Source organism: Callithrix jacchus, chromosome 9, assembly GCF_049354715.1.
Source record: "Callithrix jacchus isolate 240 chromosome 9, calJac240_pri, whole genome shotgun sequence".
NCBI classification, from domain to species: Eukaryota; Metazoa; Chordata; class Mammalia; order Primates; family Cebidae; genus Callithrix; species Callithrix jacchus.
Window position 1 is genome coordinate 54,920,379 of NC_133510.1, and position 127,953 is coordinate 55,048,331.

General features: G+C 41.7%; 1 protein-coding gene and 1 non-coding gene across 5 annotated transcripts; one reads left to right on the top strand and one right to left on the bottom strand.

The window, feature by feature from the left end:
• Positions 1-7,331: 7,331 nt before the first annotated feature.
• C9H12orf56 (chromosome 9 C12orf56 homolog) lies at positions 7,332-116,490 on the top strand. Of its 4 annotated transcripts, XM_002752699.6 has the most exons (13): positions 7,332-7,800; positions 36,971-37,130; positions 48,221-48,293; positions 63,035-63,443; positions 69,419-69,492; positions 74,524-74,668; positions 86,166-86,272; positions 87,454-87,543; positions 96,436-96,559; positions 98,792-98,866; positions 99,173-99,247; positions 107,418-107,596; positions 110,533-113,382. In XM_002752699.6, the coding sequence occupies exons 1-13, from the start codon at positions 7,432-7,434 to the stop codon at positions 110,636-110,638; spliced, it is 1,986 nt and encodes a 661-aa protein (XP_002752745.4). In that variant the 5' UTR covers positions 7,332-7,431; the 3' UTR covers positions 110,639-113,382. The 4 variants fall into 4 exon arrangements, with proteins under 4 accessions (XP_002752745.4, XP_078192262.1, XP_035112097.2 ...); XM_078336136.1 differs by lacking the exons at positions 107,418-107,596; positions 110,533-113,382 and adding an exon at positions 116,371-116,490; XM_035256206.3 differs by lacking the exon at positions 87,454-87,543 and having other exon boundaries at positions 110,533-110,781.
• A 4,085-nt stretch (positions 116,491-120,575) lies between these two features.
• Positions 120,576-120,740, bottom strand: LOC118144741 (U1 spliceosomal RNA). Its single transcript, XR_004729479.1, has one exon. It is a non-coding gene; the product is annotated as a U1 spliceosomal RNA (small nuclear RNA).
• Positions 120,741-127,953: the final 7,213 nt, after the last annotated feature.

Here is a 127,953-nt window from a genome sequence, read left to right on the forward strand (position 1 = left end):
GGCCCCAAGCTTTGGACTCCAAACACTTGTATTATGTGCACAATCTCATTGATCTTATGAGAGTGGAAAGGAAGGGTAAAAGAGTAGGTAAGATAGCTGGGTGGAGAGCACTTGAGATCCTTCTAAGACATGCTAAACTAGTACTCTATCACGGATTGTTATCAGGGTGCAGCTACATCAGAAGTATATCCGATTAGGAGTCACCTGGTCTGACCACACCCAGTGCACCAAGGGGCTTTTATCTCCCAAGCATTGAGAACATAGAGCAATTAAAATCAGTCCATATTCTGAGAATCTAGGCAGAGCCTGAGGTGTTCCATGATCTCTGCCCTGCAAGGTTTTTGTCTTCCTTGCCAGCTCCCATCTGCAAAGACCCTCCCAGATCTTGTGAGCAGAGGTTGCCTCCCCTCTCTGAGATCTTTGCATAAGCCCTCTTTACGAGGCCCTTAAAATTAAGAATTCTTTTTTTTTAAGAAAATTAAATGCCAATTTATTTAACTCCCAGACTAGGTTCCATGGTTCCGGAGAAAGGGGCCAGGGAAGTCTTGCTCGACTCCTCTTGGGCATGGGGTTTTATAGGGAGTGAAGGCGTTTGATTGGCTGTGGAGAAACAGGACATGGACAGGGTGAGCTGCTATTGGTAGGTAGGCGGGGTAGGTGCCAAGTGCAGAGTTTAGTGTTGAGTGCAGATTCTGGTGCAGAGTGCAGAAGTGGGCGTGTGTTGAGTTCAGATTCTGGTGACGTAATTTTCAGGTGTGGAGAGGGATGGGTGTTCTCTCACAACTTATACAGTCTCCACGTTGAGAAGGCATTTGTGGGACCAGAGCAGTATTCTCTGCTCTGCAACCACCCCGAGGTGTTCCCTGGTGTTACTGCACTCTCTGATGGTCTTTACCTTAGGCCTCCTGTTGCCACTTGACTTCTAATTAACTGCACCAATAATATAGTTTAGTTCAGTGTACAAACTTCAGTGCACTGTGAGTCAATCAAGCTATTAATTATTTGGCTAGAATTAACATAGGTCTCCCCTTGGTTATCTTGACCTGCAATTGGGGTGTTTCCCCCATCCTGTTCTCATGATAGTGAATTATCTTGAGATCTGGTGGTTTTATAAGGGGCTTCCCCCTTCACTGGGCACTCATTCTTCTCCTTCCTGCCACCATGTGAAGAAAGAAATGTTTGCTTCCCATTATGCCGTGATTGTTTCCTGAGGCCTCCCCAGCCTTGAGGAACTGTGAATTAAATTTCTTTCCTTTATATATTACCCAGTCCCAGGCAGTTCTTTGTAGCAGTGTGAGAACAGACTAATACAGATCCCTTCTGAATTACATATACCCTTTCCATATGGTATATAACCCCTGGATCTGGGGGTTAATGGTGAGGGGATCCACCATCTTATTTCACTGCTGCTGAAGACACAGATATGGCTTCTATTCACAAGTTGCTATTAAATATTTCTAAGAAAAAAAAAAAACCTCAGGGTAGGAATTCTGTCCTACCTATTTCAATGTATCTTCAGAGTCTAACACAGTGCCAGCCTCCTAGTTACAACTCAATAAATAAATCATTGCATGAATGCTTATGTTAGCTATGATGGTCAACTATGGAGTATGAAGGCCCAATACTAATGTTGGGCTGAGTGCCTCTGCAGTCTGTATGTTCAACATATTCTGGGCCTCAGCCTAAATAATATGGCAATTCAATCTATTATATTATAGCTGTCCTTACTTGCTGTTTTGTTTGTAAATTCATTTTGTGGTTACTTCATATGTTAAATGTCATACAAAGCCTATCTTCAGTTTATCTACAGTGTATCTAGTAACATTGGTCCTTTCCTTTACGATAGTTGAAATACCTACAATTGTAAAAATCTCTTTCAATGTTGTAAACTTATATTATTTTAGAACAAACAAAGAGGCCAGGTGCAGTGGCTCATGCCTGTAATCCCAGCACTTTGGAAGGCCAACGTGGGCGGATCACAGGGGCAGGAGTTTGAGACCAGTCTGGCCAACATAGTGAAACCCTGTCTCTACTAAAAATACAAAAAAAAAATTAGCTGAGCATGGTGGCACATGCCTGTAGTCCCAGCTACTCAGGAAGCTGAAGCAGGAGAATCGCTTGGACCCAGGAAGTGGAGGTTGCAGTGAGTTGAGATACTGCCACTGTATTCCAGCCTGGGGGACAGAGTGAGATGTCAAAAAAAAAAAAAAAAAAAAAAAAAAAAAAGCCAGGTGTAGTGGCTCACACCTGTAATCTCAACACTTTGGGAGGCCAAGGCAGGTGGATCACGAGTTCAGGAGTTCAAGGCCAGCCTGGCCAATATAGTGAAACCTCGTCTCTTCTAAAAATACAAAAATTACCGGGCATGGTGGCTCATGCCTGTATTCCCAGCTACTCGGGAGGCAGAGGCAGGAGAATCACTTGAATCTGGGAGAGGGAGGTTGCAGTGATCTGAGACCATGACACTGCAGTCCAAAAAAATATTCTCCACAGTGACCATGTATTACTTTCTTTTCAAAAAATTATTTATTTATTTATTTATTTTTTCATCAGGGGCACCTCAGCAGAATCGAGTATTTTCATAATCAGAACAAAAATCTGGTTTTTTTTGAAACAGTTTCGCTCTTTTGCCCAGGCTGGAGTGCAGTGGCACGATCTCAGCTTACTGCAACCTCCACTTCTTGGGTTCAAGTGATTCCAGTGGCTGGGACTACAGGCATGTGTTACCATACTCAGCTAATTTTTGTATTTTTAGTAGAGACAGGGTTTCACCATGTTGCCCAGGCTGGTTCTGAACTCCTGACCTCATGCGGTCTACCCGCCTCAGCCTCCCAAAGTGCTGAGATTACAGTTGTGAGCCACCATGCCCAGTCAAACTTATTATTTAAACACTTATATAGCATTAACTCCATTCCAGGTTCCTCTTCTAGGGACTTTTGAAACTTTTAAAATCCTCATAGTAACCCTTTGGGGGTTGGTACTATTATCCCCATTTCACAGATGGGGAAACTGAGGCATATGTCATTCAACTACTGAATAGGAGAGCTGGAATTTGAGCCCAGGTCATCTGGCTCTACATTTCTATGCTCAAAACTACTGTCCTTTCAAATTATTTGAATTGACCATCCCTGGACCAAAGACCACTGTTCTGATGAAAATCCAGGAGACTGCCTTTGAGGATTAGTCCAGGTAAGTAATGTCCCATTCCTTTTGATAATTTTATCAAGAAACATCTATTAAGTGCTTGATTGCAGGATTTTCTTTGCCAAATGCTTCTTGAGTTTGGATGTACTTACAAGATAAGGAGTGAGTACCTATCTTTGGTGCATTTGGATCAACCATGTAAAACAGGGGTATCCAATCTTTTGGCTTCCCTGGGCCACACTGGAAGAAGAATTGTCTTGGGCCACATATAAAATACACTAACATTAGCCGGGCACAGTGGCTCATGCCTGTAATCTCAGCACTTTGGGAGGCCAAGGCGGGCAGATTACCTGAGGTCGGGGGTTCGAGACCAGCCTGAACAACATGGAGAAACCCCGTCTCTAAAGAAAAAAAAAAACATATATATATATATACACTAACACTAATGATAGTTTATGTGCTAAACAAAAATTGCAAAAAAATCTCATAATGTTTTAAGAAGTTTATGAATTTAAAGCCTTCCTGGGCTGCATGTGGCCCATGGGCCATGGGTTGATGTAAAGCTTACCAAAAGATAAGGGAATGTGAATGCAGCTTCTTTTTTTTTTTTTTTTTTACCCCGCCCCACCCCCTGTGAATGCTTCATATGTCTATAGTGCTCACAGAGTTCATAATTCATCCCATTTGATCCCCACATTTTACAGATAATGAAACTGAGGCTTGGAAAGGTTGTGACTTTCCAAAAGTCTGATAGATAACAGAGTTAGTACTCTAATCTAGTTCTCCTGACTCCAAATCTAGTGATCTTTCCTAAATATTTAACTCTCTTTCCTGCAATAGAAATTTTGCAGTTACCTTGGCAACTGCTATGCACAGTGCCTGGAAACCATCTACTGCCTTCTCTGTGTGCCACAAAGTTAGTTAAACTGAAATGACCTTAACCACCAGTCTCCCAGTCAAATTCCCTTCTTTCTGTGCTTCGTTTCATTTCTTTCTTTATTTTTAAATTTTTGATACAGAGTCTCGCTCTGTTGCCCAGGCTGGAGTGCAGTAGGGGATCACAGCTCACAGCAGCTTTTAACTCCGGGTTCAAGCGATTCTCCTACCTTAGCCTCCCAACTAGCTGGAATAACAAGCATGTGCCATCACACCCTCCTAATTTTTTGTATTTTTAGTAGAGATGGGTTTTCACTATATTGGCCAAGCTGGTCTCAAACTCCTGACCTCAAGTGATCCATCTGCCTCAGCTTCCCAAAGTGCTGGGATTAAAGGCGTGAGCCACCACCTGTGCTTCATTTTAATGTTTGCTAAGCTTAGTGCACTTGTTACCAAAAGCTTATTCAAGATGGGCTTCTTGGGACCGGGTTCGGTGGCTCATGCCTGTAATCCCAGCACTTTGGGAGGCTGAGGCGGCTGGATCACGAGGTCAACAGATCGAGACCATCCTGGTCAACATGGTGAAACCCCGTCTCTACTAAAAATACAAAAAAATTAGCTGGGCATGGTGGCCCGTGCCTGTAATCCCACCTACTCAGGAGGCTGAGGCAGGAGAATTACTTGAATCCAGGAGGCGGAGGTTGCGCTGAGCCGAGATCGCGCCATTGCACTCCAGCCTGGGTAACAAGAGTGAAACTTCATCTCAAAAAAAAAAAAAAAAAAAGATGGGCTTCTTGGCAGTATTTTTTGGCCCTCATCCGGTCATACTGTTTCTCTTAGTCCTGGGAAGTAGGTATGAGGTAGGAAGCCTGAGAGACACAAAATAGCAGCCTAGGGTAAGGCCTTTTCTCCTATGTGAGCCTGACTCTCCACCTCTGATGACATTGTAGTCATTCGCCTCTCAACTGCTTTTGTGAGGTGTGGCTATTCAGTAGAGGTGAAGAGCCTTTGCCTGTCTGTTGGTTTGAAGCAACAAACTCTATTTAGAGTAGTTTAGATAATGAATAGTCTTTATTTTGGAGGAAATAGCCATGTGGCAGCTTTTATCAATAAAGGTTGCTAGGGATGGTGTAATTCATGCATTTTTCATCCAGTTATGAGGAAGGCTCAGATGTGTGATGAGATCCTAAAAAAACTTTAAATACTCGGTCATTTAAGATTTTGCCAGCAGGTGGCACTTCTCTTTACTCACTTGAGTGATCTTGGACTTAAGTCTAACCAGACCCTAACAGGGGTGGTGGCTCATGCCTGTAATCCTAGCACTTTGGTAGGTTGAGGTGGGTGGATCACTTGAGATCAGGAGACCAGCTATGGCCAACATAGTGAAATCCTGTCTCTACTAAACACACACACACACACACACACACAATTAGCCGGGCATGGTGGCGCACACCTGTAGTCTAAGCTATTTGGGTGAGGCCAGAGAATGGTTTGAACCCAGAAGGCTGAGGCTCCTGGGTGACAGAGGGAGACTGTCTCAAAATAAATAAATAAATAAAGTTTAGCCAGACTCAAACATTTCTCTTTCCCTTTGTACCCCTGTAGTCTACAATATCTGTTTATGGATTGTAATATATTTATACCCTCTTTCCACAAGCAATTTAAAGTTGCTTATAACATACAGTATACAATAGTAAGTATGTATACTGAGAATATAAAGGAGAATATAAAGAATATTAAATTTGATTCAGGGTTGCAGGCAGCCACAGCAATGAGTGATATGGTTTCATTATCAGGATTTTGGGTCAATGGGGAGGGGAAGAGATTAACTTTCCTAGGATTCGAAATAAAATGGAACTTCTGGCTTAGGGCATTTCTGTTGTGCCTTTCTCATCTCTCTGACTAAATTTTTTTGTGTGTGAGATGGAGCCTAGCTCTGTCACCCAGGATGGAGTGCAGTGGCTCAATCTTGGCTCACTGCAACCTCCACCTCCCAGGTTCAAGCAACCGTCCAGCCTCAGTCACCTGAGTAGCTGGGATTATAGGCATGTGCCACCATGCCTGGCTAATTTTTGTATTTTTATTAGAAACGAGGTTTCACCAGGTTGGTCAGGCTGGTCTTGAACTCCTGACCTCATGATCCACCCTCCTCAGCCTCCCAAAGCCCTGGGATTACAGGCATGAACCACAGTGCCTGGCCCTCTCTGACCTAATATATACATTATTCTTGGCCTGTAAAAACTAAGGAGTACTTACTCCTCTGCAGCCTCAGGGCTATGTAATCAGCATTCTTCAGTCTGTCAGCTTCAACTTTTCAAGATGCCAACCTCACCCATTCATTCTTCCTGCATAGATTGCCCTGGGCAGGCTGGGCGTGGTGGCTCATGCCTATAATCCCAGTGCTTTCGGAGGCCGAGGCGGGCGGATCACCTGAGGTCAGGAGTTTGAGACCAGCCTGGCCAACATGGTGAAGCCCCGTCTCTACTAAAAATACAAAAATTAGCCAGTCGTGGTAGTACACACCTGTAGTCCCAGCTACTTGGGAGGCTGAGGAAGGAAAATCTCTTGAACCCGGAAGGTGGAGGTTGCAGTAGCAGAGATTGCTCCACTGCACTCCAGCCTGCGCGACAGGAGTGAGACTCCATCTCAAAAAAAAAAAAAAGGCCAGGTGCTGTAGCTCACGCCTGTAATCCCAGCACTTTGGGAGGCCAGGGCGGGCGGATCACGCAGTCAAGGGATCGAGACCATCCTGGCCAACATGGTGAAACCCCGTCTCTACTAAAAATACAAAAAATTAGCTGGGTGTGGTGGCGCGCGCCTGTAGTCCCAGCTACTCGGGAGCCGGAGGCTGCAGTGAGCCAAGGTGGCACCACTGCACTCCAGCCTGGCAACAGAGAGACCCTCTGTCTTAAAAAAAAAATCCCATTCTCGCTGGTTGGAGAAAGAAGACTTAGTTTACACTCCGACAAAATCAGAAAGTTGTGCCAGGCCATGTTATAATCAAAAGTTAAATCTGTGTGATTGGTCTTAATAGGTTTCTAGGGTAGTTAAAAATAAATCGGTAAGTTCAACTCTTTGAAGTTTCTAACAGGAAACCAGATTGAAACTAGGTTCCATTACCAATAACGTTTGTATGGGATGGTGTGATCCGCAATAGAGTAGGCAGTCATGGGGACTGGTATAAAGGTTGGGAGGGAGAGACCCTAAAAATCCACGGCCCTTCAGCCGCCGGGGACTTCACGGTGATTAGCCCGAGGTGCCCATCAACTAGGGCCTGAAGGACCAGCCCCGTGCCCCGCCCATCGCTGTCTGAGATTAGGACAAAGGCGAGACAGCGGAGGGGAGGGCGCTCCAGGGAAGCCGACCAGGGGTCGATTTCTTCAGTTGCGGGCCGCTCCCAGCGCCCGGGAGATGAGACGACGCGAGACTGGCGGCTTTGTGGCGCGCGGGTTCCAGCGCGGGGGAGGGGAGAGCGGGGGAACAGAGGTCCCCGCGCCCCTACACTCCGCCTGGCTGCCGGCGCCGCGCATGGCCAGCCTCTTGCGGTCAGGCTTCCCGGCGCGCACTAACAGCCGCCTGGATGTGTTCCTGCGGCGGCATTTGCAGCCGGAGGTCTACGACGCCGTCCGAGCCTGCGATCGCTGCATAGTGGTGTCCAACTCGGAGAACCACACCCTCAAGTACGTGGTGCTCAGTGACCGGTTCATCTACCTGACCGAGAACCCGCCGAAATCCATCCGGCGTGTCGTGGCTCTGCGGGACGTCGTGGCTATTGACCTGGTGAGCGGCGCGGGTGCGCAGCGGTCTGTAGAGCGTAGTGAAAATCCCCGGCTGGGGCCCCCAAACCCAGCCCTCCTGCGCGCGGGGAGAAGGGAGACTTGCCCCATCCCGCCCTCGACTCCCCTACTCTTGTTTGAGAACGAGGAACACAGGGAAACTGTGGATTGCTGTGAGCACTCCCAATACAGACACCTTTCCCATGCTCCTCGGGTCTGCCTGCCCACCCGTTCTCCCGCCTCCCCTACCCCATGTAGGGCTACAGGTTTGAGAACCAAGCCTCTTTTTTTTTTTTTTTTTTTTTTTGAGACGGAGTTTCACTCTTGTTACCCAGGCTGGAGTGCAATGGCGCCATCTCGGTTCACCGTAACCTCTGCCTCCTGGGTTCAGGCAATTCTCCAGCCTCAGCCTCCTGAGTAGGTGGGATTACAGGCATGCGCCAGCATGCCCAGCTAATTTTTTGTATTTTTAATAGAGACGGGGTTTCACCATGTTGACCAGGATGGTCTCGATCTCTTGACTCGTAATCCACCCACCTCGGCCTCCCAAAGTGCTGGGATTATAGGCGTGAGCCACCGCGCCCGGCCCAAGAACCAAGCCTCTTATCAAAAATACGCTTTAAAGTTGTTCCTTTGTTAACAAAGCACCTAGTCAGTGTCAGGTACTGTGCTAGACTCCGAGGATGCAAAAAAACGCAAGACTGCCCCTTCCTAGAAGCAGTTGCTGGAGGGCTAGAAAGCCAACACCCGTGCAAATAAATGCTGTGTGTTAAGTGATGTTATGGCTCATTTGCTTTTTCGTCCCCGATGCTTAGAGCATGTTAGGTGCTCAATAAGAATAAATTCATGAGGCCAGGTACCATGGCTCAAGCCTGTAATCCTAACACTTTGGACGGCCGAGGTGGATGGATCGATCACCTGAGGTCGGGAATTCGAGACCAGCCTGGCCAATGTGGTGAAATGGCATCTGTACCACAAATACAAAAATTAGCCGGCCGTGGCGGTGTGCATCTATAATTCCAGCTACTCAGGAGGCTGAGGCAGAAGAATCGCTTGAACTGGGAGGCGGAGGTTGCATAAGCTGAGATTGTGCCACTGCACTCCAGCCTGGGCAACAGAGTGAGTGAGACACCGTCCCTCTACCGCCCCCACAAAATAGTAAAATCATGAATAAAAAATGTGTTAATGAGACACGCACAGGACGCTTGGCAATCTCAGGCAGCTCACTCCAGTCAAATGGGGCAGTACCTGCTAGGAAATATCTTGGAAGGAAGGGCGTCTACGCTGGGAGCTGGGCCTGAAAGACGTCGGGCCTGGCGCAGCCTGTCCTGGGTTTTCGTGTTGTACCCCTTTCCTCCTGGAATAGATTTACCTTGTAAACCAGCAACAGACTGGAAGCACGGTCTCCTCTCCAATTGCTGCTTTCCCTGCCTGGCTCCCTTTGAGTTGCTTTCCAGGTGTGTTCCCGGTTTTTCCACTGGGGCCAGATGTCTAGCCTCGTTTCTTCATGCCCTTGACTGAGCCCCAAGGGAGAGGTTGGTGAGAAGCTTGATGGAGCTGTTTTGCTGAGAATCATGGCTTGTTTTAAACGAGTCTGTAAAAAAAAGAATAAATGGAAAAAAAGAAAAGATTTTTTTTTTTTTGAGACAGAGTTTCGCTGTTGTTACCCAGACTGGAGTGCAATGGCACAATCTCGGCTCACAGCAACCTCCACCTTCTGGGTTCAAGCAATTCTCCTGCCTCAGCCTCCCGAGTAGCTGGGACTACAGGCACGCAACACCATGCCCAGCTAATTTTTGTATTTTTAGTAGAGACAGGGTTTCACCATGTTGACCAGGATGGTCTCGATCTCTTGACCTCGTGATCCACCCGCCTCAGCCTCCCAAAGTGCTGGGATTATAGGTGTGAGCCACTGCACCCGGCCAAAAGATTTTTTTCTATTCGGAATACCTTTGTGAACGATCACTGTGCCAGTTTGTTTTCTTCATTGTTGAGAAAAAGTTCGGGGTAAATAAAACATTGTGTTTCTTCACTACCATTGTTTCTATTCTCTTTTTTTTTAATTTATTTTTTTGAGACAGAGTCTCCCTCTGTTACCAGGCGCCAGGCTGGAGTGCAGTGGTGGGATCTTGGCTCACTACAACCTCCGCCTCCCAGGTTCAAGCAGTTCTCCTGCCTCAGCCTCCTGAGTAGCTGGGACTACTGGCGCAACACCCAGCTAATTTTTGTATTTTTAGTAGAGAGGGGGTTTCACCATGTTGGCCAGGATGGTCTTGATCTCTTGACCTCATGATCCGCCTGCCTTGGCCTCCCAAAGAGCTGGGATTATAGGCGTGAGCCACCGCGCCTGGCCTGTTTCCATTCTCTTGAACTAAAACAATTTTTTTGGAGACAGTCTCACTCTGTCTGGAGTGCCGTGGCACCATCGTGGCTCACTGCCACCTCAACCTCCAGGGCTCAAATGATCCCACTTCAACATCCCAAGTAGCTGGGACTACACGATCATACCATCACAGCCGGCTAATTTTTCTCTCTCTCTCTCTTTTTTTTTTTTTGTAGAGCCGGGGTCTTGCTATGTTGCCCAAGCTAGTCTCAAACTCCTGGGCCCAAGCGATCCACTACAGACATGAGCCACCTCATCTGCCTTGAACTAAATTTTTTTAAAATTTAAATTCTCTTTACTAAAGGTTTTTATTTTAATTTTAATTTTTTTTTAGGAAGGGAGGAAGGCAGGAAGGGAGAAAAGGAGGAAGGGAGGGAGGAAGGGAGGGAAGGAGGGAGGGAGGGAGTGAGTGAAGGAGGGAGGGAGAGAAGGGAAGGAAGGAAATCAGGCAATGAGAGAGACATTGCTGACCTGGATCTAGAGGTCTACAAGTTGATTTCTTTTTCTTTTTTATGAGAGAAGGAAAAAAAAAAAGGAGTGAAGGAGAGGAAGGAAGAGGAAGAAAAAGAGGGAGAGAGAACGGAAATGTTGCTTTATTCTAAAAAAAATGGGTATTAATAATGGCCAATCAATGTTTCATTTAAACCTATGAGTAGGTGTGATGTGGTATTGACAAGAATGTATATTTTGGAAACAAATTAGAAGATGGCCAATCGCTAACATCCCGGGATTGCAGCTCTCAGGGAAGGCGCGGAGAACTAGAGGACGCCACACTTTCAGACAAATTCTGGTCACTCACGGAGCAGAAGATCCCCCAGTGGAGGAAACACACGGGTGGCCAGCGCGACTCCTGTGGCTGGAGCAGCGATTCCGCTGGCACCTCCACGTGGCAGCTCTCGGAGCAGAGTAAACAGGTGTGGGGGACCCACACGGCCCCCAGCACGACACCAGAGCCCCGCGCAGCGGCTGTGACGGCACCTCGGCGAGGCAGCGCTCGGCGCAGAGTAAACGGGACTAGTTCCCCTTCTGACCGAGGTTTGGAGCTCCGGGAAGGCAGAGTCACCTACTACGGACACAAGAAGGAAGCCAGACAGGAGAATCCTGGGCAGAAAAGCACCATCAGTTTTAACGCTGCTGCTCTGGCCCTGGGAACTAACAACCTGGACGTCCACTCAAGAGACCTAATCTAAAAGTTGGTAATTTCAAAGACAACAGGAGGATAAATTAACAATGACGGGAAGAAACCAGCGTAAAAAAGCTGAGAATACTCAAAGTCAGAACGCCTCTCCCTCTAAAGATGATCACAGTTCCACATCAACAATGGAACAAGGCTTGATGGAGAAGGAGCGCATCCTGATGACAGAATCACTCTTCAAGGAATGGAGATTAACAAACTTCGGTGAGTTAAAAGACCATGTTGTAGCCCAACGTAAAGAAACTAGGAACTTTGAAAAAAGGTTTGATGAAATCCTATTGAGAATAGACAACTTAGAGAGGAGTATGAGTGAATTAATGGAACTGAAGAATACAATACAGGAACTCTGAGAAGTATGCACAGGTTTAAACACTCGAATTGTTCAAGCAGAAGAAGGGATATCAGAGGTCAAAGTCCAACTTAATGAAATAAAACTTGAAGAAAAGATTAGAGAAAAAAGGATAAAAAGGAATGAGCAAAGTCTCCAAGAAATGTGGGACTATGTGAAAAGACCAAATTTACGTTTGATAGGTGTACCTGAATGCGATGGAGAGAATGAATCCAAGCTGGAAAATACCCTTCAGGATATTATTCAGGAAAATTTTCCTAAACTAGCAAAGCAGGTCAACATTCAACCCCAGGTAACACAGAGAACACCACAAAGATATTCCTCAAGAAGAGCAACCCCAAGGCACATAATTGTTAGATTCACCAGGGTTGAAACGAAGGAGAAGATACTAAGGGCAGCCAGAGAGAAAGGTCAGATTACCCACAAAGGCAAGCCAATCAGACTTACAGCAGATCTCTCAGCAGAAACTCTACAAGCCAGAAGAGAGTGGGGGCCAATATTCAACATCCTCAAAGAACAGAACCTTCAGCCCAGAATTTCATATCCAGCCAAACTAAACTTCACAACTGAAGGAAAAATAAAATCTTTTATGAACAAGCAAGAACTCAGAGATTTTATTACCACCAGGCCTGCTTTACAAGAGCTTCTGAAAGAAGCATTACACACAGAAAGAAACAACCAGTATTAGCCTTTCTAAAAATACACCAAAAAGTAAAGAACATCACCATAAAGAAGAATTTACACCAACGAATGGATAAAACAGCCAGTCAACATCAAATGGCAGTAACCCTAAATTTAAACTGACTAAATCCCCTAATCAAAAGACACAGCCAAAACCCAATGGCATGTTACATCCAGACCTGTTTCACATGCAAGGATACACAAAGACTCAAAACAAAGGGATGGAGAAAGATTTACCAACCAAATGGAGAGCAAAAATAAATAATAAATAAATAAAAAGCAGGAGTTGCAATTCTCATATCGGATAAAATAGATTTTAAAGCAACAAAGATATAGTGGTAAAAGGATCAATGCAACAGTAAGAGCTAACGATCCTAACACCCAGATACGAGACTTAGACTCAATGAGACAAAATCAATAAGGATATCAAGGACTCGAACTCAGATCTGGAACAAGTAAACTTAATAAATATTTATAGAGCTCTCCACTTCAAATAAACAAAATAGACATTTTAGTCAATACCACACCACACCTACCCATAAGTTTAAATGAAACATTGATGGGCCATTATTAATACCCATTTTTTTCAAAATAAGGCAATATTTCCATTTACTCTCCCTCTTTCTTTTCCTCTTTCTTCCTCTCCTTTACTTATTTTTTTTTTCTTTCTTTCTCTCAAAAAAAAGAAATCAACTTGTAAACCTCTAGATCCAGGTCGGCAATGTCTCTCTCATTGCTTGATTCCCTTCCTTCCTTCATCCCTTCCTTCCTCCCTACTGTCCTTCTTCTCTCCCTTCCTGCCTTCCTCCCCCCGCCAAGAAAAAAAAAAAAAAAAAAAAAGAATGTATATTTTGTGTATTTAAAGTGGAGAGCTCTATAAATATTAAGTTTACTTGTTCTGGATCTGAGTTCGAGTCCTTGATATCCTTATTAATTTTCTGTCTCATTGAGTCTAAGTCTCTATGTATCTGGGTGTTAGGATCCTTAGCTCTTGTTGTTGCATTGATCCTTTTACCACTATATCTTTGTTGCTTTAAAATCCATTTTATCAGATACGAGAATTGCAACTCCTTTTTATTTATTTATTTATTTATTTATTTTTGCTCTCCATTTGGTTGGTAAATCTTTCTTCATCCCTTTGTTTTGAGTCTTTGTGTATCCTTGCATGTGAAATGGGTCTGGATGTAACATGCCATTGGGTTTTGGCTGTATCTTTGAATTGGGGGATTTAGTCGATTTAAATTTAGGATGACTGCCATTTGATGTTAACTGGCTGTTTTATCCATTTGTTGATGTAAATTCTTCTTTATGGTGATGTTCTTTACTTTTTGGTATATTTTTAGAAAGGCTAATACTGGTTGTTCCTTTCTATGTGTAATGCTTCTTTCAGAAGCTCTTGTAAAGCAGGCCTGGTGGTAATAAAATCTCTGAGTACTTGCTTGTTCATAAAATATTTTATTTTTCCTTCACTTGTGAAGCTTAGTTTGGCTGGATATGAAATTCTGGGCTGAAAGTTCTGTTCTTTGAGGATGTTGAATATTGGCCCCCACTCTCTTCTGGCTTGTAGAGTTTCTGCTGAGAGATCTGCTGTAAGTCTAATAGGCTTCCCTTTGTGTGTAACCTGACCTTTCTCTCTGGCCACCCTTAGTATTTTCTCCTTGGTTTCAACCCTGGTGAATCTAACAATTATGTGCCTTGGGGTTGCTCTTCTTGAGGAATATCTTTGTGGTGTTCTCTGTATTACCAGGGGTTGAATATTGTCCTGCTTTGCTAGTTTAGGAAAATTTTCCTGAATAATATCCTGAAGAATATTTTCCAGCTTGGATTCACTCTCTCTGTCGCATTCAGGTACACCTATCAAACGTAAATTTGGTCTTTTCACATAGTCCCACATTTCTTGGAGACTTTGCTCATTCCTTTTTATCCTTCTTTCTCTAATCTTGTCTTCTCATTTTGTTTCATTAAGTTTGACTTCGACCTCTGACATCCTTTCTTCTGCTTGAACAATTCGAGTGTTTAAACCTGTGCATACTTCTCGGAGTTCCTGTATTGTATTCTTCAGTTCCATTAATTCACTTATATTCCTCTCTAAGTTGTCTATTCTCATTAGGATTTCGTCAAACCTTTTTTCAAAGTTCTTAGTTTCTTCACATTGGGTTACAACATGTTCTTTTAACTCACAGAAGTTTCTTATTATCCATCTTCTGAAGCCTGATTCTGTTAATGGGATGTGCTCCTTCTCCATCAAGTTTTGTTCCCTTGTTGATGAGGAACTGTGATCCTCTTTAGAGGGAGAGGCATTCTGATTTTGAGTATTCTCAGCCTTTTTATGCTGGTTTCTTCCCATCATTGTAAATTTATCCACCTGTCGTCTTTGTAATTCCCAACTTTCAAATTTAGGTCTCTGAGTGGACATCCAAGTTGTTAATTCCCATGGCCAAAATATGAGCAACCCCCTGCACCAGCCAAAACAGTGGCGTTAAGACTGATTGTGCTTTTCTGCCTGGGAATCTCCAGTCTGGCTTCCTTCTTGAGTCTGTAATAGGTGACTCTGCCTTCCCGGAGCTCCAAACCTCGGTCAGAAGGGGAACCAGTCCCGTTTACTCTGCACCAAGAGCTGCCGCGCCGAGGTGCCGGCACAACTGCTGCGCTGGCCACAAGAGTCGCGCTGGTGACCCATGAGGCTCCTCCAAACCTCGGTCAGAAGAGGAAACAGTCCCGTTTACTCTGCACTAAGAGCTGCTGTGCCGAGGTGCCGGCAAAACTGCTGCGCCGGCCACAAGAGTCGCGCTGGCAACCCGTGCAGCTCCTCGACTGGCAATCTTCTGCTCTGTGAGTGACCAAAATTTGTCTGAAAGTTTGGTGTCCTCTCGTTCTCTGTGCTTTCACTGGGAGCTGCAATCCTGAGATGTTAGCAATAAGCCATCTTGGATCGTTCCTACTAAAGGTTTTTTAAAAGTTTAGACTGGGCAAGGTGGGTCACGCCTGTAATCCCAGAATTTTGGAAGGCCAAGGCGAGGGGATCACGTGAGCCTAAGAGTTAGAGACTTGGGCAACCTAGCAAGATGCTGTCTCTACAAAAATAAAAATAAATAGCTGTGTATGGTGGTACATGCCTGTAGTCCAAGCTACTTCATAGGGTATAGTGAGAGAATACTTTCAGTTAAGGAATTCAAGGCTGCGGTAAGCCATGATCTCATCACTGCACTTCAGCCTGGGTGACAGAGCTAGACTGTCTGTAAACAAACAAAAAAATTTAGATGGGGCCAGGTGTGGTGGCTCACGCCTGTAATTCCAGCACTTTGGGATGCCAAGGCAGGTGAACCACCTGAGGTCAGAAGTTTGAGACCAGCCTGGGCAACATGGTGAAACCCTGTCTCTACTAAAAATACAAAAGTTAGCTGGGTGTGGTGGTGCATGCCTGTAATCCCAGCTGCTCGATAGGCTGAGGCAGGAGAATCACTTGAGCCAGGGAGGCAGAGGTTGCAGTGAGCCAAGATCACACCATTGCACTCCAGGTTGGGCAATAAGAGCAAAACTCCGTCTCAAAAACAAAAATGAAAAACTTTATATGCTCAGCTTTTTCTATTGTCTTTACTGTAAACTTTTATTATTCTGACACAAAAAAAATCATGACTTTAGAATATTGTTACTCTCCTCCAAAAGAGACATTTATGTATATCAACAGTGTTCTATATCTCTTCGGGTTTGTTTGTTTGGTTGGTTTTTTTTTGGAGACAGGGTCTTGCTCTGTTGCCCAGGCTGAAGTGCAGTAGCCTGATCTCAGCTCACTATAACCTCTGCCTCCCTGGCTCAAGTGATTCTTCTGCCTCAGCCTTCTGAGTAGCTGAGACCACAGGCCCATGCCACCATGACTGGCTAATTTTTCTATTTTTTTTTAGAGATAGCATTTTGCCATGTTGCCTAGGCTGCTGGGCTCAAGCGATCCACCAGTCTTGGCCTTCCAAAGTGTTGGCATTACAAGCATGAGCCACTGCTTCTGGCTTGTTATTTTATTATTATTATTATTATTTTCAATCTGTGAGAATCTAAAAAGTACTGTAAAGCTCCTTAGGCCCTGAGCCAAGAATCCTATGAAAAAGGTTACCAATTTATTTGTTCATGCTTTATGTACAAGATTTACCTTTCAGGCATAAAGGTAAAATGTGTAATGTCTATAAATGTCTTGAAGAAATCTAAGCTTTCAACATTGTTGGTAACTTGAATGTCCATCTTACACAATATAGTTCAACTTTAGAAGTTGTGATAGGCAGAATAATTTAACCTCAAAGATAACCACAGGCTAAATCCCCGGAACCCATGACTATGTTACATTACATGAAAAAGGAGAATTACGGTTGCAGATAGAATTAAAGTTGCTAATCATATGTCCTTAAAATAGGAAGATTAATTTGGATTATCTGGGTAGGCTCAATGTGAAGACATCTTTTTAGATAGAGTCTTGCTGTGTTGCCCAGGCTGCAGTGCAGTGGTGCAATCTCAGCTTACTGAACCTCCGCCTCCTGGGTTGAAGCAATTCTCTCACCTTAGCCTCCCCAGTAGTTGGCATTACAGGCATGTGCCACCATGCCCAGCTAATTTTTGTGTTGGCCAGGCTGGTCTGGAACTCCTGTCCTCAGGTGATCCACCTGCCTCGGCCTGCCAAAGTCCGGGGATCATAGACATACGCTACTTAGCCCAGCCATAAAGACACCCGGGCAGGTTGGTTCACACCTGTAATCCCAGGACTTTGGGAGGCTGAGGTGGCAGATCACAAGGTCAGGAGTTCAAGACCGGCCTGGCTAACATGGTGAGACCCCCGTCTCTACTGAAAATATAAAAATTGGCCGGGCATGGTAGCACACACCTGTAATCCCAGCTACTTAGGAAGCTGAGACAGAATTGCTTGAACCTGGGAGGAGGAAGTTGCAGTGAGACAAGATCACACCATTACACTCCAGCCGGGCAACAGAGTGACACTCTGTCTCAAAATATATATATATATTTATCATTTGCAATCACCTTCTTTGCAATTTTATTATCAAAATAATAAAAAATTGTTTTTTTAAGTGGAAAGAGAGGGGCAGAAGAGTCAGTGGCAGAATGATGCAGCATGAGAAAAACTTGACTAGCCATTGCTAATATGAAGGTGGAAGATCTTTAGCCAAGGAATATAGGTGGCCTGTAGAAGCTAGAAAAGGCAAGGAAATGGATTTTCCCTTAGAGATCCCAGAAAGTCCTGCCAACACATTAATTTAATTTATTTAGTAGGATCCTAGCACTTTGGAGGCTGCCATGGGGGTCTTGCCATGTTTCCCAGGCTGGTCTTGAACTCCTGTCCTCAAATGATCCTCCCACCTCAAGAGGATTCTAAAGTTTGTAATTGCCCAGTGGATTCACCTTGCCTGCTGCCTAAACAGAGCCAATTTATTAAGACAGGGGAATTGCAATAGAGAAAGAGTAATTCATGTAGAGCAGAGCAGGCTGTGCAGGAGACTTGAGTTTTATTATTACTCAAATCAGTTTCCCTGAGCATTCAGGGATCAGAGTTTTTAAGGACAACTTGGTGAGTGTGGTGTGGGAAGCCAGGGAGCCAGAAGTGCTGATTGTTTAGGTAGGAGATGAAGTCATAGGGAATTGAAGCAGTCCTCCTGTACTGAGTCAGTTCCTGGGTGGGGGCCACAAGATCAGATGAGCCACTTAATCAATCTGAGTGGTACCAGTTGATACATCAAGTTTAGGATCTGCAAAATATCTCAAGTACTGATGTTAGGGAATGAATAAAGTCCTTTATGCCTCTGAGCCCCAGCTTTCTTTGTTCCATGTTAGGCCAGATTAACTCTAGTTCCTGACATATGTCACAGTTAGCTCAGGGGGGAAAAAGCCCTTACAAATAATACAGATAAAAATTCTATTCCCCTCACAAAGGAAAAAATAATTAGACTAGGCAGAGTGGCTCATGCTGTAATCCCAGCACTTTGGGAGGCCAAGGTGAGTGAATCACCTGAGAGTTCAAGACCAGCCTGGCCAACATGGTGATGGTGAAACCCCATCTCTACTAAAAATAATAATTAAAAAAAATAGCTGGGTGCAGCCTCTTAGGAGGCTGAGGCAGGAGAATGGCGTGCACCCAGGAGGTGGAGGTTGCAGTGAGCCAAGATCACACCTCTGCCCTCCAGCATGGGTGACAGTCAGACTTTGATTAAAAAAATATTAAAGGTAACAGCAACAAAAAGTTAGACCAGACTCTACACGTTTGTCTTGAAGAAGGGCACAAGTGAGATTTCCCTTCCAGCAAAAATGAGCTTAAAGTGCACTTGAGATCTCAGTACATGTTTGATGTGGTTCATTTTCTCAAAAAAATGAGTTTCCAAGTTACTTGGGCAGAGATTTTATAAAAGGCTGACATTTTCTTTAAAAGTTAATTTTGAAAGAGTTCTCTTGAGTTCTGCTGTTAGGTGCATCAGAATACTATTTAAGCCCTTCTAAGGTTAGATGCTTTTTTATTTTTATTTTTTGAGCAGGAGTCTCGCTTTCTTGCCCAGGCTGGAGTGTGGTGATGTGACCTTGGCTCACTGCAACTTCTGCTTTCTGAGTTCAAGTGATTCTCCTGCCTCAGCCTCCCAAGTAGCTGGGATTACAGGCACTCACCACCACACCCACCTAATTTTTGTATTTTTAGTAGAGGCAGCGTTTCACCATGTTGGCCAGGCTGGTCTCAAACTCCCGACTTCAGGTAATCCACCCGCCTTGGCCTCCCAAAGTGTTGGGATTACAGGCATGAGCCACCATGCCCAGCCAGTTAGACACATTTTTAAGTGTGAGAACAAATACACAGAGCAGTCTATAAATTTCCTATGGATCACTGTCCTTCAAAGCCATCCCATCCCCTTCAGGAAAGAAAATCTGTCAACTCCAGCAGCCCTTGCCTCTCTTTCTCCTTATCCTTGCACCCCTCCCACCACCTCTTCCTCTCTAGGTATCCTAGGCTCTATGAGGCTTCTTGAACATGCAACAAATGATCAAATGCACCTTTTACAGCCTGGCCTCATTGCTTGCCAGGAATGGTTTGTCTTCCTTCAAGGCAACTGAGATCATCACTCTCTCTCTCTTTTTTTTTTTTTTTTTTTTTTTGAGAGAGTTTCGCTCTTGTTGCCCAGGCTGGAGTGCAATGGTGTGATCTCGGCTGGCTGCAGCCTCCGCCTCCCAGGTTCAAGCTATTCTCCTGTCTCAGCCTTCTGAGTAGCTGCGATTACAGCCACGTGCTGCCACACCCAGCTAATTTTGTATTTTCAGTAGAGACAGGATTTCTCCATGTTGATCAGGCTGGTCTCAAACTCCTGACCTCATATGATCTGCCCACCTTGGCCTCCCAAAGTGCTGGGATTACAAGCATAAGCCACGATGCCCAGCCAAGATCATCACATGTTTAATCCTTGGTGACATTATTGAACACCTACTACTTGCTATGCAGTCTAAAAAATAATAATACAGTCCTTTTCTTTCTTTCTTTCTTTTTTTTGAGATGGAGTTTCGCTCTTGTTACCCAGACTGGAGTGCAATGGTGCGATCTCGGCTCACTGCAACCTCCGCCTTCTGGGTTCAAGCAATTCTCCTGCCTCAGTCTCCTGAGTAGCTGGGACTACAGGCGCGTGCCACCACGCCCAGCTAATTTTTTGTATTTTTAGTAGAGATGGGGTTTCACCATGTTGACCAGGATGGTCTCGATCTCTTGACCTCGTGATCCACCCACCTCGGCCTCCCAAAGTGCTGGGATTACAGGCATGAGCCACTGCGCCCGGCCAATAATACAGTCCTTTTCTAAAGGAGACAGTCACTGGAACATAGTAGTTCAAAATAATAGAATCTCCGATAGAGATATTTCTAGGATACTATAATACTGGCTGGGTGCAGTGGCTCATGCCTGTAATCCCAGCACTTTGGGAGGCCAAGGCAGGTGGATCACCTGAGGTCTGGAGTTTGAGACCCAGTCTGACCAACATGGAGAAACCCCGTCTCTATTTAAAAAAAAAAATGCTATGATACCACAAAATACTGTCTTCTGATTTTGATCATAAAGAGGAAGGGGACATAAACAGAATAGACTAAGGAGGTAGAATAGTGTAAGGTGCCTAAGAACACAGCCTCTGAAGTCAGATTGCCTGTCTTCAAATCCCAGTTCTGCCACAACCTTGGAAAAACTACTTAACTTCTCTCTGTCACAGTTCTTTCATCTATGAAATTGAGAAAATAATAAGAACTACCTCTTAAGGTTGTTGTGACGATCAGTTGAGATCATTCATGTGAGACATTTAGCACAGTGAATAGGTCAGAACAAGCAGTCAATCCTAGTTGTTACTTGGCAGAAATTTGAAGGACGAATGCTGTTTTTCCAGGCATGCATTGTGAACCTATGTCTAATATAGCAGTTAACTCAGTGCCTTATAATTAGCTGGATTCATTTTTGTCTTCACCCAATATCTTAGTCATCTTTGTAAACCAGGCCTAGCAAATATCAGTTTAATGTGTACTGGTTGAATGGGTAAAGGTATAATGAAGGACAAAGCTCCTATTTGGTTGATTTGCAGTTGTAGACTTTTTTTAATCAAGTTTTTTTTTCTTTCTTTCTTTTTTAAATTTTATCAGCACATTTACCTATATTATGAAGGGATGAAGAGAGGTGTCCATCACATAAAAAATAAATATTTGGGCCACGCACTGTGGCTCGTGCCTGTAATCCTAGCATGTTGGGAGGCTAAGGGGGCAGATCACGAGGTCAGGAGTTCAAGACCAGTCTGGCCAGCATGGTGAAATCCCGTCTCCTACTAAAATTACAAAAATTAGCTGGGCATGGTGGTGCGCATCTATAATCCCAGCTACTCAGGAGGCTAAGGCGGGAGAACCCCTTGAACCCAGGAGGTGGAGATTGCAGTGAGCCGAGATCATGCCACTGCATTCCACCCTTGGAGAATCTGTCTCAAAAAAAATTTTTTTTTGGTTCTCTCAATTATAATCAGGAAAATGCAGTTAAGCAAAAGAGATACTATTTGTTTTTTCTTGGACTTTTTTTTTTTTGAGACTCTGTTCCCCATGCTGGATTGCAGTAGTAAGATCTCGGCTCACTGCAGCCTAGACTTCTCAGGCTCAGGTGATCCTCCAACCTCAGCCTCCTGAGTAGCCGGGATTACAAGCACAGTCTGCCATGCTCAGCTATTTTTTGTAGAGATGGGGTTTTGCTATATTTCCCAGGCTGGTCTCAAACTCCTGGACTCAAGTGATCTGCCCACCTTGGCCTCCCAAAGTGCTGGGATTACAGGAGTGAGCCACCACGCCCAATCAAAACCTAGAAACTTTTTTTTTCTTTTTTTAAAGACAGGGTTTCACCATGTTGGCTAGGCTTGTCTTGAACTCCTGACCTCAGGTGATCTGCCCGTCTCGGCCTCCCAGAGTGCTCAGATTACAGGTGTAAGCCACCACGTCCGGCCTAGAAACTTATTAAAAAAAATTTTTTTTTATGTTTTGAGATGGAGTCTTGCTCAGTTGCCCAGGCTGGAGTGCAGTGGCATGATTTCAGCTCACCACAGTTTCCACCTCCTGGGTTCAAGTGATTCTCCTGCCTCAGCCTCCCGAGTAGCTATGACTACAGGCGTGCACCACCATGGCAGATCATGAGGTCAAGAGATTGAGACCATCCTGGCCAACATGGTGAAACCTCATCTCTTCTAAAAATACACAAATTAACATGGCGTGGTGGTGCGTGCCTGTAGTCTCAGGTATTCAGGAGGCTGAGGCAGGAGAATTGCTTGAACCCGGAGGTGGAGGTTGCAGTGAGCCGAGATCTCGCAATTGCACTCTAGCCTGGCGACAGAGCGAACCTCCATCTCAAAAAAAAAAAAAAAAAGGCCAGGGGCGGTGGCTCACACCTATAATCCCAGCACTATGGGAGGCCGAGGCGGGTAGATCACCAGGTCAAGAGATTGAGACCATCCTGGTCAACAAGGTGAAACCCCGTCTCTACTAAAAATACAAAAATTAGCTGGGCATGGTGGTGCGCACCTGTAGTCCCAGCTACTCGGGAGGCTGAGGAACCCAGAAGGCAGAGGTTGTGGTGAGCCGAGATCTTGCCATTGCACTCCAGTCTGGGTAACAACAGCGAAACTCTGCCTAAAAAAAAAGAAGAAGTTTTTAGGTTTTGCAATAGAGGCAACATAATTACATTAGTATGCAAATTCCATGTTCCTGGGCATTAGCTATTGGGGGAGGAGGGGATGAAGTAATCATGCCAGCAATAGTAAAATAGCTCATCTACCCAGACTTCCCTAGGGATTGCTACACTAAGGCCCAGGTAGAACATAATGGAAAAAAAGACCACCTGGTAGAGATGGCAATGAGGTTTTTAATTACGAAAATGAGAGAATTTGCCAAGTTCCAAATGTAAAAATAGTTTTGACTTAGGACTAAGCTTATGTACAATGTGAAGGTAATTGTGAATGCAGTTTAATTTGGAAGAAAGCTACTCAGAATGTTTCCATATATTGGCCACTTTTTAGTAGATTTTCATGAGAGAACATGAACAAAAAGATAAAAAATAAATAAATTTTAACCCCCGCCCCCCCAAATTTTATCAGTAGATTCAATTCTTTGGGTTTACCACTGGTTGGTCCTCTTAGATTTTTTAAAAAATACTCTTGGAAGTGATAACTCATTAAATTGCAATATGAATTGCAATAAATAACTTATTACTTGCTTTCCTTCCTTTAATGGAGACTGGAGAGTTAGAGCTTGCTGTGCAGAGAAGTTGGGTCCTGAAAGGACCATAGAAGCTGAAAGATGTCTCACAATTTAGCACTTGCTGGGTCTTACTTTCACTACATAATGTCCCATTGAGTAAAGTGATCTTTAAACTGTTTCCCAGTTGATCTCCAAACTTTTCTTTACATTGTGCACTTCTATTAAATGGATATTTGATTTTGTTTTCTTTATTTTTTCAAGACAGGGTCTTGCGCTGTTGCGCAAGCAATTTTTCATATGTTTTGTAGAGACAGGGTTTTGCCATATTGCCTAGGCTGGTCTCTAACTCCCGGGCTCAAGCTATCTGTCTGCCTCAATATTAGATTTCATATGGAGAGTATTCCACCAATGTTTTGAATTATCAGGGACCAAAAACATAAAAGTGAATAGAAAATGGTACCTGTTTTTGAGTAACTCATAACTTAGGGAAGGAGGCAAGCAAATGAGGAATAAGAAAAACAGTTGTAGGCAGATAATGATAATGAAATGTGAGAACTGATATAATAAGCAGAATTTGTGAGAATCCAGAAGAGAGACTGACATATTCTGTTGAAGGCATGATACAGGTAAAGTTTCATCCAGGAAGTAAAAAGCTTGGTCTTAAGAATGATTAAGTTTCTAGGCAGAGAAAAATGGAAAGCATGTTCCAAAAGGAGGGAAAAGCCTGTGCTTGATCAGCTCTCTTTTTTTTTTTTCTGGCCCACGTAAAGGAGGGACTCAAAGAGCCCCAGCCGCCTGGGCTGATCAGCTTTCTACAATATGTCTAAACTGAAATAGAAACTTAGTAGAGCCAAACTGGGCGTGGTGGCTCATGCCTGTAATCCCAGCACTTTGGGAGGTGGAGGCAGGTGGATCACCTGAGGTTAGGAGTTCAAGACCGGCCTGGCCAACATGGTGAAACTCTGTCTCTACTAAAAATACAAAAATTAGCTGGCATGTGCCTGTAATCCCAGGCGAATTGCTTGAACCTGGAGCCAACATCGTGCCATTGCACTTCAGCCTGGGCAACAAGAGCAAAACTCTAAGAAAAACCTAAAAAAAATTGCATGGTGGCATGTGCCTGTAATTCTAGCTACTTGGGTGGCTGAGGCAGGTGAATTGCTAAGATTCTTTTTTTTTTTTTTAATGAAGGGGTTTCACCATGATGGCCAGGCTGGTTTGAACTCTTGACCTCAGGTGATCCACCCACCTCAGCCTCCCAAAGTGCTAGGATTACAGGTGTGAGCCACAGCGCCCGGCCAAAATGAAGTGGCCTTTTTTTTCGAGATGGAGTTTCACTCTTGTTACTCAGGCTGGAGTGCAATGGCAAGATCTTGGCTCACCGCAACCTCTGCCTCCTGGGTTCAAGCAATTCTCCTGCCTCAGCCTCCCAAGTAGCTGGGATTACAGGCGTGCACCATCATGCCCAGCTGATTTTTGTATTTTTAGTAGAGCTGGGGTTTCACCATGTTGACCAGGATGGTCTTGATCTCTTGACCTGGTGATCCACCCACCTCGGCCTCCCAAAGTGCTGGGATTATAGGTGTGAGCCACTGTGCCCAGCCATGAGAATTGCTAAGATTCTAAAAGCATCAAGATTATTAAATTCAAACCATTTCCTACAGCTTAAGATTTAGGATAAAATAGGCCGGGCGCGGTGGCTCAAGCCTGTAATCCCAGCACTTTCGGAGGCCGAGGCGGGTGGATCACGAGGTCAAAAGATCGAGACCATCTTGGTCAACCTGGTGAAACCCCGTCTCTACTAAAAATACAAAAAATTAGCTGGGCATGGTGGCGCATGCCTGTAATCCCAGCTACTCAGGAGGCTGAGGCAGGAGAATTGCCTGAACCCAGGAGGTGGAGGTTGCAGTGAGCTGAGATTGCGCCATTGCACTCCAGCCTGGGTAACAAGAGCAAAACTCCATCTCAAAAAAAAAGATTTAGGATAAAATAATAGGTAGTCAGACATATTGCACAATAAAATATTGCCATGGAATACTTGAATACTTTCAAGTTTAAATTATGAAAAAATGAACAGTTTTGCTAAACTCCAAAGCAGTTTATATGATTAAACTCTTAGGGTTTCTTTTTTAAACAAAGGTAAAAAACACAGTTTAATAGCATATTCTCAATAATTGTTTATAAATGAACTATTGGGTTTTATATACTCTTGGGCAAATCCCTTAACTTCGCTATGCCTCAGTTTCTTCAACTATAACATACTTATCTTCCAGGATTGGTATGAAGATCAAATGAGTAAATGTACAAAAAATGCTTAGGCTGGGCGTGGTGGCTCACACCTGTAATCCAAGCACTTTGGAGGCCAAGGTGGGCAGATCACCTGAGGTAGGGCGTTCAAGACCAGCCTGACCAACATGGTGAAACCCCGTCTTTGTTTTTTAAAAATTAAAGAAAAAATGCTTAGAACAGATTTTAAACATAGAAAGTACTATGTAAATGGCCAGTCATGGTGGCTCATGCCTGTAATGCTAGCACTTATGGAGGCCGAGTTGGGAGGATCACTTGAGGTCAGTAGTTGGAGACCAGCCTGGCCACCGTAGTGAAACTCCATCTCTACAAAAATACAAAAATTAGCTGGGTGTGATGGCGCATGCAACAGAGCAAGACTGTATCTCAAAAAAAAAATAAATTGTGAAGATCAATATCATGACACTTTCCCCCTGTATTTTTATTATTATTTTATTTCAGGTGGAGTCTTGCTCTGTCACCCAGGCTGGAGTGCAGTGGCATGATCTTGGCTCACTGCAACCACCACTGCCCTGGGTTCAAGCAATTCTCCTGTCTCAGCCTCCCAAGTAGCTGGGATTACAGGTGTGCACCACCATGCCCAGCTAATTTTTGTATTTTTTGTAGAGTCTGGGTTTCAACATGTTATCCAGGTTGGTCTTAAACTCCTGATCTTAGGTGATCTGCACGCCTCCCCTCTCCCAAAATGCTAGGATTACAGGCTTGAGCCACCATGCCCAGCCACTTTCTGGATTTTCTTATAGGACTTTTACAGTTTCAGTTATTAACATTTAAGTCTTTAATCCATTTTTGAGTTGATTTTTGTGTATAGTATAAGATATTCTTGGCTGGGCACGGTGGCTCACGCCTGTAATCCTAGCACTTTGGGAGGCTGAGGCGGATGGATCACTTGCAGTCAGGAGTTGGAGAACAGCCTGGCCAACATGATGAAACCCCGTCTCTACTAAAAGTACAAAAATTAGCTGCGCATAGTGAGCGTGCGCCTGTAATCCCAGTTACTCAGGAGGCTGAGGCTTGAGAATCACTGGAACCTGGGAGGTGGAGGACCATGTGGAACTGACTCCAGTAGAGTGGGGCGCTGCTGAAAAGATACCTGAAAATACGAAAGTAACTTTGGCGCTCGGTAACAGGCAGAGGTTGGAACAGTTTGGAGGGCTCAGGAGAAGTCAGGAAAATGTGGGAAAGTTTGGAACTTCCTAGAGACTTGTTGAATGGCTTTGACCAAAATGTTGACAATGATATGGACAATGAAATGCAGGCTGAGGTGGTCTCAGCTAAAAGGACTCACAGGATTCAGAAACGTTGTTATATTTGCAGCGACACTTATTACAGTGAAAGGATATAGATTAAAGTTAGTAAAGAGAAAGGTGCATGGGATGAAATCCAAGAGAACTACGTGCAAGCTGCCAGGTGTCCCTTTTCAATGGAGCAGCACAGACCTGCTTACTTTTACCAGCAACATAAGACAATGTATACAAAGTGTTGCTAACCAGGGAAGCTCACCTTAACTTTGGTGTTCTGTTGCTCCCATAGGCATGTAGGGCCTGCATAAGTGAGTGCGTGACTTCAGTTACTCAGAAGCCAATTTATCTATCCTTTTAGCCTTACAGATTGAGAAAAGGTGCACCTCACTAGGGAGCCAGCATAGTTTTTTCCTTCACACAGGTAACATGGTTGTCTTAGAGTTTTCTCAGTGCCCAGATTTTACTGCGAGAACAGTAGTTTGTGCATCATTTGGTTCCAAACCACTTGGGGATTATACATTTAGCACTGTCAGAGGTGTTTAAACTAGAACAATTCTGTCTTGAAATAGGGGCTGGGTAAAATGAGGCTGAGCTACTGGGCTGCATTCCCAGTAGGTTAAGGCATTCTAATTCACAGGATAAGAAAGGAGGTCGACATAAGATACAGGTCATAAAGACCTTGCTGATAAAACAGGTTGCAGTAAAGAAGCCAGACAAGGTCAGGTGCCGTGGCTCATGCCTGTAATCCCAGCACTTTAGGAGGCTGAGGCAGGCGAATCACCTGAGGTCGGGAGTTCGAGACCAGCCTGGTCAACATGGCAAAACCCTGTCTCTACTAAAAAAATACAAAAATTAGCTGAGCTCACTGGCAGGTGCCTGTAATCCCAGCTACTCGGGAGGCTGAGGCAGGAGAATTGCTTGAACCCCAGGAGGTGGAGGTTGCAGTGAGCTGAGATTGTGCCATTGTACTCCAGCCTGGGAGACAGTGCAAGACTGTCTCAAAAAGAAAAAAAAGAAGCCAGCCCAAACCCACCAAAACCAAGATGGTTGATGAGGTGATCTCTGGTCGTCCTCACTGCTACACTCCCACCAGTGCCATGGCAACCTCAGGAAGTTGCCCTATGTGGTCTAAAAAGAGGAGACACCCTCAGTTTCAGGAATTTCCCAGCTCTTTCCCAGAAAACTCATGAATAATCCTCTTTGTTTAGCGTATAATCAACCATAAAAATGGGCTGCTCTGCCTGTGGAGTAGCCATTCTTATTGCTTTACTTCCTTTTTTTTTTTTTTTTTTTTGAGACGGAGTCTCGTTCTGTCACCTAGGCTGGAGTGTGATGGCATGATCTTGGCTCACTGCAATCTCCACCCCGCAGGTTCAAGCGATTCTCCTGCCTCAGCCTCCTGAATAGCTGAGATTACAGGTGCCTGCTACTATACTTGGCTAATTTTTGTATTTTTAGTAGAGACGGGGTTTCACCATATTGGCCAGGCTGGTGTTGAACTCCTGACCTCAGGTGATCCACCCGCCTTTGCCTCCCAAAGTGCTAGGATTACAGGCATGTGCCACTGCACCCGGCCTCCTTTACTTTCTTAATAAACTTGCTTTAACTTTGCACTGTGGATTTACCCTGAACTCTTTCTTGTGCCTGATCCATGAACCTTCTCTTGAGTTCTGGATTGGGACTGCTTTCTGGTAACAGCACCTTCCAAAGCAAGTTAAGCCAAATATTAGAAAATGCTATAATTTACAACAAGGTATGAGAACCTTAGAGACCATTTGCAACTAACTCTGACTTCCCCAGCCCCAGTTTCTAATGAGAAAAGACAGCTAGTTGCTATTACTAGAAAGAGTTCCTGATCTAAATTCCAAGAGAGGGTATTTGGATGTTGCACAAGAAAGAATTCAAGGCAAGACCACAGAGTAAAGTGAAAGCAAGTTTGTTAAGAAAGTAAAGGAATAAGAGAATGGCTACTCCACAGGCTGAGCAGCCCCCAGGGCTGCTGGTTGCCCATTTTTATGGTTATTTCTTGATTGTATGCTAAACAAAAGGTGGATTTTTCATGTCTCCTTTATTTAGACTATATAGGGTAACTTTCCGGAGGTTGCCATGGCATTTGTGAGCTGTCATGGCGTTGGTGGGCGTGTAGCAGTGAGGATGACCATTGATCACTCTCATCACCATCTTGGTTTGGTAGGTTTTAGTTGACTTCTTTACTGCAACCTGTTTTATCAGCAAGGTCTTTATGACCTGTATCTTATGCTGAGTTCCTATCTCATCCTGTGACTTATTATAGAATGCCTTAACCTCCTAGGAATCTGGCCCAGCAGATCTCAGCCTCATTTTACCCAGCTCCTATTCAAGATGGAGTTGATCTGGTTCAATTACCTCAAACATTACCATTTATACTGGTGGGATATACAAGTACAGTGCTGGGCCAATAATAATTTTTTTTCCCCCTGAGACGAAGTTTCACTTTGTCTACCAGGCTGGAGTGGAGTGGTGCGATCTCAGCTCACTGCAACCTCCGACTCCCAGGTTCAAGTGATTCTCCTGCCTCAGCCTCCCAAGTAGGTGGGATAACAGGCACGTGCCACCATACCTGGCTAATTTTTGCATTTTTAGTACAGACCAGTTTCACCATGTTGGCCAGGCTGGTCTCAAATTCCCAACTTCAAGTGATCCACCCACCTTAGCTTCCCAAAGTGCTGGGATTATAGGTGTGACACCATGCCCGGCTCCCAAAAATAATTGTATGCAATTACACTTAAAAGAGTTGATTTATCAAATATAAATAAATAGGGTAATTTCATTGTTATACCAAAGATTTTTTTGTTAGTAATTCTTAGGGGAAAAAAATGTATGTGTCTTGATTCAGACTTTTAAAATTATTTTCAGGTGTATATTACTTAGATATTATTGCCTGTGCTGAAAAGGGTCTGGAGAAAGGCAGTTTTCTCAGCTTTCATAAACAGTCCTAAAAACATAAATTCGGTATTATATGAAACATGAAAAATCTTAACTTATTTTCAACCTCAATAAGCTAAATATCCATCCAAAATAAATTCTACTCACCATACTTTGAGCTTATTGTAGGACAGTTAGAACATTCTAAACAAAATTATTCTATAGGATCATTACAATATTCTTCCTATCTACCTATCATCTGTCTATCTATCTATTTTTTTTTTTCACATTTTGGGGTTAAATGGAGGCTTTGGTTTTTGAATTTTCTTTTCCTTTCTTTCTTTCTTTTTTTTTTTTTTTTTGAGACAGAGTCTTGCTCTGTCACCCAGGCTAAAGTGCAATGGCATGATCTCGGCTCACTACAACCTCTGTTTCCCAGGTTCAAGCGATTCTTCTGCCTCAGCCTCCTGAGTAGCTGGGATGACAGGGGCCTGCCACCACATCCGGTGTATTTTTGTATTTTTTGTAGAGATGGGGTTTTACCATGTTGGCCAGGTTGGTCTCAAACCCCTGGCCTCAAGCAATCCGACCACCTCGGCCTCCCAAAGTTCTGGGATCACAGGCGTGAGCCACTGTACCCAGCTAGTTAATTTTCTTATTTTTTGAGATGGAGACTTGCTTTGTCACCAGGCTGTAGTGCAGTGGTGTGACCTTGGCTCACAGTAACCTCCACCTCTTAATTTTGTATTTTTATTACAGATGGGGTTTTACTGTCAGGCTGGTCTTGAACTCCTAATCTCATGATCCGCCCATCTCAAAGTGCTGGGATTACAGGTGTGAGCCACCGTACCCGGCCTGGCTTTTGAATTTTCTACAAATGTCTCTGATGTAAATTCAGAAAATTTTCATTAAAATAATACCATGTCTAAACTAAATTGCTAGCAAGGTATTGAATTCAGCTTTGTCCCTCTTAAGAGCTTCTTTTCACTGGGCAACATGGCTCACACCTGTAATCCCAGCACTTTGGGAGGCCAAGGCAGGCAGATCACCAATTTGGTGAAACTCCATCTCTACCAAAAATACAAAAAATTAGCCTGACGTGTTGATGGGTGACTATAATCCCAGCTACTCAGGAGGGTGAGGCAGGGACATTTGCTTGAACCCAGGAAGAGGAGGTTGCAGTGAGCCAAAATCATGCTACTGCACTCCAGCCTGGGCTACAGAACCACACTTCATCTTAAAAAAAAAAAAAAGAGCCTCTTTCAGGCACTGAGAACATGTTCATTGGATTTAAGCTTTTATACAGTGCTCACAGCGGAAAAGCTTTCAGAAAACTCTTTACCCCCCATAGATGTGTAAATTAGGCTTGCTTAGCTCCTCAGTGGTCCTCTCTGGCTTTACAAACATGCTGTGATCTTTACAAAGAGACATTTATTTAAACAGATTTTTATTTTTGAAAAATTTCTTATTTCTAAAAGTATAAGGGAGGAAATAAATATTTTCCTTCTACCCATCTTAGGTTCGTTGGCTTGGGACCCTTCTAACAAAAGATAGATTAACAAGAAAAACACATACACATGTATTTAAGTTTTATGTGACATGGGAGCCTTCATAAGGAAATGAAGATCTGAAGGAGTGGTTAAACCTGAATGTTTTTATGCTTGGTTTATGAAGACAGGAAAGTCATAGAGAAATATAATAGGGCAGAGTAAAAGTATGAACTCAGTGTACCAAATTGGAGAAACTTAGGCCTGTTTGTTCAGATACTTTATCCTTTCCTCTGAATATAGGGAGGGTACCTTTCACATGAGGGTTTCCTGACTGGCATTAAAAGAAGGTTAGATAATTATTCCTAGATTTTATGACCTGCTTAAGAGAAAGGTCAAAAACTGCTTCCTGTACATTCATTCCTCAAATTCCTTCAGCTTAAAATATTAAGTCTGGCGAAGTGCCCTATTTTGGGATAGTATGTTCTGAACTCCATCAAAAGCAAACAAAAAATAAAAAGAGGAAGAAACCACCTTTCTTTAACACTTTGCCCTTTTTACTCAAGTCCACATTGAATTAAATGTTTCTGTTAGAGTTTTATTCTGTCTACAACTTTGTGACTGAGCTTATGATTTTTTTTTTTGAGACGTAGTCTTACTGTGTCACCCAGGCTGGAGTGCAATGGTGCAATCTCAGCTCATCGCAACCTCCCCCTCCTGAGTTCAAGCAATTCTCCTGCCTCAGCCTCCCGAGTAGGTGGGATTACAGTTGTGCACTACCACACCCAGCTAATTTTTGTATTTTTAGTAGAGACGGGGTTTTATCACATTGACCAGGCTGATCTCAAACTCCTGACCTCAGGTGATCAGCCTGCCTCAGCCTTCTAAAATGCTGGGATTACAGGCTTGAGCCACTGAGCCCAGTTGAGATTATAATTTTTAAATCAACCACTAAGAGAGAAAGGGGGAAATGAGAAATCGTAGTACTTTTGATACATTATCTTTTGGTTCTACCATTACTCACAGTTATTTTTATCACATCTGTCATCATCCTTCCTTTTACATACACAAATATGTAATATACAAATATACACAAATATACTTTACAGTGATGGAAGCTTTGTACATTATGTAGCAGTGGCTTTCTTTTCTTTCTTTTTTAGATGGAGTCTCCCTCTGTCACCCAGGCTGAAGAGCAGTGGCTCAATCTCAGCTCGCTGCAGCCTCCATCTCCAGGTTCAAGTGATTCTCATGCCCTAGCCTCCCAAGTAGCTGGGATTACAGGTGCACCACACCATCATGCCCGGCTAATGTTTGCATTTTTAGTGGAGATGGGGGTCTCATCATGTTGGCCAGGCTGGTCTCGAACTCCTGACCTCAAATAATCCATTCGCCTGGGTCCCCAAAAGTGTTGGGATTATGGGCGTGAGTCACTGTGCTGGGCCTGAGATCTCATCTCAACAAAAAAAGTAAAAATAATTAGCTGAGCCTGGTAGCACATGCCTGTAGTCCAAGCTACTCAGGAAGCTGAAGTGGGAGGATCACTTGAGCCTGGGAGGCAAAGGTTATGGTGACCTGAGATTGCACTACTCCAGCCCCATCTACAGAGCTTAACCTTGTCTCAAAAAAAAAAAAAAATGACTGATAATATGTATTCTAGTTGTCTAATATAATAAGGGAAAGCACCATCAAGACTGATACACAGGCAACGAAAGCACTGACAAATCTCACATAAAGCAATTTCTGAAATATTTATGATATTACTGCAAGGTTCGTTGAACTGGCTGCACCATAGGCCATACCCTAATTCAAGCCATGGCAACTCCCGTGACCTGCACAGATACCTATGGATGGCCTCCCAGAATTAGAAAATCTGAAGTAACTGGAAGACCATCAATCGGGGAAGAATGATCAACCCCAGCAGCACCTAATTAACTTTGAGACATTCTTCTATTGTTCCTTATTCCTGCCTTAACTGATAAGGCAACTGGACTTTGTAACTGACCTTGGTCAACCCGACAATACCCTCCCATCTTGCAAAAACCACCCTAAATTGTAACTTCTGTAATGTTCCACTGCCTACCCCAAATCTATAAAACAACTCCTATCCCACTGCCCTCTGCTGACTCTCTTTTTGGACTCAGCCCTACCACACCCAGGTGAATAAACAGCCATGTTGCTCACACAAAGCCTGTTTGTGGGGGGGGGGTCTCTTCATTCATTGTGCGTGTTTTAACAATTACAACTTACTCAAGAACTTACCAATACAAATTTAAGCTAAGGAACACTGAACATCTTTTTGGACTTGACAATTCTTACCATGAAACAGTAGTAAATAGACCAAATTATTTCCAGCCTCCTCTTTCCATAAGTTAAAAGACCAAGTTTTTTTTCTTTTTTCCCCTTCTCTCGTTCTTTTTTTTTTAGAGATGGAGTCTCGCTCTGTCACCCAGGCTGGAGTGCAATGGCACAGTCTCAGCTCACTGCAATCTCCACCCTCTGGGTTCAAGCGATTCTCTTGCCTCTGCCTCCCAAGTAGCTGAGACTATGGGCATGTGCCACCACACCCAGCTAATTTTTGCATGTATATATTTTTTGAGACAGAGTCTTCCTCTGTCACCCAGGCTGGAAGGCAGTGGCACAATCTCGGCTCACCGCAACTTCCACCTCCAGGGTTCAAGTGATTCTCCTGCATCAGCCTCCCTAGTAGCTGGGATTACTGGCATCTGCCACCATGCCTGGCTGATTTTTTGTATTTTTAGAAGAGATGGGGCTTCACCATGTTGGTCAGGCTGGTCTCGAACTACTGACCTCGTGATCTGTCCGCCTTGGCCTCCCAAAGTGCTTGGATTATAGGCATGAGCCACTGCACCTGGCCAAAAGACCAAGATTTTGTGTATTTTTCATTTTTAGAAACCCGCTGAGAAATTGCAAAGATGTTTTAAATGTAAAATACATCCTAAGATTTTAATATATTTCTTTCTTAGAGTCTTATTTGTGGAAGGCAAAAATCAAGTGTTTATTAAAGGAGATTTTGACTTTTGTTTAAGAGAGAATCATGAGTGCCTAAGAAATAATACCTGGTTACCTAGTTAGTCAAAGTGACAATAAAACATTTAGTAATAGACATGGAAAGCAACATGCTTGAAAAGAACCTCTTTCACAAGCATAGAAACTTTGTAAACAAGTACATTCATTAACATTACCAAAATATATAATCTTTCTGTAAAATATAAAAATAAGCTTAAGTGTATGTATTAATTTTTTTTGAGACAAAGTCTCTCCCTGTCACCCAGGCTGGAGCACAGTGGCACAATGTCGGCTCACTGCAACCTCTGCCTCCCAGGTTCAAGGGATTCTCCTGCCTCAGACTCCCGAGTAGCTGGAATTACAGGTGCGTGCCAGCAAGCCTGGCTAATTTTTTGTTTCTTTAGTAGAGACAGGGTTTCACCATGTTGGTCAGGCTGGTCCCGAACTGCTGACCTCAGGTGATCCAACTGCCTCAGCATCCCAAACTACTGGGATTACAGGCAGGAGCCACCACACCCAACCTACCCTCACCTTTTCAAAAAGAGATGGGGCCGGGTGGTGGCTCACACCTATAATCCCAGCACTTTGGGAGGCCGAGGCGGGTGGATCACGAGGTCAAGAGATCGAGACCATCCTGGTCAACAAGGTGAAACCCCGTCTCTACCAAAAATACAAAAATTAGCTGGGCATGGTGGTGCGCGCCTGTAGTCCCAGCTACTCAGGAGGCTGAGGCAGGAGAGTTGCTTAAATCCAGAAGGCGGAGGTTGCGGTGAGCCGAGATCGTGCCAGTGCACTCCAGTCTGAGTAACTAGAGTGAAACTCCGTCTCAAAAAAAAAAAAAAGAGATGGGCTCTTGCTATGTTGCTCAGACTGGGTTATAGTGGTTATTCACAGAGAAGTGCACTGCATAGATCATAGCACACTACAGACGCAAACTCCTGGGCTCTAGTGATTCCCCTGCCTCAGCCTGTCTCACTTAGCTTTTCAATCAAATACTACTGCTGCTTGTTATAGAAAGTGAAGTAGGCTGTTACAGAGAAGATTTAAATGTCCTATTTATTTATGGAGACTTTTTCCCTTTTTTTTTTTTGTATTTTTAGTAGAGACGGGGGTTTCACCATGTTGACCAGGATGGTCTCAATCTGCTGACCTCGTGATCCACCCGCCTTGGCCTCCCAAAGTGCTGGGATTACAGGCATGAGCCACCGCGCCCGGACGACCTTTTCCCTTTTTAATCAAGAATAGAGAACAGAGCATGTTGGAGAGAACATTTCCAGTAGTTCAAACCTAGATGTCTGCCTTCACAGGATCTCTGTAGACTGTTACCTATAAACGGACATAGTCTCCTTCATAGAAAAATCTTAGTGTAAAATCAATTAATGATACATTTTTGAGACCTTTATGAAAAACTTAGTTTTAAAATGGAATTAGACTGGGCACAGTGGCTCCTGCCTATAATCCCAGCACTTTGGGACCCCGAGGCATGCAGATCACCTGAGGTCAGGAGTTTAAGACCAGCATGTCCAACATAGTGAAACCCGATCTCTATAAAAATACAAAAATTAGCTGGGCATAATGGCAGGTACCTGTAATCCCAGCTACTCAGGAGGCTGAGGCACAAGAATTGCTTGAACCCAGGAGGCAGAGATTGCAGTGAGCAGATTGTGCCATTGCACACCGGCCTGGGCTACAGAGGGAGACTCCATTTCAAAAAAATAAATAAAATAAAATGGAGTGGAGAGGGATGCATTTTTGAAGCAAGAGCGCCCAAGGGAAACAGACCTCTCTAACACTGAACTGGGAAGGAAGAGGTGATTTATTTGGCTTGGAGCAAGATGGCATAGTTGCCTAACAGCCAAGCTTGTCTAACAAAGGAAATCTCTGCCTTTATAAAGGCTCACAATTCTAGATATTACAGTGAAAGCCTTTTGGGTTTACAGCTCTAGAATTTACATGTGAAAGGGTCTTAGGCCATGGAGTAGCATGGAGTACAGTGACTTAGGTGGGGGTTTAATTGTGTTTAAGTAAAAACAATGCCTTCCAGAAAGATTCCTCCATACCATGCCTGTGATTTATAGGAGGGTGATTAAAGGTGGTGGCTGGTCTGCCAGCCTTTACTTCCCTATTGAAATGCAACGTGGAAGTCAAGGGGGAGGTGGTCTTAAATGCTTAAGGGTGATTAAGGGTCTCCCTCCTCATTTTGACAAATACTGTAACAAAACACTGTTACTATTTATGTAGCAATTCTATAATGTAAATAGTTTATTGGGTTCTGTTGCTGAGCACATTTTAGAAAGTACTTAAACAAATAGAGAAATAATTGGGAAACCTAACAACAAGAAAAGAAAGATGTCCAGTAGAGAAAATGAAGGGAAAAAAACAAACAAAACTCAGTTTAAACTTGCCCTTGGGCCAGGTGCAGTGGCTCATATCTGTAATTCCAGCACTTTGGCAGGCTGAGGCGGGTGGATCACCTGAGGTCAGGAGTTCGAGACCAGCCTGGCCAACATGGTGAAACCCTGTCTCTACTAAAAACACAAAAATTAGCCAGGAATGGTCCCAGCTACTCAGGAGGCTGAGGTAGGAGAATCATTTCAACCCAGGAGGCGGAGATTGCAATTAGCCGAGATCACGCCAGTGCACTCCAGCCTGGGTGACAGGTCAAGACTCTGTTTTGAAATATATATATATATATATATGTGTGTGTGTGTGTGTGTGAATATATATATGTATGTGTATACACACACACACACACACACACACACACACACACACTTGTCCTTGGCTTTGGGGGATTTATTACACCAAAATAGGTAAACAGTTGTATTTGTCTTCAATAAGGTGAATTAATTTTTTTTTCCAGATTGATGATTCCCCAGAATTTTTGAGTGCACCAGATAGAGAAATCAGCCAACACATTCGTATCATTTATTCTTCAACTGTTTTGAAAAAAGAGTGCAAAAAGTCAAAAGGTGTCAAGAAATTCCTATTTCCATTTCATCATACTAAAGCTAACAAGAAAGGTAGGTATGTCAGGCGCGGTGGCTCACGACTGTAATCCCAGCACTTTGGGAGGCTGAGGTGGGCAGATCACCTGAGGTCAGGAGTTTGAGACCAGCCTGACCAATATGGTGAAACCCCATTTTTTAAAAAAAAAAAAGAAAGAAAGAAAGGTAGGTACTTCCAGTCTATGTCTGGATCTAAGGTAAAAAAAGGCACGTAACATAATTCTTAAAATTGATGCAGGGGCCGGGCTTGGTGGATCATAGTGAGCTATGATCATACTACTGCACTCCAGCCTGGGTGACATAGCAAGACCCTGTCTGAAAAACAAACAAACAAGCAAAAACTAGAAAAAAAAAACCCTTAAATGATGGGGTTTGGAGAGCTCCCAAGTTGGTGACGACATCAAGTTCTTAGGACAGGTGTACCAAGAGAGGGCATGGAGGCTTTGCACTTGCTTAATGTATCTCTTCCATTTGGTTATTCCTTAATATGAACCTTTATGATAAACTGGTAATAATAAGTGAAGCACTTTCCTGAGTTCTAAGAGCTGTTTTTGCAAACTATCAAACCTGAGGAGGGGCTTGTGGTAAAGGGGAGGAAAGTCTTTTCCCCTACCTTCTTAGGTTTTGTGATTGTGCCTGAGGATTAAACTGAGAAAAGACAGGTTAACAGGACATAAGCATACGTATTTTATTTGATGTTAGCATTTTTACATGGCAGGGGAATCTTCATAAGAGAGAAATGAAGACCCAAAGAAGCAGACAGGCCTGAGAGCTTATATACAATGTTAACAAAAGATGATAAATTGTAGAGCTATAACAAGACAAGCAAGGGGGCTTGGCCTATGCATAGTGAACTGTGGGAAAATGACAGAGAGATCCAAGATGGCTTATCACTAACAGCTTGGGATTGTAGCTCCCAGTGAAAGCACAGAGAACGAGAGGATGCCACACTTTCAGACAAATTTTTATCACTCACGGACCAAAAGATTCCCAGTGGAGGAGCCGCATGGGTCGCCAGCACGACTCTTGTGGCTGGTGTGGCAGTTTTGCCGGCGCCTCAGCGCAGCAGCTCTTGGTGCAGAGTAAACGGGACTGGTTCCCCTTCTAACCAATGCTTGGAGCTCCGGGAAGGCAGAGTCGCCTATTATGGACTCAAGAAGGAAGCCAGACCGTAGATTCCCGAGCAGAAGAGCACCATCAGTCTTAACGCCTCTGTTTTGGCCGGCGCAGTGGATTGCTCAGATTCTGGGGCTGGGAATCAATAAATTGGACATCCACTCAGAAACCTAATTAGTAAGGCGGTAATTGTAAAGACGACAGATGGATAAATTTATTTATTTATTTATTTAGAGATGGAGTTTCGCTCTTGTTACCCAGGCTGGAGTGCAATGGCGTGATCTCAGCTCACCGCAACCTCTGCTTCCTGGGTTAAGGCAATTCTCCTGCCTCAGCCTCCAGAGTAACTGGGATTACAGGCATGCGTCACCATGCCCAGCTGATTTTTTGTATTTTTAGTACAGACGGGGTTTTACCATGTGGACCAGGATGGTCTCGATCTCTTGACCTCATGATCCACCCGCCTCGGACTCCCAAAGTGCTGGGATTATAGGCGTGAGCCACCGCGCCCGGCCCTAGATGGATAAATTTATAACGAAGGGAAGAAACCAGCCTAAAAAGGCTGAGAATACCCAAAATCAGAATGCCTCTCCCTCTACAGGGGATTATAGTTCCTCATCAGCAACGGAACCAGGTCTGATGGAGAAGGACTGCGTTCCATTAACAGAAGTAGGCTTCAGAAAATGGATGATAAGAAACTTCTGGGAGTTAAAATAATTTGTTCTAACCCAATGTAAAGAAACTCAGAACTTTGAAAAAAGGTTTGACGAAATGTTAACAAGAATAGACAATATAGAGGGGAATATAAATGAATTAATGGAGTTGAAAAACACAACACAAGAACTTAGCGAAATATGCACAAGTTTTAATAGCTGAATTGATCAAGCAGAAGAAAGGATATCAAAAGTCGAAGACCAACTTAATGAAATAAAATGAGAAGACAAGAATAAAGAAAAAAGGATAAAAAGGAATGAGCAAAGTCTCCAAGAAATATGGGACTATGTGAAAAGACCAAATTTACATTTGATAGATGTACCTGAATATGACAAAGAGAATGAATCCAAGCTGGAAAATACTCTTCAGGATATTATTCAGGAAAACTTTCCCAACCTAGCAAAGCAGGACAATATTCAGCCCCAGGTAATACAGAGAACACCACAAAGATATTCCTCAAGAAGAGCAACCCCAAGGCACATAATCGTTAGATTTACCAGGGTTGAAATGAAGGAGAAAATACTAAGGGCAGCCAGAGAGAAAGGTCAGGTTACACACAAAGGGAAGCCTGTCAGACTTACAGTAGATCTCTCAGCAGAAACCCTACAAGCCAGAAGAGAGTGGGGGCCAATATTCAACATCCTTAAAGAAAAGAACTTTCAGCCCAGAATTTCATATCCAGCCAAACTAAGCTTCACAACTGAAGGAAAAATAAAATCTTTTATGAACAAGCAAGTACTCAGAGATTTTATTACCACCAGGCCTGCTTTACAAGAGCTTCTGAAAGAAGCATTACACATAGAAAGAAACAACGAGTATTAGCCTTTCTAAAAATATACCAAAAAGTAAAGAGCATCAACATAATGAAGAATTTACATCAACAAACGGACAAAACAGCCAGTTAACATCAAATGGCAGTAATCCTAAATTCAAATCGACTAAATCCCCCAATAAAAAGATACAGCCAAAACCCAACCGCATGTTACATCCAGACCCATTTCACATGCAAGGATACACAAAGACTCAAAACAAAGGGATGGAGAAAGATTTACCAACTAAATGGAGAGCAAAAATAAATAAATAAATAAATAAAATGCAGGAGTTACAATTCTCGCCTCTGATAAAATAGATTTTAAAGTAACAAAGATATAGTGGGAAAAGGATCAATGCAACAAGAAGAGCTAAAGATCCTAACACCCAGATACATAAGACCTATAAAGAAACTTAGACTCCCACACAATAATAATGGGAGACTTCAACATGAATATTAGATAGATCAATGAGACAGAAAATTAATAAGGATATCCAGGACTTGAACTCGGATCTGGAACAAGTAAACTTAATAAACATTTATAGAGCTCTCCACTTTAAAAACACAAAATATACATTCTTGTCACACCTACTCATAGGTTTAAATGAAATATTGATCGGCCATTATTAAGCACAATTATTTGCATAAAAGAGGTTTTCAATACCCATTTTTAGACTATAGCAACATTCCCGTTCTCTCTCCCTCTTTTTCTTCCTCTTTCTTCCTCTCCTTCACTCCTTTTTCTTCTTTCTTTCCTTCTCTCCTTTCAAAAAAAAAGAAGCAGACAGGCCTGAGAGCTGATATCCCATGTTAACAAAAGATGATAAATTGTAGAGCTATAACAAGACAAGGCAAGGGGTCTTGGCCTATGCATAGTGAACTGTGGGAAAATGACTAGGAAATATGTGGTGAAAATTAATGGAAGATAAGATTTATTTTAGTATTTGTGCGGATTCATGTCAGTGTCCATGCCTCACTTCTGTTGATGAGAATGTTCTCCTCTTCCTGATGCAAATAGATTGCCTTTGTCATGGGAAATGTATGTCCTGTTTTATTATTTTATTATTTTAAAGACAAAATCTTGCTTTTTCACCCAGGCTGGGGTGCAGTGGCATGATCTCAACTCACTGCAACCTCCACCTCTCAGGTTCAAGTGATTCTTGTGCCTCGGCTCCTGAGTACTGAGATTACAGGCATGCACCACCACACCTGGCTGATTTTTGTATTTTTAGTAGATATGAGGTTTTCGCCATGTTGGCCACGCTGGTTTCAAACTGCTGGCCTGAAGTCATCTGCCAGCCTCAGCCTTCCAAAGTGCTAGGATTATAGGTGTACCAAGCCACTGTGCATGGTCTATGTCCTGTTTTAATGTTGAAAGGTATAGATCAGAGAACCCTTCCTACAGCTGCTGTCTCTCAAGCACCTTCAGGTCAAAATAACCAATATGCCAAAGTGGCATATTTTGGGTGGCATGTTCTGATTCACTTCATGGGGAGTCCCTGATTTATAAGTGGTTTATTCAGATATATAGGTGGAAACCTGGGAGTTGCAACTGGCAGTTGGGGCAGTCTTGTGGGACTGAATCTTTAACCTGTGGGGTCCGTGCTAATGCCAAATAGTGAATGGCAGAATGGAATTGAATTGTAGTACTCTTGGTTAGTATCTAGAGAATTAGAGAATTGGCTTTGGGTGAAAGGAAAAAAAAATTCACATATTTGTATCAGAAGTGAGTAAAAACAGCTCAGACATATCTGTATATCTTTATTTATATAGACATATTTATATATGAAACTTTAAAGGTATCTGTCCCTGTAATTGGGAGTTAGTGAAAAGCATAGAAAAAGAACATGGACTTTGCATTTTGCTAAGCCCAGGTTTGAATCCTGTTTCTCATATATCCTGGATGTGTGACCTTCAGCAAGTCACTTAACCTTTGTGAGTCTCAGTTTCCTCATCTCCATTACTAGCTTCACAGAGTTGTTATATTACATGAAATAAGGTGGGCAGGGCAAGGTACACAGCTGGGGTGGCTGATTTAACGGAGTCAGCCCTTAAGACTGAATCTTTAGCCGGGTGTGGTGGCTCACACCAGTAATCCTAGCACTTTGGGAGGCTGAGGTGGGTTGATCACCTGAGGTCAGGAATTCAAAACCAGCCTGGCCATCATGGTGAAACCCCATCTTTAAAATTAAAAAAAAAAAAAAAAAAAAAAAAGACAATCTTTAGCATAGAAGGAGAAGAGAAGGATGAAGGTCCGTAGAGCTGGATAGGCCCTTCTACTTCTGGCATCCAGCTTGTGTAGCTAGACCAGCCCATTCAGCTCACGGACTGTCCACTAGACTTTATTCCAAGTCAGACTTAGAGCTATGATGTGTGAGAAAACTGTGTGGTGTTTGTACACTTTCATGAAGAAGCACCTTTCCAAGCTGACACACTGTGGCATGGAAACTGTTTGTAGGAGTTGTAATTAGCAGGTTTATCAAATCTCTGGTTGCTCACTAGGTCTCCTGTCATACTAATTAGGGTATCTAACTGGTGTTGGTTGCCTTAAATGCATATTTATCCTTGTCCACAAGCATAATTATTCTTGGCTTTTTTTTCCTTCAATGTGTACAGGAAAATAAAAACACATATGAAAAGAATGTGGTAAAACAGATAGGACTGTTTAATTCCTAGAAACTTTGCAAGTGATATTAAAATTAGTGAAGAGTTTGTCCTGTGCTTATGTGCAGGGCTATTCATAGAATAACACTTGCCCCCACCTGTTCTCTACTTTCATTCCCAAAGATACCATGTGACACTGGGGTGTGGGGGCTTTACAAAAATGCCACTGTCACAAGGAGCCCCGGCTACCTTACAATATAGAAAACACTCCCCTTTTCCATTATGCCAACAGTGATGCTGTGTTTTCTGTTCTCCTTCCAGTGGCTTGTTCCCTGAGTTAGGTACTGCTGTATACCTAGGACCCAGTGGTTCACCTCAGAGACATTCTGCCATATGTATCCTAAAGCAAGAGACAGGCCCAAACCTACCAGATCATCTATTTGACAACAGTCATTGCTAGAATCTTTAATATGTCAATAATGATGATGTCATGCCTAGAGCAGCAGCACACGATAACTACTGAGCACTTAAATACAGATAAGTATTAGGACTAACTCCAAACCTCTTGGGTAAAAGCCTTGGGGATATTTTTATCATATGATACAATTGACCATGATCCAATCAATTCAGTCATCTGAACAAAGGAAGCTCAACAATGGAAATCATTTCTAGTAAAAATACTGAGTTAAAATGATCACACTTTTAACAGGATTCCTAATTAGATCCAACTTTTCTGAATATATAGAGGAAAAGATGCTTTTCTCTTTAGTATACATATGTTCTTATATGGGCCACAATTAGCACTTTGAATTGCCAAGGCCGATCTCAAACTTCTGGCCTCAAGCAGTCCTCCTGCCTCAGCCTCCTGAAGTGCTGGGATTACAGGTGTGAGCAACCATGCCCTGCCTGAATTGTATTTTTTACATTTAGATGAAAGAGGATGGTTATTAAACTCTAAGTGAACAATGCAGATGGGAAAAGAGTGACAGGAGTGAACTGTATTAGTAGCAAAAGCTCTTTTTTTTTTTGAGATGAAGTCTCACTCTGTCACCCAGGCTGGGGTGCACTGGCATGAGCTCTGCTCACTGTAACCTCAGCCTCCCAGGTTCAAGCAATTCTCCCTGCCTCAGCCTCCTGAGTAGCTGGGATTACAGGTGCCCACCACCATACCCAGGTAATTTTTGTAGTTTTAGTAGAGATGAGGTTTCACCACGTTGGCCAGGCTGGTCTCAAACTCCTGACCTCAGGTGATCCACCCGCCTCAGCCTCCCAAAGTGCTGGGATTACAGGTGCTAGCCACCACGCCTGGCCACAAAAGCTCTTAAATGGATTGTGTTATTAACCACTTAGCTTCAGTTTCAGATACATTCTAGAACAGCATTACCCAACAGAACTTTTGGCAATGATGGTGATGTTCTGTATCTTGTCTAATCATGTCTAATACAGTAGCCATTGTCTACCTGTGGCCATTGGGCTTTTCAAATGTGGCTAGTGCTGCTGAATAATTGAGTTTAAATTAAGTTTAAATTTGAATAGACACAGGTAACCAGTATTTTCAAATATTCACTGCAGCTCTAGAAAAACACAAAAGACCTTAAAAGATTTAGTGGTATATTTTGAAATATTGGCATAAAATTAAATAGACTAGTTCCCCAACCAAATTGAAACATAATTTAATGAAATCTAAACTGAACCAAAGTTTAGTCATACCATGAAAGCCGTTAAGGTCTTTTCTGTTATTCTAGAGTTGCAGTGAATATTGGCTTTCCATATTCATGAGTTCCACATTAATAGATTCAGCGAACAGAAGATTGAAATCGTACTCAAAAAAATTAAATCTGTGCTATATATGTACAGAGTTTTTTCTTGTGATTATTCCCTAAACAATACAGTATAATTAGTTACATGACATTTTTTGTTGTATTTAGTATTATAAATACAAATAATATCTATAATCTAGATATTATTTGAAGTATATGGGAGGATATGCATAGGTTATATGAAAATACTATGCCATTTTCTATCAGGCACTTAAGCATACTCAGATTCTGGTTTCCAAGGGAGATCCTAGAACCAATTTCCCATGGATACTGAGAGACAACTGTGTGTGTGTGTGTGTGTGTGTGTGTGTGTGTGTGTGTGAATGTGTGTGTGTGTATGTGTGGTGTAATTTTTAAAAATAAATGTAAAACCTGGATATTTTATAAAACCGACGATGTGGGGCAAAAGTAAAAGCACAAGAAACCGATGAGTCTCTCAGGCTTCTCGATAGTTTTTACATATAGAAGCTTGACAATCTTCCCCACAGGAATGGGACTATATGAATATAATTGAACCTCTTGCAATAGAGAAAGCAGATATATTACTTTTGTAGTGTCCCTTCTAAAAAACGTTCCTCATGGAACCACCAAGTATTCCATGAGATATGCATTGTGCTAAATGACTGAAGGAATTTGTACCCAAACCACTGAAGAAGTGTGTCAACTGCTACATGCACACTAGAGAATTCAGCAGCTGATGACTCTGCACTCAGGCTCTCTTGTCATCATTGCCTTACACCTGCCAGACTGTGGTCCTTGGTGTCTAGGAGACCACACTTTCCCCCAAGTGCAGAAACAGATTGAACTGTTCTTTATTTCTGAGTGGAGAGTACAGATGATACTGATTCTCCAGACCATGGTTACAAAGTGAAATTTAAAGCTAACATAGGCCGGGCACAGTGGCTCACACTTGGAATCCAAGCATGTTGGGAGGCCAAGGTGGGTGGATCACTTGAGGTCAGGAGTTTGAGACCAGCCTGGCCAAAGTGGTGAAAACCAGTCTTTATTAAAAATACAAAAATTAGCCAGGTGTGGTGGCACGTGCCTGTAATCTCAGCTACTCAGGAGGCTGAGACAGGAGGATCACTTGACCCTGGGAGGCAGAGGCAGTAGTGAGCTGAGATTGTACCACTGTACTCCAGCCTGGGCGACAGACAGAGACTCTGTCTCAAAAAATAATAATAATAATAAATAAAATAAAGCTAACATAGAAAGAGGCAGGGACGTGGACACTAAAGTTATTTTTTCTCAACTTTTTAATGAACTTGCACAAAAAAGAGAGAATTCAAGTTTGGTGAGTGAATCTGGACTGAATTAGGTTTAAGAGACAACTTAAGACTGTTACATGATGATTGTGCAGGTAACTCCAGCATCCTAATGGATGAGCCTTGGTGATCTTGTCCTCTTTTCCAGCATGCCAGCAGTGTTGTGCTCTGTATTTCCTGCTCTCCTCCAAGCTGCATGCTCCCTGGGTTGGTATTACTATATCACCAGATTCCAGTGGTTTACCTCCTAGACAATCTGTAATTTGTGATCTGAAGCAGGATATAGGCTCAAACCTGTCTGATTGATGAGTCATAAGTGCTTCCATTTAATTCCAGCAATATACAAAGGCATTATTTACATCACATTTGGTACCATTATTTGTGAAATGCCTACTTTTACAAGTGATTGTGATAGTTGGGGTCTTAAAGTTTCTTAACTCGAAAATAGAAAAAACTGATTCTGTCTATCTTAATGTCAAGGGGAATTTGTTGGAAGATTTTGGAGTCTCTTAGGGAATCAAAAGGGAAACAAAAGAGGGAAATAGTGGGAGAACAGAAACCCAGGGGCCTGTTCCAGGGCCTGAGCCAGAACCTCCAGCTAGAGTCCAGCCAGCTCCAAAGACTTCTAGCCCTGTCTCTCAAGATCAAATGTCACAAATCCAGGGCAAGACATTGATTGGCCCAGACTGGGTCAGCAGTCCACCTCTAGACCCATCAGCTATGGCTAGGGCAGGAGCAGATCTAGGTTTTACAGGGACTAAAACTCATACAATTTGGAGAGCACACCTTGAAATAGTTAAGATGTCTGTTTTACATTGTACAAATACTGTTGGGAAAAGTAGCAAAGGGGAAAGGACTTAGAGTGCCTACATAAATTGGTTATGAGTAACACATAAACAAGGAACAACAAACTGCGGAAGGCTGCAGGAGGCCTCTCAGGAGGAAGGCCTCTCCATGCCTCATGTTCTGGTGCAGTGTGACCTGGGCTCTGTTACCATAATCATTGTGCTCAAGGATGTAAAACCCCTTCGTAGCACTATGACATAGCCAGACTTGTAGACTCCTTGTAAGGCCCGTGTTCCCTCAGCTGTACATAGATAATCAGCTAAAAATAACCACGTTCTTGTTTTGTGAAACTCCCAGACCACTGCTGTTACCAGTCCTTAGGTTGACATACCAGTCTGGCTCACTGATTCGCTTCTGGCTCACTAATTCACTCCACCCCTACCCCATAGATCAAAGTGATTGTAATCAATAAATAGTGTGGATGATGAGAGCTCAGGGCCTTCACTGTATCCTCTAAAGTAATAAAGCAATGGTCCCCTGGTCCCACTTTCTCTCTTAATCTGTCTTTTCACCACCAAACACGGGGTACCAAACGGGTGATATAGGGTAGTTCCCTACAAAAGACAGTGCCTGCAGCACTACAAAAAATCAGGGTAGAAGAAATCACAAATACAAAATGCCTACAACCACTGTCAAGAGAGGAAGTGAGACAGAAGGATAATTGAAGTAGGAAGAAGAGCTTGTGGTCTTAAATGGTTGTGGCTGAGAACGTGGATTATTCTCTTTGCAATTCTCATAAAAATATTTGGCCATGTGAACACATTTTTAGGGTCTCTCCTAAGACTTTGGAAGGAACTCACTCATGCAATGAGGGCCGCTGAAATTTTTTTTTTTTTTTTTTTTTTTTTGAGACAGAGTCTCACTCTTTTGCCTAGGCTGAAGTTCAGTGGCTCAATCTCGGGTCACTGCAACCTCTGCCTCCTGGGTTCAAGCAATTTTCCTGCCTCAACCTCCTGAGTAGCTTCAACTACAGGCCTGAGCTACCATGCCTGGCTATTTTTGTGTTTTTAGTAGAGACAGGGTTGCATCATGTTGGCCAGGCTGGCCTTGAACTTCTGGCCTCAAGTGAAAAAAGGGAGAGCCTGGAAAGACAGAATAACAGCAGACCACTGTCTTATCCTGCACCTGCTGCTATAACAAAATACCTTAGAGTAAGTAGTTTATAAACAACAGAAATTTGTTTCTCACAGTTCTTGAGGCTGGAAGGCCAAGATCCAGTCACCGAAAGACTCAGCGTCTGGTGAGGGCTGCTCTCTACTTCAGAAATGGCAGCTTCTTGCTGCATCCTCACATGGCACAGGGAACAAATGTTATATCCTCACAGGGTGGGAGGGGCAGAAGGACTAGGGTGCTCCCTCCAGCCTTTTGTAAGGGTACTAATCCCTTTATGAGGGCAGAGCCTTAGTGACTTAATCACTCCCCAAAAGGCCCTACATTTTAAAATTTATTTTTATTATTTATTTTTGAGACAGGGTCTTGCTCTGTTACCCAGACTAGAGTGCGGTGGTATGATCATAGCTCACTGCAGCCTCAACCACCTAGGTTCAAGCAATCCTCCATCCTTAGCCCCCCAAGTAGCTGGGACTACAGGTGCATACCACCACACTCAGCTAATATTTCTAGTTTTTGTAGAGATAACATCTCACTATGTTGTCCAGGCTGGTCTTGAACTCGTGAGCTCAAGTGATCCTTCCACCTCAGCCTAAAATGTTGGGATTACAGGTGTGAGCCACTGTGCTTGGTCGAGGACATGTTCATGTCAAGGCCAAAGTTCTTTTTGCTCCATCATGCTACCCAGCTTACAATTTTGGACTTGCAATTTTTGGGAGGATTTATGAACATTCAATTAGTACATGTGACTAGGTCTTCTTCATAATCTCGATCAAATTATTTAATTAATGATGAAATAACTATTTTTTTTTTTTTAAGTCAAGGAAGAAAAGAATGGCCCTGTCTTTTGGAGAAGCAAAGAGCCCAGAAATCTGAATGAATCTCCTCCCAGGTGAGATTGTTGTTTGGAATATGTGCTTAACTTGCTAACCAAAACATTTCTACATTACAACTTGCTTTTCTTAATGTTTTTTCTCTACTAATGGCTTTGGACTAAGTACTATTAATCTCATATGTAAAATATGAAGGTATTTTTGAGAGAACTTTTTCTCAATTCAAATCAGTTAAATAATATTTCTAATTTTCTATATATTACTGAATATATAGATGTCACAATATAGATAAATCACTAACATTAAATTCAAAAACATCTGTTGACCTCTGGTTCTGTGTAGGGCACTATGTTAGGCCCTATGATGGATGCAAAAATGAGTAAGTCATAGATCCTGCCCTTGAGAAGCTGATTCTAACCAAAATATACAGCATTTGCACAGATAAAGAAAATATATAGTCCACATGCTAAGTGTCCTGAATGCCTCAGCAATTTGCAAAGAGACTTACAGAGTGGACAGATTATATTCAGTTGTGGGGAGAAGTCAAGATGCCAGGTGACAGCTGGTAAAGAAACAGGGCACATGGGGATGGGGACACTGCCGTTGGAGGAATAGTGGAAAAGGAGATCCAGGCAGGAAAGAAATGGAGCATGTATTAGCCCCGTGTGATTGAAAATAGGACCTGAAAGTGAAATTGAGTACATCCTTTGGAAGGTCTTAAAAGTCCATATGAAGGCTTTACATTTCATTTCCCAGGACATGAGAAAACTATTGAAAGTTTTGACCAAGAGAATGATATAGAAGCATTACTACAGAAAAATAATCCAGTGGTTGTGCTTAAAATGGATTGAAGTAGGGAAAGACCAGAGACTGTTGGAAAGTCATTAGAATGTGAACTGGGCTAGTGGTAGCAAAAATAAAGAAAAAGGGACAGATGGAAGAGACACTTCAGAGGCAGAGTCCACAATACTAACATTTGATTGAAATAGGAGAAATGGAAAGAGAAACTACTGTGGTTTCCAGCTGGGGTGATGAATAGTGATGCCCTTCAAAGAAATAAGGATGTCAGAAGGGATCACACACTGGTTTAAACAGATTAAGCTTGAGGTCCTAGTGGGCCTCATCTGGTGGAAAAGTTCATCTGGCAGTTGAAATTTTAGTCTGGAAGGTGGGAAAGAAGCCTGGGTAAATTTAAAAAGAACAAAAAGGAGTTTCTTTTCTTTTCTTTTTTTTTTTGAGACTGAGTCTCGCTCTGTCACCCAGGCTGGAGTACAGTGGTGTGATCTCTGCTCACTGCAACCTCTGCCTCCCAGGTTCAAGCGATTTTCCTGCTTCAGCCTCCCAAGCAGCTGGGATTACAGGCGCCCACCACCACATCTGTCTAATTTTTTGTATTTTTAGTAAAGACAGGGTTTTGGCATGTTGGCCAGGCTGGTCTTGAACTCCTGACCTCAAGTGAGTTGCCCACCTCAGCCTCCCAAAGTGTTGGGATTACTGGTGTGAGCCACTGCACCTGGACAAAAAAAAAAAAGGAGTTTCTTAAGTTGCATAAGTTAAAGTGTGATACTGTTACACACTTTCTCTATTTAGATATTCGAAGGAAGAAGGGAGTGTAGGAGCTGCCACTCAAGGGATATAGAGGCATAGGGAAAATTAATATGAATTGAATCCTTGAAAGACAGTTCATAGCAAGGGGAAATATCCAGATTAGAAAAGCATTGCAAAATGCTGTTGGAAAAAGTGAAATCCTAACCGGGGATATTCACAAACTCATGGTGGGTCATGGTGAGTTGCTTAGCTTGCTGGGGAGGGGCCTTTTCTCACTGCACTGTCATTCTCACCCTCTCTCACAGTGTGAATAAGAGGACCTATAAGGTCTCTTTTAAACTTAAATTTCATTATTGTTACTTCTTTTCTTACAAAAAAAAAAAAAACTTTAGGACGTTTCTTTTTCCTAAACACATTACCAATTTGCTGTGTAGAATTTTAACCTTATGGCCAATTATTCTAGATAAGAAATTGTTGGACAGTAACTAATTTTCTTTTCTTTCTTTTTTTTTGTTTTTATAGACAGGGTTTCACCATGTTGGTCAGGTTGGTCTTGAACTCCCGACCTCAGGTGATCTGCCTGCCTTGGCCTCCAAAGTGCTTGGATTACAGGCATGAGCTACTACGCCCAGCCGTAGTAACTAATTTTCTTAAAGGTGCTTAAGTTCAAGATTAAGGAGTTAGCTATAGTGTTCCTGTGTTCTTGTCAGAGTTCTCAAGGCTTTGAAGGTTCTGATTTGAAACTAAACATCAAAAAAACCTTACTAGGCTGGGCATGGTGGCTCACACTTTTAATGCCAGCACTTTAGGAGGCTGAGGCAGGTGGATCACGAGGTCAGTAATTCAAGACCAGCTTGGCCAAGATGGTGAAACCCCGTCTCTACTAAAAATATAAAGATTAGCCAGGCACGGTGGCGGGTGCCTGTAATCTGAGCTACCCAGGAGGCTGAGACAGATAATTGCTTGAACCCGGGAGGCATAGGTTGCAGGGAGCCAAGATGGCACCACTGCACTCCAGCCTGTGCAACAGAGTGAGACTCTGTCTAAAAAAAAAAAAAAAATTTACTAAAGCATTGCATACCATTGCTTAAAATGCACATTGAGACCCCTTTTTAATGCTGGCATTGGAGAAGGGACCAACAGCAAGCTGAATTCCTTTCACCATATTTCACAAGAGGTGCAACTAGCATTTTGTGTGGTACCATTTGTGCTTGTGCAGAATGGTGCCACACATTGTGAAACTTCAGTTCACCTGGCTTTTGACCACTAAGTGCCAGTAATATTCCCCATTTATTGTGGCAACTAAAAGACACTAGCACACATTTTCTTTCTTTTAAATCTTATTCATGTTACGCTCTGAGATACATGGCAGGATGTGCAGATTCGCTGCATAGGTAAGCACGGGCCATGGTCACCATGCATTTTCATGGAACTACCCTGGCTACTTCCAGCTCTCAACACACTTGTCAGACAGTCAAGATTTGTTTCCATTTCTCCCATTCTGTGCTCTTTCTCCCTTCTCTGTGCTGTCTTCTCTATAGCCTTCTCTAGTATCTTAATCTGTTTTCTGTTGCATATAACAGAATACCTGAAACTGCCTAATTTATAAGGAAAAGAATGTATTTCTAACCGTTGTGAAGGTTGAGAAGGCCAAGGTCAAGGTGTATCCGCTGAGAGCTTTCTTATCCATGAATTGATTAACCTACTTATGAGGGCAGAGCCCTCATGACCCAATCACCTCTTAAAGGCCCCACCTCTCAATTGCACCTTACTGGGGGTTAAATTTCAACATAAGTTTTGGAGGGGACAAATATTCAAACCATACCACCTGGGAAGCATCTTTGCTCTCCCTGTACATTTTATGTTTGGGTTTTTACTGATACCACATTGTGATAATTTCTTTTTCTTTATTTCTTTTTTTTGAGATGGAGTGTAGCTCTGTCACTCAGGCTGGAGTGCAGTGGCACGATCTTGGCTTACTGCAACCTCTGCCTCTCAGGTTCAAGCGATGCTCCTGCCATAGCCTTCTGAGTAGCTGGGCTTATAGGCCCCTGCCACCATGCCTGGTTAAATTTTTTTGTATTTTTAGTAAAGATCGGGCTTCATCGTGTTTGTCAGGCTTGTCTCAAACTCCTGGCCTTATAATCTGCCTACCTCCGCCTTTCAGAGTGCTGGGATTACAGGCATGAGCCACTGCCCTGAGCACGCTGTGATAATTTAATAATACAGATTTAAAATGGTTACTCCTTTGGTGGGATTTCCATTTTAGCGGGCACAAAAGCCAGCAGCTCCAGGAAAGAAGCTCTATTTGTAGGATTTTGTTGTAACAGCTTTATTGAGGTATGACTGACACACAGTAAACTGTACATATATGTTTCATCACATATATCTCCCCATGAACCCACTATCACAATCAGTGTGTATCACCCCCTCCTATCTACACTGTGCCCTGGAGACTTTTTTCAAGGCGGGAAACTGCGGCAATCATTAGGTTTCACCTTGATTATTTCCCACCTATTGGGCTCATTGCCTTTCATTGCCTGGTGTCTAGTGTCTTAAAATCTATTTTTGCATATATTTTGTCCAATTTTTGGTTGTTACAGGGTATACATGGTCCCTATTACTCCATCTTGGCTGGAGGCAGAAAAAAACTAGTAATTTTAGGTTTATGCCCATATATACAGAAGAGGATTTGGACTGGTGCTAGATCCTTCCTGGAGTCAGTGATGTTTCTGGAATTCCTATAAAAGAGACTTTGTGGGCAGCAACAGGGGAGATTAGAGAATTCATTTACCTAGACTGTATGTTTATGTGGACTAGATTGAAACTCTTTTCCTTAGCAGGCACAGATACATTGTTTTTATGTCGCACAGATATTTACTTGTGGTGGCTCACTCAGGGGAAGATCCTAGAAAGTGGGGACACTGATTCCCCCCTTCTTTTGGCTTTTGCTTTTGGGAGCCTACAATTTCAGCCCAACTCGTCAATTTCAGTTCCAGACTATATTAACAAAGATAATCCTGAAGTTCAGAAGGACCTGGATTATCAAAGATTCCTGTATGTGTACTATTTTGCCTTTTACAAAAAGGCAAAACCACATACTTTTAGAAAACTTGCTTAACAAAGTTAAGTATCCCATACAAGGTTAGTTAGATAAGTCAATTGAATATGAGATCTCATTTTCCCCCAACAGTCCTTCTGTGTAAAGTTACATATACTGTAAGGGCTTGAATTTACTTATTGGAAAGTTAGAATCTGGGACACTCATTGCTGCTGCTTCCTATTTTTTTTCTTTTCTTTTTTTTTTTTTTTTGAGACAGGATCTTGCTCTGTTGCCTAGGTTGGAGTACAGTGGCATGATTATGGCTCACTAAAGCTTCAACCTCCCAGGTAGCAGGAATTACAGGGGTGCAGCACTATGCCTAGCTCCGCTGTTGCTGCTTGATGTGATGTTACTGCTTTGAGATTAGTCTACACTCCTAACACATGCTGATTGGGTGATGTAAAGAGTTAGCCTAGATCTTCTGGGGTGTAGAAATAAAGCTGACCTGGAATAATGACAAAAATCCTTGTTTATTTCAATCCTGGCTGTGTATCTGTGTATCAGAATCTCTCAAGGGCTCATGGAGAGTACAGACTCCTAGGCTCTACTCCAGGCTGCTGAATCCTCAGCTTTAGGGACAGGGTTCAGTCATCTGTTTTCGATAGCTCCCTAGATGATTCTGTCAGCTAGCTATCAAGATTTGGGAATTGCTGGCCTAAATAATCTACAATGACATCAATCTTCCCCTGGATTATTGGAAATCCTCAGTTCATAATATGTCTCTGATTCACCCATCAGCTTCTATCTCCCCTGCCAAAACCTCACTATCATCTGTCATCACTTCTGCAACACTTCTAACTATGCTCTCCACATCCCTTCTCAGTATCTCTCTGCCTCTGCCTGAATCCATTATCCACCTTAAAGCCAAAATGATCTTTTCCAAATGTCCCTTTCTTGCTTAAAACCTTTCAGTGGTATTCCATAGCCCAGCAAACACACCTTTTACCATGTCTAGACGTCCCTGCAAGACTTGGCCATTGCTTACCACTCCAGCTTCATCTCTTACCACTTCTCTTACTCATCACAATAGCTAGAGCACTGCAAACTCTTTCCAGCTCAGACCTTTGAACTTCTTTCCCCTCGTAACATTGCTTTTCACATGGCTCACTCTTTCTCATCCTTCAGGTCTTACCTTAAATGTCCCCATCCCAGAGAGGTCTTGCTTGATCACCTAGTTTGAAGTATGCCACCTGTCAACAAACACGTACAGGTTTTCTTTTTTCTTTCTTTCTTTCTTTTTTTTCACACACAGGTTTTCTTTATCAGACTGCTCTGTTGATTTCATTGCACTTTTGTAAGTTATAAGTCTTGGCTGTTGTGAACAGTGCCGCAATAAACATACATGTGCATAGATTGGATAAAGAAAATGTGGCACATATATACCATAGAATACTATGCAGACATAAAAAAAGGATGAGTTCATGTCCTTTGCAGGGACATGGATGAAGCTGGAAATCATTATTTTCAACAAACTAACACAAGAACAGAAAACCAAACACCACATGTTCTCACTCATAAGTGGGTGTTGAACAATGAGAACACATGGACACAGGGAGGGGAACATCACACATCGGGGCCTGTCAGGGGGTGGAGGGCTAGGGGAGGGATAACGGAGTGGGGGCACTGGGGAGGGATAGCATTAGGAGAAAAATCTAATGTAGATGACCGGTGATGGATGCAGCAAACCACTATGGTACGTGTATACCTACGTAACAAACCTGCACATTCTGCACATGTACCCCAGAACTTAAAGTATAATTAATAAATTAAAAAAATAAGTTTAACTACATGTTCATTGTTTATTGTCTGTCTTCCTGCTAGAATGCAAACTCCATAAGAGCTGGGACCTAGATATTCTTGTGCACTGGTATATTTCTAGTGTTGCCCCAGTGCTTGGTACATACTAGGTGCTTAATATTTGTTGAATGAATAATCATATTCTTTAAAATCTAGCGTGGCTTACATAATATTGGCTTGTGGGAGTGCGATTTGCTCTAAATCCATGTAATAATAAACCATGTTTGAATAGAGATGATGTATTTCCACTATTGCCCCGAAAAATGTGACTTATGAGCTTCTGGGAGGAGGGCTCTGCCCTATAGCAGGGCACTGAGTGAAATTCTTAACATGGTCTTTGTACTTGGAACAGTTGAGGGAGGGGCAGTTCTAGGAATAGACATCCACATCCTCCCAGACTCAAGTCTTCATTTCAGCATGTAATTCCCCACATTTCTAGGACACTTTGAAGTTTCATTGTTTTCCTCCATTTCAGAAAAATAAAACAGATTTTTAATTAATGTTTGTAGCTGGGTGCGATGGCTTATGCCTGTAATACCAACACTTTGGGAGGCCAAGGTGGGTAGATTTTTTGAGCCCAGGAGTTCAAGACCAGCCTGGGCAATATGCTGAAACCCCATCTCTTAAAAAGAAAAAGAAAGAAACAATTAGCTGAGCTGGTGGCATGTGCCTCTAGTCCCAGCTACTCACACCATTGCACTCCAGCCTGGGTGACAGAGTAGACCCTGTCTTGGCAAAAAAAAAAAAAAAAATTATTGGGGTTTGCAGTAGTTGTTTTACGTTACTGTGGAGGTTAGAACTCTGTTAAAAGTGAGAGAAATGCATTTTAGATTTAAGAAGGGAATTTATTGTAATTATGGGTTAACTCATGAAATTCAGTATTCATTCAACAGGTATATATAAATGGAAATAAAGATATAGGCATAGATCTGTCAGTCTAATCTGGCATATTTGGCATATTTGAATTGCTGGGCTCTGTTATATTCTAGATGTATTAATACAATGGTGAGCAAACTCAGTAAAGTTTAGAATTGGAATCCTGGGAACGTAGGAATGCTAAGAATGGAATTTAGACACAGCTGGAACTGGGGGCTTGAGTGTCCCAGGACTTGGTCTCTGTCTCCTTCTCTGACGTTTGTATGTCAATTGCATCTTCTCTCCCTGAATACTACACCTTCCATGGGGCAGCAAACGAGTCACCGACTCTCATAAATTCACCTTTACAGCTTTCACCACCAGACAAAGGCTAACTCACACACTTTCTTATAACAAATTTTTAAATCCTGAAGAAAGTCTCTGATTGTCCAGCTTGAATAAATGACACACTGCTGAAAAATATTCACCATAGCCGACAGATCGGAGTCTTTAAAAACATGGCAGCTTCCGTGTGCTCTGTGTGTAGAGGGAAGGAGTAGTTTCCAAACAAATACGGTGAAGAGGGAGCTGGGTCTACTGTCCCATGGTTTTCTAGCACTGTAATCTTTGTAATTAAACCTTTGAGTCAGATGTTTAAACATAAGGCACTCTGGGATAGGAAACACTAATTGGAGGACTAAAGGATATTATCATGTACAAAGATTTGAAACACCTCCTCGGTGCCATGTTTTAGGCCTAATAATGAGATAATGAGAAACTGCAGGTCACAAGAAGGATGTTTTTACCTTGGGATATAAGACTTACACAAGTACGGTCACTTTTCAGGGTAATGGCAAACAACAGGCCTTTAAATACCTGAGGGATGAAAAATAATCTACTAGTGATTCTGATAATGAGATTCAGTATTTAGGTTTCTCTCTCTGTAGCACAGCTCTTTATTAGGGGGTAGTTCTATGTTTTCATAGGGATTTTACAGGAGAACACCTAGTAGGCCTTTCACCAAAATGATTTCTTAGGAAAGGAGTATTTTGTGATCTACTTAAAAATAAAAAGACTGCTATTGCTTGAGAGTGTGAAAAACAGAGAGGAACACTGAGACCAATAGGGCTGACCCAGAGTAATGTATATATAAATTTAATTTAGTTCCCCTTGAATAATGCAAAAGGGAAAGAAATAATGACAATGCTTAGCTTTCAGTCTAGGTCTGCTAAGCCCAAAGCCACCAGGGTAGATTTTGATCTGAGTTCACATCTGTCTGTATCCTCCACTAATACTTACCTAACAAAAGTTTGAGGAGCAGGGCGACTCATGCCTGTAATTTCAACCCTTTGGGAGGCTGAGGCAAGAGGATTGCTTGAGCCCAGGAGATCAACATCAGCGTGGGCAACATGGCGAAACCTGGTTTCTACAACAAAATACAAAAATTAGCCGGGTGTGGTGGTGCGTGCCTGTGGTCCCAGCTACTTGGGAGACTGAGCTGAGAGAATCACTTGAGCCTGGAAGGTTGAGGCTGCAGTGAGCCAAGACTGCGCTACTGAACTCCAGAGCGCCCAAAGCACCCAAGATTGCTCCGAGCAACAGAGCAAGATCCTGTCTCAAAAAAAAAAAAAAGTTTGAAAGCAGATTTTTTAACCATAGGACATGGCAAGAAGAGGATGAGCTCTTCTGGAAAATCAATCTTAATAAACAGAATTAAAGCTGACCAACTTGGCATTTTTATGAAATTAAAATGTGCTGCACTAAATTGTACATCATTAGCAAAATGGAAGGAAAAAAAAACTCCAAGAAAGTGAAGTTTATATTTTTCTCTAACAAGAACCATTTCTCAGCAGAAAGCAGAAAAATGGGGTGGAGTTATTCCTCTCTCCTAGAAGATAAACATGCAGGCTCTGGAGCTATACTGGCTGACTTCAAATCCTGACTCTAGCTTAAGCTAGCTATTTAATCTTTCCAGGCTTGACTCTTCTCATAGGTGGAAGGGCTCATAATAGTACCCATTCGATAGGCTTGATATGTAAGGGCTAAATCATGTACATATAAGGTGCTTAAACTCTGTGTGGCACATAGTGAGTCTGTATTATTATAAAACATAGCTCTTTTGTTATTGCTGATGATCAGGAAGTCAATCACAGAATAATCACTATTCAGCATCCTCAGAATCTATGATCAAGTCTCTGGAGGGCTTTCCTCTTTTTCTACTCTCACTAGTAATACTGTATTATTTTAAAAATAAAAATGCTGTTGTGCAATAATATGGCTTGAGGTACTAGTCTTAATTTTCTAAGAATTGGTTATACAATAGGTTGCTCCAGTTCTATTATAGGACCAAGTCCTGTGTTTATGTAAATATACTATGCATGTAAATGCATGAATCCAGGATGTTTAGCAACTCAAGAGAAAAGATTCAAAGGCTCCAATATTTGTTCTGAGTCTTTTTTTTTTTTCTTTGTTGAGACAGAGTTTTTCTCTTGTTGCCCAGGCTGTAGTGCAATAGCACCACCTTGGCTCACCACAACCTCCACATCCTGGGTTCAAGTAATTCTCCTGCCTCAGCCCACCAGGTAGCTGGGATTACAGGTGCATGCCACTATGCCCTGCTAATTTTGTATTTTCAGTAGAGATGGGGTTTCTCCATGTTGATCAGGGTGGTCTGGAACTCCTGACCTCAGGTGATCCCCCCACCTTGGCCTCCCAAAGTGCTGGGATTACAGGCGTGAACCACCACGCCCAGCCTTGTTCTAAGTCTTTATTTCTTGATTTTTTCAAAATAAACTGAAAATATTAAATAGATATACTCTCTCTCTCTCTCTCTTTTTCCAGATAGGGTCTCACTTTGTCACTCAGGCTGGAATGCAGTGGCACAATTTCCGCTCACTGCAGCCTCAACCTTCTGGGTTCAAGCAGTCCTCCCACCACAGTCCCCCAGGTAGCTGGGATTCCTGGTCTCAAGCGATCCGCCCACCTTGGCCTCCCAAAGTGCTGGGATTATAGGCGTGGGGCACAGCTCCCAGACAATAGCGAGGGTTTTGCCATGTTGCCCAGTCTGGTCTTGAACTCCTGAGCTCAAGCGATCTGCCCACTTCCGCCTCCCAAAGTGCTAGGATTACAGGTGTGAGCCACCATGCCTAGTGATATATTCTCTTATATGATAATTTTCCCAGTTTATTACAATTAACAAATATTTATAAAAATAGAAAAAGGCTGGGCACGGTAGTGGCTCACGCCTATAATCCCAGCACTTTGGGAGGCCAAGGCGGGTGGATCACGAAGTCAAGAGATCAAGACCATCCTGGTCAACAAGGTGAAACCCCGTCTCTACTAAAAATACAAAAAATTAACTGGGCATGGTGGTGCGCGCCTGTAGTCCCAGCTACTAGGGAGGCTGAGGCAGGAGAATTGCTTGAACCCAGAAGGCGGAGGTTGCGGTGAGCCGAGATCATGCCATTGCACTCCAGTCTGGGTAACAACTCCGTCTCAAAAAAAAAAGGAAAAAAAAACATTGAGCAGAGGTAGAATCAATATGCTTTCTTCTTCTTCTCCTCAGTTTCCTCCATCCTTTTATTTCTATCTTCCTCTTCCTTTTTGCCTCTCCCTGCCTCCCTTAATATGCCTGTTTGAAAATTTTAATTGGCTATATAGTCAGCAGCAGAATTGTTCTGTACATTCTATATATTAATCTGCTTGTTGGTTTTAGACATTACGAATATCACCTCCCATTTTGCTCTCTACCTGTTAGCTTTGTCTATGTGGTGTCTTTACTGAATATAATTTTAATTTTGATATTAATAAAATGAATCCAAACGTTTTGATTCAGATCAAGCTGGAGTAAACACACTTTCCTCCACCTTTCCTACCGAATGCAAGTAAAAATCCTGAATGGAATACATACAACAATCGATTGTCTGATTTTTTTAAAAAAATTAATCTTCTCCAAAGAATTTAAGTAAGACCCAGAATCACATAACATAATATTCAAAATGTCCCAGCTGGGTCCAGTGGCTCATGACTGTAATCTCAGCACTTTGGGAGGCTGAGGCGGGTGGATCACCTGAGGTCGGGAGTTCAAGACCAGCCTGACCAACATGGAGAAACCTCTATCTCTACTGAAAATATGAAATTAGCCAGGCATGGTAGGGCATGCTTGTAATTCCAGCTACTTGGGAGGCTGAGGCTGAATAGCTTGAACCTGGGAGGCGGAGGTTGTGGTGAGCCGAGATCGTGCCACTGCACTCCAGTCTGGGAAACAAGAGCAAAACTCCGTCTCAGAAAAAAAAAAGTCCCAGATGCAACAAAAATTGCTTGACATTTGAAGAGCCAGGAAGATTTCAACATTTTATGAAGGACAAAACAACAGATAACAATCCCAAGATGACACAGATGTTCAAATTACAAAAGACTTTTTTTTTTTTAAATAGAAATGGGGCCTCACTATGTTGACTAGGTTGGTCTTGAACTCCTGACCTCAAGTGATCCTCCCACCTTGGTCTCCCAAAGTGTTAGGATTACAGGCATGAGCCACCATGCCTGACTCAACCAAACACTTTAAGGCAACTATTATAACTAGGTTCCAAGAAATAAGTATGAACCCCTTTGAAGCAAATAGAAAGACAGAAAGTCTCAGCAGAGAAATAGAAGACATAAAAAAGGGACTCAATGGAAAGTTTAGAATGAAGAAATACTACAATAATTGAAATTTTAGAAATTCACTGAATGGCTTAATAACTGGAATGGAGATGACAGAGGAAAGTCATTGAATTTGAAGACAGATGAATAGAAATTGTCTAGTCTAAACAAAAGAGAATAAAGATCAAAGGAAAAGACAAACAGAATCTCAGGGTACTATGTGGCAATATAAAAAGATCTAGTATTCACATTTTCAGAGTCTCAGAAGGAGAGGAGAAAAAGTGTAGTGCAGAAAAATAGCCAGGCACAGTGGCTCCTGCCTGTAATCCTAGCACTTTGGGAGGCCTAGGCAGGAGAATTGCTTGAGCCCAGGAGTTCAAAGACAGCGTAGGCAACATAGTGAGACTCTGACTCTTAAATAATAATAATAATTAATTAATTAAATATAAAAAAAATTAATGAAAAGAAATTATTTGGAGGAATAATGACAGAAAATTCTCCAATTTTGGCAAAAGACATAAACTTACAGGTTCAAGAAACTCCGTGAATCCCAAAAAAGATAAACTCCAAAAATTCCACACCCAACCATATCATGATCAAACTGCTGAAAATAATAAAGCAAATTAAAAGATACTTAGAACTTAATGACAATACATATCAAAGTGCATGCAGCTGAGCCAAAACAGACTTTAGAGGTCTGCTTTAAAGCTATATTTACAGCTTTTACTCTATTCACCAAGAAATAAGAGAAGTTAAAAAATACATGAGTTAAACATTCCACTTAAGAAACTGTAGGCTGGGAAGGGTGCAGTGTCTCACCTGTAATCCCAGCACTTTGGGAGGCTGAGACATGGGGATTGCTTGAACCCAGGAGTTTGAGACCAGCCCTGGCAACATAGTGAGACCCCATCCTTACAAAAAATTTTTTAAGTTTATAAAAATAAAAGAGAGATTTCAAGCTGGGAATAGAGGCTCATGTCTGTGACCCTAGCAATTTGGGAAACTGAGGCAGAAGAATTACTTGAGTACAGGAGTTTGAGACCAGCCTGGGCAACATAATGAGACCCCTCCCCCCGTCTCTACAAAACAAAATGGCTTTCCACTATTTTGGAGGTTCTAATCTTGTGGGAGAGAGAAGATAATGTAAAAGGATAAACTTCCCCCCAAAACTATTGAAATTAAAAAAAAAAGATAAACCATCAACTCAAGGCAATATAGGGTAACAGTAATAGTTTGCACATATTGTTTCCAGTTTTGCAAACTCATTGCATGTATCCTCACAGAAACCTTATGAGATGGGTGCTATTATTGTATTATTATTATTTTATTTTTTTAAAGACGGGGTTTCACTATGTTGGTCAGGCTGGTCTTGAACTGGCAACCTCAGGTGATCCGCCCACCTTGGCCTCCAAAGTGCTTGGATTACAGGCATCAGCCACCACGTCTGGCCTATTGTATTACTTTAAAATTAGGAAATCAAGTCCTAGTTCCACTAAGATGTCAAAAGACAAAATGGGCACAGATTTAGTTTTATTTGTGATTCTAGAATTGGGAGAAGTGGTCTGAAAAGCTGAGAAAGGGAGGTTGACTTTATAAGCAGAGGAAGACTGAAGAAAGCGGAAACAAGACAAAAATTGGATTGCTTGTTTCAAGTTACTGTTCTTATAGTGTTAAAACAGAGGACACTACTTCATTATTGACTTAGGTTGAATGGAATCTGTTTTTCTGGAAAACTGGTCAGTTTCCAAGTTCAGTTTGATTAGTGGTACTAGGCACAGGGGACTCCCTTCTATTTTGGTCTGTTCTGCTGGGACCTCATGCAGGAGGCTAGTTGAACACAATGGCCTCTCATAAACTTTGTTTAACAAAGGTCACATAACTATTAAGTGGCAGAGACAGGATTAGAATTTAGGTCTCACCATACTCTGCAACTTCTTAGCTTCTCTAACTTGTTTCCTTGTGTACCAAAGTAAAGAAAGATCATGGTGAGCTGGAGAGAATAGGGAAGGTAAAGGACAGAGCATTGATTCTGAAAAAAAGTGCTGATGCTATTGGGAATATGTGAAGAGTATTAGCAGTAGGGTAATTAAAGAAAACACCATTAAAAAAAACCTCAGGCCAGGCACAGTGGCCCAGGCCTGTAATCCCAGCACTTTGGGAAGTGGAGCTGGAGGTGGGCAGATCACTTGAGCCCAGGAGTTTTAGACCAGCCTGGGCAACATAGTGAGACCCCATCACTACAAAAAAATACAAAAATAAGCTGGGCGTAGTGCCAATGCCTGTAGTCACAGCTACTCAGGAGGCTGAGGTGGGAGAATCACTTGAGCCTGGGAGGTGGAGGTTACAGTGAGCTGAGATAACACCACTGTACTACAGCCTGGGTGACAGAGTGAGATGCTCTCTCAAACAAACAAACAAAACCCTCTCTTCATATTCCTATTTGAATAGTTTTTTCTTTATAGGATCCATTAGCAATGTACAACTAAAGGACAATCAGGTTTCAAAACTAGAATGAAAAAGTCCTTTCAGTGGAAATATCAGGGCTCCATGAAGGACAGGCACAATCCTTTCAACATAGAAAGTGCTTCAATATATGAAATAAAATGTATTTCAGAAATGTAGTTTATTTCTGAAAACAGAAAAGTATACTAAAAGATTACAGTATCATATCTCCTCTAGTCAATGGGTTATTACCAGCGAAGTTATATGACTTCCTTGTTTTAACAAGCATGCCTTTTTAGGAAAACATTTGCGTTCAGAGTCTTAAACTACTGCAGTTGGGCCAACAGTTTCTCTTTGTTGCTTACTGTGAAATTCTGCAGATCATGTTTAACACTAAATTCTACCTGACAGGGATCACCAGGAGAGCAGTACACCATCCAAGGACTCGACTCTCTATCCTCATTCAGACCTCAAAAAGCTGTCCTTTCATGGCCAAGGTGCCTTTCGACCCCTACCTTCCCCCTCCAGGAGGAGCTCTCAGTCTGCAGCAGCTACTGGCAAGGCTGTCAGCGAGCCATCGTGCATAACAAACACAAAGGAACCCCAGGGACTTCCAGATCACAACGACTCCATAAGTGAAATTCCTTTCAAGTGCAATGGGAACGGAAATGAGTTTTACTTAGGAAATTCCCTCCTAGATTCCCCTTCACAGAGCAACTCAAACCTAGAAAAAAAGGAGTCAGAACTTCATTTGTATGTTATTTCCATAACCTCATCAATATTTCTGCACTTAAAAAGTTCGTGGAACAATTATATTATAGTAAGTGTCCTCCTAAGTTAACCTTGATCTGAATTTTTATTTTTTTATTTTTTAGAGCAAACCAGCCCTCCCTCCTTTACCTCCCATTTTGGAAATTTAGCCTTGGAATTTAATAATATTGTGAAAAACAAAATGTACTGGACAATTAAGGAGATTATTTTATTTAGGTGATTGCAATAGGAAAAAATGCTCATTAATGAGCAGTTTGTGGCCAGGCACGGTGGCTCATGCCTGTGATCCCAGCACTTTGGGAGGCCTAGGTGGGAGGATCACTTGAGATCAGAAGTTCGAGATCAGCCTGGCCAAGATGGTGAAACCTTGTCTCTACTAACAAATACAGAAATTAGCCGGGTGTGGTGGCACACGCCTGTAATCCCAGCTTTGGGATTACAATAATTTGGGAGGCTGAGGGACAAGAATCGCTTGAATTCTAAAGGCGGAGGTTGCAGTTAGTTGAGATGGTGCCACTGCACTCCAGAGCGACAGAGGGAGACTCTGTCCCTTCAACAAAAACAAAACAAAACAAAACAAAAACAAACAAAAGAACTCTGGGGTTTTGTAGGGGCAAGTAAGTAAGGTAAGTCATGGAAGTCATGAAGAAGGAGGGAGACAGGTCTTATCTTGGAATATGTGTGAGCAGATGTTCTTTTGCAGTTGCTGGGGTGACAGAGACCTCAGGTAAGTGTCAATGTTGTCAGTTTTTTCTGTATTGCTTGGTTGTGCTATTGAAAGTGGGTTGATGGGGGAGACCTTGTTACAGGATCAGATAAATTTATCCAGAGATCACTATTCTAAGTCCTGATTTTATAAATGAGGAAACTGAAGCACAAAATTTTTGAGTGATTTACTCAAGATTATATAACTTTAGGGGCAGAGTCAGAACTCCCCTTTAAGGACCTTTTTATTAGACAGTTTTATTAGATGGTTTAAAAAACAAGTAATTATTAAAAGAGTTATACAATCCCTTTATCTTCAGTAGTATAATTTTTATTAGTGATCTTTCAATGTAATAATAATAATTATTATAAAGGTCTATATCAATTAGAAGAAACTAGGAAGCCAGGGTTTTATAAATGGCTAAAAATTATGAAAATTGCAAGACAACTATTAATTTTTTTCTCACACCACCATTTGGAAGATTTCAAATATTTAAAATTTCTTTCTAAATTTTTAAACACTTTCTTCAAATTAAAAATGTAAACAAATTAAAAATAGAGAAAAACTCTGGTCTATTAAGAAAAAATCTCCTATATTCTAGTAGAAAAGCCAAAACTTAATTTACTTAAAAAAATCTATATAAAGACTTCAGAATAACCGTTTGTATCCCGGAATTGCCCAGCTGCAGGTCTTAGCACTGCTTTTTAATTCTGCAGCAGAGGCATGGTTAGAGCACTCAGACTGGCCAACTCATTACCTGCTAAGCTATAAATAGTCTTTGCAATAAAAAACGCAATAACAATAACTAATATCTATTGCTATTTTCCTACTAGATAATAACAATAGAACAGAGCCTGATGCTTCATGGATATTAACTTATTTAATTTGTACAACAATCCTATGAGATAGGACTGTTATTCCCATTTTATAGATGAGGAAATTGAGACACCGAGAAATTAAATAAAATTTGCAATGTCACATAGCTAGTGTAGAGCTGAATCCAGGTAGTCTGATTTTTTTTCCCCTATGGCCATTAAAAAAAAGTGGGTAGAGGAAGACTATCAGTTGGTAGATACTATCATTGAAAATTAAGTTCTCTTAGCCAGGTATGGTGGCATGCACCTATAGTACTAGTTACTCAAGAAGCTGAAATGGGAGGAACATTTGAGCCCAGGAATTGGAAACTCTGCTGCACACTGCTGCACTCCAGCCTGGGAAGTAAGCAATACCTCATCTTTAAAATAAAAACTAAGGCCAAGTGTGGTGGCTCATGCCTGTAATCCCAGCACTTTGGGAGGCTGAAGCGGGTAGATCGCCTGAGCTCACGAGTTCGAGACCAGCCTGGACAACACGGTGAGATCCCATCTCTACAAAAAATTAGCCAGGCTTGTGGTGTGTGTGTACTTGGGAGTCTGAGACAGGAGGATTACTTGAGCCTGAGAGGTGGAAGCTGCAGTGAGCCAAGACTGTGCCACTTGTACTCCAGCCTGGGTGACAGAGTGAGACTTGTCTTTAAAAATATATGTATAATAAAATTTTTAAAAAGTAAAATAAGAAGTAAAAAAAAAAATTACAATAATGTTCTATCCCTTCCTTGAAAGATGGAAAATGAATAAGCAAATATTTCACATGTAAGTGAGGAATCAAGTTAGAATTCATTCTACTAACAAGCTACTAGTTCAGTATAAATGCTTTTATTTTTTAGATGGAGTTTTGCTTTTGTTACCCAGGCTGGAGTGCAGTGCTACGATCTTGGCTCTCTGGAACCTCTGCCTCCCGGGTTCAAGTAATTCTCCTGCCTCAGACTCTCGAGAAGCTGGGATTACAGGCACCGCCACCATGCCCAGCTAATATTTGTATTTTTAGTAGAGACAGGGTTTCACCATATTGGTTAGGCTCGTCTCGAACTCCTGACTTCAAGTGATCTGCCCACCTCAGCCTTCCAAAATGTTGGGATTACAGGCATGAGCCACCGCGCCCAGTTTATAAACACTTTTAAAACCATCCACCCACTTTATTTGGTGACATTATTGTATTTTTTTAAATTTAATTCCATCTTTGCAGAGACATTGTTAAATTTTTTTACCAGCTTAGTCACCTTTGGTTAGTATTGTGATGTATTGACAAATTTTAGGGAGTTGAGAAAAAATTTACTCCTAAGTCAGAGAGAATTATTTTGGGTAATTGATCTTTTGTGCCTTGAAATCTGGTATGTTCTTTCATGCTAAAGTAGAGAAATGTTTCTGAGAAAATGAATTAGACATTTTTTTTTTTTTTGAGACAATGTCTTGCTCTGTAGTCTAGGCTGAAATGCAATGGCATGATCTCGGCTCACTGCAACTTCTGCTTCCTGGGTTCAAGTGATTTTCCTGCCTCAGCCTCCCGTGTAGCTAGGATTACAAGCATGCACCACCACTCCTGGCTAATTTTTGGTAGCAACAGCATTTTGCCATGTTGGCCAGGCTGGTCTTGAACTCCTGACCTCAGGTGATCTGCCCACCTTGGCCTCCCAAAGTGCTATGATTACAGGCATGAGCCACTGTGCCTGACCAAACTAGACATTTTAACTTTCTCTGTACTTTTAGATAGAATTAACCCAAACCATCTATTTAGAAATTATCAGCACTCATCCTGATTTTAAGGGTTTCCAAAGAATTGAGCCTCCTTCAGTAATCTGTTTTACCTGTAACTTTCACCAAAAATAATTACATCTGGGTTGCTGAGCACCTTAAATTCGGTAAAGATGAAATGTGTTAATTCTTTGCCTTGAACGTATTGTGACGATAACTGCTACAAAGCTAAATATGGGATGCCCCAAATTAAAATTCTGGATTTAAGGAAAGCGTAAATATTTGCAAAGGGAAGAAAGGCTGCCTTAAAAAAAAAAACAACAACATAGAACAATGACAAAAGTAGTAAGAGAAAGCACATATCTCCCCTGCCACCATCCACCCACTACACCACTCTCATATTAAGAATACGACAGGTTGGTGGCTCGAAGCAGGTGAATCACCTGAGGTCAGGAGTTTGAGGCCAGCCTGGCTGACATGGTGAAACCCCATCTCTATTAAAAATACAAAAATTAGCTGGGCATGGTGGTGGGCACCTGTAATCCCAGTTACTCAGGAAGCTGAGGCAGGAGAATTGCTTGAACCTGGGAGGTGGAGGTTGCAGTTAGCTGAGATCATCACGCCATTGCACTCCAGCCTGGATGACAAGAGTGAAACTCTGACTCAAAAAAAAAAAAAAAGAGAATAAGACAGGGTTAAGTCTGTCCAATTAGCAACATTTCAGAAATTCCTTCTGACCTGGCTTGTTAAGCCTCAGCATAAATAAAAGATTATTTTGAGGAATTGCTGAACGCTATATGACTATTTTGAGAATAAATGAGCAATGGCAACACTAAAGATTTAACAAAAAATAACTCCATTAATAAGGAAAGAGTTAACAAAAGTGTTGTATATCTATGCTATGGAATAATAAATCATTAAAACGACTGATATTGGCTGGATGCAGTGGCTCATGCCTGAAATCTTAGCACTTTGGGAGGCTCTAGAAGGGGGATCGCTTGAGGCCAGGAATTCAAGACCATCCGGTCAACATAGCAAGATCCCATTTCTACTAAAAAATAAAAAGTAAAAAATTGGCCAGGCATGGTAGAACATGTCTGTAATCCTAGTTATTCAGGAAGCTGGGGCAGGAGGACTGCTTGAGCCCAGGAGTTTGAAGCTACAGTGAGGTATGATCATGCCACTGTACTCCAACCTGGGTGACAGAGTTAGACTCTGTCACTTAAAAAAAAAAAATTGAGGCTGGGTGTGGTGGCTCATGCCTGTAATCCCAGCATTTTGGGAGGCTGAGGCAGGAGGATCACAAGGTCAAGAGATTGAGACAGCCTGGCCAACATGGTGAAACCTCGTCTCTACTAAAAATGCAAAAATTAGCTGAGCGTGGTGGCACGCACCTGTAATCCCAGCTACTCGGAGGCTGAGAAAAGAGAATTGCTTGAACTCAGGAGGCAAAGGTTGTGGTGAGCCCAGGTCATGCCATTGCACTACAGCCTGGGCAACAAGAGTGAAACTCCATCTCAAAAAAGAAAAAAAAATTGAAGTAAATCAGGTAAATCTATATATACAGACATGAGAAACGATCTACTCTCTATTAAGTGAAAACAAATCAAGTTCTAGATTAATGTATGTGATATACTTTCTCTAGGATTAAATATATATTATAAAAATATATAAATACTATAAATATATGTGTTTATAATTCATGTGTCTTTATATGCCTGGAAGGACTTAAACCAAACTGATAATAGATTTTTTTTTTTTGAGACGGAGTCTCGCTCTGTCACCCAGGCTGTAGTGCAGTGGTGCAATCTCGGCTCACTGCAACCTCTACATCCCAGGCTCATGCAATTTTTCTGCTTCAGCCTCCCAAGCAACTGAGATTACAGGTGGCTAATTTATATATTTTTAGTAGACACCATTTCACTATCCTCATTATCCACCTGCTTTGGCTTCCCAAAGTGTTGGGATCACAGGCATGAGCCACTGCCCCTGGGCAATAGATAATTTTTAAAATGTTAGACACAAAGGCTTGCTCTGCTGCCCAGGCTGGAGTGTAGTGGCACAATCATAGCTCACTGCAGCCTCCAACCCCTGGACTCATGTGATCCACCTGCCTCAGCCTCTGAAGTAACTGAGATTACAGGTGCAAGCTACGGCACCTGGCTCCATGATCAGACACTTTGAATAGTGGGATGGAAAGGGTAGGGAAAAACAGAGAACTTTTATCTTTTACTTTATGCATTTCTAAACTGTGTGATTTTGATAAATAATTTCATTTTATAATGAGCAAGTGTTATATTTAAAACTTTCCTGTGGTAGTATTAAGCCCTAGAATGAGTTTTTTTTTGAGATGGAGTTTCGCTCTTGTTACCCAGGCTGGAGTGCAATGGCGCGATCTCGGCTCACCGCAACTTCCGCCTCCTGGGTTCAAGCAATTCTCCTACCTCAACCTTCCGAGTCGCTGAGATTACAGGCGCGCATCACCATGCCCAGCTAATTTTTGTATTTTTAGTAGAGATGGGGTTTCACCATGTCTCGATCGCTTGACCTCATAGTGCACCTGCCTCAGCCTTCCAAAGTGCTGGGATTATAGGCGTGAACCACCGTGCCTGGCCAGAATGAGTTTTATAAACAAATCATGTACTATAGGGGGGATTAAAGAATAGATATATAATATTGACTAAAGATAGGGGGAATTGATTATCAGTAAATAAAAATTCTAACAATTTCCACTTTTTCCTCTTTCAGAAAGCTACCCTTTTACAAGATCCCCTCTACGTTAGTGAGTTCAGTCCTGTTATTGGAAGTCAAAAGCTATATAGGTAAGACGTGATGATACATGATAGAGTTGTATGGGGGATTTTTCTTTCCTCTTTGCCTCTCTTTTTTTTTCGAGACTGAGTCATGCTCTGTCACCCAGGCTGGAGTGCAGTGGCACAATCTCGGCTCACTGCAACCTCAACCTCCTTGGCTCAAGAGATTCTCCTGCCTCAGCCTCCTCAGTAGCTAGGACTCCAAGCACCCACCACCATACCCAGATAATTTTTGTATTTTTTAGTAGAGACAGGAGTTTTGCCACTTTAGCCAGGTGGGTTAGATTGGTCTGATCTCAGGCGAGCCGCCCTACTCGGCCTCCCAAAATGCTGGGATTACAGGTGTGAGTCACCGTGCGGGGCCCTCTTTGCCTCTCCTAACTGTGTTGTATGTGTGGCTATCACAATTATACCTCTACCTCATCTGCCTGCCCTGACAGTTAAGTCCACAAACACAAGTATCCACTGGACATCTTTTGTATGTCTCACAGGAACCTTAAAGTCAACATATTCAGAAGAGAACTCAGCATCTTCCCTCTGGAACCTGACTTTCCTTCTGTGTTTCCTAACACAGGGACTGGTGTCATTATCCCCAGATCACCTAAGCAAGAGTCCTAGTTGTCACTCTTGCCTCCTCTCTCCCCTTCATCGTTTCCTGCATCCAGTCAGTCACAGCATGCCTTATTTATTGTGCCTTTAGTATCGCTGGGTAACATCCACTTCTTTCCATGGCCACTTGCCCAGGCCCGGTTATCTCAGTTCTGGGCTCCTACAGTGTTTTCCTAGCTGATCTCTCTGCCTTCACTCTTGCTTCTCTCCAGCCCCATTCTCCACTACAGCCTAGGAATCTTTCTGAAGCACAAATCTGATCATGTAACTCCTCCCAGGAAGCCTTTGAATGGCTTCCCATTGTCCTTAGGTGAAAGGCTAAACAGTGTACAAAAATATGTATGACATCTCTTTTTGTCTTTCTGTCCTCAACTGATGCATTCATCCTCGCTCCTTCCCTAAGCTCCTGCTCCAAATGAACTTCTCACAATTCTCAGCAAGTTCCCTGTTCTCTTGCCTCTGGGGCCTACCATAATGGCCCCTGTTCTGTAACACTACTCTACTCTTCTTCCTCTTCCTGAATAACTTCCAACTCATCAAGTCTCAGCTTATTTATCATTTTCTCTGAAAATCTTTCTTGATACTCCAGAAATAAGTTAGGAGGGACTCCTCCATAATGTCCTATGCTCATATTTTTTTATTTTTATTTTTTAGATGGAGTCTTGCTCTGTTGCTCAGGCTGGAGTGCAGTGGTGTGATCTTGGTTCACTGTAACCTCTGCCTCCCAGGTTCAAGTAATTCTCCTGCCTCAGCCTCCCAAATAGCTGGGATTACAGGTGTCTGCCACCATGCCCAGCAAATTTTTATATATTTAGTAGAGACGGGGTTTCACCATGTTGGCCAGGCTGGTCTCAAACTCCTGACCTCATGATCCTCTAGCCTCAGCCTCCCAAAGTGCTGAGATTGCAGGGGTGAGCCACCACACCCGGCCTGCTCACACATCCTGTAACACTTACCAGTCTGTATTATGATTGCTTGTTCATTATCTGATGCCCTATTATGCATTATGTTCCGTAAAGGCAGGGACCCTAGAAAGAATGGATAAATAAGATAGAGACTAAGAACGGATCGTAAAAGGACCTATATGCAAGGCTAAGGAGTTTGCGTTTTATCCAGACTTCAGAGTTCTGCTATGTTCTGATCACAGGTGGGCTGTATGTTGTAGTAGTTACTTGTGATGTGAATCTCTTTCATTAGATTGTGAGCCCCTGGAAGGGAAAGACTATATCTTGTTACTCTTGGTCTTTTTCTTACTGAAAACAGTGCTTTGCATGTAGTAAGCACTCAGTGAATTGACAGTGTTAGCAATTTTGATATTATGTAGGTCATGGGCAAATTTTGTGACATTTCTGATAGTGAGGTATATTGGAGAATCATGTAAATGAGCTGAGAGTAAGTTAATTTTAAAAGATGCTTGTTCATTCCCCACTAAAAGGAACCAACGTTCCTTAGAGGACATTCTAGGTCTCGGGCAGGACATACACAAAATAAGTCTGAAACAGTTTGTTCCAGAAAGAAAGGACAGGGCCCTAAGTAAAGGGCACAGGAACCCACATGAAGGAGCTCCCAGTAGTCAAAGATGGGACAACTTGAGTATCAGAAAAAAAATAAGAAATGAGGCCGGGTGCAGTAGTTCTCACCTATACTCCTAGCACTTTGAGAGGCCGAGGTGGGTGAATCACCTAAGGTCAGGACTTCGAGACTAGGATTACATGCATGCACCACCATATCCAGCTAATTTTTTATATTTTTAGTAAAGACAGGGTTTCTCCATGTTGGTCAGACTGGTCTCAAATTCCCAACCTCAGATGATCTGCCCACTTGGGCCTCCCAAAGTGTCTTTTTAAAAAGGTTCTATGGATAACTTAAAATTTCTACAGGTTTTCATATGTTTACTTTAAAAAAAGTATCAGTTTTCATTTTAGTGTTTTACTTATAGTGGTTTTAAAACTAATTGTATGAGAAAACAGACTCAAATTTTGTGTATGTGTGGCTTGAAATTTATTCCTGAAGGCAAGAAGGATGAGTTCTAGCACTCTCTTGACTCAGGAAAAGCATATTTCTTCCAAGTTAATTCCTGAAGGCAACATACTTAAAATGAAGTGATTTCAAATGCACTGTGAAGGATGCTGTGATACACAAGAGATAGTCTCTATCTGCAAGGCATCTTCAATTTAAAAGGAATAAATATCCTTTAGGTTTTCAATTTAGAAACTGTGTCACAGATGGGACGGTTCTGCAGCTTGACCATTGTGAACATCCTACACAGCACTTCTGAGATAATACAGGAAGAGCCTTTCCAGCAATTTGCAAATTTGAGGTATTATTTATAGTAAATGTCTGGAAAGATGAAAAAATACAGGAAAAATAGAGCTTATTAGATTAAGAATCCTTCCTGCGGCTGGGTGAAGTGGCTCATGCCTGTAATCCCAGCACTTTCAGAGGCCAAGGTGGGCAGGTGTTTGAGACCAGCCTGGCCAACATGGCAAAACCTTATTGCTACTAAAAGGACAAAAATTAGCTGGGCAGGGTGTGTATGCACTTGTAGTCCCAGCTATTCAGGAGGCATGAGAATCACTTGAAACCAGCCTGGGTGACAGAGTGAGACTGTCTCAAAACAAACAAACAAGCAAACCCAAAACCCTCCGGCAACATTATTTTGCTGAATTTATGTTTTCTTTTTCTTTTTTCTTTCTTTCTTTCTCTTTTTTTTCTCTCTCTCCTTCCTTTTCTTTCTTTCTCTTCCTTCCTTTTCATTCCCTCTTTTCTTTCGTTCCTTCCTTCCTTCTCTTTCTTTCTTTTCATTTTTTTGAGATGGAGTCTTGTTTTGTTGCCCAGGCTGGAGTGCAATGGCACCATCTCAGCTTACTGCAACCTCCACCTCCCAGGTTCCAGCAATTCTCCTGCCTCAGCCTCCTGAGTAGCTAGGATTACAGGCTTGTGCTACCATGCCCGGCTAATTTTTGTATTTTTAGCAGAGTCAGGGTTTCACCATGTTGGTCAGCCTGGTCTCGAACTCCTGACCTCGTGATCTGCCCGCCTCGGCCTCCCAAAGTGCTGAGATTACAGACGTGAGCCACTGCGCTCGGCCGAATTTATGTTTTCTACGTGATGAAAATAGAGTATCTGTTAACATTTGTATAGATTTTCCTCTTATTCCTAAGCTGAATAATGGAGACTTCTGGCATTCGACTTCTTATTTAAATTAGTCAAATGAAGTTTGTTATCTATGTATAAGCAAATATTTTCTGAATCCTCAAAGAAAATGTTATTATTCATAACTTATCTGCAGTAATATAGAATGTGTACTCTAACTTGAATTTATGATGTATATGAGACCTCAATTTATGTATGAATTGATTTTTAGTCTGAAGAGATTAGTGTGCTGTTTTCTGTGAAAACTTTTTTGGCCATAAAGAAATTAGTTTGGCATTACTGTCTATTATCCTAGTTGGCAAAGGATTAAAAACAGTTTATTTTTATTGTGGATCTTAGCAAATTGCTGACTATGAATGAAAAAACAGGAAAATCAATTCAAAATAATTCTGCTGATATTGTATCTTATCTGAGCTTTTGCTTTTCTAAGCTCTTTTGTAAAAACTACATTTCTGTTGTTGGAGTTCTCAGAGAGTAAAAGGATTTTATAGTTTTTTTTTTAATGAAATACGATGGTAATTAGATGTGGATAGGAAAGCAGGATCTCAAACTTATTCCTGTTTTATGAGACCATTTATCAAATACTTAGTGTGTCTGAAGGACATGCATTAACTAAAGTATCAAAACAGCACATTTGGCCAGGTGCGGTGGCTCACACCTGTAATCGCAGCACTTTGGGAGGCCAAGGTGAGTGGATCACCTGAGTTCAGGAGTTCGATCAGCCTAGCCAACAGAGTGAAACCTCATCTCTACTAAAAATACATATAATTACCCAGGCGTGGTGGTGCACGCCCGTAATCCCAGCTATGTACATAGGTGGCTGCGGCAGGAGAATCACTTGAACTCAGGAGGTGGAGGTTGTGGTGAGCCAAGATCACCTCGCTGCACTCCAGCCTGGGTGACAGACTGAGACACCGTCTCGGAAAAAAAAAAAAAAAAAAACCCAGCATATTTGGGTAGGTACTATCATTATTCCATTTTACACATGAGGAAATGGAGGCACAGAGAAGCTATGTAACTTGCTCATGATAATGACCTAACTGAGCAGCGGCAGGTCTAGGATTCTGACCTTAGTCTTCATACTCATGATCATCATGTTCCTCGCCTCTCTGCTTGCTATTATTGAATTCATAATGATCAGTTTCCCTCCAGCATCTCCACTAGAAAACAGACCATTTTTTTCAGAATGCTTAGTTTTTGGATTAATAAGAACAACTCATTGATTGGACAAAGGAGAACATTTTTTACATGGAAAACTTTCTTGTGTTTCTGTAGGACTGAGGAGAAAATTAAGCACTTCAGCCAACTTAAATCTGAGCTTTTTCTTAAAGACAAATCTTTGAGGAGGATACTTTCTTTAATTATGGAACTTAAAGTAGCAGCCCAGAAAAACTTCATTCTGAAAAGACTTTTCTGGAAGGTAAGTGTTTTGTTTTATTTTTAATCTTTAAAGCTTGTGTCATCTGGTCACCAAATATAAGCATAAATTAAAATATAAATAAGTATTGTCTTGTATTCTGATACTGCATTTTTAAATGTTGATAAAATTTACTGCAGTCATATCTTAATGCTGGATAATTTGTGATGTAATCAGTAATGTATATGAGTATGTTGCGGGCAGTATGTTGGGAGTGGTAGCAAAAAGTAGCTTACATGGGTTGGGTTGGCAGAGCCAAAGAAGAGATATTAGAAGGAACATTTTTGGAATGCAAGATATATATAGACAGTGAGATGGGAAAGTAGATTTTAAGAAGTTTTTGATTTTTAATTTTTTTGTGATGGAGTTCACTCTTGTTGCCCAGGCTGGAGTACAATGGCTAGATCTCGGCTCACTGCAACCTCCACCTCCCAGGTTTGAGCCATTCTCCTGCCTCAGTCTCTCCTAAGTAGCTGGGATTACAAGCACTTGCCACCAGGCCTGGCTAATTTTTTGTGTTTTTAGAAGAGATGAGGTTTCACCATGTTGGCCAGGCTGGTCTCGAACTCCTGACCTCAGGTGATACACCTGTCTCGGCCTCCCCAAATTTTGGATTACAGGGGCGAGCCACTACACCCTGCCTGTTTTTTTTTTTTTTTTAAAAAGATGGGGTTTCACCATGTTGGTCAGGCTGGTCTTGAACTCCCGACCTCAGGTGATCTACCCGCCTTGGCCTCCAAAGTGCTTGGATTACAGGCACGAGTCACCACGCCTGGCCTATTTATTTTTTAAATAGAGACAGGATCTTACTGTGTTGCCCAGGCTGGTTTCAAACTCCTGGGCTCAAGCAGTCTTCCTGCCTTGGCTTCCTAAACTGCTGGGATTACAGGCATGAGCCACTGTACCTGGCTGATTTCAAAATATTTTATTGTGCAGTTTCCCCTACTGTAAAAATATAGTTTAAAAATTATTTTTGAGTATAGGACTGGTATTTTAAAAAATGTGACTCCCTTATTCTCACTCAGTAAATTACAGATGCATCATTTTCAGGTTCAGGTGAAAGTGTTAAGAAGCCCAGGTGAATAACCTGGTGTGGCGCTAATGAGGCCTAGGTGAGAGGGTGAGCCCTGCCGCGCTGGGCTTGTGTTGATGGCTATATATTTTATCCTAATTCTGGCCATTGGTCACACAAGTAGCTGCCATCATTTTACTGAGCAATTGTAAAGCATGTGAACTCCCAACCATACACGAAAGTCCTGGCTATTTATTAGCTTCTAGGTCCTTCAGATGTAAGGTGACCAACCATTTTGGTTTGCCCAGAGTAGGGTGACCAGTTATTCCAGTTTGCCTGGCACTAAGAACGTTCCTACAGTGTTGGAAAGCTACAACAACAGTTCCAAGCAAATCAGGACGGTGAGGGCAGATTGGCTGTAGAGAATAATGTGCCACTGGGGTCATCTGTTTACAGGCATTGTATTTATCTGGCACTTCTGGAACAAGTATATCTAACCCATTCTTGATTTTTGGAGTATTCGGGTGAGCTGTTTGAGAGGTATGGGGCCTAGGAGTTAAAAGATACGGATGTCTTCTGTCCCTTTCCCCTATCCATTCATTCCTTCATCTCTTTGCCAAGTTGTTTTCCTTTCAAGGTCTGTCCTTCCAGTTTAGAACAGTACCATGAATCCCACTTGTGTCAATATTAAAGGTAGCTGAGAAGCACTTTTCAAATGGCACAATCCCTCTTCAAGATGTCTAAAACAATGGTTATGTCTGTCCAGTTAGGGATTTCACATCCACATGTAATCATGTCTGCTGCTGTTGCTACCCAAATTTTCAGTTCTCCATATTTTAGGCACTCAAGCTAAAATATAATACCCTCAGTCTTTCTAATCCATTCACCTTCCTCAGTTTCACCACCTCCCTCTTCCAGTCTGCTCTCTCTGTCATCAGTCCTCTCCTAACAGAAATGAGGTTGTGATTTTGAAGGCTGTGGGTTCATTGAATCTTTGTGCCAATCCTGTTGGCCCTAAACTATCAAGGAGGCTCCATTTCACCATTCGATTTTTGGATTTCAGGAGGCAACTGATTATATTGGTATGTACAGATTACTCATGTATACCCCATTTCCTTTCAGTCATCCCAACATTTTCCACCAGTCTATCTGTCTACATCTCTGAAATCCTTCTTTCTCTTCCCCCTAAGACTTTTGAGTGTCATCATGTACTGGAGTTTTCTCAGTTCCATCTCATCTATTACCTTTTCATTAGAGACTATAGCATCAGCCAGCTCAGCCTTGGCTTTTAACTCAGTATTGCAGTCCATACATAGGTGAAAAGTTACTGCAAGGCTGCAGGCAATGGCAGTGGGAAGAGGCCGACGACTAGATGACTTCTGCACTTTTAGCTGTTGAAAAGTACCACTCCCACTCTGAACAACATCTGGCCTTCCCTGCAAAGAGTGTACTATACTTGAAGCAGAGCACTCACTCATAAATAGCTGGGTATGGAATTGCTTGCCAAAGACGTTTCCAGCCTTTCCCTTTCCCCTAACTGCATCAGGGAAGAATTCTTATCTCTAGCTTGGTTTCCACATGAGGTTTTTCTAAGAATGGGGCCTGGGACAAGAAGTCTGTCATGTAGCTAAGTAGGCAAGAAATCCTACTAATCCAGTTTTGTTTGAAAGTTGCTCGTCCATATGATTTTTTAAAAGTCAAGTTTAATTTCAAATTTTTTTTCTGAGATTACTTTGGGGTGATATTTAAAATGAGAGACATTTTGTAACCCTGTAAAATACATAGGGAATATAACATTCCAGTGTATACAAAGAAGGCAAATTCTTTAATCAAATAAAGAGCATTATAAAATGAAAAAAAAAAAAAAAGAAGAATGTGCCAAATTTCTTACAATAGTGAGACTCAGGTAAGGGTGATATAATGCTTCATGGTCTAAAATGGTTGTTACTGGATAGATCCTGTTAGGAATACACCATCCAAGTTTTGACTCTAGAACTTCAGAAGATTGTGGAAAATATGACCAACCAAGCTGATTATGAAGATAGAATGGAATGCATGTGAAAAGTGTAAACAAGTTAGGGTTATCTTCTACCCCAATAAAACTCTCCAGTCCATTCCACACACAGTATCAGTTTAATCTGTAACCCTGATTGTGTGGGACTGCTTGTTTCAAAGTTTCTTGTGACTTTCCTTACTAAATTAAGTAACACTTTGGCTTTGGCATATAAGGATCTCCACTAAGGGCCTGTGTCATGGATTTCAAATTCGGACAGGTGTGGGCTTTATTTTAGCATGCTGGGGTTATCAGGAAGGAGCTGTGTATTAGTCCATTTTCACACTGCTATAAAGATACTAGCTGAGACTGGGTAATTTATAAAGAAAGGAGGTTTACTTGACTTTGTTCCTGGACCAAACCAAGGGTCAGGCTGCTTATTCTTGCGGCCCAATAACCAGATGCAGATGAACTGGGAGAAAGGGGAGTTTATTTCTGTAACCAGTAACAGGGAGAAGACCTGGAAATTACTGCCAGACCAACTCAAAATTACTGTTTTCCAGAGCTTATATATCTTCTAAGCTACATGTCTACGTGCAAATGCATTCATCTAAAGACATAAATGATTAACTTCCTTTAATTTATAACTAAGATCTGAGTCCTGAAGATGTTCCTCTGGGGCCTCAGTGAATTTACTAAATCTAAATGGTCCAGGTCCTGGGATGATTACTCTTATCTTGTCTCCTGCTAAATCACGGAGGTTTGGAGAGTTCTTTCAGATCCCCAGTCGTTTGCGGAGACCTGAGGAGTTTCTTCAGACCCCCAGTAAAACTTGTTTAATCCTAAACAGGTCCTGTTAAAAATTCCTTCATTATCTTGTTGTGCTTCAAGGCCTAGGAAAGGCCTGTTCAAAACTCTTGGTGGGCTTTTGTTACATTCCAGCCTTTGTGTAAGGGCACTGCTCTATCAGCTTTTAATATTTAACATAACCACTCAGTCAGTGCTGGAACAGTTGTTACGGAGGCCTCTCTGTTCAACTGTTACAGAAACCTGGCCTACCACAGACTTACAGTTCCACATAACTGGGAGGCCTCAGGAAACTTACAATCATGGCAGAAGGTGAAGGGGAAGCAAGGCATGTCTTTCTTACCTGACAGCAGGAGAGAGAGAACGTGCAGGGGAAACTGCCATTTTTAAACCATCAGATCTTGTGAGAACTCCCTCGCTATCACAAGGACAGCATGCATGATCCAGTCACCTGCCACCAGGTCCCTTCTCCAACAGTGGGGATTAAAATTCAACATGAGATATGCGTGGGGACACAGAACCGAACTGAATCTGCCATCTGAATAGGGTGGGCACTGGGAGAACAAATCCAGATGTAGATGCTCATAGAAAAGGCAGTTCCTAAGGGTGAAAGCAGTCTCTACATAGGAGTGAGCAAAATGAAATATCAGGATATTTTAGCATGTGGGTGAATTACACCTGGATGTCTGCACAAACATTTGGCACTAGGAAGATCTGCTTGTTTAGGATGTGGGGACAGGGCTTTTATGGAATGTGAGGACATAAAGATTGTCAAGAGTTCACAATCTTCCAGTTGCTGGAAGAGAACTGGGAAAGGACTAAGAGCAATGCCCAAAGGGGCCATCCACCCAGATACACTGGACATAGCTGGGGACTAGATTTAAAGTAGATGTCTAGGTAGAAGAACTGAAGTATGACCTAAGGCTTAGATTAAGAAGAAGGATGTTGATGTGTATTCCTAATGGAATCAGCACCAGGGTTAGTCTAGAGGTAATTTAAGCATCTTTAGTTTTAAAACAGGCCTGATACCTGTGGCCTTGGCTGTGGAGCAAAAAAAGAAAAAAGACAAATAGAATAAGGTTAGGACTAACAGACCGAAACCCACTACTTTATCTTCTCTCTCACTTCTGTCCTCTACAAGATCGAGCCATGTGGGATAACTTTGACACCTGTTCTCCTTAGCTCTCCTTTCTCCCTACTGTTTGCTTTCTCTAGAATATTGTTCTTTTATTTTTCTTGTTAAAAATCATCCCCGTTCATCAAAGCTCAGCTCAAATGCCATTTTCTGCCTTTCCTGTCATGCCGAATGGGTAACTTTGGTACCTTCCTCCTTTTGATCTTCTCTGTCAATTCTGTGCCATAGAACTTTCTTTGATGTTTTATAATCATCTACATTGTTCAATAGAGCAACACTAGCCACATGTGGCTATTAAGTACTTGAATGTGGCCAGTGAATAAAAAAGTAAAATGTTAATTTTATTAAATTTAAATTAATTTAAATAGCCACTTGTGGCCAGTAGCTACCAAGTTGAACAAGGTAGTTTTATGACATCTTTCAAAGCACTTTCTCTTTAACAATGAACAGACAGGTTTCATACCTAATCTGTGTGAGGCTTGGTGATAGGTATTAAAAACATAGCATGATTGATACAGATCCTACCCTCAAGAATTAGCACAAATATACTCTCTTTTACTATAGTTATTGGTATATTTTTCTTATTTATCATAATATGCTATAAGCTTCTTAGGACAGGTATATGTCTTACTTATCTTCGTATTCTCCCAAAGCCAAACACAATGCATGCATATTCCAGGTACTGTAAGCTATTCATATTAAACTGCAAATCTTTTTCTTGTGAAATATGAACCTAATCCAATGTCTAAAAATAAAACTTTCATGATCTGTTTCAGACTTGAAAACACTGCAGCCATTATTTAATGTAATGTTCTTACCTGGGCTAAAATAGATCTTCTAATTCGGTGGTCAAAAATGAAAGGCCAAAGTGAGTGGAGAAGGAAATAGAAAGTCAATGGGTAGTCTCTCTATTTGGGGTCTTTCTACACTTTAGTGGAGTCCCCCTTGGTCCTATCCCCAACCATGCCATCAAACCCAGTAGCCTTATGTTCTTCTGTCTAGTCCACAACCAAAATCTATCCTCAGATTCATTTTCACAAAATTAGCATATACGACTAATTAAAGTCAACATGCTTTAAGATTTTTCTACTTAAAAGGTTATCATAGCATTAAAGTAAAGCAGTGGTTTTTCAACTTTATGCTATATTTCTTGGAAAACATACATTCTGTGAAGCTCTCTTAGAAACCCATACTGGGTGGAGAGATTAGGGCCATTGTCTTAGTCCATTTTGTGTTGTTATAACAGAATATCACAAACTTGGTAATTTATAAAGCAAATGGATGTATTTCTCACAGTTCTGGAGGCAGGGAAGTCCAATATCAAGGTGCTGGCATCTTGTGAGGAACTTCTTGTGTCATCCATGAGAAGGCAGATGGGTAAAAGTGCATGCAAAAAAAAAAAAAAGGGTGGAAGGGGGCCAAAGTCATCTTTTTATTAGAAACCCAGTCCCACAATAATGACATTAATCCATTTATGAGGGCAGAAGCCTCATGACCTAATCAACCTCTTAAAGGTCCCACCTCTTAACACGGTTGCATTGGGGATTAGTTTCTAAAACATGAACTTTGGGAGACACATTCAAACCACAGCGTTCTGCTCTTGGTCCCCAAAATTCATGTCTTTTTTACATACAAAATACATTTATTCCATACCAATAGCATCAAAAGTCTTAACTCATTCCAGCATCAACTCATAAGTCCAAAGTACCAATTGTCATCTAAATCAGGTGTGGGTGAGACTCAAGACAGGATTCATCCTGAGGCAAATTCCTCTCCAGTTGTCAGCCTGTAAATCAAGCAAGTTATCTATTTCCAAAATACAGTGGTGAGATGGCCAGAGAATAGATATTCCTATTCCAAAAGGAAGACATAAGAAGAGGAAAGGGCCAAGTAAGTCCAAAACCCAACAGGGAAAATAATATTTTCTTAAAGCTGGAGAATAATCTTTCACTCTTTCACTTAAGACATTGCTAAGAAGTTTCAGATTTTCCCCACATCTGTCCTATTCTTTGAGCCCTCACCAGCATCACCTTTAATGCTCCAGTTATGGCAATCTAGACTTTGTCTAGCCTGCTCCTCCAAATTCTTCGAGCCTCTATCCGTTAACCAATTCCAAAGCCACTTCCACATTTTTTGGTACTCCCTATAGCAACAGTTCTACTTCTGTTACCAAAATCTGTATCAGGATTCTCCAGAGAGACAGAACTACACCATTTTCCAACTCACATGTCAGTCTCCTCTGGAAATACCTTCACAGATATCACAGAAATAATGCTTTACCAGTTCTCTAGTACTCCTAGTTTAGCCAAGTTTACATCTAAAATTAACCATCACAGGTATCCTTAATTTTTGCTTCCTGTAATAGGATGTAAAATTATACATATATAATATAATATACATATTATGGATATTAAAAATTATAGATACACTATAATAGAGATATTTATTATAGATATAAAACATATAAATATAGTTTTTTTCCTCCCTTTAAAAATCAACTTTATTGAGGCATACTTTTTTAAGTGGTCTTTATTTTTTAATTTTATTGAAGGTAAAATTTTTTTTTGAGATGGGGTTTCACTCTGTCACCCAGGCTGAAGTGCAATGGTGCCATCTCTGTCACAACAACCTGCACCTCCTGGACTCAAGTGATCCCCCCACCTCCACACTCTGAGTAGCTGAGACTACAGGTGCATACCACCATGCCAGGCTAATTTTTGTATTTTTTATAGAGAAGGGGTTCACCATGTTGCCCAGGCTGGTCTTGAACTCTATGGCTCAAGTGAGCCGCCCCGCTTGGCCTTCAAAAGTGCTATAAGCCGGAGATTATAGGCCGTGAACACTTTTTCATAGGTTGACTAAATTCCAAATTTTAGAAGAAGAGACACATGTCTATTTGTCTGTTTTGCTCAAGATGTTATCTCATTATCTTGCATACCTGCCACATAGCTGGCAATCGATAATTATGCATTCACTGAATGAATAAATGAGTAGATGAAAGAGTTCTCTATGTTCTTTTTCAAGTTTAAAACTTTTCCACCAGACACAGTGACTCATGCCTGTAACCCCAGCACTTTGGGAGGCTGAGGCGGGCACATCACCTGAGGTCCAGGAGTTCAAGACCAGCCTGGCCAACATGGTAAAATCCCGTGTCTACTAAAAATACAAAAAAGTTTAACTGGGTTTGGTGGCATGCACCTGTAATCCCACCTACTTGGGAGGCTAAGACAGGAGAATCATTTGAACCCAGGAAGTGGAAGTTGTGGTGAGCCAAGATCGTGCCGCACTACAGCCTGGGTGACAGAGCAAGACGCCATCTCAAAAAAAAGAAAACATTTTTTTCTTCATATGGTTTTTCTTTCATTTTTAAATTTTTTTGGCAAAATATACATAACATGAAATTTACTCCCTTAATCATGTTTGAGCACACATTTCAGTGGTATCAAGTTTATTCACAGTGTTGTGCAGCCATCAGCACCATCATCTCCAGAACACTCTTCATCTCACAAAACTGAAACTCTCTACCCATTAAACAACAGCGTTCCATTTATTTCCCCCATTCCACCCCCACAATCCACAGCCCCTGGGAATTACCATTCTACTTTCTGTCTGTGATTTTAACTATTAGTACCTCATATAAGTGGAATCACATAGTGTTTGTCTGTTTGCGACTGAGATTTCACCTAGCATAATGTTCTCAAGTTTAATCCATGTTGTAGCATGTATCCGCATGTCCCTTTTTTTAAGGCTCGATGATATTCCATTGTATGTATATACTACATTTTCCTTATCCATTCATCTATCAATGGACACTGGGGTTGCTTCCATGTTTTAGATGTTGTGAGTAATACAGCTATGAACACGGGTATGCAACATATCTCTTTAAGATGGTGCTTTCAATTCTTTTGGGTATATACCCAGAAATGGAATTGCTGGACTGGATGGTAATTCTGTATTTAAATTTTTGAGGAACCACCACACTGGTTTCCAGTGTCTGTGCTATTTGCTATTCTCACCAACAGTATACAAGGGTTCCAATTCTTCTACATCCTTGCCAACACTTGTTATTATTTATTTATTTATTTTGAGATGGAGTGTCACTCTGTTGTCCAGGCTGGAGTGCAGTGGTGCAATCTCAGCTCACTGCAACCTCTGCCTTCTGGGTTCAAGCCATTCTCCCGTCTCAGCCTCTCAAGTAGCTGGGATTACAGGCACCTGCCACCACACCTGGCTAATTTTTGTATTTTTGGTAGAGACGGGTTTCACCATGTTGGCCAGGTTGGTCTCGAACTCCTGACCTCAGGTGATCCACCCACCTCAGCCTCCCAAAGTGCTGGGATTATAGGCGTGAGCCACCACACCCAGCCTATTTGGCTTGTGTGTATTTTTTTTTTTTAATAGTAGCTATCCTAATGGGTGTGAGATATCTCATTGTAGTTTTGAGTTGCATTTCTCTAATGATTATGATGTTGAGCATCTTTCATGTGCTTATTGACCATTCATCTCTGTTCTTTGAAGAAATTATTGTGGTATAATTTACATAAAATAAAATGCATCCATATTTAAAGATACAGTTTGAAGAGTCTTGACAAATGTCTATATTCATGTATCTATTAATACTGCTTCAATCAAGATAGAAAACATTTCTGTCACTCCAGAAGGTCGCCTTGTGCCCCTTGGCTGCCAGTTCTCTCACACTCCTGCCCTCGTGCAACTATTGATGTGCTTTCTGTCACTGTAGATGAGTTTTGCCTTTTTTAGCATTGCACTTACATGGAATTCTGCACTAAGTACTCTTGCATTCGGAGTACTCTTTTGCATTTGGCTTCTTTTGGCATATTTTTGAGATTCTTCCATGTTATTGCAGGTAGATGGATGATATTTTATAAGTGAAAATTCATGTATCAGTGAGCAGGTGGGACGTCATAATAACAAGTGATACTTATTCTCTCTCTCTCTTTTTTTTTTGGTAGAGATGGGGTTTCACCATGTTGACCAGGCTGGTCTCAAACTCCTTACCTCTGTCAATCTACCCACCTCAGCCTCCCAAAGTGCTGGAATTACAGGCGTGAGCCACAGTGCCTGGCTGCGCCCAGCCAAATGATACTTATTAAACACTTTTTATGTGGTTAGCACTGCTGAAGCTTTCCAGATACATACTATCTTATTTAAATGTAATATCAACCCCATGAGGTGATATTATTAACCCTATTTTAAAGACAAGAAAACTGAGTGACAGGGAGTATAAGTAATTTGCCAAATGTCACACAACTACCCAGTGGCAGAGCTGAGCTGGGATTTGAGTTCAAAGAATATAACTCTAGAGTCTGTTTGTAAAACCACCACACTATGCTAATTTATCAGGTACTGGGTAAGCTTTTTTTTTTTTTTTTGACTGAGTCTCACTCACTCTTGCCCAGACTGGAGTGCAGTGGCGCAATCTCAGCTCACCGCAGCCTTCACCTCCCAGGTTCAAGTGATTCTGCCACCTCAGCCTCCCACGTAGTGGGATTCAGGATTACAGGCACATGCCATCACACCCAGCTAATTTTTGTATATTTAGTAAAGACAGGGTTTTGCCATATTGGCCAGGCTGGTCTCAAACTTCTGACCTCAAGGGATCTGCCCACCTCAGCCTCCCAAAGTGCTGGGATTACAGGCATGAGCCATGGTGCCAAGTCATTCCTTCTTTCAAAGCCCAAGCACTTCTGAGAGTTTCTTGTATACATCCCGCTCCTCTTCCTTGTTTTCCTTTCTCCACAACATTCCCAGCCTCTTTTCATACCACATCACCTGAATAAGGGCACACATAAACTTTCTAAACAAAAAGCCTAAATTGTCACTAGTAAACCAAAATCCTGGGGAAAAAACGAGCAATAGAGAAATAGGCAAAGAAAAAGCAATTACATTTCTCATTAATGCTGACTTGCCTGATTTCAGGGGCCAGTGTTTATTTTCATGCTTGATTTCTCATGAGACTGGACAGGAACACACAAAAATTGGTTCCCCAACTCTAAGTCAGTGTTTATTTTGACAGAAATGGCAATCTACATTTCCACTGTATTATCAGAAGAATTACTATTGTTCTGCATGATTTCCATAAGCTAGCCTAGTGCTGCCCGTTTGTTTTTGTGTTAGTAAACATTTTAAAACGAGAGCTTGCTTATTCGTTATTCATTATGTCCTCACAAAGGCCAAATTACTTTGGAAAGGCAGAAATTATAGGAGCCCCATTTTTCAAGGTGACTGAGTGAGTTGCCTGAGATTACACACCTACTTCTGGATGCTCTTCAAGGTTAATGATCGAGCCAGGCCTAAGTGGCACCTCCCAGCATCACCCTCTAGCCATTGCTCTGATACCAGGACAGTGGTCTCCTGGTTTTAAGTTAGAAGTATGTTTCCAATTTGGGTTATGCTAGTATAATGGGAGATATTGTAATTCACTTCTCTAATTAAAGAACAAACTATTTCTTCATACTTTTAGTGCATGAGAATAGAGGATTTTAACAGATACTTTAATGATCGCCTTGTTTTCCCCCACTTGATTTCACAGACCAGTGATCTTTTCTATTTCCTAGTAAACAAACTTCATGAGTACTTGCCTGCGTCTAGGGATAAGAATGGACTTCAAAATCAAAGCCAAAGGGTTGAGGAGCTGGTGTAAGTACTAACTAGATAATCACCAATTTTTTTTTTTGCTAGGGTGTTAAAGATAAATGGAGGACACTGGACAAAATATATACTATATTAATGATTAATGGTGCTGCAAGTTTTTCTTCCTATGAATTTTATTTTATTTTTATTTTCATTTATTTTTTTTTTTCTTGAGACAGAGTCTCACTCTGCTGCCAAGGCTGGAGTGCAGTGGCATGATCTTGGCTCACTGCAACCTCCACCTCATGGGTTCAAGCAATTCTCGTGCTTCAGCCTCCCAAGCAACTGGGATTACAGGCATATGCCACCACACCCGGCTTATTTTTGTATTTTTAGTAGAAACGGGGTTTTACCATATTGGCTAGGCTGGTCTCGAAATCCTGACTTCGGGTGATACACCTGTCTCGGCCTCCCAAAGTGCTGGGATTACAAGCATGAGCCACCGTGCCTGGCCTCTTTCTGTGGATTTTAAAAAATAGTATTTATTTTGGTCGAATGCATAAGAAACTAGTAATATTTGTTGTCCGAAAGTGGGAAAAATGGATATCTGGAGGAGAAACAACTTTCACTATATTCTCTTTTTTTACCATTGACATTTTGAGCCAAATATTACCTCTCTGAAAATATTAAAAATAATTTTATAACAGTGTGTAATTATCCTAAAAACTTTCAAAAAAACATACATACCAAAAAAATGTAAAAATGAGTTAGAACTGAAATTCAGCTATTCATTCATTCAACTTTTTTTTTTTTTTTTTCAGACAAGTTCTCACTCTGTCACCCAGCCTGGAGTGCAGTGGTATGATCATGGCTCACTGCAGCCTCAACCTCCCAAGTTCCACACTCAGCTAATTTTTGTAAAGATGGGGTTTCGCCATGTTGCCCAGTCTGGTCTCAAACTCTTGGGTTCAGGCCATTTGCCCATCTGGGCCACCCAAAGTGCTGGGGTTACAGCATGAGTAATGCATGAGCCACTGTGCCTGACCAGCAAATGTTTTTGACTGTTTACTGTGAAGCAGTCAGAGTAGGCACTTAACCAATGTTAGCAAATGTACAGAATTTACTTCCTGTACTTTTTTCTGTATGAATATCTCAAGCAGTTTTAGCAAAGATGACTACTTTTGTGGAATTCTGAGCTTCTGATAAAATCATGTCATTTCCTTGCCTTTTATCATTTTATTTTCTAGGGCATGCATTGAAATTATACAGATCCTAGGACTGATGTTCAGAGAAACAGAAACTGAGTTATCACGCCTGAACACATTGGCAGCTAAGAAGTAAGATCTTTTAGAAGGCATTGGGACTTTGTAGTTGTAACCTATTAAGTATTCTTGTTGAGGGTCTTCCAAAGCACATAATTCTCCAACTTCTCTGTTCACCCCCTTCCAACTGTATTTCGCTCTTTTTGTTTATCTGCCTCCTTCTGTGATGAACAGATTAATTGGCACAGGCTGAGTTATCTCTGTGTCTCTAGATTATTAAGGGTACAAGGATTTTCTTAGCATAATTTTTTCTTTTGTCCTAGTCTGGTGAACTTGAAAAAGACCAAATGACTCATCATACATTAAAAGCCAGGGGATCTCCACTAGAATTTCCCAGAGTATCCTTATATCCACACAACAGAAAAATTGCAAAAGCAGGAGTTATAGAAGCCTCATTTACAATACAATTGTGTGACCTTAGAGTAAGTGACTTTGGAGAGTTTATTAATATATAGGGTATGCTGCTGTAATAAAGATACTCTAGGTCGAGCATGGTGGCTCATGCCTGTAATCCCAGCAATTTGGGAGACTGAGGTGGATGGATCACCTGAGGTCAAGAGTTCGTGACCAGCCTGACCAACATGGTAAAACCCTGTCTCTACTGAAATACAAAAATTAGCTGGGAGTGGTGGTGTGCACCTGTGTTCCCAGTTACTTGGGATGCTGAGGCACAAGAATCGCTTGAACCTGAGAGGCATAGGTTGCACTGTTGCACTCTACTCTAGCCTGGGCAAAGAGCAAAATGCTGTCTCAAAAAAAAAAAAGAGAGAGAGAGAGACTCTAAAATATGTGGCCCAAAGAAGATTGTATTTGAAATCTTTCTCACATAACAGTTCAGAGTAGATATTCAGGCTTCATACACAAGGTGAGCCAGGAACCTAAGGTTTTTTTCCCCATTTTGTTACTCTGTTTTCTTCTATCATGTTGTCTTTATCCTTATAGTGGAAGCTGGCTGACCTTGATGAATTCACTATACCCTATGGGAAGCAGGAAGAGAAGTAGAGGGCATTCCAGTTAAAAAAGAAAAAAAAAAAGAGAATTAGAGGGCAAACAAGCTTCCTTTTTAAACAAGGCATGTAACACGTCTGCTCACATTCCCTGGGTGAGAACTTTAGGCACATGGCCACACCTAGCTGCAAGACAGGCTGGAAATGTGTCTGTAGTTGGACAGCTATGTGCCTAACTTAGTTTTGGATGGCAAAGAGGACATCTGTTATTAAAAGGAAGAATGGAAGAATGTATAGTGGGGGACAGTAGCATACTTTGTCACAGAAACTGTGATTCTGCAGTTCAGCATACAGTCTGCTTGATTTTTTCTTTTTTCTTTTTGAGAGAGAGTTTCACTCTTGTCACCCAAGATAAGGGTGCAATGGCACGATTTCAGCTCACTGCAACCTCTGCTTCTCGGGTTCAACCGATTCTCCTGCCTCAGCCTCCCAAGTAGCTGGGATTACAGGTGTCTACCCCCATGCCTACCTAATTTTGTATTTTTAGTAGAGATGGGATTTAGTTTAGTAGAGATGGGGTTTCACCATGTTGACCAGGCTGGTCTTGAACTCCTGACCTCAGGAGATCCACCTGCCTTGGCCTCCCAAAATGTTGGAATTACAGGTGAAAGCCACCACACTCAGCCACTTGATTTTTTAAAATATGTATTTATAAACTCTAAATTATATTCTTGGGCAATGTTGTGGCTAAAATCTTAACTTTTTTCCACTTTCATCAATTGTTTATCTAAATTCACTGTATTAAAAGGTGGAGGAATGAGCCAGAGATAGGCATGCATGCCTGTAATCCCAATACTCAGGAGGCTGAAGGGAGAGATCACTTGAGCCTAGGTGTTCCAGGCAGCAGTAAGCTACTGCACGTAGCCTGGGCAACACAGTGAGACTCTGTCTCTTAAAAAAAAAAAAAAGGGTGGAGCAAATGATGAGAGCCATGGACTCTAAAACAGTCAAAACATGTAATCCCAGCACTTTGGGAGGCCAGGGTGGGAAGATCAATTGAAGCCAGGAGGTTGAGACCAGTCTGGATGACAAAGTGAGACCCCCACCTCTTGGAAAAAAATGTTTGGCATGGTGGCACATGCCTGTGGTCTCAGCTACTCAGGATGATGAGGCAGGAAGATCAGTTGAGCCAGGAGTTCGAGACTGCAGTGAGCAATTACTGTGCTACACTGGGTGATAGAATGAGACCCTGTCTCCTGTCTCTAAAAAAAAAAAAAAAAACAGGAAAAAATAAAAACAGACAAAAACACTCATACCAGGGGAAAGAATAAGAACTCTTGGTAATATTTTTCCAGCCTGTTTATTAGAGATCTTTGAAAATAAATATTAATGATAATATTCATATATATGCATATATATATATGAAACAGAATCTTACTCTGTTGCCCAGCCTGGAGTGTAGTGGCACTATCATAGCTCACTGCAGCCTCCATCTCCTGGGCTCAAGCAGTCCTCCCACCTCAGCCTCTCACGTAGCCAGGACAACAGGCACATGCTACCGCACTTGGCTAATTTCATTAATATTTCTTTTTTTTTTTTGAGACAAAGTCTCACTGTGTCGTCCAGGGTGGAGTGTGCATCCTCAGCTCACTGCAACCTCTGCCTTGTGGGTTCACGTCATTTTCATGCCTCAGCCTCCTAAGTAGCTGGGATTACAGGCATGAACCACTGTGCCCGGCCCTAATTTCATTAATTAATATTTCTTTTTTTTTTTTTTTTTGAGACGGAGTTTCGCTCTTGTTACCCAGGCTGGAGTGAAATGGCGCGATCTCGGCTCACCACAACCTCCGCTTCCTGGGTTCAGGCAATTCTCCTGTCTCAGCCTCCTGAGATTACAGGCACGTGCCACCATGCCCAGCTAATTTTTTTTTTTGTATTTTTAGTAGAGACGGGGTTTCACCATGTTGACCAGGATGGTCTCAATCTGTTGACCTCGTGATCCACCCGCCTCGGCCTCCCAAAGTGCTGGGATTATAGGCTTGAGCCACCGCGCCCGGCCTAATTAATATTTCTTAAGCACACTTGCTACATGCCAGGGACTATGGACATACCATACATAGTTTTTTAGATGGAGTCTCACTCTGTCATTCAGGCTGGAGTTCAGTGGCAAGATCTTGGCTCACTGCAGCCTCAACCTCCCTGGGGCTCACTGGGTGATAGAATGAGACCCTGTCTCCTGTCTCTAAAAAAAAAAAAAAAAAACAGGAAAAAATAAAAACAGACAAAAACACTCATACCAGGGGAAAGAACAAGAACTCTTGGTTCTTAGCCCACCATAGCCTCCCCAGTAGCTGGGACCACAGGTATGTGCCACCATGCCCTGCTAATTTTTTTTTGTATTTTTCATAGAGATGGGGTTTTGCCATGTTACCCAGGCAGGTCTCAAACTCCTGGGCTCAAGTGATCTTCCTGCCTCTGACCCCCAAAGTTCTAGGACTACAGGCGTGAACCACTGTGCTGAGCCAGCATACTATGTTTTGTAGGAGGAGTGGGCAAACATTTCTGTAAAGGGTCATATAGAAAAATAGTTTTGGCTTATCACACCATACAATCTGTGCTGCATCTTCTCAGTTCTGCCATTGTAGCATAAAAACAGCCGTAAACAGTACATGAACGAATGGACACAGTTGTGTTCTGATAAAGCTTTCTTCACAGAAGCAGGCTGTGGGCTGGACTTGGCCTGCAGGCCATAGTTTGCTGAGCCCTGCTTTACAGCAAACAAGAAAATATTCCATGCCAAGCCAGTTCTTATTTTTTAATTTTTTTGTAGACAGGGTCTCACTTGTTGCCCAGGCTGGTCTCAAACTCCTGGGCTCAAATGATCCTCCCACCTTGGCCTCCCAAAGTGCCAAGATTACTGGCGAGCCATCTCTCCCAGCTTGAATACTTCTTTATGTGATTGGTAGTACTGCCATTTCCCTAATCTCCAAGATGGAGATTCAACATTATTTTTGATATTTCTGTCTTTTCCCACATTGAAATTATCACTAAATCTGGTTATCTTTTTTTCGACCTTTTTGTCCCTACCTTTCTATTTCCAAGTTGAAAAAAAAAATCATCCTTACTCCCCTCTGTTGTATTGTTTTTATGTCTTTTCATTTTCTTTAAAAGTATTGCTTTTAATTGTTTTGTTTTAACTTGGTTTGATCACGTCAGCCCTCCTATATCAAGCCTCTTTCCTGATATTACTAATTCTTTTAATGTCCTTCAATACATATATTATATTGCTATCGTAGAGTCTGGTTGTAATATTAACTTTTCTCAGCCAATTTTTATATCCCTAGGGTCAAACGATATGACCTATAGTATTATGTAGCCCATTAAATATCTAATAAAACTGTGTTAGCTTTCTTTTTCTTTTTTTTCTTTCTTTTTTTTTCCCCCAATAGCCCTACGGTCTAGCATATGATTAGTTTTATTTTTTTAAGACAGAGTTTCACTCTGTCACCCAGGCTGGAGTGCAATGGTACGATCTTGGCTGACTACAACCTCCGCCTCCTGGGTTCAAGCATTTCTCATGTCTCAGCCTCCTGAGTAGCTGGGATTACAGGCTTGCACCACTATGCCCTGCTAATTTTGTATTTTTTTTTTTTTCTTGAGACGGAGTTTCGCTCTTGTTACCCAGACTGAAGTGCAATGGCACAATCCTGGCTCACCCCAACCTCCGCCTCCTGGGTTCAAGCAATTCTCCTGCCTCAGCCTCCCAAGTAGCTGGGACTACAGGCGCGTGCCACCATGCCCAGCTAATTTTTTGTATTTTTTTTAGTAGAGACGGGGTTTCTCCATGTTGACCAGGATGGTCTCAATCTCTTGACCTCGTGATTCACCCGCGTCAGCCTCCCAAAGTGCTGGGATTATAGGCGTGAGCCACTGCACCCGGCCCTGATTTTGTATTTTTAATAGAGATGGGGTTTCACCATGTTGGCCAGGCTGGTCTTGAACTTCTGACCTCAGGTGATCTACCCACCTTGGCCTCACAAAGTGTTAGGATTATAGGCTTGAGCCACCATCCCCAGCCAAAACTGTATTAGTTTTCTATTACCATATAACAAATTATTACAAACTTAGTGGCTTAAAACAACATGCATTTCTTTTTTTTTTTTTAGAGATGGAATCTCACTTTGTTGCCCAGGCTGGAGGGCAGTGTCGTGATCTTGGCTCACTACAACCTCTGCTGCCTGGGTTCAAGCTATTCTCCTGCCTCAGCCTCCTGAGTAGCTGGGATTACAGGTGCTTGCCACTGTGCCCGGCTAATTTTTGTAGTTTTTAGTAGAGATGGGGTTTCACTGTGTTGGCCAGGCTGGTCTTGAGCTCCTGACCTCATGATCCACCCGCCTTGGCCTCCCAAAATGTTGGGATTACAGGCATGAGCCACCGTGCCTGGCCACAACGTGCATTTTTTATCTCACAGTGTCTGTGGATCAGAAATCTGGGCACAGCTTAACTGGATCCTTTGCCCAGGGTCTCACAAGGTTTCAGTTGAGGTGCTGGCCAGGCCATAGTCTCATCTGAGGCTTGGGACTCTTCCTAGCTCATTTGGGTGGTTGTTGGCAGACTTAGTTTCCTTACAGCTGTGCGCCTCAGGTGGCTTGTTTCTTGGCAGGAGAGTATCTCTGAGCTTAGGGAAGGCCTAAGCTCTCTTTTTCGGGGCTCACCTGATTAAAGCAAGCCTATTCTGGATAATCTCTTTTCGATTAACTTAAAAGTCAGCCAATTAGGGGCCTTTATATTTTCAGAATCCCTTCATCTTTCCCATTTCATATAACATAATCACAAGAGCGACAAGATAAACATATTCAGAGGTATTGCCCATACTTAAGGGGAAGGAATTTGATAAGGTATGTATCCCAGCAGGCTGGGAATCTTGGAAGCCACGTTAGATTTCTGCCTACCACAATAACATAGACTGACTTAGGAGACTATGAATGTGGCCTTCGAATTCTGTATTTTAAAAGATACTATAGTACATTCAAAATTCATACATTGGAAATAATAACCTAAACAATAAAGTATTAAACTGTTGAGACGATTTTTAAGGCTGTGATGTCAATCCTATAAGTCATCTCTGTTTTCAGGACGAAACTACCGTTTTGATTAAAATTTCTTCTATCTATGATTGCCCTAGTGGATTTTAAATTAAGTTGGCAGAAGGGGTGGATTTCAAATTAAATTCCATTTGGGCAAATAAAGCAGTTAATCATTTCAGCATTTTCCTCTTTATTATTTTCATGAGTGGAGACTGTATTAGTTCAACACACTTTGCTGTAACTTTCTTGAAATGTGCCATAGTTTTTCATATCCTAGTATTGTTATGGTTGAATTCATATGTTATCATAGCAAGTAACCCATAATTTGCCTTGGATATATGATACTTTGAAAATAAGCTGTCACTGGAAGTAAAGGACTGTAATTAAATCTAACACTGAATGGACAATATCAAGGAACACTTCTAAAGGGAGTGTTCTGTTGATTGAAAAGTGTCTTCTAAAAGTAAGAGTGGCCATTTTAATAGCCTGAATAAAACATTATTAAATACCCTGTAGGGTATATCCTGCTTTTGTGAGAAATGTACTAATAATTCTTCTTTCCAGATATAAGAACTAGACTTGCTTTTTGACTTGAAGGAAGGGCATTGTATTTTTATTAAAGTGTAGGTTAATCATGAGCTTCTAATCATGGTGATGATTTAAATGATTGTAAAAAGATTAGAAAGCCTCAGATCTTACTAAACAGGAATATTTATACTCACTCTCCTTTATTCTATTATGAAAGGAATGCTTATGGTTATGGAGAATTTTTGTGTAGTTTTATCTCTGAATTATTTTACTACTCCTACCCCTCAAATCGACTCTGACATTGTCTTCAGGTTGGCAAATAAAGTAGGCAACTGAGTTTTTAGCAGTCTGCCTTCAGCTCCTTTTCAACCATACAGGGGTTGTTCTACTCAACATGAGATAGTGTTATTAACCCAGTTCATGAGGATGCACAGGTAACATTTAAGTGAGTTATCAATGGATAGTACCCCACATTGGAAAGTAAAAGATCTGAGGTTTTGGATATCAAGTAAGCATTTTAAGAAATGCTGGAGGCCAGGAGCAGGAGCTCATGTCTGTAATCCCAGCACTTTGGGAGGCCAAGGCAGGTGAATCACCTGAGGTCGGGAATTCGAGACCAGCCTGACCAAATTAGCCAGGCATGGTGGCATATGCCAGCTACTTGGGAGGCTGAGGCAGGAGAATCACTGGAACCTGGGAGGCCGAGGTTGCAGTGAGCTGAGATAGCGCCACTGCACCCCAGCCTGGGCAACAAAACCAAAGTCCATCTCAAACAAAACAAAGCAAAAAAAGCAATGCTGGAGTTGGGTGTGGTGGCTCATGCCTGTAATCCTAGCGCTTTGGGAGGCTGAGGTTGGCAGATTGCTTTAGGCCAAGGGTTCAAGTCCAGCCTGGGCAACAAAGCAAGATCCCATTTTTATGTTAAAATGTTTTATATTAAAAAAAAGAAATGCTGCACATTATTAACAAAAACCAAGAAAAGGAAGCAAACTTAGTGTCCAGCAATGGCTGAGTGGATAAAGAAAATGTGGTACACATCCACAATGGAATATTATTCAGCCATAAAAAGGAAGTCTTGTTATTTGTGACAATGTGGCAAAACTGGAGGATATTATGCTAATAATGAAATAAACCAGGCACAGAAAGACAAATATGAGTTTGACTTTTGAGATCATGCATGATCTCACTTATATATGGAATCTAAAAAAGCCAAAGTCATAGAAATAGAGAGTGTAGAATGGTGGTTGTCAGAGGCTTAGGGGTGGGGTAGAATTGGAAGATCTTGGTCAAAGGGTACAAAACTTCAGTCAGACAGGAGGAATAAGTTCAAGAGATTTATCATACAAACATGGTGACTATAGTTAATAATGTCCTGTATACTTGAAAACTGCTGACAACAGATTTTGTGGTCTCACTATATAAAAACAAGCATGTGCGGTAATGCATATGTCAATTCACTTGATTTATAAAGTATGTACATATGCTACAGGATATACACATTTCTAAACATCATGTTTTATGCAATAAATATATATAATTTTCATTATCAGTTTTAAAAAGTAAAAACTGGGAGTGGTCACTCAGGCCTGTAATCTCAGCTACTTGGCTGAGGCAGGGGATCACTTGAGTCCAGGAGTTCAAGACCAGCCCGGGCAACATTGTAAGATCCTGTGTCAAAAAACAAGAAACAAAACAAAACAAAAAAACCCAAGCAATCAAACTTAAGAAAAGAAAAAAGAAAGGCTGCATAGTGTTGCTTTGTTCCAGAGATACACAGTGGATATTAGCATATAAAGCCTCTGGCACATGCCTATAATCTCAGCTACTTGGGAGGGTGAGACAGAATTGCACCATTGCACTCCAGCCTGGGCAACAAGAGTGAAACTGTTTCGAAAAAAAAAAAAAAAAAGCCCATGAGAAGCCCTGTAGTAAACACATCTGATGAACTTGGTTTAACCAAGTATTTTCCTGTCTCCTTTGACCACAATATCTATTTTAACTATAATATTGTCTGGAACTAGCAATGTATAAAGAGCTCCTTGGAAAATAATGCTATAATTGAAATTACCCAAATCTCCCTTAAATTCAGATTTTCTAGTCTTTTCAAGCTATGTGCACTTCTAGAACTATACTCACTCTGAGCCAGAAGACCAAGAAATTATTTTCATTTAAATATTTTATCTCTAGACATTCATTTGCATGTCCAAGCGTCCAAAACCTCAGTCAAGGATGGTCTGCAGTGCTTCATTGTTTTAAACATAATTATATTCAGTGTTTGTAAACTTAGCTTCACCATTTTCTTCTCAAAACTGCTCATTAATTGCCTTTCACTTATTTTTTTTTAGGGAAACATTATTGAATCTCTTGGTAATTTTAATTAGCGAGCCTCAGATTCCAAAATCTTGTCCCATATTTAATATCCAGTCGGTGGCTGATTCAGCTTTAGTCGAAATGTCTTTTGATGCTGAGGTGAGATGAGAATTTTGGGGGTATACTATCATATATAGGGGCCCTGGCTTTTAATGTGGACCATGTCATCACAGAATATAGAAACATAATTAAATCAAAGAGTAGACCTTTTGTCATTAACCTCAAAATTTAGATAACGATTCAGTCTAAAGTAGATTTAGAGGGTCAAGAAAAAGGAAAAAATAACTATTCAGTCAATATTAATATATCCATGTTATATGTCTTAAGGTATGCATATTAAGAAAAGTAGCATTCTTTATAAATTTGATAACTGTTTATGTCTATCTCTATGCAAAATATGATGTATATGTAATTGCATAGCAGGGGTCTAATGGGTAAAAAAAAATCACTGTCTTAGAAATTTTAGGGTTAACTGTCATACTTTACCATTTCCCTACCTATATACATAGTATAAATTATCAGCAAGAGTTACTTGTTTTTCTAAGGTTGTACCAAAACATTAGAAATACCAAACTGCCTAGAAAGCATACCTTCTGATAGAATAAAACAATGTATTATTAGTTTATTTTGAACCAGGCTAACAGATTTTTTTTTTTAAGGATGGAACATGATTTGATAGTTCTTAAATATATGGAATATGTGGTCAGAGTTATGCTTTAGAATACTCATTCACTCAGTAATTTTTTTTTTTTTTTTTTTGAGACAGACAGGCTTTCACTTGGTTGCCTAGGCTGAAGTGCAGTGGCACAATCTCAGCTCACTGACTTCCCAGGCTCAAGTGATCTTCCCACTTCAGACTCCCAAGTAGCTAGAACTACAGGCTTATTTTTCTATTTTTTGTAGAGACAAGATCTTGCCATGTTACCCAGGTTGGTTTCAAAACCCCTGGTTCAAATGATCTGCCTGCCTTGGCCTCCCAAAATGCTAGGATGACAGGCATGAGCTACCATACCTAGCCACAATCAGTAAATATTTATTGAGCATCTATTATGAGCAAACAGTGTGCTAGTCAGTAAAGTCAAAACAGTAAGCAAAACAGACACAACCCCTGCCTTTATTAGTTTATACTCTGCTGGGAGAGACAGATGTTAACAATGAATATATAATTACAGACTGTATATGGAGAGTTTCCAATACCACTTTCAATGGTGGGTTAGGGGTTAAAGAGTGGGGTAGAACCAAGACTCAGATAGGCAGGGCATTAGGAAGCTAGTGCAGTAATCTAGGTAAAGAATGATATGGGCCAGAGGGAAGCATTCCTTGACCCCCAAATGAGACTAGTACTACAGAGCTCCCTTAACTTCCTGTACATTTCTTTCATAGCCCTTGTCTCAGTTTATAATTATGTATTTGTTTATTTGGATGTTTGATGTTTGTTCCCCAACTAGATTTTATGTTCGATAAGGGCAGGTGCCATGTCTGTGTTGTTCTCCCTTGTATCCCCAACACCTAGCATGGTGTCTGATGCATATTTGTTGAATAAATAAATGAATAAAAGAAGAAAAGGGATAGTTATTGTAAAGAGAAGTTTGGAATTCTTAAGAGCAATGAAATATCTCTAAGCCCTTTATCCATATCACAGAAGGAATTTTAGTTTAATTTGGGCATAAGCGTAATTCCCCAGAAAATCTCACTTCAACTCTGGGGAGCATGTTTTTACATTCTTGAGAGAAAGTAGGGTTGTTGATAGGATTGATTTTGTAAATCAGGTATGCAATTTTTTGTATTCGTATTCTTTGGACCAGCCAGGAATAATGGCTTGCATCTGAATCCCAGCTATTGAGGAGGCAGAGGTGGGAGAATCACTTGAGGCCAAGAATTCCATACCAGCCTCGGCAACAAGCAAGACCCTGTCTATACAAAAGAAAAAAGAAAAAATTACCTGGGTGTGCTGGCACATACTTGTAGTCCTCGCTACTGGGGAGATTGGGGTGGGAGGATTGCTTGATCTCAGGATTTGAGACCACCCTGGGCTAATAGTGAGACCTCATCTCTATAATAAATTGAAAAAATAAAATTAGGCAGTATGGTAGCTTGCACCTGTAGTCCCAGCTACATAGAAAGCAGAGGTGAGAGCAATGGCTTTTGCTCATGAGTTCGAGGCTGCACGGAGCCATGATCACACCACTGCACTCCCACCTGGGTGACAGAATGAGACCCTGTCTCAAAAAGGAAAAAATTATTTTATAAGTGCCTAAAGGGAACCAAGGGAAATTATCATTTTTCTGACTTGGCTTATGACATTGCATTGATTATTCTTGAAAATTCTAGTTACAGAAGCTTATTCTGGAGTATACAGATACGGCTACGGCACTTTTATATGAGATACTTCTTGTCTTTCAGCAGGTACAATTTTTAACAAGTATATGTATTGTGTGACTATAAAGTATATGACTATTATATATTATGATATATGTATATTGTATGATTATGGTATATGATTAACAATATACCAAAAATGCTTGTATTATAGATGGTCTCCAAAATTGGTTGATTTAAATATGACCTTTGCTCTTAAGTGTTCATTTAGTTTATTTTCCAAAACTGATTTTAAGGATTTATCAGGATAAAAATGTATTTAAGAATGAGCATCCTTCTAGATACAATATGAACTTTATGAATATAACTTGTTAATTTCCTTGAGTCTTTTAGGGAAATCTTGGATTGGGATCCACAAAGTTTGCTATTAGCTGGATGATGTCCTTTCTACAAAGTTGTCCTCCCATTGTAAGTATCTAGAAGTCAAAACAAAATCACCACTCAGGCCTAATTATACAGATACTCTTGTGCTTAATTAATAAAACATATTTTCCCACTGATGTAATCAAGTTTATCAAAAGAAGCAAGGTGTAAATTTGACAGATTATTATTATAAAATATTATTAAAATAAAATATTATTATTATTATTTTGAGATGGAGTTTCGCTCTTGTTGCCCAGGCTGGAGTGCAATGGTGCAATCTTGGCTCATTGCAACCTCCGCCTCCTAGGTTCAAGCAATTCTGCCTCAGCTTCCCAAGTAGCTGGGTGGCACAAGCATGTGCCACCACGCCTGGCTAATTTTGTATTTTTAGTAGAGACGGGGTTTCTCCATGTTGGTCAGGCTGGTGTCGAACTCCCAACCTCAGGTGATCCACCTGCCTCGACCTCCTAAAGTGCTGGGATTACAGGCATGAACCACCATGCCCGGCAACAGTTTATTATTTAATTGAAATAAATCGTTTTTACATTTGGAACCTGAATGTTTAAGGCACTGAAATTATATCTTCAGTGGGAATTTGATTTCATGAGAAACTCTAAGATTCCCAGCACTTTGGGAGGCTGAGGTGGGCAGAACACAAGGTCAAGAGATCAAGATCATCCTGGTTAACACAGTGAAACCCCACTGTGAAGAGCAAGACTCTGTCTCAAAAAAAAAGAAGAGAGAAAGAAAGAAGAAAGAAAGAAAGAAAGAAAAGAAAACAGAATATTAAATTGTTAGCTGTATAATTAGGTAAAAAGAGAAACATTTACCTTAAATAGTGAGTGTGAATCTAACACTTGGGATCCTTTGTGCACTCTGTCCCCACAGACAGCATCCAAGTTCCTATTATCACCATTTCTTTCCTTGATGCTACACTCCCATGTCAATGCTCTGTCTGTCTTCTCACCAGATTACAGGCTGAGGAATCCATTTGAAATAAAAATCTGATTGTCATCCCTTGCTTTAAATCTCTCAACAACTTTTCCCTCTGAATAAAGACTAAACTCCTTAATGTAGCCTACAGGGCCCTGCGTGCTAGGGCTGACAGCCTCCTCTGGTCCCTCAGCCTCCCTGCTGTGTGGGTCTCTTGATCACCAGCCCTCTTCCCACCACCACCCCTGCCTCCCAGCTCCCCCAGGACCTGCACCATTGGATCTGTCTCTCCGTTGGAAATGCTTTTCTCTCCCCGTTTTTTTTTTCTTTTTTTTTGAGACCAAGTCTGGCTCTGTTGCCCAGGCTGGAGTGCAATGGCACCATCTCAGCTCACTGGAACTTCTGCCACCTGGGTTCAAGCAATTCTCTTGCCTCGGCCTCCTGAGTAGCTGGGATTACAGGTGCTCGCCACCACACCGGGCTAATTTTTGTATTTTTAGTAGAGACAGGGTTTCACCATGTTGACCAGGCTGTTCTCGTACTCTTGACCTTGTGATCTGCCCGCCTCCATCTCCCAAAGTGCTGGAATTATAGGCATGAGCCACTGCACCCAGCTCCCTCCCTTTTTCACCTGATCAGTTCCTACTCATCATCCATCAGGACTCAGAGCTCCTTCTTGGGCTGGGGGAGTGGAGGCTGCTTCTCTGCCTGCCATGACAGGGGAGATTCCCTGATTAGAGGCACAAATAGTGCATGGCCTAGTGTCCTCTTCCTCTCCTTTACAGGCCTCGTTACTTGCAGTTCACGTTTGTTTGTGTTATTATTTTGTTCTGCCATGTCATGGCCATTAGTGCCCACTCATACTCTGGCTCTCTCTCCTTCTGGGCACATGGTGGGACTGCACTTCCCTCTTTATGTGAAATTGCGGGGGGGTCTCTGTTGCTGCTTTGGCTAATGAAATGTGAGCAGAAGTGGCCTATGTCACTTCTGGGCAGGAGCTTTAAGAGCCAGTGTGTGCCACCGGGCATTCTCTTTTCCTTCTGCATATAGCACCCACAAGGTGGCTGCTCTGCCCACTGATGGCTGAGAGTAACTACAGTGAGCAGAGCCCGGCAGACCCCTCCGGGACATGCAGAGAGAATGAGTAACCAGCCTTTGTTGTTTTAAGCAAAGCATTGGTATTCTGGGAGGTTTGTTACCACAGCATAATCTAGTCCATCATGACTGATACAATATCTTTCTCTTCCTACAGACTAACAATGCTGGGAGGGTAGAAGCTATGTCTGTCGTGCTAGGCACACAATAAATGTTCAGTAAAATATCTGCTGAATTAATTCTAGTAAAGGTTTTATCTCTTAATCTCTTCTCACCTCCTCAAATTTAAGCAGTCAGTCAACAAACACTTAATTGGAAATCTATTCAAAAGAGTCATGTAAAGTAAATTTCCACTGCTAATGGACACGAGGTAACATGTTCTCTATTTTTTTTTTTTTTGAGACAGAGTCTCGCTGTATTGCTCAGGCTGGAGTGCAGTGGTGCCGCAATCTCGGCTCACTGCAACCTCCACCTCCCAGATTCAAGTGATTCTCCTGCCTCGGCCTCCCAAGTAGCTGGGATTACAGGCACCTGTCACCACACTTGGCTAATTTTTGTATTTTTTAGTAGAGATGGGGTTTCATCATGTTGGCCAGGCTGGCCTGGAACTCCTGACCTCAAGTGATCCACCCACCTCAGCCTTCCAAATTGCTGATATTATAGGCATGAGCCACTGTGCCCGGCCTGTTCTCTTTCCATATGTGAATATGCATCTTTTGACTGTCAGTGGGTCCTCTGCCATTTCTATAGAGTGATGTTGGTTCTGTCCTGTGGGATCTAGACTCTCTTGTCGGATCCCTGAAACATATGTTTTATACAAAGCTGGCTGGGTTCAGAGGGTACATTTGTCAGTGGAACAGCCAGCTGCCTTATACAGAAGTTGAGCCCATGAACTTGTCTTCTTCAGTAGCACATAGGCCCCAACCAACCTCAGACCACTTCACAGAATGTTTTAAAGTTATAGACATTCACAGCAACAGAAGCTCATATGTGCAAGATGCAAGAACCCTATGTTCTCAGTGTGGTGGTTGCAGACCCTATTACGTGAACTGATGTAATCTATGGTTTTACAGACTCCATGTAACAGGGAAGTTTCTTTTTTTTTTTTCTTTTTCTGGATCTGTACTTGCAAACTACACAAAGAGGGAAGTTTCTTTTTATTTATTTATTACTTTTATTTCTTATGTAAGCCTTCCTGCATGGTATTTATTTATTTATTTATTTGGAGACAGAGTCTTACTTTGTTGCCCAGGCTGGCGTGCAGTGGTGTGGTCTTGGCTCATTGCAACTTCTGCCTCCTGGGTTCAAGTGAGTCTCCTGCCTCAGCCTCCCGAGTAGCTGGGATTACAGGCACCCACCACCATGCCCAACTAATGTTCATATTTTTAGTAGAGATGGAGTTTCACCATGTTGGTTACACTGGTCTCAAACTCCTGAATTCAGGTGATCCTCCCACCTTGGCCTCCAAAAGTGCAGGGATTACAGGTGTGAGTCACTATGCCTGGCTGCACTTACTTACTTTTAATAATTTTTAAAAAATGAGATGGGGTCTTGCTATGTTTTCCAGGCTGATCTCAAACTCCTGGGATCAAGCAATCCTCCTGCCTAAGCCTCCTGAGTAGCTGGAAATGCAGGCATGTGCCACTGCACGCTAGCTAAAAGGAAGTTTCTTTTTCAGCTTCTAAAGTTGATTCACCAAAAGAATTGGGTTGAGTATAAATGAGGCTAGTCTGTGACCATAAAGCATGTAAGGATGAAGGGTTGGCCAAAGAAAGCTTCAATATTAACCCAGTTCTAAACAGTATGGGCAGAAATGTATCATTTGAGAGAAATTTGCAAGCACAGAAACAGGGATCATTGCTATGCACCTGCATGTCAGTCAGCTCTGATTATTTTACTTGGTTAGAGAAAAGTTCTAGAAAAGTTAAAAAGTTAATTTCTAAATGTGCTAATTAACATTGTTCTGTTCTGCTGCCTCAGACTCTCTCAGTTCAAGCTGTGTTTGCCAGACAATATCTGTTTAATCAATATATATGTTTTGTCAACATATGTAAATGGTCTGGAATGAGAAAAATCCACTTCCAACTACTTGCCCTATCTGTAGGGAGGGGCCAGTTGCAACATATTACAATAGAAAAGGCAATACATTTTTATTGATACTAATTTAATGGGTGTGTAGTGTGACCTGTTGGTTAGAGCTTGAAAGGGCACTAGCGTTCTTTTCTGTTTTTCACACAAGCCTACATTTATGGAAAGTAATTTGAAAATTCCAAAACAGGCACGATGGCTCATGCCTGTAATCCCAGTACTTTTGAAGCTGAGGCAGGTGGATCACCTGAGGTCAGGAGTTGGAGACCAGCCTGGCCAACATGGTGAAACCCCGTCTCTACTAAAAATATTTTAAAAATAGCTGGGCGTGGTGGCGCACACCTGTAATCCCAGCTACTCAGGAAGCTGAGGCAGGAGAATCAGTTGAACCCAGGAGGCGGTTCAAGCAGAGAGCCAAGATCGCGCCACTCACTGTACTCCAGCCTGGGCAACAAAGCGAGACTCCATCTCCAAAAAAGAAAATGGCAAAACAGAAACAATCTATGATTCAATTGTTCTTGTTTTTTATTTTTCTCTCATTTTTTTTTTTTCTGAGACATAGTCTTGCTCTGTTGCCCAGGCTGAAGTGTAGTAGTAGTTGCCATCTCAGCTCACTGCAACCTCCACTTTCCAGATTGCAGCTATTCTCCTGCCTCAGCTTCCTGAGTAGCTGGGATTACAGGTGCATGCCACCACTCTTGGCTAAGTTTTTGTATTTTTAGTAGAGATGGGGTTCACCATGTTGGCCAGGCTGATCTTGATCTGGCCTTACCTGACCTCAAGTAATCTGCCTGCCTTGGCCTCCCAAAGTGCTGGAATTACAGGCGTGAGCCACCGCACCTGGCCCCATCTTAGTTTCTGTCTGAGAAATGACACTAGAAGTGCCCTTGAAAACCCCAGTGTACAGTGGCATCAGCATCACTTGGCTTTCTTTGCTTTCTCTCTTAGAGCTGTGTTTCTCAAAATGTGCTCCGGGGACAAAGCCATCAAAATTGTTTGTGGAAAATACTTGGAGGGTAGGGCCTAGTATTGTGTGTTCTTAGTGAATTGCAGAGGTGATTTTTAGCATATTGAAATTTGAGAACCACTGCCTTGTAGGAACTTTGTCTGAAAAGCAAAGGCAGCTTATCAATATGGGCCATTTATTCTTACCTGTAGAAACAAAGAAAAACTATCTTTCCTATTGGAGGAGGACATAGACCTTTCTGCGCTCTTCTTCCATCCCCATTCCTGCTTCCAAAGTTCTCCTTCCACTTTGGAACCAAACTTCCTTGCAAGTCCCTATTGGTTCTAACCTTGCTTGTAGAGGGTCAACTGGTAAACCCAAATTGGTCTATGATCTCGTGCTCTTTGATGTCAAAAGACAAAATTACAATAACTTTAGTTTTAAAATGTTAATTGGCGTTATTTGTGATTCTGGAATTGGGCAACACTTCATTCCATAAGAGAGAATAAGTGTTTCAATGCACTGGGAAGAAAGGGTTTGCTTTATAGACAAAGAAGGGCTGAAGAAAGCAAAAGCAAAGAACAAAGCGTATTAGTCATTTGTGAGACAGGGACAGGGAGAAAGAGAAATAGAAAAATAACTGATTAGTTTGTATCAGGTTACTTCAGGCTACTTCTTTTCTATAAGAATTAAAGGAGAGGGAACTTCATTATCACGCTGATTGAAGATTTTATTTATTTTATTATTATTTTTTGAGATGGAGTTTTGCTCTTGTTGCCTAGGCTGGAGTGCAATGGCACAATCTTGGCTTACCACAACCTCTACCTCCTGGGTTCAAGTGATTCTCCTGCTTCAGCCTCCCAAGTAACTGGGATTATAGGCATGAGCCACCTTGCCTGGCTAATTTTGTATTTTTCTAGTAGAGATGGGATTTCTCCATGTTGGCTCATGTTGAACTCCTGATCTCAGGTGATCTGCCCGCATTGGCCTCCCAAAATGCTGGGATTACAGGCATGAGCCACCATGCCTGGTCTTTATTTTTATATTTTCTTTGATACTGAGTCTCGTTCTGAGGCCTAGGCTAGAGTGTAGTGGTATAATGTTGGTTCACTGCAACCTCCGCCTCCTGGGTTCAACTGACTCTCATGCCTCAGCCTCCTGAGTAGCTGGGACTCCAGGAAACTGCCACTACACCCAGCAAATTTTTGTATTTTTAGTAGAGATGAGGTTTCACCATGTTGGCCATGCTGGTCTTGAACTCCCTGCCTTGGCCTCTTGAAGTGCTGGAATTATAGATGTGAGCCACCATGCCTGGCCTGATTGAAGACTTTAAACTGGCCTGCTTAGGAAACTGGCTGTTATTTCTGTCTCTTGACTTCTCTGCAGACCAGATGACAGCTTAGTTTGGATTTGGTGACATGAAACTGCTATAAGACCAACAGGTTCATATGCCCACTGTGCAGTAACAAACCAATGCACTGAGACAGAGGGGTTTGCAGTAGAGAAAGTTTACTAATCACAGGGTAGCTGAATGAAGAAACTGAGAGAGGAGACCTTCAATCCATTTCTCTGGGGAGTTCTTGGCTGGGGCTTTTAGAGGATTTTGGAGAACAAGGAGCTGGAAAGTTGAGGTCATTGATTGGTTGGGGTAAGTGGGCTGAAATAATCAGGATGTGGAAACTACATTCTTTGGTGAGTCCACTCCTCATGGGGGTCCTTCAGACCAGCTGGCATTGGTAGTTTCACTGGTATGTGAGACCTGAAAGAATATCTTTTTTTTTTTTTTTTTTTGAGACGGAGTTTCGCTCTTGTTACCCAGGCTGGAGTGCAATGGCACGATCTCGGCTTACTGCAACCTCCGCCTCCTGGGTTCAGGCAATTCTCCTGCCTCAGCCTCCTGAGTAGCTGGGATTACAGGCATGTGCCACCATGCCCAGCTAATTTTTTGCATTTTTAGTAGAGACGGGGTTTCACCATGTTGACCAGGATAGTCTCGATCTCTTGACCTCATGATCCACCCGCCTCGGCCTCCCAAAGTGCTGGGATTACAGGCTTGAGCTACCGCACCCAGCAGAATATCTGAAAGGGAAAACAATGTTTCACGATGTTCAGGTTGTTGTCTATAGACAGTTAAGGGTGACTATAATCTGGAGTTTACATGATCCTAGAACAACAGCCATCAAACAAGTGTAAGGAGGCAGGTCAGAACAAGCTGGCCTAATTGTTAATGCTTGAAGGTGGTGCAAACTTGGTTTATTTTTTAATATCCCCTCCCTTCTTCCCTGATTAATTGTGTGACATTTTTTGGGCCTGGCACGGTGACTCATGCCTGTAATTCCAGCACTTTGGGAGGCTGAGGCAGGCAGATCACTTGAAGTCAGGAGTTTGAGACTGGCCTGGCCAACATAGTGAAACCCTCTCTCTACTAAAAATACAAAAATTAGTTGAGCGTGGTGGCATGTGCCTGTAATCCTAGCTACTCTGGAGGCTGAGGCAGGAGAATCGCTTGAACCCAGGAGGTGGAGGTTGCAGTGAGCCAAGATCGCACTACTGCACTCCAGCCTGGGTGACAGACCAAGACTCAAAAAATAAAAATAATGAATAAATAAATAAAGTTTATGGGATGGTTTCACAACTTTAGCATGGGAGACTCGGGGCTTACTGCAGAACCTTAGTCCAAAGCAATGGTCTCCTGTACCTTTTTTTTTTTTTTGAGATGGAATCTTGCTTTGTCGGCCAGGCTGGAGTGCAGTGGCATGATCTCGGCTTACTGCAGCCTTCACCTCCCAAGTTCAAGCGATTCTCCTGCCTCAGCCTCCTGTGTATCTGGGATTACAGGTGCACCCCAACACACCCGGCTAATTTTTGTATTTTTAGTAGAAATAGTTGGCCAGGCTGGTGTCGAACTCCTGACCTTGTATAATCCGCCTGCCTCGGCCTCCCATAGTGCTGTGATTACAGGCATGAGTCAAGGCATCTGGCTCCCTCCTATACTTTTTATTAGACATTGAATACCATTCCATGAGGAAGATTGCAACAGTGGTTTTTGAGTAGTGAGGGCTTCAGTCTAGATTTGTAGAGGAAGCTCCAGCTGAAATTGTTGCTTTTGTGGCTGGCACACAGCCTACATATAACTGCATTTTCCTTGTCTAGATTACTTTTGTGGCCAGTATTGTGAAACAAGTGGTGAGGGGGCTTTCAGCTTCATTTCAGCTGCTAAGTCCCTGCCAAGCTGTTCTGTTGTACCAGCAATTTTACATCCTCAAGAGCTGTCTGCGGCATAGCAGGACTCTAGCTGAGTATATTAGGAATAACTACAGAGAAGAATTCAGGTAAGAAAAAAAGTCTGAATCTAATCTGCAGTAAGATTCCACTCATTTCTGAGTTCATGCCGACCTGAAACATGGTCCAATATTTAGAAGATTAGGTATTTATGGGGAATTCTATTTTTGTTTTTAATAACATTTCACTTTGATCTGTGAAAATGGTAGGACTTTGGGGACCTCCAAAAACCATTGCCATTTTTTTTTTAATCCTGCCCACTACCCCCAACCATTGCCATTTAAAGTATATTCCCAGGCCAGAAAAGACAAGTGAAACATCGAACTCTCTTTGAAGAACGGTTTGTCACTCATTGTCTTTATTGTAGCTGCATCTCGCAGAAGTAGTAATAATTTTAAACTGTTGTGAGTAATTAAGAGTATTAAACTTGGCTGGGTGTGGTGGTTCATGCCTGTAATCCCAGCACTTTGGGAGGCTGAGGTGGGCAGATCACTTGAGGTCAGGAGTTCTGAGACCAGGCCGACCAATATGGCAAAACCTCATCGCTACTAAAAACACAAAAATTAGCTGGACGTGGTGGTGCACACCTGTAATCCCAGCTATTTGAGAGGCTGAGGCAGGAGAATCACTTGAACCTGGGAGGCGGAGGTTTCAGTAAGCTGAAATCACACTGACGCACTCCAGCCTGGGCAACAGAGGGAGATTCCGTCTCAAAAAAAAAAAAAAAGTGTAATAAACGTCACTGAAGAAGATAATAAATTATGGATTGTGACTTACAGTTGAGTTATTGGACAGAAGCAATTGATAAAGGAGTAACAATTAATGAACATGGCTATCAGGGGTTTTGTTTGTAACCCCCTCAGTAACAGAGCAGTAAGAAAGAGCAGTAATAAAGAGCAGTAGCCAGCATTGTCTTCACCTGTCAGCCTGTTCTCCTGCACCTCAGGGGTTCCATTTCTATTTATAGGCTGGCAAAGCTAAGTGCACTTAGCAGTGCAGCCCTGCATAGCACCTATTAAGGACAAAACCCAGGTTGCCTCTGACTTAAGATGAAAAGGGTACAACAGACATAGCTTTGCCATTTGTTTGGATGAAAAGGACGTGGAGGCATTTATTATGGCCTTAGATTGTCTTCTTTTAAAAAACTTCAGCCCAATTTATAGACTTTTTTTTTTTTTTGAGACAAGGTCTCACCTGTTGCCCAGGCTGGAGTGTAGTGCTATGATCTTGGCTCACCACAACCTCCGCCTCCTGGGCTCAAGTAATCCCCCGCTCCCATTTCAGCCTCCTGAGTAGCTGGGACTACAGGCATGCACCACTTCACCCAGCTAATTTTTGTATTTTTTGCAGAGGCAGAGTTTTGTCATGTTGACCAGGCTGAACTTGTACTTCTGGCCTCAAGTAATCCACCTGCCTTGGGCTCCCAAAGTGCTAGGATTACAGATGTAAGCCACCACACCCAGCCACAGACCTTTTGTCTTCCACAAGGTGTTCCATTCTAATCTCCATAAAAGGGAATTGTTTAGCTCTAAGTTGGTCCAAACAACCCAGTTCCCATCTCTTCCCTCCTGCACCTCCTCACTTAAAAAAAAAAAATTAAGGTAAATTTCACATAACATGAAATTTCCATTTTAAAATATACAATTCAGCATTTTTAATATAGTTCACAATATTTTACAACCATCATAACTATCTAATTGCACACCATTTTCATCACCTCAAAAGAAACTCAGTACCCATTAAACAATCACACCACATTTTCTCCTCTTCCCAACCCCTGAAAACCATTAATTTATTTTCTGTTGTGATAGATTTGCCTGTACTGGACATTCCATATAAATGCATCATATAATATGTGGCCTTTTGTGTCTGACTTCTTTCACTGAGCTTAATGTTTTCAAGGCTATCCACATTGTAGCATGTCTCATACAACCCAATTTTTAAAACTTATATATGAACATCCAAAAACCAGGACAACTGGCAAAGTTGTTCACACCTGTAGGTGACAACAGTTAGGCAGTTGTAAGTGACAACTGTAGCTACCCTGTTAGGTGCATCACGTACTGTTCAGTTTGCTACCATCTCCTCTCTCTCACTTACTCTTACCCCCCTAAATTACATTACTGGTGGCCATTTAGGTTTGGATTCTTGTTTCAAACTAGTGTTTTAAATTCACTTTGCATTAGAATTACCAGAATAACTACAGATTGAGCATCTCTAAACCAAAAATTCAAAATTTATAACACTCCAAAATCCAAAATCATTTGAACACCAACATGATGCTCAAAGGAAATGCTCATGTAGCGTTTCACATGTAGATTTCACATGTTCATATTAGGGATGCCCAGCCCTTAAGTATAATGTAGATACTCCAAAGTCTGAAAAAAATCTGAAATCCAAAACATGTCTGATTGCAATCATTTTTGATAAGAGATACTCAACCTATTAAAAAATACTGATAACCCAGTCTCACATGTAGAAATTCTGTTTTTGTTGGTCTGGGGCAGTACCACGGCAGTGGCATTTTAAAGATAAAGTTCTCCAGGCGATTCCAATGTGCACTCAGGTTGAGAACCATTCTTTTAAGTCATCCAAGGGGATGGCTGAAGGCCTTCTCATTTTTGCCTCTTCCCCTGGCCTTTCCTAGGCTTTTACTGAGGCCGTGAGGATGATCTGTACCCTTCCCTCTTGACTTGGCCCTAGCAGTCACCACAGCTTGACACTTTCATTTCAGCTCCTCGCTGTGCATTGCCTGATAAACCAAGAGGCAGGAGCCTCCGCTCACATTGTGGTGAGGATAGTCCACGTGTCAGAGATTTTCTAGGTCACAAATGGGGGAGGCTGGAAGGCTGAAAATGCTGACCAAGTCTTAAAGCTTAGACTTCCACATACAACAACCTTAGCCAGTGTGAGTGTACTGATGTGACCAGTGTGAAAGTGGTTACTTTTAAAGCTCTCTCATTTTGTTTCTTTTTATGATTTGCAGGTACTTTATTCACATGCCAGCCTTGAAGAAAAGGCTCCCATTGTGTTACCCCATTACTCAACCTACCACTCAACTTTTTCATGAAGTTCTGAAATTGGTTGAATAGAAACAATGTATACAATGTTGACTAGAGTGTAAAATGTTAATCAAGAGTCAATTTGATATTCATGAGGAACTTTTTTTGATTTGTTTAATATCCGGCTATCTCTGAGTCCTATAAACAAAGATTTTAATGGAATGTGCCATCAATACCTGTCTAAGTTTAAAATTTTCAAAAAGAAATTTGCTTTATTATAAGTGTGCAAAGATCTCTATGCCATTGGGCAAAGGACCCATTTCTTTATTAGAGTAGTTCTTCAGACTCACTCTTGCTGCAAAATAAATCACTATCCATCAAGACACAGGAACAAGGAATGCAGGGATTTAGGAATGCTGTACTTGCTTCTCTTCAACCTTAGCAGCAAAAGCAAGAAAGTTCTCAAAATGCTCCTGACAATAGTGCTGTTGTCTTAAGCAATAGAATGCTGAGGAGTGTGGGGGCCTGAGGCACAGGCATTCAAGTTCTTCTCAAGGGTGTTTTATCTTCTCAGTTCAGGCACAGTGTTCTCAGTGAAACCATGCTAGGCACAGGAGCAGGCTCTTCACCTGATTCTGTACATGAAGCCATCCAAAAACTATGATTTTGACTAGGTTCTTAGAGTCCACTATGTCCACCATCAGCAGGGCCTGGCTCATCCACTACATTTCTGGAATTACAGCTTGGTCTGGACCTGGGGTCACTCACCCAAGATCTCGTCTGCCAGCCACACCTCCAGGTAGAACACTAAAGGGTCTCTCAGTTCCTACACCAGAAACCACCAGGGCTGATGCCAAAGTTTTAAAATCTGCTACAAAGAAACCTACATCCATCCTTACATACATAATGTGGTGCTAAATGTTAGTTTTTCTCCAGAAAAAAAGCTTCTAAGACAAAAAACTATCAAGGGAACAGAAGCCTATGGAGTGAATACAGAAAATATAATCTGGTGAGTTTCACTGGTGTAATAATGGTGAGTGGCATGAGGCCACAAAACATCCTAAGATAAACTATTGTGGGAATATAAGCTACAAAGTGACTATCTGAGAAATACTGAGCAATAGGATGACACCCTCCTCCTCCACCTGACAATTCTAGTGACCAAAGTATTCTTAGAAGAATGAGCAGAACACAGGCATAGCTGTACAGAATGTCAGTTCCTCCTTCATCACAGTGAAAGAAACTTGGACTTCAACAAAATTAAATGCATTGTGCCACTCTGTTTCAGGTATCTGTGGGCTAATTTGTGTAGTCCCATAGAGTCTCTATGAAATGTAAATTGTCCATGAGCAATTATGGCTTTCCCACAACCATTTAAAAACTTGTCTTCACTATATTTTATGCCATAAACTAATTTAATTCCCCAAATACTTAAGTTTGGTATCACTGTGAGCTATTAAATTTGGAAGTCTAAGAACATAGGAACTGGACTCTCCATTCAACTTACGATGACTTGAGGGAGGATCAGAGAAAAATCTACCTCCAAAGAAAGACCTCTTAAGCCAGATTCGCCTCTGTTGGGCAGTGGAGATACTGTCCACTTAGGACATTTTATTCAAGGTTCTGACAGAGCCAAATGATCAGCTCTTTGACTTCAAGCAAGTCAGGCCCTTTTCCAGGCCACATCTGTTTCTTTCTGGGTTTCCTTTGATGCATGGAAGGGTGGGACTAGATGTTCTCCAACTTCTCTTCCAGCTCTGGCATTCTCTGCCTGTGACAAGACATTTAACACTAATGGAGTAGTGTGTTTCTCTGCTATCTTAGCTCAGTGGATGATTTTGCACTAAGTGCAAGTAATCCTCCTTTCTTTTTGCCTGACGTTTCCCTTTCTGTTGTCACCAGCCATCACCCCATAAAGTGTCCAAGCCTTTTCCTTCATTACCCAATGAGGAGTCCATTTTCTACCTCCATCTTGGGGGCAGAGAGAGGAGCAAAATGGTGTTTCTGAGTGTCCTGGCCGTTAGATGGGGGATTATTTTCAAGAGACAGTCAAGCAAATGAATATTTAAAGATTCTTGGAACACAGGCAAGTATCATCTCAAACTGGACAAAGGATGTGCTGGTGAATGATAGAACCCACAGGATGACAACGAGAGGATCAACTCAGCTCTGCCTCAGCTTCTAAGCAGTGCCCTGGATCTGGGCTAGTAGCTGTGCAGGTTCTGGTGAGGGTTTGGGGTTTCTCTCCCATGGGATTTCTGCCACTCATCTCCCACTCATCTCTTTGCCCCAAGATCTTACTTTATTTAATTCTGGGAGCAAAAGCTCTGTCAAAATGTGCAGCTAAACTCAGTGGTTTTTTTGGAGAGCTAATTGTGGAATATTTGTCACCCTGATTTTCTTCAATCTACTCTGTACAATTCATGTCAATTCATTTGCACAGTCTGGGACCAGAAACTAATACTTTGAAGGATTATGCAACCACAATTCTTTTCTGCTGTATGCTTTTGGTTTGCATTGTTGTCAAAGGCAAGAAAAATCACAGAATAATCCATCTCTATTAGTGCTCAGACACATTTAACATTTTAACTAAATACTGACCTCACCTACAAAATAATTATTTTTCAGGAAATCTAATTGTAGAAAAATCTGACTATGAAGATCACATACATAACTTTTTAAGAATCCAAGGGCTTAACCAAAAAGGCAAGTACACATGGAAGGTTTTCAAGCCAGCGTCAAGATTCTAAATCCTTTGACCACCTTTATAATACAAGTATTGCCATTTACTACCCCTACTTACTCCCACAGTCAACAGGAATAAAACCCTTTCTAAAAAAAAAAAAAAAAGAGGTGAAGTTTGTGTCCTTCTGCTCTCATCTGGGCTGAGCCTGTGATATTATGACCAGAAGAATGTGGAGGAAGTAAAGTTCTAGGATTTCTGACTCCAGACTTTACGACGGTCTGGGTCTGGCAGCTTCTGCTTCCGAGCCATAATGTAGAGAGGTCTTGGAGGACGACATCAGATGCATGGAGAGACCACACAGAAGAGCACCAGCTGCCCTTTCACAGCAAACTCGTGGGAAACCCAAGTGAGACCTGTAGAAAAACTGCCCATCCAATCCACAGAATTGTGAAATACAATGAAGGGCTGTGTTAAACCTCTTAGGTTTTGAAGTTTTGCATTTTGACAAATGTAAAACAGTCAATATTTTTATTTATTATTAAACAAAATTGTGCATTATAGCAATGTTAGGGTAATTCCAAATCAATCCTTCCTTCCTTCCTTCCTTCCTTTGTTTTTTTTTTTTTTGAGACAGGGTCTCACTTTGTCACCCAGGTTGGAGTGCATGGAGTGCAGTGGCATGATCTCAGCTCACTGCAGCCTCAACTTCCCAGGCTCAAGCAATCCTCCCATCTCAGCCCCCTAAGTAGCTAGGACTACAGGCATGTGCCACCATGCCCAGGTAATTTTTGCATTTTTTTGTAGAGATGGGGTTTCACCATGTTGCCCAGGCTGGTCTCGAACTCCTGGAATCAAGTGATTCGCCCACTTCAGCTTCTCAAAGTGCTGGGATTTCAAGTGTGAGCCACTGCACCCAGGCCGGTAATTCCAAATTAAGTAATGCACTAACATCAGTTCATTCTAAGCAATCTAAGTGTTTTTACTTGTTTATATGCTCTTCCAGCTCTTTTTTCCTGTATCACTGAAATCATAATACAGATTTTTTTCCTCTTGTCACTTTGAATAGATTTGATAATATTCCACAGTTTTCTAGTTCCTTTGAAATGGGATTTTGTAAACTATGATGGCACCATTGCACTCTATCCTGGGAGACAGAATGAGACCCTGTCTAAACAATCAACCAACCAAAAAAAAAATGTATTTACATACAGCAGGGTCCATGTCATTTCTGTCCCTTCCTGGGAAAGAGGCCCTGAAAATCATACAACACAAACAATAGTTGAGCACATAAGAAAATCAAGCGTTCAGCCAGGTGCGGTGGCGCACGCCTATAATCCCAGCATTTTGGGAGGTTGAGGAGGGTGGATCATTTGAGGTCAGGAGCTCTAGACCAACCTGGCCAACATGGTGAAACCCCATCTCTACTAAAAATACAGAAATTAGCCCAGCGTGGTAGCACGTGCCTGTAATCACAACTACTCGGGAGGCTGAGGCAGGAGAATCACTTGCAACTGGAAGGCAGAGGCTGCAGTGAGCCAAGGTCGTGCCACTACACTCCAGGCTGGGTGACAGAGTGAGACTCCCTCTCAAAAAAAAAAGACAAGCAATCATTGATAAAATATGATTTACACCAACTAGACTGGGATTGTTCATTCCCTCACCCCTTCCTTCTTCCAGCCAGCCTAGAAGGGACTAGGGGAAAGTTTTATAAAGCTGGGAAAAGACGAGGTCTTTGGAGATTTATTGGTTATACGTTGGAGAGATTTCCAGGTATGAGCAGACCTTGGATAGAAGAGTTTTTGTGTGTGTGTTTTTTTTTCCATTTTATTTTTTCTGGCCTTCTTTTTCTTTTTTGTTCCCTTCTACTTAGAAGGTGACTTTGACTCTGGAGACTCTGGTGACTTTGACTTTGGAGTTATTGGCTGGGCACAGTGACTCACACTTGTAATCCCAGCACTTTGGGAAGCTGGGCAGGTGGATTGCTTGAATCCAAGAGTACAAGACCAGCCTGGGCAACGTGGTGAAACCCTGGAGAGCTAAGGACTATGTGTTAAGCAAGAGAGAAGAATGCAAAATTTTCTTTTTTTTTCTTTCTTTAAGACGGAGTTTCGCTCTTGTTACCCAGACTGGAGTGCAATGGCGCGATCTCGGCTCACCGCAACCTCTGCCTCCTGGGTTCAGGCAATTCTCCTGCCTCAGCCTCCTGAGTAGCTGGGATTACAGGCACACGCCACCATGCCCAGCTAATTTTTTATATTTTTAGTAGAGATGGGGTTTCACCTTGTTGTTGACCAGGATGGTCTAGATCTCTTGACCTCGTGATCCACCTGCCTCGGCCTCCCAAAGTGCTGGGATTTACAGGCTTGAGCCACCGCGCCCGGCCCGCGAAATTTTCTTAATATTTGCCCCAAGATTCTGAAAGAGGCAAAGAGGACCTTTAAGTTTTTTTCTAGGTGGTCCACTCCTTTGAAGGCCCTAGGAGGGTGTGGGGTTTCTGGACAGAAGGTGTGCCTATAAATAAAGATGTTAGATTTGGCTGAAGCACGAATCCTCTTCCCTTCTCTTTTCTCTTTCTACTTCTGATGGTGGTGGGGACAGAGTAGCAGTGACTGTGGATGTGGGATTTTTCATTTGTTTTGCCAACAAGGAGTGCCGGCAGAGGAAGGAGGGTGTAAATCAAGTGACATAGGGCTACTATCAATACTATTTCAAGTAAGATTTATATGGGTTTTGGTGGGTTGTCCTGCAACATCTGCCATTATTTACAACCTTGTTTCTACGGGGAAATTATTCTGTCTTCCACACAGCTGACCTACAAATGAATTTGGAAAGGATATAAAGGAGTGGAGTTATTTTACTTCTATTAGCAACTATCACCACCAGAGGGCACAGTTGAATCAGGAAGAGAAAGGCAAACTTTGGTCTAACCTATGGAACATTCTTTTCTTTCTTTTTTTTTATTGTGAAAAACGCATATGTGAGATGTACCCTCTTAACAATTTTTATTTTACGGTGAGAAGACATACATATATTTAGAATTAGCTGGACTCAGTTTAGATGATCCCAATTTTGTTGGCAATATCCAAAGCATTGTAATTAGGAGCCAGTTGAACATATGCCTTCTTCTCTCCATCAGGCCAAATCGGGGTGTTGACCTTGGCCACATCAATGTCACAGAGCTTCTTCACAGCCTGTTTGACCTGGTGCTTATTGGCTTTAACATCCACAACGAACACAAGCGTGTTGTTGTCTTCTATCTTCGTGACAGACTCAGTGGTCTGCCGAAACTTGATGATAGCAGAGTGGTCAAGTTTGTTTCTCTTGGGGGTGCTCTTCTGAGGATATTTGGGCTGCCTCCGGAATTGCAGTGTCCTGGGCCGCCGGAAAGTGGGTGAGTTGCAGATCTTTTTTCTTTTGTGGCTGTGGAGGCTGTGGACACCTTTCAACAATGCCTTCTTGGTCTTTAAAACCTTTGCTTTGGCTTCGACTTTAGGAGGGCAGGAGCTTCCTTCCTTGCTTTTGGTGTCATCTTGTGAAAAGCCCTCTTAACAAAATTTTAAGTGTACATGATTGTTACCTATATGCATGTTGATGTACAGCATATCTCTAGAAGTGTCTCATCTTGAATGACTGAAATCCTATATCCACCAAATTGCAACTAATGTTCCCCTCTCCAAAAACACCATTCTAGTTTCTGTTTCTATGAGTTTGACTCCCTTAGATGCCTCATGTAAGAAGAATCCTGCAGTATTGTTGTTTTTTTGAGATGGGCTTACTTCACTTAGCATAATGTCTTCCAAATTCTTGTTGCAGCATGTGACAGGATTTCCTTCTCTTTTTAAGACCTTCATTTGTAGGTCAGCTATGTGGAAGACAGAATAATTTCTCCATAGAAACAATGTTATAAATAATAGCAGATATTACAGGACAGCCCACTAAAAAGATGAGTAATAGGCCATTGTGTGTATAAACCACATTTTCTTTATCTATTTATCCACTGGTAGACATTGGTTTTTTTTCCCTACCTCTTGGCTGTTGTGAATAACACAGCAATGAACATGGGAGTACAAATATGTTTTCAAGATCCCATTTTGAATTCTTTTGGATAAATACCAGAAATGGTATTGCTACATCATACAACAGTTCAATTTTTAACTTTTTGGAGGAACTTCCATACTGTTTTCCATATAGCTGCAGCATTTTACATTCCCACCAACAGTGTACACATGTTGAAATTTCTCTATATCCTCATCAACACTTATTTTATGTATTTTTGGTAATGGCCATCATAACAAGTGTGAGGTGATAGCTCACTATAGTTTTGACCTGCATTTCCCTGATGATTAGTGACACTGGGGATCTTGTATGTGTGATTTTGTTTTGTTTTGTTTTTGAGACAGGGTCTTGCTTTGTCACCCAGGCTGGACCATGGCCCACTGTAGTCTTGACCTCCTGGGCTCAAGCAGTTTATCTCAGCTTCCTGAGTAGCTGGACTACATGTGTGTGCTACCATACCTAATTAAATTTTTTTTTTTTTGTAGAGAGGAGGTCTCACTATGTTGCCCAGGCTGGTCTCGAACTTCTGGGCTCAAGCGATCTGCCTGCCTCAGCCTCCCAAAGTGTTGGGATTACAGGTGTAAGCCACCATTCCCAGCCACTCTACAGACTTTCAAGTTGAAATCTAGGCCAGACATGGTGGCTCACACCCGGAACCCCAGCACTTTGGGAGGCTGAGGTGGGAGGATCCCTTGAGCCAGAAGTTTGAGATCAGCCTGGGAAACATGGCAAAACCCCCCAAAAACAAAAAAAGCCAGATATGGTGGTGCATGTCTGTAGTCTCAGCTACTTGGGTGGGAGGCTGAGGTGGGAGGATCACTTGAGCCTGGGAAGTTGAGGCTACATTGAACCATGTTTGTGCCACTACACTCCAGCCGGGGCAACAGGACAAGACCTTATCTCAACAACCACAACAAAAAGAAAAAGAAATCTAGAGACCCCAATTTGACCTTTATGAATAGAGGATAAGGGGTTCAAAGTGTTTTAGGTATGCTGACCTGATGTCATGGTTTGCCTGTGTGGGCCCTGGCTTACGTCTTTTTTCCCCAGCACCTACTTTCAGTTTCAAAAGTGTCCTCATTTGGACACAAAGACATAGAGAGTGATATAAAGGACTTTGGGGACACGGGGGTAGTGGGATGGGGGAGGGATAAAAGACTATATGAGTACAGTGTACACTGCTTGGGGGACAGGTGCATTAAAATCTCAAAATTCACCATGAAGGAACTCATCAATGTAACCAAAAACCACCCATACCCAAAAAACTATTGAAAATTTTTAAAGTGTCCTAATTTGGGCAATAAAGTATAAAGCTGTACACTCTAGTTACAGCCATCCTGGCCTAGTGTTTTAAGATCAGTAGAGACTTGTGCCTTAACAGTAGGAGTTGGGAAACAAAGGGGGTATATATCACTTACAGAACTTTGATAGACTTCTCTCAGGAAGCATCTCTAGTCCAATATGAGTGAAGCTTTGAGGGCCCTATTGAACTTCAGATATCTTGTTCAGATCTTCTTTGTGACTCAGACCTCTGTAGTTCCCCTTACCCCCCACAACCCTAAAAGACCACCTCAAAACACAGGGAATAAGAAAGGAAATAAAGCGAAAGATTTCATCACAATTAGGCTCCCCTGAGATATGAGAGCATATAAGGTCATTTTAGGATAGGAAGAACGAAACTTCTCAAAGAGTCAAATTTACTCAGAAAAGCTGGAAAGCAGGACAGCAGTTTTGCAACCACATGACATAATTTGGCTGACGTTGTGAATAGGGATTGCTACACAATAAAATGATTCCTCAATGACAAGTCTCAAGATGAAATCCAGTTGCCAACGTGACTTCAAATGGTTTGGTATTAACAATAATGAAAAGATAGAAATAAAATAATGACTTTTAAGGAGACTGAGAAATATTTATCTAAAAAATAAAGTGTTTTGAGAGAAAGTGTGTGTGTGTGTGTTTGTGTGTGTGTTGGACCATATCCAAGAATGAAAGTGGCACACAAACTGAAATATACTGAGATTGGTTTATTGGAGCAAAACAGAGCATCTTGGCAACTTCAAGTCCTCATTCCTTCGGGGGATGACTATTATTAGCACTATTTAGTATCTATCAAGCCCCAGCTGGGGCAACTTGTCATAATGGGCAGGGAAGGAAGAGGGGAAAATGTATCATTAGTCCTCAGCATGGGCACTTGGTGTGGGGAAAATGTCTTAAAAGTTATCTGTCAGAAGGTTTAGGAGGTTTCATATGATTTTCAGAGATCTCTCTGCCTCAGAAAGAAACTGATTCAGTAAGCATCTATTCTGAGTTTGTTCGATACTTAGGGTATAGAAAAAGAAATAAAATTGGGTCTTCACTGTCAAGAACTTACATTCCCGTAAGTGAAACTTTCTAAATTATTTGGACACAACCTTTAAAATCTTTGCCATATCATCTGTATAATAATACTCAATACAGATTTACTCAATGTTTTTACTCGCTATTTTTTTAATATTACTCAATAATTTCCCAATATTTGTACTTACCTTACCCTTGTCCTAAAAAATACCTGGGAAATCACAGATTTGGTGTTCTAGCTATATTGTTTTGTTTTTGTCTGTTTTTTGAGACAGAGTCTTGCTCTGTCGCCCAGGCTGGAATTCAGTGGCCCAATCTCAGCTTACTGGATTCAAGTGATCCTCCTGCCTCAGCCTCCTGAGTAGCTGGGATTACAGTCATGCACCACCAAGCCCAGGTAATTTTTTTTGTATTTTTAGTAGAAATGGGGTTTCACCATGTTGGTCAGGCTGGTCTCAAACTCCTTACCTTGTGATCTGCCCTCCTCTGCCTTCCAAAGTGCTAAGATTACAGGTGTAAGCCACCGCACCTGGCCTATAGTTTTAAATAACTTTTGTGTTGGTTTTTTTTTTTTTTTTTTTTCTGAGGAGTCTTGCTTTGTCACCCAGGCTAGAGTATAGTGACACAATCTCGGCTTACTGCAACTTCTGCCTCCTGAGTTCAAGTGGTTCTCATGCCTCAGCCTCCTGAGTAGCTGGGATTACAGGTGTGTGCCACCACACCTAGGTAATTTTTGTATTTTTAGTAGAGATGAGGTTTCACTATGTTGGCCAGGCTGGTCTCAAATTCCTGACCTCAAGTGATCAACCTGCCTCGGCCTCTCAAAGCACTGGGATTATAGGCGTGAGTTGCCATCCTGGGCTCATTTTTTTTTTCTTTTCTTTCTTTTTCATTCTTTTCCTTTTAAAAAAATTTTTTTAATTTTTATAAAGATATTAACTAAACCAGGGGAAAGCGTGAACACAGTCTCCCACTACCACAAGTTATGAAGTCGAGTTTCCCACATTTGGGGAAATCGCAGGGGTCAGCACATTCGGAGTGCAATAGATAAGCCTTGTCCTGGGAAAACCACCTTTGTGATCATGGTATCTCCCCTGCCAGGTTAAGTATTCTTTTCATTTTTTTAAGACAGGATCTCACTCTGTTGCCCAGGCTGGAGTACAGTGGCACAGTCTCAGCTTATGGCAGCCTCAATTTTTTGGGCTGTAGGAATCTTCCCCACTCAGCCTCCTGACTAACTAGGACTACAGGCACATGCCACTACGCTTGGCTAATTAAAAAAATTTTTTTTTGTAAAGATGAGGTATCACTATATTGCCCAGGCTGGTCTTGAACTCCTGGGCTCAAGCAATCCTCCTGCCTCGGCCTCCTAAAAGTATTGGGATTATAGGCATGAGCCACCATGCCAGGCCATATGTGCATATTTCTAATGTACTTGGATTACCTAAAGTCATCTTTGTAGCACTCTACGGGAATGACCATAATAAAGAATGCTCAAAGATGTCATCATATGAGGGACTGAGTAGCTTTCCCTGTAGGTAAATGCAGGTAATTCTGACTGAGTATATCAAGGAGGCCTATTTAGAAGAGTTGGCATTTGAGGAGGTTTAATAACATATCTAAGTCTGTAATATTTTAAAGAACTAAAGGAACATGACAAAACGATAAGATTTGACAAAGCTTGGCGATGAGTTCACAGATGTCTCTTTACTTCTTTGCATGCTTGAAATATTTCACAATAACAACAATTAAAGTATCTCTAGGATTTGGAAAAGAGAAAAGCATTCTAAGTAGACAAGAAAGTATGAGTGCCAGGCACGGTGACTCATACCTATAATCCCAGCACTTTGGGAGATCAAGGTGGGCAAATGGCTTGAGCTCAGGAGTTCAAGATCAGCCAGGGCATCAAAGTGAGACCCCATCTCTACAAAAATACAAAAATTAGCCAGGCATGGTGGCATGCACCTATGATCCCAGCTATGCAGGAGGCTGAGGTGAGAGGATGGTTTGAGCCTGGGAAGCAGAAGTTGCAGTGAGCCATGATCATGCTACTGCACTACAGCTGTGCAACAGAACCAGATCATGTCTCAAAAAAAAAAACAAAAAAAACCTGAGCAAAAGCACAGAATCCTGAAATTCAGGGCTGGGTGTCTGGTCCTATTAAAGGTGAGTGCTAGAAAATAAGGCTGGAAAGGTAAGATAAAGTCAGATCATGCAGGACCTAAGTGGTCCTAACTAACTAAGAGGGCTGTGGTGGTGGGGAATCCCTGCAGATTTCTGATGAGTTAGATGATACAATCGGAGCAGGAAATTATAAATAGAACTCTAGGAGAATTTTACAGGATTGGGAGGGCCCAAAGTTGAAAGGATCTTATTAATAATGATTCAGGTGAAAATGATCATCTCCCTATGCCCCCTAACATCCTGATTTCTTCCCTTGTTCTGCTTTTATTTAAAACAAAACAAAACAAAACCCCCGAAACCATACATTTCCACAGGGAAGTCACAATTTCTCCTTCCCACACCAGATTCCTTGTAGTCTCGTCCAATTATAATTGTAGATAGAGAGTTGGTAAACCTTTCCTGTAATAGGCCAGATAGCAAATATTTTAGACTTTGCAGGCCATACAGACTCTGTTGCAGGTACTAAACTCTGTCATTGCAGCAAGAAAAGCAGATCCAGAAAATACACAATGAATGGGCATGGCTGTAAAACTTTATAGATACTGTTAAATTTCAGATAATTTTCATGTGTCATAAAATATATTTCTTTCATTTTTTTCAACAATTAAAACATGTAAAAAAGCATTCTTAGCTTTCAAGCTATATAAAAATAGGCTGCAGACTATGGAAATGCAAAACAAAACCACAGTGAGACACAGCTTCTCCCTAGGATGGCTATATAAAAAAGATGGATAAGTGTTAGCAAGAATATGGAGAATGAGAACCTTCATACATTACTCCTGGGAATGTAAAATGCTACAGTTGCCTTGGAAAAGTTTGGTAGCTCCTCAAACAGTTGAACATAGTTACCATATGCTCAGTCAATTCTACTTCTAGGTATGTATCAAGAGAAGTGAAAACATGCCAACACAAACACTTGTACAGGAATATTCAGAGCACATTATTCCTAACAGCCAAAAAGTGGAAACAACTCACATGTCCACCAACTGATGGGTGAATAAACAAAATGTGGCCTACCCGTATAGTGGACTATTATTTGGCAATAAGAAGAAATTAAGTATTCTAGCCAGAGCTATCAGACAAGAGAAAGAAATAAAGAGCATCCAAATCAGTAAAGAGGGAGTCAAACTCTTGCTGTTTGCCAAGGATATAATCATATACCTAGAAAACCCTGAAGACTCCTTCAAAAAGCTCCTAGATTTGATAAATGAATTCAGTAAAGTTTCAGGAAACAAAATCAATGTACTCAAATCGGTAGCCCTGCACCAACAGCAACTGAGCTAAGAATCAAGAACTCACCCCTTTTACAATAGTTGCAAAAAATAAAAATGAATAAAGTCAAATACTTAGGAATATACCTAACCAAGGAGGTGTAAGACCTCTTCAAGCAAAACTACAAAACACTGCTGAAAGAAATCACAGACGACACAAACAAATGGAAACACATGCCATGCTCATAGATGGGTAGAATCAATATTGTGAAAATGACCAAACTGCCAAAAGCAATCTACAAATTCAATGTAATTCCCATCAAAATGTCACTATCATTCTTCACAGAACTGGAAAAAAAATCCTAAAATTCATATGAACCCCCAAAAGAGCCCACATAGCCAAAGCAAGACTAAGCAAAAAGAACAAATCTGGAGGCATCATATTTCCCAACTCCAAACTATATTATCCAGCTATAGTCACCAAAATGGCATGATACTGGTATAAAGATAGGCACAGAGACCAATGAAAAAGCATAGAAATACAGCCAAATACTTATAGCCAACTGATTTCTAAGAAAACAAAAACATAAAGTAGGGAAAAGACACCCTATTCAACAAATGGTGCTGGGATAATTGGCAAGCTACATGTAGGAGAATGAAACTGGATCCTCATCTCTCACCTTTTATGAAATCAACTCAAGCAGCCAGATGCAGTGGCTCATACCTATAATCCCAGCACTTTGAAAGGCTGAGAGGGGTGGATCGCTCAAGGTCAGGAGTTTGAGACCAGCCTGAACAACATGGTGAAACTCCGTCTCTATTAAAAATACAAAAATTACCCAAGCATGGTGGCATATGCCTGTAATCCCAGCTACTTGGGAGGCCAAGGCAGGAGAATCACTTGAACCCAGGAGGTGGAGGTTGCAGTGAACAGAGATCACGCCACTGCACTCCAGTCTGGGCGATAAGAGTGAAACTCCATCTCAAAAAACAAAACAAAACAACAACAACAAAAAATCAACTCAAAATAGATCAAAGACTTAAATCTAAGACCTAAACCATAAAAGTTCTAAAAGATAACACTGGAAAAACCATGCTAGACATTAGCTTAGGCAAAGACTTCATGACCAAGAACTAAAAGCAAATGCAACAAAAACAAAGATAAATAAAATGAAACCCAATTAAATTAAAAAGCTTCTGCACAGCAAAAGAATCAGCAGAATGAACAGACAACCCACAGAGAGGGAGAAAATCTTCACAAACTAACCAACAAAAGACTGATATCCAGAATCTACAAGGAACTCAGACAAGTCAGCAAGAAAAAAACCAATCCCATGAAAATGAGGTAAGGCCGTGAACAGACAATTCTTAAAAGAAGATATACAAATGGCCAACAATCATATGAAAAAATGCTCAACACCACCAATTATCAAGAAAATACCAATCAAAGCCATAATGTGATACCACCTTACTCCTGCAAGAATGGCCATAATTTAAAAAGAATAAAAAATAGATGTTGGTGTGGCTGTGGTGAAAAGGAAACACTTCTACACTGCTGGTGGAAATGTAAATGAGCACAACTACTATGAAAAACAGTGGAGATTCCCTAAAGAACCTAAAAGTAGAGCTACCGTTTGATTCAGCAATCCCACTACTGGGTATCTACACAGAGGAAAAGAGGTCATTATATGAAAAAGACACTTGCACACGCATGTTTATAGTAGCAGAATTCACAACTGCAAAAATATGGAACCAGTCCAATTGTCCATCAATCAATGAGTGGATAAAATGTGTTATATGTATAATGGAGTACTACTCAGCCATAAAAGGTAATAAAGTAATGGCATTTGCAGCAACCTGGATGAAGTTGGAGGCCATTATTCTACGTGAAGTAACTCAGGAATGGAAAACCAAATATCACATGTTCTCACTTATAAGTGGGAGCTAAAGCATGAGGATGCAAAGGCATAAGAATGATATAATGGGCGAGGTGCAGTGGCTCAAGCCTATAATCCCTGCACTTTCGGAGGCCAAGGCAGGTGAATCATCTAAGGTCAGGAGTTTCAGACCAGCCTGGCCAACATGGTGAAACACCATCTCTACTAAAAATACAAAAATTAGCCTGGTGTGGCGGTGGGTGACTCTAATCCCAGCTACTCATGAACCTGGGAGATGGAGGTTGCAGTGAGCTGACATCGTGCTACTGCATTCTAGCCTGGGTAACAAGAGTGAAATTCCATCTCAAAAAGAAAAAAAAAAAAAGAATGATACAATGGAATATGGGGACTCAGAGAGGCGTGGGAGGTGGGGTGAGGAATGAAAGACTGCATATTGGGTATAATGTACACTGCTCGGGTGATGCGTGCACTAAAATCTCAGAAATCACCACTGAAGAACCTGTTTCCCAGAAACCTACTGAAATAAAAAACCAAAACAAGAAACAAACAAACAAAAAAAGGAATGAAGCATTCATGTGCTAGAACATGGATGAAGCCTGAAAACATTACGCTAAGTGAAAGAAGCCAGTCACAAAAGACCACATAATGTATGATTTCTTTTATATGAAATGCCAGAATAGGCAAATCTATAAGGACAGAAAGTAGATTAGCAGTTACCCAGGGCTGGATGGACGTGGGTTTTGGGGGGGAGGGAGTTGATGAAAACATTGTAAAATTGTAGAGATGGTTGCATGACTCATGAATATACTAAAAACCACTGAACTGTATACTTTAAAAGGGTGATTTGTATAATATGTGAATTATATCTCAATCAAGCTGTTAAAAAATAAACAACAGTGGGCTGTGGGCCAAATGGTCCTGCAGGTGGTAGGTAGGTTGGCAACTTCTGTTGTAGAGATATTCATGCAGGACACCAGATAAACTGATTCCTTTCAGAAGCCTGTTAGTGGCTTCAGCTATTTAAGCTTGGAAGACTAACTTAAGGAGGGTTGGAAGTTGACTGTAATCAGAAAGTCCTTTGTTCTTAGGTCTTGCTGGTGAAAGGATCTATCTTATAGATGTTTGATGTAAGCAATAATGAACTCCTCACCACCCGGTGGTTTGTAATTACAGCCATGAATTCAGCTCAGGAACTCAGGTACATTCAAACTCACTGTGTTTTCTTGTATTGGGTTCTTGCACAGCTATTCAGTTGCAAGGACTTTCACTTGGTCTCAGCCACACTCCCCAGACAAGCAATCGTTTTGTCCATCTCTCTTCTTCTAGACCGTTTGGTTAGTATCTTAGTCCATTCAAGCTGCTGTCACACAATGCCATAGACTGGGTTGCCTATACACAACAAATATTTATTTCTCACAGTTTTAAGGAACTGCAAGGGAAGTTCAAGATTAAGGCACTGGCAGATTTGGTGTCTGGTGAGGGCCTGCTTCCTGGTTCATAGACGGCTGTCCTCTCACTGTGTCTTTATATAGCAGAAGTGGCCAGGGAGCTCTCTGGAGTCTCTAATATAAGGGCACTAATCCCATTTGTAAGGGGTCTGCCCACATGAACTACTCACCTCTTGAAGGCCACACCTCCAAATACAAGCACATTAGGGGTCAGGTTTCAACATATGAATTTTGGGGAGACATAAACATTCAGTCTATAGCAGCTAGTCAGCTTAAATTCCTAACCTTCTCAGATCTGAAAAGCAAAGCTTCATCTCACTGTCCTTTTGGAGAGCTAATGTGAGGGGCTAATGGTAGGGTTTAAATTTCCTTCTTGCAATCAGACTCCTGGCCAAGGCAACTGCTTAGTTTTTGTACTGCACTTGGGATCTTACATGTTCATTCCACAAATACATATTTTATGTCTACTATGCATTGAGCACTATTCTAGGTGCTAGAGATATAGTGATGAACAAGAAATAAAAATTCCTCCCTTTGTGGAGTTTATATTTTATTTTTATTTACTTACTTATTTTAATTTTATTTTTTTTGATATGGAGTCTTGCTCTGTTCCCCAGGCTGGAGTGCAGTGGTACGATCTCAGCTCACCACAACCTCTGCCTCCTGGGTTCAAGCGATTCTCCTGCCTCAGCCTACCAAGTAGCTGGGATTACAGGCATGCAGCACAATGCTTGGCTAATTATTGTATTCTTAGCAGAGACAGGGTTTTCCCATGTTGGCAGGCTGGTCTTGAACTCCTGACCTCAGATGAGGTCCACCTCAGCCTCCCAAAGTGCTGGGATTGATTACAGGTGTGAGCCACCGAGCCTGGCTGGAGTTTATATTTTAGTAAGATGAAGTTAACCCTTCTTTCATCTGCCTCTTTCCATAATGAAATACTATACTTTATCATCATGACTTAGTCTTGAATCAGAGTCCTATGCTCCATGAAAGGCCATTTCACCACTTCCTCTAGGCAGAATACAGCCAAACTCATCCTGGACTGAACTATTAAGCCCTATGAGTTCTATCTACAGCACAGTTTAAAAACATCCCATCCACTTATCTTTTTTTTTTTAAGAAATGGGGATCTCACTGTGTTGCCCAGGCTAGACCTGAACTTCTGGCTTCATGATCCTCTTGCCTCAGCCTCCTGCATAGCTGGGGTTACAGGTGTGTTCCACAATACCTGTCTCAGCAAAAGTTTTGTATGCGTCTCCCTGAATTTTCAATTTCCCCATTGTTATTAAAATAATCAAATCTGATATAAGGGCACTAATCCCATTTGTAAGGGCTCTGCCCACATGAACTACTCACCTCTTGAAGGCCACACCTCCAAATACAAGCACATTAGGGGTCAGGTTTCAACATATGAATTTTGGGGAGACATAAACATTCAGTCTATAGCAGCTAGTCAGCTTAAATTCCTATTCTTTCCTTATTTAAGCCTTTCAATAGCTTTTCCATTTTTCTTAGGATTCTTTCCTTATTTAAGCCTTTAATATTTAATATTCTTTAATTAAATAATTAAATATCCTTATTT

Bases quoted from the DNA above. Each gene is read 5' to 3' on its own strand.
- C9H12orf56 (XM_002752699.6), top strand. From the start codon at position 7,432: ATGAGACGACGCGAGACTGGCGGCTTTGTGGCGCGCGGGTTCCAGCGC. The intron at 7,801-36,970 runs GTGAGCGGCGCG...TTTTTTTTCCAG, and splicing joins ACGTCGTGGCTATTGACCTG to ATTGATGATTCCCCAGAATT. The intron at 74,669-86,165 runs GTAAGTGTTTTG...TTGATTTCACAG, and splicing joins TGAAAAGACTTTTCTGGAAG to ACCAGTGATCTTTTCTATTT.